The sequence below is a fragment of the Pseudorca crassidens genome, chromosome 7, assembly GCF_039906515.1.
Source record: "Pseudorca crassidens isolate mPseCra1 chromosome 7, mPseCra1.hap1, whole genome shotgun sequence".
In the NCBI taxonomy this organism is placed as follows: Eukaryota; Metazoa; Chordata; class Mammalia; order Artiodactyla; family Delphinidae; genus Pseudorca; species Pseudorca crassidens.
In genome coordinates, this window is record NC_090302.1 from 19,124,340 (window position 1) to 19,242,285 (window position 117,946).

A 117,946-nucleotide genomic window follows, 5' to 3' on the forward strand; every position below is an offset into this window, starting at 1 on the left:
CCAAAACAATCTTGGGAAAGAAAAACGGAGCTGGAGGAATCAAGCTCCTTGACTTCAGACTATACAAAGCTACAGTAATCAAAACAGTAATGGTACTGGCACAAAAACAGACATATAGATCAATGGAACAGGATAGAAAGCCCAGAAATAAACCCACGCACCTATGGTCAATTAATCTACAACAAAGGAGGCCAGACTATACAATGGTGGAAAGACAGTCTCTTCAACAAATGGTGCCGGGAAAACTGGACAGCTACATGTAAAAAAATGAAATTAGAATACTCTTTAACACCATACACAAAAATAAGCTCAAAATGGATTAAAGACCTAAATGTGAGACCGGACACTATAAAACTCTTAGAGGAAAACATAGGCAGAAAACTCTCTGACATAAATCACAGCAATATTTTTTTCAATCCATCTCCCAGAGTAATGGAAAAAAATAAATAAACTAATGGGACCTAATTAAACTCAAAAACTTTTGCACAGCAAAGGAAACCACAAACAAAATAAAAAGACAACCCACGGATTGGGAGAAAATATTTACAAATGATGTGACCGACAAGGAATTAGTCTCCAAAATTTGCAAATGGCTCATGCAGCTTAATACCATTAAAACAAACAACCCAATCAAAAAATGAGGAGATAATCTAAATAGGCATTGCACCAAAAAAGACATACAGATGGCCAAGAGGCACAGGAAAAAATGTTCAACATTGCTAATTATTAGAGAAATGCAAATCAAAACTACAATGAGATATCACCTCACACCAGTCAAAATGGCTATCATCAAAAAATCCACAAACAGTAAATGCTGGAGAGGGTGTGGAGAGAAGGGAACCCTCCCACACTATTTGTGGGAATGTAAATTGGTACAGCCCCTATGGAGAACAGTATGAAGGTTCCTTAAAAAACTAAAAATAGAGTTACCATATGATCCTGCAATCCCACTCCTGGGCATATATCCAGAGAAAAACATGGTCTCAAAGGACACATGCACCCCAACGTTCACTGCAGCACTGTTTACAATAGCCAAGACATGGAAGCAACCTAAATGTCCTTTGACAGAGGAATGGATAAAGAAGATGTGGCACATATATACAATGGAATATTAGCCATTAAAAAAAATGAAATAATGCCATTTGCAGCAACATGGATGGACCTAGAGATTGTCATACTGAGTGAAGTCAGTCAAACAGAGAAAGAGAAATATTGTATGATATGGCTTATAAGCAGAATCTAAAAGGAAATGATACAGGCTTCCGGGAAGATGGCAGAAGAGTAAGACACGGAGATCACCTTCCTCCCCACAGATACACCAGAAATACATCTACACATGGAACAACTCCTACAGAACACCTACTGAACGCTGGCAGAAGACCTCAGACCTCCCAAAAGGCAAGAAACCCCCCACGTACCTGGGTAGGGCAAAAGAAAAAACAGAGACAAAAGAATAGGGATGGGACCCACACCAGTGGTAGGGAGCTGTGAAGGAGGAAAGGTTTACACACACTAGGAAGCCCCTTCGCGGGTGGAGACTGAGGATGGCGGAGGGGGAAAGCTTCGGAGCCTCAGAGGAGAGCACAGTAACAGAGGTGCGGGGAGCAAAGCGGAGAGATTCCCGCACAGAGGATCAGGGCCGACCGGCACTCACCATCCCGAGAGGCTCGTCTGCTCACCCGCCGGGGCGGGCGGGGCTGGGAGTTGAGGTTCGGGCTTCGGTCGGAGCGCCGGGAGAGGACTGGGGCTGGCGGCGTGAACACAGCCTGCAGGGAGTTAGTGCGCCACGGGGCTAGCCGGGAGGGAGTCCGGGAAAAGTCTGGACCTGCCGAAGAGGCAAGAGACTTTTTCTTCCCTCTTTGTTTCCAGGTGCGCGAGGAGAGGGGATTAAGAGCGCTGTTTAAAGGAGCTCCAGAGACTGGCGTGAGCCGCGGCTAAAAGCGCGGACCCCAGAGACGGACATGAGATGCTAAGGCTGCTGCTGCCACCACCAAGAAGCCTGTGTGCGAGCACAGGTCACTATCCACACCCCCCCTTGCGGGGAGCCCGTGCAGCCCGCCACTGCCAGGGTCCCGAGATCCAGGAACAACTTCCGCGGGCGAATGCACGGCGCGCCGCAGGCTCGTGCAACGTCACGCCGCCGGCTTCTGCAACGTCACGCCGCCTCTGACGCCGCAGGCTCGCCCCGCCCTCCGTGCCCCTCCCTCCCCCACAGCCTGACTGAGCCACAGCCCCCGAATCAGCGGCTCCTTTAACCCCGTCCTGTCTGAGCGAAGAACAGACACCCTCCGGCGACCTACACGCAGAGGCGGGGCCAAATCCAAAGCTGAGCCCCTGGGAGCTGTAAGAACAAAGAAGAGAAAGGGAAATCTCTCCCAGCAGCCTCAGAAGCAGCGGATTAAAGCTCCACAATCAACTTGATGTACCCTGCATCTGTGGAATACCTGAATAGACAACGAATCATCCCGAATTAAGGAGATGGACATTGAAAGCAAGATTTATGATTTTTTCCCCTTTTCCTCTTTTTGGGAGTGTGTATGTGTATGCTTCTGTGTGAGATTTTGTCTGTATAGCTTTGCTTCCAACATTTGTCCTAGGGTTCTATCCGTCCGTTTTTTGTTTGTTTTAAATTTTTCTTTCTTTTTTTCTCTTAATAATTATTTTTTTTATTTTAATAACTTTATTATATTTTATCTTACTTTATTTTATTTTACTTTATCTTCTTTCTTTCTTTTTTTCCTTGCTTCCTTCCTTCCTCGCTCCCTCCCTCCCTCCTTTCTTTCTTTCTTTCTACTTCTACTAATTCTTTCTTTCTACTTTTTCTCCCTTTTATTCTGAGCCATGTGGATGAAAGGATCTTGGTGCTACAGCCAGGAGTCAGTGCTGTGCCTCTGAGGTGGGAGAGCCAACTTCAGGGCACTGGTCCACAAGAGACCTCCCAGCTCCACATAATATCAAACGGCGAAAATCTCCCAGACATCTCCATCTCAACACCAGCACCCAGCTTCACTCAACGACCAGCAAGCTGCAGTGCTGGACATCCTATGCCAAACAACTAGCAAGACAGGAACACAACCCCACCCATTAGCAGAGAGGCTGCCTAAAATCATAATAAGTCCACAGACACCACAAGACACACCACCAGACGTGGACCTGCCCACCAAAAAGACAAGATCCAGCCTCATCCACCAGAACACAGGCACTAGTCCCCTCCACCAGGAAGCCTACACAACGCACTGAACCAACCTTAGCCACTGGGGACAGACACCAAAAACAACGGGAACTACGAACCTGCAGCCTGCAAAAAGAAGACCCCAAACACAGTAAGATAAGCAAAATGAGAAGACAGAAAAACACACAGCAGATGAAGGAGCAAGATAAAAACCCACCAGACCTAACAAATGAAGAGGAAATAGGCAGTCTACCTGAAAAAGAATTCAGAATAATGATAGTAAAGATGATCCAAAATCTTGGAAATAGAACAGACAAAATGCAAGAAACATTTAACAAGGACCTAGAAGAACTAAAGATGAAACAAACAATGATGAACAACACAATAAATGAAATGAAAAATACTCTAGATGGGATCACTAGCAGAATAACTGAAGCAGAAGAACGGATAAGTGACCTGGAAGATAAAATAGTGGAAATAACTACTGCAGAGCAGAATAAAGAAAAAAGAATGAAAAGAACTGAGGACAGTCTCAGAGACCTCTGGGACAACACTAAACGCACCAACATTCGAATTATAGGGGTTCCAGAAGAAGAAGAGAAAAAGAAAGGGACTGAGAAAATATTTGAAGAGATTATAGTTGAAAACTTCCCTATTATGGGTGAGGAAATAGTTAATCAAGTCCAGGAAGCACAGAGAGTCCCATACAGGATAAATCCAAGGACAAACATGCCAAGACACATATTAATCAAACTGTCAAAAATTAAATACAAAGAAAACATATTAAAGGCAGCAAGGAAAAAACAACAAATAACACACAAGGGAATCCCCATAAGGTTAACAGCTGATCTTTCAGCAGAAACTCTGCAAGCCAGAAGGGAGTGGCAGGACATATTGAAAGTGATGAAGGAGAAAAACCTGCAACCAAGATTACTCTACCCAGCAAGGATCTCATTCAGATTTGATGGAGAAATTAAAACCTTTACAGACAAGCAAAAGCTGAGAGAGTTCAGCACCACCAAACCAGCTTTACAACAAATGCTAAAGGAACTTCCTAGGCAAGAAACACAAGAGAAGGAAAAGACCTACAATAACGAACCCAAAACAATTAAGAAAATGGGAATAGGAACATACATATCGATAATTACCTTAAATGTAAATGGACTAAATGCTCCCACCAAAAGACATAGATTAGCTGAATAGATACAAAAACAAGATCCATATACATGCTGTCTACAAGAGACCCACTTCAGACCTAGAGACACATACAGACTGAAAGTAAGGGGATGGAAAAAGATATTTCATGCAAATGGAAACCAAAAGAAAGCTGGAGTAGCAATTCTCATACCAGACAAAATAGACTTTAAAATAAAGACTATTAGAAGAGACAGAGAAGGACACTACATAATGATCAAGGGATCGATCCAAGAAGAAGATATAACAATTGTAAATATTTATGCACCCAACCTAGGAGCACCTCAATACATAAGGCAAATACTAACAGCCATAAAAGGGGAAATCGACAGTAACACATTCATACTAGGGGACTTTAACACCCCACTTTCACCAATGGACAGAACATCCAAAATGAAAATAAGTAAGGAAACACAAGCTTTAAATGATACGTTAAACAAGATGGACTCAATTGATATTTATAGGACATTACATCCAAAAACAACAGAATACACATTTTTCTCAAGTGCTCATGGAACATTCTCCAGGATAAATCATATTTTGGGTCACAAATCAAGCCTTGGGAAATTTAAGAAAATTGAAATTGTATCAAGTATCTTTTCCGACCACAACGCTATGACACTAGATAGCAATTACAGGAAAAGATCTATAAAAAATATAAACACATGGAGGCTAAACAATACACTACTTAATAACGAAGTGATCACTGAACAAATCAAAGAGGAAATAAAAAAGTACCTAGAAACAAATGACAATGGAGACACGACAACCCAAAACCTATGGGATACAGCAAAAGCAGTTCTAAGAGGGAAGTTTATAGCAATACAATCCTACCTTAAGAAACAGGAAACATCTTGAATAAACAATCTAAACTTACACCTAAAGCAATTAGAGAAAGAAGAACAAAATAACCCCAAAGTTAGAAGAAGGAAAGAAATCATAAAAATAAGATCAGAAATAAATGAAAAAGAAATGAAGGAAACGATAGCAAAGATCAATAAAACTAAAAGCTGATTCTTTGAGAAGATAAACAAAATTGATAAACCATTAGCCAGACTCATCAAGAAAAAAAGGGAGAAGACTCAAATCAATAGAATTAGAAATGAAAACGGAGAAGTAACAACTGACACTGCAGAAATACAAAAGATCATGAGAGATTACTACAAGCGACTCTATGCCAATAAAATGGACAACCTGGAAGAAATGGACAAATTCTTAGAAAGGCACAACCTGCCAAGACTGAATCAGGAAGAAATAGAAAATATGAAAAGACCAATCACAAGCACTGAAATTGAAACTGTGATTAAAAATCTTCCAACAAACAAAAGCCCAGGACCAGATGGCTTCACAGGCGAATTCTATCAAACATTTAGAGAAGAGCTAACACCTATCCTTCTCAAACTCTTCCAAAATATAGCAGAGGGAGGAACACTCCCAAACTCATTCTATGAGGCCACCATCACCCTGATACCAAAACCAGACAAGGATGTCACAAAGAAAGAACACTACAGGCCAATATCACTGATGAACATAGATGCAAAAATCCTCAACAATATACTAGCAAACAGAATCCAACAGCACATTAAACGGATCATACACCATGATCAAGTGGGGTTTATTCCAGGAATGCAAGGATTCTTTAATATATGCAAATCAATCAATGTGATACACCATATTAACAAATTGAAGGAGAAAAACCATATGATCATCTCAATAGATGCAGAGAAAGCTTTCGACAAAATTCAACACCCATTTATGATAAAAACCCTGCAGAAAGTAGGCATAGAGGGAACTTTCCTCAACATAATGAAGGCCATATATGACAAACCCACAGCCAACATCGTCCTCAATGGTGAAAAACTGAAAGCATTTCCACTAAGATCAGGAACAAGACATGGTTGCCCACTCTCACCACTCTTATTCAACATAGTTTTGGAAGTTTTAGCCACAGCAATCAGAGAAGAAAAGGAAATAAAAGGAATCCAAATCAGAAAAGAAGAAGTAAAGCTGTCACTGTTTGCAGATGACATGATCCTATACATAGAGAATCCTAAAGATGCTACCAGAAAACTACTAGAGCTAATCAATGAATTTGGTAAAGTAGCAGGATACAAAATTAATGCACAGAAATCTCTGGCATTCCTATACACTAATGATGAAAAATCTGAAAGTGAAATCAAGAAAACACTCCCATTTACCATTGCAACAAAAAGAATAAAATATCTAGGAATAAATCTACCTAAGGAGACAAAAGACCTGTATGCATATAAGATACTGATGAAAGAAATTAAAGATGATACAAATAGATGGAGTGATATACCATGTTATTGGATTGGAAGAATCAACATTGTGAAAATGACTGTACTACCCAAAGCAATCTACAGATTCAATGCAATCCCTATCAAAATACCACTGGCATTTTTCACAGAACTAGAACAAAAAATTTCACAATTTGTATGGAAACACAAAAGACCCCGAATAGCCAAAGCAATCTTGAGAACGAAAAACGGAGCTTGAGGAATCAGGCTCAAAGCTACAGTAATCAAGACAGTATGGTACTGGCACAAAAACAGAAAGATAGATCAATGGAACAGGATAGAAAGCCCAGAGATAAATCCACGCACATATGGTCACCTCATCTTTCATAAAGGAGGCAGGAATGTACAGTGGAGAAAGGACAGCCTCTTCAATAAGTGGTGCTGGGAAAACTGGACAGCTACATGTAAAAGTATGAGATTAGATCACTCCCTAACACCATACACAAAAATAAGCTCAAAATGGATTAAAGACCTAAATGTAAGGCCAGAAACTATCAAACTCTTAGAGGAAAACATAGGCAGAACACTCTATGACATAAATCACAGCAAGATCCTTTTTAACCCACCTCCTAGAGGAATGGAAATAAAAACAAAAATAAACAAATGGGACCTAATGAAACTTCAAAACTTTTGCACAGGAAAGGAAACCATAAACAAGACCAAAAGACAACCCTCAGAATGGGAGAAAATATTTGCAAATGAACAAACTGACAAAGGATTGATCTCCAAAATTTACAAGCAGCTCATGCAGCTCAATAACTAAAAAACAAACAACCAAATCCAAAAATGGGCAGAAGACCTAAATAGACATTTCTCCAAAGAAGATATACAGACTGCCAACAAACACATGAAAGAATGCTCAACATCATTAATCATTAGAGAAATGCAAATCAAAACTACAATGAGATATCATCTCACACCAGTCAGAATGGCCATCATCAAAAAATCTAGAAACAAAAAATCCTGGAGAGGGTGTGGAGAAAAGGGAACCCTCTTGCACTGTTGGTGGGAATGTAAACTGATACAGCCACTGTGGAGAACAGTATGGAGGTTCCTTAAAAAACTACAAATAGAACTACCATATGACCCAGCAATCCCACTACTGGGCATACACCCTGAGAAAACCATAATTCAAAAAGAGTCATGTACCAAAATATTCATTGCAGCTCTATTTACAATAGACCGGAGATGGAAACAACCTAAGTGTCCATCATCGGATGAATGGATAAAGAAGATGTGGCACATATATACAATGGAATATTACTCAGCCATAAAAAGAAACGAAATTGAGCTATTTGTAATGAGGTGGATAGACCTAGAGTCTGTCATACAGAGTGAAGTAAGTCAGAAAGAGAAAGACAAATACCGTATGCTAACACACATATATGGAATTTAAGAAAAAAAAATGTCATGAAGAACCTAGGGGTAAGACAGGAATAAGGACACAGACCTACTAGAGAATGGACTTGAGGATATGGGGAGGGGGAAGGGTAAGCTTTGACAAAGCGAGAGAGAGGCATGGACATTTATACACTACCAAACGTAAGGTAGATAGCTAGTGGGAAGCAGTCTCATAGCACAGGGAGATCAGCTTGGTGCTTTGTGACTGCCTGGAGGGCTGGGATAGGGAGGGTGGGAGGGAGGGAGACGCAAGAGGGAAGAGATATGGGAACATATGTATATGTATAACTGATTCACTTTGTTATAGAGCAGAAACTAACAAACCATTGTAAAACAATTATACTCCAATAAAGATGTAAAGAAAAAAAAAAGAAAAGAAATGATACAAAAATGAATTTACTTACAAAACAGAAACAGACTCACAGACTTAGAGCACAAACTTATGATTACGCGGGGTGGGGGGAAGGGTGGGAGGAAGGGATAGTTAGGGAGTTTGGGATTGACATGTACACACTGCTATATTTGTAATGGATAACCAACAAGGACCTACTGTATAGTACAGGGGACTCTGCTCAATATTATGTAACAACCTAAATGGGAAAAGAGTTTGAAAAAGAAATGTATATGTATGAAAGAATCACTTTGCTGTAGACCTGAAACTATCACAACATTGTTAATCAACTATATGCCAATATAAAAGAAAAATTAAATTAGAAAAAAAGAAAGTATTCTAAATCTAATGAGATAGAGTTACCGTTTTTAAGCCCCTGTTATGCAGAAGGCAGGCCCATTTAGCCCTTGTTATCAGTTTCCTACGGCTGCTTTAACAAATCACCACAGAAGTTTTTTCTCTTACAGTTCTGGAGGGAAGAGTCTGAAATGAGTTTTACTCAGCTAAAATCAACTTGTCCACAGGGCTGGGGCCTTCTGGAGGCTCCAGGGAAGAATCTGTTCCTTGCCTCTTTTAAAGTCTGGTAATGGCCAGCATTCCTTGGCTTGTGGCCACATCACTTCAATTTCTGTTCCCTGGTCACATTGCCTTTTCCTCTCCTGTAAGCAAATCTCCCTCTGCCTACTCTTATAAGGTCGCTTGTGATTGCATCCAGGATAATCTCCTTGTGTCATAATCCTTAAATTACATCTGAAAAGTCCCTTTTGCCGTATAAGGTAACATTCACTGGTTCTGGGAAATTAGGTTATGGCTATCTCGGGGGAGCCATTATTCAACCTACTACAGTCCTGTCAGCTCTATGAAGGGAGTACCCTCACTCTCATTTTACAGTCAAAGACACAGATGGGGCTCATAGGAGTGAAGGAATTTGAAACATTTCACACACTAGTAAATGGCAGAGCGGGAATTAAACCTAAGTCTGTCTATTTTCCAGTCACAGGCTTCTTATTTTATACCACTGTACCCAAAATACAGTCAGGGAGGAAGAATTTTTCTCTCCCCTTCCAGGTCCTTCTGGCTGCTCTAAGAATTAAATTGACATGAGGCAGATTAACAAGAGAAAATCAAACAAATTTTAATAACATGTATACATGGCAGAGACCCAGAGAAACCGAGTAACTCTCCAAATGGCTGACACCCTCACCTTAAATACCATCTTCCTCTAAAGACAAAAGAGCATGTTGGAGTAGCTGGGACTTGAAAGGGGAAAAAGGAAATTCATATGGAAATGGAAAAGCAAATGTTTGGTAAACAAATGTTTGCTGGGCCTCAGCAGAAACAATGGGACAGAGAGTAGACTCTGATCTCTAGGCCCTGCTCAACTTCCTTCACCACCAGGCCTAACCTGTATTCTTTGCAGATACCTCTCCTGATAGCTCTCTTCTAGGACAGGCCTTTTACCTAAATTCTTTAGGCAGCTAAGCCATAGGCAAAATGAAAGAATTCTTGAGTCTTTTGGGCCTCGATTGTTTTCAGCTCAAAATAATCTCTATGGCAAAGTTTGTGGATGGCAAACTTTGCTCCCCTACAAGACTAATAACACAAGACTCTATAAATGGTTTCCGTGGTGGAAACCAAAGAGCCCAGTATTTTGCACATGGAGACTTCTGCCAAACCATGCATTGGCTCTGTGACTTTAAGCAAGTCCCTTGATCTCTTCTCACCTGTATATGGGGGAAGCTTAGGTATGAGGACTGAAATAATGGCACTGCTTGGTAACTGTTACTAGAAATATAAGTGAGTATATTTGCCATCAGTCCTGCCATTGGAAGGCTGTGGGGTAGGGAAGGAGTACAGGTGAGACTGCTCCGTCAGGACCAAGACCAGCCCAGGGGAACTCCCCAGGGAGGGAAGTGATTCCCATACCTCTGTGATAGCTGTACATCAACCTCTAGGCCCTGCTGGGGGAGCTTCTAGCTCTGAGGCAAGCAATACCATCCCGCCGACTCTGACTAGGGGAGAATTTTCAAGCACCACCTGAAGACACAGAATGTGTAAAGACTTGGAAACGATGGGACAACAGGACCCTTAAAGCCTGCTGTTGATTGCATGTGCACAGCAGGATGGAGGGGGATCTATGAAGGATGTTTAAGTAAACAGAGTAACCAGTACACTCAGTCTGGTCAACCTGGGAATCCCAAGGCCTGTAACAAAAGGTGCTATGTATTTTTTTACATGCTTACACATTTTTTTTTTCCTTTAACCCTTTTTATTTTAGTGAGCTCATTTTTGGAACATAGCTTGAGGTTATCTTTTCCATCATTTAAAAATGAGAAAATAAAGGCCCAGAATAGAAAAGCGACTTACCTAGAATAGCCAATAGGCATCGTTTTGAGATTATTTTAGAGTGTAGCAAACATAAACATTTGATTAAGTGTATTTCCTTTAATCCTGAGAATAACTCTAAGAAGTACCAGTTATTAATGTACCCATTTTACAAATGAGGCACTGATAACAAAGAAGTAAAATAATTTGTCCAAGGCCCCACTTCTTTTCCTAACTAGTTAGTGGTTGAATTAGGATGGGAACAAAGTCCACGCCAGTACTTTCACAGCTCCAGCATTAGCACTGACAGACATGGCCTTCTCATCATGGCCTCTTGCTGCCACACTACCCGAAGAAACACAAGCAAAGCCCCTCTTGCCTCATTAGACTGTTACGCACAAACTCCATAATCCCTCAGGGTGGTCCATCCGAGTCCAAGAATGTCATTTTTGCCTTTGGGTACCTGTTAAATTAAGTACATGAGGAAGCACCCCCAATCACAGGAGGTTGGGGATAGAGCCCACAGCCTGGGTTTGGATCTTCTTGCTGTCATTTATTACTCACGTGACTCGGACAATTTACTTAAGCTCTCTGTTCCTCACCGCTCCCATCTGCAAAATGGGAATAATGATAGTATCAACCCAATGGGCTCACTGTACAGATGGCTGAACTTCATATATGCAAACTACTTAAAAAGTGCCTAACAGGAACAACTCAGTCAATGTGGGCCACTCAAATCCATCTTTGTCCACAAAAGAAATCTAAGAAAAACCGAGAAGAGAAACAAAGAAAAGGGACAAATTCAACATCCTCACAAGTATCTAACTCAGTTGTGACAAATCAGTCAAAAAAATTCAACCTGCCTTGGCTTCAAAGCTGTGTATTCCCTCCGCAACCTGCGTTAAGTCCTGAGATCCTTTGCCTACTCATATTCATCACAGCAGCCTGCGTGCACACCAGTAAACACGACCAAAAATATCCCCTCAGCTCTTCTACAACTCTAGACCTTCCAACTCGGCACTGGTCAATGCTCATCGTTTGAATCCTTCCCTCTTCCCCTTTGGCTCCAGCTAAGAGGTCATCCTTAGAAAGTATTAGCAAACAAGACAGCACCTGGCGGTTTCAACTCCCTTCTCTCCCCTGCTAACCCCTGCAGAGCCCAGAAATACTTTAGATGGAAGCTGGGATTCATGCACAACACAGCCGTGCCGAGTGTGAGCTTTCGACTGCAATTTGGGGTGGGTCATTCATCATCAAAAAAATCTGCATAAGGCATCACAGTTTACTGAGCACTTTCTCTTCCACTCTCCTACTTGGTCTTCACACCAACTCTGGGAGGGACTTGAGGTAGGGATTTCTTATCTGTCTCACTAATGAGGAATCTGAGTTTCAGAGAAGCGATATGATTTTCTCAAGATAATTCACCTTGTAAATGGTCAAGATGATTGGAACCCGAAACTGCTTGTGCCAGTCTTATGCCTTTTCCATCTTCCCCATCATTCGGCCAATCAGTCACTCATTTCATGGGAACATTAATTGACTTCCCGGTGCTTTGAGAAGGAAGGCACAGTTCTTGGCCCCAGGGAACTCTTACAGTTCCTTTGGGGAATTGGGTGAGTAAATCAGTGATAACAATAAACACTCTAATCATCTAATAAATCATTTCAAGGAAATTTTATGGTTTACCTAAATTCTGCCACAGATCACATGCCATTCTAAAAACCACGATATGCAGGAACGATATTAAAAATAATTAACTAGTGGCATGGCATAGGCGCCAACAAGAAACGGACACTGGCTCTAAACAGATCTGTTAGTAAGCACTTGAAAAGTGCCAGTGCCTACCCTCAAAGCGTTCATGGCCTAACGCCATGGCAGTTACACAGTATGCTAAAAATAAAAAAAGGAAGTCTGGATGAGGTGCCCTTCTCTCTGAATGTAAGGTTATGGAAACTGTCTTAGAAGTAAATCTTGAAAAATAATATAGGAACTTGCCATGAGGATAAAGTCCAGGGAGGGTTATTCTAGGGACTGGGAATGTACAAAGGCTTAGAGGCCTCTAAATTATTCTCTTGATTTTTTTACGTAGCATTTTTAAGTGGCTAAGATCCTTAGGAATCGCTCGTTTTGTAACCAGTTCACCAAGAGCCAGAGAAGAGCAGAGATTTGCCCAAAGTCACACGGTAAGTTATGCATCCTCAGGACTCAAACCTACTGTAAACCAAAGTTCTTTCCACTTTTCCACATTGACCAGAGAGCCTCCTTATTGGTTGATTCACCCTATTCCAGCTGGCAGGGAAGCTCTCCTCTATCTTGCCACTCATTCAATGACCAATGATGTCTTTGAGCTTTTTTGTCCTTTGCTGTCTAAGGAGAAGTGAGAAGAGATGGAGAAGAAGAGTACTGAACAAAGCCTTGCAGACAGCAAGTCGGGGAAACTTGACCCTAAACAAATCCATCTAATTGAATGACTAGCCCACTGTGTTGGACCCGAGCTCCTTCATTGCTTTGGGAGAGATTTCTGGCAAATACAGAGTCACATGGGACTTTTGGATGGGAGTTAGCACACTAGATGAATCCCAAGAAGAGGAGGAAGAGGTTGGGAGCAGTGGGTAAGCAAGGGGGGGTGGGGTGGAAATCAAGGGGTCCCGTGGGAAGTAAATGCTAGACTTCTCAAAGACATGGGCGCTCAGCTTCCTCCGACAGTGCCAGTCCTGGCCGATACTCTACTCCCTGGCTGATCTGTCTTGGGAAAGAAAAAAAAGCGTTGCATCTAAGAGACCTTCAAGGTAATGAGAATGATCTCACCTGGGGTGAGCCTCCACACTCCCTCGGGCCTCCAAACCATGCCCTCCACTAGCAACCTGTAAATGAGGATAGCAAACGAACAACAACAAAATCGGGCTTTGGCCAAGAACTCTGTGTAGAGGTGGAGTTTGCAAGCGTTCACTCTGCCCTCTCACCTTCCTGCTGAGTTGGAAGGTCTGGAGTTGTGGAAGGGCCGAGGGGCTGGTTTTGGTCATGTTTACTGGTGTGCGCGCAGGCTGCTGTGATGAATGCAAGTGAGTCAGAGGATCTCAGGACTTAACGCAGGTTACAGAGGGAATACACAGCTTCAGGAAAAAGTGTTTACCGTACTGAGCAGAGGGCCACCATAAGACACCTGATGCTTAGAGGTGCAGCCTCTGCCAGACAGGAGGATGAATGGGTATTGATTCCATAAGCGTCCTCCGCTGTAATGTCTAACGTGGTTTGGTTGCTCAGTTCTGACCTTGATGACCATCTTCTGGAAAGCAGCCGAGGTGGCCTTGAGTAAGCCGTTTCTCTTCCCTGGGCCCCCTCTCCTCACCTGTGAAATGGATGTGTTGGGGAATCTAGTTTCCCTCTTACGTTCTAAGGGTGAAAAAAGAAGAGTTTAATTATAAAGCACAGCATGTCAAACGTTCACTTGTTCCTTCATTACTTCTTTCATTCAATAAACATTTACTGAGCTCCTACGATACCCAAGGCTCTGTGCTAGGCAAGGAAAAGCAGGTGTGATCACTGCCCTCTGGAGGCCTAGCATGTAGGAAGAAAAACGAGACATACGTATAATTATACCATGTAGAGGCAATGAATGTCCTAACAGAGTTACAACATGCATGGAAGCATTTCTTGCGGAAGACATCTAGGAAGCAACATGGTGAAGTTAGATCAGAATTGGATGCCAAGTGTATGTGAGAAGGTGGAGGTGAGGATTCCAGGTAGAGTACGGCATTAGCAAAGGTTCAGGTACTGGAGAGCACAAGGTGTACGCAGACCCATTTGCCTGGAAGGGAGGCTGAAAAAAGTCCAGAGATAGATGAAAACAAGTGCCTTATCTGGGCCCCTCTTACTTAAAAGCCAAGGTATGGCTTAAGATGACACATAGGTTTTGGAGAAAACTCCTTTTACAAGTAGCCTCTGCTAAAAATACACAAATAAAGCTAATCATCTCTGGAATATACTTTTTTTTTTTAAAGAATGGTAACTTTTTTTTATTTATTTATTTTTATATTTATTTTTGGCTGTGTTGTGTCTTCGTTTCTGTGCGAGGGCTTTCTCTAGTTGTGGCGAGCGGGGGCCACTCTCCATCACAGTGCGCGGGCCTCTCACTATCGCAGCCTCTTTTGTTGCGGAGCACAGGCTCCAGACGCGCAGGCTCAGTAGTTGTGGCTCACGGGCCCAGTTGCTCCGCGGCATGTGGGATCCTCCCGGACCGGGGTTCGAACCCGTGTCCCCTGCATTGGCAGGCGGATTCTCAACCACCGAGCCACCGGGGAAGCCTGGAATATACTTCTATGATAGTTAACTTAATGCTTAATAATATTCTTGTTTGTTTGTTCCACTGGACTGTTTCCTGTCTTAAGGGCCAGCCTGGTCATATTTGGCTTTGTTTTCCCTGTGATTGGCTAAGCCACTTGTAGTAGGAATACTACAAGGATGGGGGGCTGGGTTTGGGAGGTTCCCAGAAGAAGCCGTATGTTATCACCCAGCTTTCTAGCACGTGCTCTTATTCCATTTAAATATACATACGACTGCAAATATGTATTGATTATGCATTATATGTAAATGAAGTCTATATGCCATATGACATGTATAATATACTATTCTAATATTTCTATTCCCTAACCCAGGAGATAAACTCAGTAGATTCTGAGAAGCCAAGAGACATGGAAGCACTCACTACTGGTAAAAAGACACGGCCTCATGCTACTACAATATGCTTTAGCTAAAACACAGAGTTAAAAACTTCCAAAACAACCAACATTTGAATCAGCCAAAATCGTTGAAAAGTTCAAATGAACTGTCTTATGACATGACTATCTATGGGCTTTCTTGTTGTCTGGGATGGTCACTTAAGCAGAGAATCCTAGGATACAGAGAGACCATAGGGATGACCTAATCTTGTCCCCCTTTTTTCAGATTGGGGAACTGAGGCCCACAGCAATGATAATAAGTATGGGGGCGATATCATTCAGTACTGAAAATAGGCAGATAATTGAAACCTCTGTTATTCATACCTGATTTTTTTAAAAATCAAGGATCTCTGAATTAGCTCTGTGGAACAAGGAAACATATCTTCCATATACAAATATGGCAGTGATTTTTATACAAGCAGTGTTACAATCTAACAGGGCATAAAACATTGTTTAAATATCATCTTACAATGTTCCTGGGCAGTAATGTGTAACAGAAAGAACTGTGAAGCCCAGTGTTGTCATTTAAATGCTCCCCAGGTGTATTCCCTCAGTGAGGTTCCATTACTTCTCTGAATTTCAGTTTCTTCGTCTGTAAAAAGGGGACAGCACATGTGCCTATCACACTTTCTGGTTGTGAGGATGTAATGAAATAACGTCTATAAAGTACCTTGGGTGGCATCTAATATAGACTTAATAAAGGAGGGTCCAGCGGTAGGTACAGGTTACATGATGCCTCATTTCCCTCCAGGATCCCAAAAAGTCCTAAGTGCTGTGACAAGCTCAAGCGTGGGTGCCCTGGCCTGGCCTCTTCCCCCGCTCCCTCCCATGCCTGTGTGTGCCCTGAGGATACCCAATGCATGCTAACCACCAAACTCACCGATGACTCAGAGCTTGGAAAGAAGCCACAGCAGGCTGGAGAGCAAAGGCGCAGCTTATGTTTCAAAGATTAACTTGTTACTTTTTTTCTTATGGTGGGCACCTTTCAGCATTGAGAAGAAACCCTGGAGACCTTTCTTTAGGAGACGCAGCTTAGAAGACAGGACCAGGCACAGGGCATGTTCAGTGTCAAAAAGCTGCTCCCCTGTAGTGCGCCGGGGCTGGGACAATACCGCCTCCAGGCAGCTGGACAGGACCGTGGCTGTCTCCCCAAAAGAGACTCCAGACTGATCTGTGTTCCCAGTGCTTTTCCCACCTGCTGAGAATTAATCCCTTATCTCTCTGCTGGCCCCGAGGAACCCCAAACACCCCAGGCTTCCGAAAGGCTTTATCTCCTCTTTCCAGGAATTCGGCTCAGCCCCTCTGCTCTCTCCGAGGTGCCACTGAGCAGCTGCTGCCCAGCGCCCAGGCAGGCTAGCCCCCGGTCTCGTTTCCATGTTTCCAGCCTGCCTGGTGAGAGAGCCAGAGCTGCTGATTCTTCTCCCTCTCGCTCCCTGGGCTTCTGTCTCACAATTAGAAAAACCAAACCGTTTGCGTTTGCGGAGCAAAGCAAAAATCCCACTTTACTAACAGCTGCTCCCAGCCAGGGGCAGGAGGCAAGGCGAGAGGGAATTCCTACTTTTGCAATAAATTGTATGCAAATAAGTTCTTTTCCTGGCAGAGAGCAGGCAGTGAGTGCGTCTTTCATGAGCTAACCCTGTTCCGCTGGGAGGGCTGTTCCTTTAATTCACCAACTGAAAAAGTGGGAAAGGATGTCTGGAGGCGAGGCGTCCCATTACAGAGGAAGGAGCTGGCTATATAAGCCAGCCAAAGCTGGCCGCACTGGCCACAGCCTGCCTACTGTCACAAGCTCTCCCGCGCGCGCAGACACACACCCCCGCCTGTCCACACAAAGACAGCAGGCTCGGGGTGACACTGGGGCAGCGCACCGGGAGCCCCGCTGCTCACATCCAGGTACTTATTCCATGGAGCTGGTTCACTCAAGGATCTAGGTCTTTCCTAACTCCAAAAAGGTAAGTCTGTTTCATCCCATTTCCAAAGATGTGAGACACTGTTTGCATTTCCGGGACCAAATAGGTTGTGGTGTCCTAATTCTGAAACTTTTGCTTTAGCTTGGCTGCTGGCAAAATGGGGTATTTGCTGTGATCGGATGCACCTTGACTTGTTTTCTACTTGCCCCCTTCCAGTCTCGTAGATTTCTGTCTGCTTGTTTTAGTTCTATGAATAGTTCCACGTGCAAGGAACTTTTTAGGAAGTTTTTATCTCTGTCCTTCTTCAGAGGGAAAGTAAGAATTTACTCTTAACTCCCTACCTGGCTGATTCACCTGTGAATATTTTTGTTTGAGGGTTAAGGAAGTAGAGTTTGAAAGTGGAGTTTGCGCATGGCCTTACTTTGGGGTGGGTTGGGGGAGATTGATAGACGATGGTAGAAGAACAATAAAATTTTACATCTCAACAGCCTTTACCTTACAGTTTACAAAGAGTTGTGTATCCATCCTTGTGTTCCACAATAGCCACCTTGTAGTCAGACATGGAAAGGGATGAGGGCTGGGGGACAGAACAGAGAAGGTAACTCCTAGGGCCAGGTGGAAAAGTGCAGACGAGGAGACGGGAGTGGTGGACACTGGCTTCTGTTCTGAAGGGCCGGGGGACTCCCCAGGGATGCCTCCTGAGTCATTGATCCCTGGGCTGGGTACCTGGGCATGTTTGGGGTGCTAGAGCCAGCAGTACCCCGTATTTTTCTAGAATCACCTCTCCTTCCTCATCTCTCATCACAGAAAGCCCTGAGAAACAACTGCCTCTAGGGATGGGAAGCACACCTCCCCTGGCCGACGGTGGAAGGAACGGAGGGGTTTCTTGTTCCCAGCCGTGCTGTAAGGGGATTAGGAACTTGGGTTTTGAGGCCAGGGATCCTTTTAGTGTCCCCACCACCAACACACATATGACCCTGATGAAAATATGTGACCTCTTCGAGCCTCAGTTTTCACTTCTCTAAAATGGGGACAATAACTTCTGTTGTCATTATGAGAACACGAAATATAAAGAGATTGGAAGAGCGAGGGCTCAAGAACTGGAAGTCTGGGTAGTCGCTATCATTGCCCCAAACTGCTACCACTTTGGAAGTTAAAAGAGGCACTTAGCCAATCTTGGATTGTTTCTTCTGTGTTCCTCACCCCGCATACCCCCGCTCCCTGTCTTTTTATCTCACCAGGTCTGAGGGCATCTCACTATCTGGCAGGTCAGATTCTTGGCTGTATTTTACAAGCTGGAGGTTATGTCAGCACAGGTTGCGAGAAAAGGGAGAAGCCTGGGTTGGGTGTAAATGTTTGAGTTTGGGCATTTGCAGATTCTGAAGCTGTCGGCTATAAAGTACCATGCTGCCGGGGGACTCTTTGGAAATGCGTTCCGTCCAGAGGGAGAGCTGGACAGGGAGCCCCATTTGAAGAATGAACGCCTCTTTTTCATGTTTTTGTGGACCCTTTCCCCCTTTTTTATGGAGTTTTCCCATATATGCTTTAGAAATAAAACCTGCTGCCCACCCCAGCCAGCTTCCTGCCTCGTCCTGCAGTGTGGCAAGGCCAACTCAGGAGTGGGGAGAGCTTTGTTCGGGGCTATTGAAAGCTGTGAAATGTTTGCTAGCCTTGTGTGCACCCAGCCCTTGGAAGGAGATGGAAGTGAGTGTGCTCTGAACCTGTGCATTGCAGGGAGGTGATGGCATTTGGGGAAAGAAAGTGAATATGAGTATTCTCTGATTTGCTCAAACCATGTGAATTAGATAAGGATTGAGAAGGGGGTTGCCAAACTCTACAGTTGTTAAAGATTATTTTTTTCTATGCTTTGCAAAACCTAGCTTCCTTATCTCGTCTCCCAGTAACTGCCTCCCCCGCCCAAAGTGACCAACTTTCCTGCCGGCAGCTTTGTCACCCATATAAAGAGGATGACCATCTATAGCTCATAGGGTGCCTGTGACCCTCAAGTGAGATAACATGTATATCAAACTTCGCACAGAACCTGGCACGTAGTAGGAGCTCAATAAATAGAGATTTTCCTTGGTTTTCCTGCTTATCAATTTACTAGGACTTATCCAAGATTAATGTTCTAAGACAGTGGTTTTCAAAGTTACTTTTAGCAGTGGAAATATTCATTAAATGAAATGGAAATGAATTGGCAATACCCTAATATATGGCAGGTAAATGTGGGCCCGATTTGATTGAAGCAGGGGCTGGAGGGTTCTAAAACTCACCCCACAGCTCTCAGTCTCTGGGACATTTCCCCAGAATCCTGAACACACAAAACACAGTTAAAAATCATGAAGCCCGGTGGTGTGCGTTCAGGCTGCAATTCTGCACTTTGACAAGGATTTGTGCCCCCTCCATGTCCAGTGGAAGTCCGAGCAATTTCCCAAGTAGTACGGTAGACAGACATATACGTGGGGAGTTTAAAATGCTTAGCAAAGGATGATTCTTCTAATTAATTGTAATGATAGCAATAGACAAATCACACGGAGAACCCACGCTCTAAATCTCTGTATACCTCATCTTACTGAATAGCCACAGGTCTCTGAGAAAGGGACCGAACCTATCCGACAAAGGCTGAAAAGCAGAGAGAATGAGTAACAGAACTCAGAGGGATGGAGCCGGTTTTCAGACCCAGGTCCCCGTGACCCCCAAATCAGAGCCCATTCCGCCGCGCTCCTGAATGCTGCCGCTTCGTGAACTGCCTTTAGAAGGAAGAAAACGTTCTTTCTCACTAAATCCGCCCCTCCAGCCAGACTGTGGCCACCCCTAAATGCAGCGGTAGCCTGATCATATAACCAGAATGGAATTTGGAAAGGGAATTCAAGCTGTCGGAATGAAAAACATATCCCCCTTAATCTTACCCTTTCTAATGCTCACAATGGTCTATGAACACCTATTCTCTCCTTCCCCCCGGATTTCTACAAATAGCCATGTTTTCTTATAGGAAAAAATATCCAGCTGGCTTAATACATAAGTCATGCTGTAGTCACGGCAGTTTGAAATGCAGGAAGTAGGGAACAAACATTTAGCTGATTCAATACACGACCCCTCTGTGATGATAATACACACACACACACACACACACACACACACACTCAAAATAGTTAATGTGGAAGGTTAACTACATATCACATATGTGATAGGATGGTTTGCCTATGGTTTCTCATCAAATTCTCACTCTCACACTGCAAGTTATAAATTACTAGCCCCATTTTATGGCCAGAGAAATCAAGGCCCAAGGAGGTGAAATGATGCGTCTGAGGATTTCCATAAGAGGGAAGCAGAGTTGGCTTTGAACCCAAACTTGTGGACCAAAACCCTACTCTTCTTTCCCTTATGCTGCATCGTCTCCTGATGTCAAGCTGGGCGGACCTCTATGGGACCTTGAACGATGTCTTTCGGTGGCTGGGCGAGATGGCAGAGAAGCCCTCAGCTGGCATTGGTGTCTATTGATTTTGCAGAATAGCCCTGCGTATATCACTTTTCATGATGCTCAGAAAAGGTCAGCTCATGGTGGCAAAATTCTCTGCCTGGAAACAGAAACGTTCAAATTTCAAGCCCCGAGAGAGAGAAGAATGACACTAGAGGCAGCAGTCAGGTCGTTCCTGCTGAGTTTCATGCCACCCTTGGCCGAGCTTGACAGGTGGGAGCTCTGACTGGGAAAGCAGGGCTGTACCTGTGCCTGCACCCTCTCTGAGAGCCAGGTGAATGGAGCATCTGGTTTTAAAAGAGCTGATTGGGAGATAAATTGAAATCAGTGTGCCCAGCCTCGGGGCAGTGAATCCCAGGATGGCCAGGAAATGGTTGTAAGCTCGGAGCCACAAGTCCCCCTGGGCTATGGTTCAATCACTTCTCACTTTAACATCACAGGGAATCCCCTTGAATTTAATCCCAGGCTAGTACGAACACCTTCAACATGTGGGAAACATTAGATGAAGCCTCCTTTCCAAGAAGGAAACCCCTCCAAACTCCTGCAAACTATAGGCAATAATTCCATCCGAGACAAAGAGCGGTGGCCTTACCTACCATAAGGGGTTCTACACACCCTATGACCTTCTCAGTAGAGGAGAAAAGCCTATGCGCCTACCTGATTCTAACCCTGGTAACCAGACTGTTTTTTTCAGTTATGCCCTGAAGCCTTGTTCTGTTTCCTCCTCTGTTGTCTCATTTTTCCCGCCTCTCCTTAACTTTAGCAACAACCTAAGTTCAATACTTCATCACTCCCTCTGACCCTCCATCACGGAAAAAAATTCAAATGCCCACATTGAAAGCAGATTGTGAATGGAAAATCCCTTCCATGTGTATTTTTAGTCTATTTGTGAGTGAAAATGAAAAAAAATCATTTCATGCCAAGTTGTCTCAGATTTTTTTTTGAAATATCCTGAAATTCACAGGCCCTTAATTATGCAGCCATGGTAACTCAAATAGCTTTGGTTGGTCCTTGAACTTCCCCTATGTCAACAGCCAGAGATATTTCATAAACTCTGAAAGCAGACAGCTTGTTTCAGAATTAACCACTGACCAACTCTTACCCTGGAGGAGGTGAGTTGGCTGCTACTGAATTCTACATGAACGTGTCTAAAACGTTTTTCAGGGAGGGGCTGATGGCAATAACTAATATTTACTGAGTGCTCTACAGGCATTATGCCATTTAATCAGCAACAATTGCTTCCAGCAAGTGTAACTGCCCCCCGAATTCAAACCTAGGGGACCTAGGGCTGGAAAAGTTTAAGTAGCTTCCCCAAGGCCGCTCAGAGGGTGATTGCCGGAGCCAGAACTCAAACCCACTTCCAAGTCCTGAGCAAGTGGTTATAACTGTCACACTCCACACTGAAATTCTGTTCATCTCTGACAACAGATGGGGCTGGACAGAGCAGAGCCCAGAAAGAGTCAGAGGCATGTCTTTCAGACCCTAGTGTTATCTCCAGCAGGTGGCCACTGCAGCTCTCTCCAACTTGCTCCTTCAGGGCCCACTTCCTGCAGAAACTGTAATTAAATAAGTAGTGTATGATTTCAAGTGTACTATGTTTCCCCTACTGGGCTGGAAGCTGCAGGAGGGTGAAGCCCTCCTGCCAGCCTGAGACGTGAAACATGGACGCACACATAAGCAAGTGCTTGCCCTGCAGACGGGCATACACACCCCTCTGACAGTTCCTGCAGAGGCTCTGTGCTTCCCCCCACTGACCTCGGCACATCATAACTGCGCCGACGATGTACTCCCCTGCCCCACCTGACTGTACGCCACTGAGGCCAAGACCATCAGTGAGGCAGGAACCCTGTGTGCTGGAGCTCATTCTCCCCAGAGGTTAGCTACCTGCTGGCAGGTATCAGGTCCTCAGAAAGGTATTGTTGAAGAAACTCTGCTGTCCTAATGGAAATGAACAATAGCGCAACACCGCTTGGCTTCTGAACTGTGTCCTATGGTGAATGAAGCATTTTCACGTGCCAGATTTTTTTTTTTTTTTTTTTTTTTTTGCGGTACGCGGGCCTCTCACTGTTGTGGCCTCTCCCGTTGCGGAGCACAGGCTCCGGACGCGCAGGCTCAGCGGCCATGGCTCACGGGCCCAGCCGCTCCGCTGCATGTGGGATCTTCCCAGACCGGGGCACGAACCCGTGTCCCCTGCATCGGCAGGCGGACTCTCAACCACTGCACCACCAGGGAAGCCCCCCAGATAGTTTGAATAAAGCAAGATTCTAATGAATTTATAAATGTGTAAAATAACTTCTCTGTGCATCACTCTCAGATTTTCCCAGCAACCAAATATTATTTCACAGTTAAGTAAACTGAGGCCACAAAAGGTTGTCAGTTGCACAAAGCAGAAAGTGGTGGCATTGGGATTCCTCTCCAGGCACTCCCAAAGCTGCCTGACTCCCAGAACTGTACTTCCTCCGCTGTGTCATTGGGTATTCAGGTATTATTCCCATTTTCCAGATGAGAAAAGAGGTTAGAGGTAGCAGGCTACTTGCTAGAGGAAGAGTCACATTTTCAAAGGGTGGTTCAGTAGAAAGGGTGATGCTTAACACAAATACGAGAACTGCCAGTGATAGACATTAGGCAAGGGGATGCTTCGGAGAGCTTAAATTTAACCACCCAGGGATGTGTTCCGGGTAAAATATTTGGTAGGTAGAAAAAAAGATGGCAGACTGAATATTGAGTGCAAGTCAGTATATTTTGGTTGAAAGCTCTATGCCTACGGATGCCACCCAGGGAAAGCCTGGCTGATAGCAGTGCCCTGGGGAACTCTGCTAGGCACTTCATGCAATATGCACACGCGTAACCTCACTGCAGAAGCGACACACCACAGCCAGCGCAACAGAACCTAGAGCAGCACGGAACTCCCTGCCAGCCGGAGACCCTCAGGAACACTGCACCCAGGGTAGGCACCCAGATACAAAACAACAACAACAACAACAACAATAATAAAGCCCATGAGTACAACCAGACGAGGAAGCCATGACTTTCCACCTAGGGAAGAGACGTCCAGTAGAGGCAAATACCTAAGCAGCTCCCCCTGCTGGGGAGGTGGCTCATGGTGGGCAGAGACACCTTTAGTGCTGCCCCCAAGCAAGGGGCCTGCTCTCCGAGGCACTTATGCCCTGGGTCCTGGGATGGTCACACAGAGGTAGCTCTATGCGGAGATGTCACAGAAGAATGCTCCAATTTATAGGTAGGGTGTTTAAAAAAAATTCCCTTCAACCCATAGAACGTTGAAACTGAAAGGGCTCATTGGTAACCTCCAAGCCAGGGGCTTGGAGACTAGACTTAAAAGGCTCTTCCGAGATATTAGGGGGCTGCCGTGGAGAGATGGGGAGGCCAAGCACTCAACCTCATTTCAACTAAAGCCCCTCCTCTTTTATCTGTTTTATGCACTGAGCCTCCTCGTGAAATATCATATGATGAAAGTTCTGCGGCCAAAAAAAAATAAAAAATAAAAAGTTTTGGAAACCGCTGGCCTAGTTTATCTTCCTTCATTTTAAAAATGGTGAAACGGAGACACGGAGAAGGGAAAAAAAAAGTCCTTCTAAGATCTCATGCCATCTGGCAACAGGGTCAGCACTGAGTCCTAGGTCTTCTCTTGTGCTCTTAGAAGATGGGGGCAGTGTAAAAAATATCAGAGTTAGTACATTCTTTAGAAAGGAAAAATTAGCAGATTTTTATTCTCTTAACAGCTTTAGCACACATGAACTGAGCCAAGGAGTCCTCTGTATTAGCGATCTATCGTTGCACAACAAATTCCCACAAAACTTGGATCATTTAGAACAACACACATTAATTACCCTACAGTTTCTGTAGGTCAGGATTCCAAGCACAGCTTAGATCGATGTCCTGCTTCATGTTCTCTCATGAGGCTACAGTCACAGAGTTGGCCAGGATTGGGGTCTCATCTGAAGGCTCAACAGGGGAATGATTAGCTTCCAAGCTCACTTGTGTGGTTGTTGGCTGGATTCAATTCCTTGCTGGCTGTTGGCCTGAGGCCACCCTCAGTTTATTGCCACATGGGCCTCTCCAACATAGCCATTTGCTTCATCAAAACCAGAGAGAGAGAGAGAGAGAGAGAGAGCTTGCAAACAAGACAGATATCACTATCTTGAGTAGCCTGATGGTGGACGTGATATCCCATTGCCTTAGCCGTATTCTGTTGGGAAGAAGCAAGCCTCTGAGCCATCCCACACTCAAGGAGAAGGAATTACACAAAGATGTGACCATCAGGAGGTAGGATCGGTGGCGCCAATCTTAGAATTTGCCTGCTATTGCCTCCAGCACTCCACTGTCACGGATTCTGACAACTTCTTATCAATCAGTTCATCCAACCCAACTGCACTCGTATTGATTAGCAGTTGGTACTTATGGCAACCACTAGGGTGGACTGTGTCTTATTTAAGTTTCCTATCCATTTATGAGGTGGAGCCAGGTATCTTGCATTAGATGTCATAGTTCACTGGGGAGCCATGATTCCTCTTGAACATAACCCCAGAGTAGGATCTTCCAAGGCAATGACTTCAAATGTATTTTATTCAAGGGCAAGACAATTCAAAGGGACCAACCTGAAACTCACCCATTGTTCCCCCCTCCACAACCTATTCCTCTCTTAGCAGATATTATAATGAAGACGACGCTCTAGGATTAATTCCCTCTCCTTTTCCAACTTTTGGTTACTACCTCATCATACACCAAACCTGCGGACTCTACTGCCTTGACAAGTAAAACAGTTCACTGCCTCTCACCCTCCCTATCATCAGGCTAGTTCAGGCTGCGGCATCTCACAGATGGACCACTGCAACAGTTTCCCCACTACTCCCCATCCACCAGCCTTCCCTTCCAATCTGTCCCTCAATGTTGGGTTGTAGAAATCAACATTCCTAGGCATAAAGTTTTCCAAATGGTTCTCTTTTGGCCATAGGAAGAATTCAAATCCCCAGCCGGGCACTCAGTTTTCTCCATGATCTGGCCCTGGTCTCCAAACAGACCTTGTAACTTCAGCTCTCACTCATGCTTTCCACACCAACCACTTCATGCTTTTTATGCCCTTCCAAACGCCATTCCTTTCTTCCTAGAATGTCTTTCCCTGTGGATCTACCTCCTGCAGCAGAGTAGATGGCCCTTCATGTCACCCCTTCCCACCCCGTGTGTCTCTCTCTCATCACTTCATCATTCTAGAATTGCCTGTCTGCTCACAGGTCAACTCCTCCTGCCAATAAAGATTTAAAAAGGAGAATTTGTATCTAGTTTACCTAAAATCAAGTACAACTGGAATAAAACCCATTGTCTTCAACCACGGGCAGGAGTCCTTGCTGTGTCCCAGATTTGGACTTACCCTTCCTCAACAGAGTTTGTTCAGAAAGCCCAGAACTTGACATTGTTTTCATGCTTAGCCCTGTAGGCTCTCAGCTGTGCAGAGTGCTGTCATAACGCGTGACAGGGAAAGGCAGCACAGCCCTGAGACAGGAAACCATCTCAGGATGCAGACTTCAAGGAATGCCCTTACTTTCAGAGGTGGCCCCTAGGATCAAAGTTTGAACTGCCTGGAATTTTGAAAAACCAGTACCAAGGACAGAGGAGGCCCGTCTGGGGAATTTGAGGCTGAGTCACATGAGACAGCGGAAAATCTGGCAGTTATAACACAGATCTGTCTACAACTAGTGGGAGGAAGGAGAGGGTAAAGGAGGGATGAAGATAAGGGGTTCTCTACCTTAGGGCACGGAGAAATTCACAGCCCAGGAAAAGGATTGCGTAATGGCTAAGAGTGTGGCTCTGCCATCAGAAAGCTCTGGGCTTGAGAGCTTGCTGTTTGCTCTAAGCCTCATTTTCTTCATCTGTATTAAAGGCAAAATAGTAACACCTACTCCATAAGGCTGTCGGGATGATTCAATAACACAGTGCAAGTGCATTGCTTCGCACAGAAATGCACTCCATATCAGTGTTCTATTGTTATTGCTGCTGTTGTTATCTGTTGTTGAAGTAGTTCTTGGCAATAAGACTCCACTAGAGAAGCAGTTCCCAAAAGTGTGTCCTGTGGAACAGCCTTCCCATGAGATGCACCTAAAAAAGTGTTCGGTGGCTAAAAGAGTGGAGAACACTTGATACTGTCCTGTTCTTGGAGATTCATAGCTCATATGCTCACTCAATATGTAATTCTAAGGGCTAGAGATACAATGGAAAACAAGGCATGCAAGGCCCTTTTATTCATGGAGCTTAACGGTCAAAGAGGTAGACAACAAAAAAGGAATCAAACTTAGAATACAATCTCCGGTAGATACTTGCTAAGAAGAAATCTAAAACGAGGTAAGGGATCGGTCAATGGCTGGTGGTGAGGGGGGTGCTCTTTTAATTAGGATGAGACATGGAGATGACCTTTGAGCAGAGATCTGAATGAAATGAGGAAATGAGCTCGGTAGGGAGCGGTGGGGAGTTAGGATTTTATTCGGAGTGTGATTAGAAGCCAATGGGAGATTTGACGTAGAAGAGTACGTGATCTGAGAAATCCTACAGCAGTTAGTGTTCAGCTTTGTTTAATCCAGTAGCCTCAAACTTATTTGAACACAAACACCCTTGTCCACAGAACATCTACCTAAGAACGTCTTGGAACACAGTCTGGTAAATTCTGCACTGGAGCACAAGGCTTCATAGATTTTAAAAGGACTGTAAATTTGCTCTCTAGATCTATGGTAAAAAGCCAGGCAAACCATTTGAGCTGAAATGGGCGTGCCCAGAGTGGGAAAACCTAGCTCCAGAGGTAGAGACAAGGAGAGCGTCACCCTAATTAGCAGCTCTTTTTGGCTAAGATGATCAGTGAGCACAGCCAGTCTTCAGCAGACTCTGGAACTCCATCTCGGGCCAAATAAAACTTGCCAACATCTGCCTAGAATCTAATAAGCATTTGAAAACAATACACCTTGGCTAAAGCATGCTCCAAGGGGGGAGTGTATGAAACTGGAGGTCCAGCCAGAGGCTCTGGGAGAAAGACAGAGGTCAAATATTTCTGCACTTACACGTGGACAGCCACCATGTGTAAGTGCAGCTCTGGGAAATGGAAGCTGAAGGAGTCTGCTCTCTTTATCAAGAAGCGCTCGTTTTAGTTTTCACCTTATATGAACTGCGGGAAGTTGCTTGGTGAGTCACCCCAGCGTAGTAGTTTAGAGCACACATTTTAGAGTCACAAATCAGGGTCCAAAAGCTGCCTTTGCCTCTTACGTCAGTCGCAGAACCTCCCTGAGTCTAGATTTAACTTCCAGATGGGCATAATGATACCTGTTGTCATGACAAATGACAAGATAAATGAAAACATGTATAAAAAAGCATCTGGCATAAGGCTTGGCACTAAATAGGTATGCAGTAGGCTTTCAACAAAATGTTACTTTCCTTCCTGTCCATTTCAATCTGTATTTGCTTTTATAATAAGGTCATCATTTATTAACTAACTGCTATATTCCAGCAAGTGTCAGCAAACCATGGGGTGGCAGCCTATTTTTGTAAATAAAGTTTTATTGGAACACATCCATGCTCATTCATTTATGTCATGTTTAGGGCTACTTTATCTACTATTGTAGAATTGAATGGTTGTGACAGACCATCTGGCTGCAAAGCCAAACGTATTTACTGTCTGGTCACTTAAGAAAAAGTTTACTGACTCCTACAAGTCAGTGTGTTAAATTTATGTATGTAATTTCCAATCATCACAACCTAGCAAGTTGTATATTATTATACTTATATGTATGAAGAGATTGAAGCAGAAATAAAGGTTCATCTAGTAAGTCTTCCTCCAAAAACATGAAGTCAAACTCTATACCTAAAAGAAGCTTAGAAAAATGATAGAAAAGTTACTCATTTGTATGATTCAGCCTCGATTTGCTCCTGACTACCTCTCACTTTTATCACTCTCGGGCTAAATTTCTTGACTTTCCTGTCATATGCTGAACTATACGATCCTGTCTAGAAGGGATTCCCTCCCCCACCCCTGCTTCCTTATTTATTTGTTTGTTTGCTCATGTAAGTCCATTCTTTCAAAAATGAAAGTTGTAATTTCTAGACCCTCTAAAATGCTCTCATGTCTTAACTAATTTCTTGGAAGCCATACATTTCTATTTAGCATGAGGCCCAATTTTCCATAAAGGAGAGATTTTTAAGCTCCTCTGTCTGCTACTTCTCACTTTATCTCCCTCTCACTTACTCACTTTCTTTCTCTCCAGGCCAGACTCATGGAGAATAGGCTGTTTCCAGGGGCTTTATAGATTTGCCTGACACATAGATATTGTAGCACATGTGGCTCCGTGCCTTCCCTTCAAGTTCAAAACTGTAACTAAAACGGTTACGTGCACCCCAATGTCACCTTCCCAAGTGGTCCCATTTTAGGAATCCAACAACTCTCTTTATGTCAATGATGGTGGATGTCCTGCCGATGTTTATTGCATAAATATTAATTTTTTAAACTGAACAATGAATCTTGTTTCAAAAGATAACTTGGTATAGCAGGAAAAGCAAAGGGTTTGGAATTAGACTGGGTTCTTAATTCTGAGTCAAATGATCACTGACTAGGCAACTAATTTAACCGTCCCAAGTCTTCAGTTCTCTTAACAGTAAAATAAAAACAGTGCTTCCTAACTCATAAGGTTGGTGTCAGAGTTAAATGGCATCCCTAAAGTTCCAGGCACACGATACATGTTCAACCATCTGCCTCACTCTTACTTTAAATTGCTAGAGAGGCTCCATCCTGGAACTTCACATTATCACAGACCAGTCATAGCTGGGTATACCATTACTCTCATCTAACATATAAGGAAATGAAAGAGGAAAGGGTCTAGGATTTCTTCCAAATCTGTACTTTGCCCATTGTGCGCCATCAAACCTAATCCTGTGACATACTTCAAACACAAGTAAGTTTGGGAAACACTATAAACTCTCCCTTTCTTGGAGATTTCGGATAAACACAAACATATTAAAGACCCTAGAAAATCCTGAAGTAACGAAAGCTGGGTAATTTGTTTGGTATAAATAACATCTGGTTCAAAATACCATTTTCCAAATATGTTGAATTAGTATCTCTTCCCCTTGCATTAATACAACATGTTGTAACTTACACCCTAGGAAAGGCTGCTTAAAGTTACCCAGCTAGGGCTTCCCTGCTGGCGCAGTGGTTGAGAGACCGCCTGCCAATGCAGGGCACGCGGGTTCGTGCCGCGGTCTGGGAAGATCCCACATGCCGCAGAGCGGCTGGGCCCGTGAGCCATGGCCGCTGAGCCTGCGCGTCCGGAGCCTGTGCTCCGCAACGGGAGAGGCCACAGCAGTGAGAGGCCCGTGTACCGCAAAAAAAAAAAAAAAGTTACCCGGCTAAATTAAGCCCAAGGCAAGGGTTGAAAATAATCTCTAGTTTTCAGGCTCATTCGCAGCTTCTCCTGTTCTCTCTGTAAGTCATAAAGGTCTTTCATTGCCGATAGTCATTCCGGACCCTGATCACTGAGTCCTGAAATTCGGCCTTTTAACTCAGTCATGCAAACGACTCCTTAACATCATTAAAGGATGGCAGCAAAGCCGATGGTTACGCATGGGGCATCCGATTCCTGAGTCAGTCCCCCCGAATTAAATTCCTGCTCCTCCTTTTCAGCTCTGTGACCTTGAGCTGTGCGAGCCTCCGTTTTCTCATTTGTAAACTGAGGGGAAAAGGTAGTTACCTCAGAGGTCTTGAAGAAGATTCAATAAGATAATCCACGTAAGATCCGTAAAGCAGTTCCCGGCACAGATGTGTTCAATCAATGTTAGTTATTATCGTAGCATTTAAATCGCCCCTTTTTGAGAAAGAAAAAGTAGACATTGAAAGTATGTTTGCCTTGCCTGGGGTCACACACATTAATTACTGGAGTAGTCTTAGCTTTCCCTGAGAGTCTAGTTTCCTGCTTCCAGTCTTAGAGGCATATTTTCATTTCAGGAGTCAACTTTCATCAAAATGTGTCAAACTTTATTGAAGTTGATTCATACAGGCTTTTATAACCGTCAGTGACTCCATCTGGCTCCCTCAGACCCAGGCATCAGTCAAGCCGCATTCCATCCATTTAAGTATCAGCACATTGGGTTGGAAAAGATTGCCAAAGCTATCTAGTCTTGCTGTACCAAACATCTGGCACACATACCAACACTTCTGTACCCATAGCAGACATTGCGAATCCATCACAACACCTTTTGCCTTGAGTCCAAACATGGCCACAGAATCCTTCTCAAAGCAGCTCCAGGGCTTCCCTGGTGGCGCAGTGGCTGAGAGTCCGCCTGCCGATGCAGGGAACGCGGGTTCGTGCCCCGGTCGGGGAGGATCCCACATGCCGCGGAGCAGCTGGGCCCGTGAGCCATGGCCGCTGAGCCTGCGCGTCCGGAGCCTGTGCTCCGCAACGGGAGAGGCCACAACAGTGAGAGGTCCGCGTACCGCAAAAAAAAAAAAAAAAAAAGCAGCTCCAGGCAGCCATTAGCAGGTAATTGAAGTTGACACATAAACTGAAACTTGTCATCCCAAACCAATCCAACCTCTTAACCAATACTTGAGTGACCTCTACAATATTATTGTCTATTTTAAAAAAATATGTTCAATGTTGTAGAGCTTCCTGATAGGGGAGAGGAGGAGAAGGAAAAGGAGAGAGGAGGAGAATATATACTAACATCTGGGTAGCACTTATTATTAATATGCCAGGCACTGATAGCTCCTTATCACATTCACCATCTCCAACAAACCTGGAAGGATCTCTACTTTACAGTTTAAAGAAGCCATAGTTCAGAAAAGTTGCAAGACTTTGTCCAAGGCTCCCAGCAGGTAAACAGGATTTGATTTCAGGTCTTCCTGACTCTAAGGACTATTTCTTCCCTTTTCCATCACAATGCCCCTTCTCTGGTTTTGTGTGGCTGATAACAGCTTCACAAAGGCCACCATGTCATACCGCCTTTTTCAGAAAATCTCTTTTTTTAGGGTTATGAGTCCATCTATAACCTGTCCTTCTTAGATAAATCTCTTTAATTTTTTAATATTGGTTCAAAAGTTCAAGAATCCATGTTCCAATACTTGTGAAAGAGTCAACTAGATTTCTTAAAATTCTGGATGAAGGCCGAAACAGAGGAGGTCATTGTTTCACTGGGAAATGAATTCAGATCTATTTTTGAAACAATTTTCCAGAATTTTACAGGAACCTATATTGTTGCCACTTGGTCAGGCCCACTTTTTTATTTTCTTTTCTGTCTAGGCAAAGAAATAGAAGAGAGAAAGCAAGTGCTCTGCAGAATTTTTATTTCAAAAATTGAAACCAGACCACACCAGGGCAGTTTGTGGTCTGAATGTATCAGTGGATCTAGTCATGTTTCATCTGAGCTTTTCTTAGGTATACCAAACCACAAATATGAACCTCATTATTGTGTCTGGGTGGAAATACTTTATGGATTAAGATTTGTGGGCTTAATTTGGTTGGTAATGAAACGTATGTTTGAGGGATGGGAGGGAGGAAACCATGAAGCACTACCGATGCTTACGCCAAACACTAAAGAAAGAAACACTCGGTACTGCGCGGGGAGCGGGGGTGTTCTTAACATCAGCCACGTGACCTGGGTCTAAAATGAAATCCAAAATTAAGTTCAGCAGAAATAGTGCTGAATCAGCAATGGACCGCATGTCACTAGAACGAAAGGGACTCTAGAATTGAAGCCATAAACAGCTGCTTATGTTACAGGAGAATCCAAGGCCCCAAGAGTGGATGTGACTTGCCACAGTGGTTGGCAGAACTGTGGCTCATGACTCATCTTATAGCTCTTCAATCTATGGCATGTTCTACTCCATGGCCCCACGAGAGCCCCAAATCTCCAGGAGCTTAAAAATAAGTAATGAACATTCAGGATACAAAAGGAGAAAGAGAGTGACCTAAATTTAACAAACAAAAAACACTACAATGAAAGTGGAAGGATTCCTGACTAACAACCCAGGATGCTTCCCTTGCACTGAAACCAGAGTTTTACACTGACTAACTCACAGGCCTGGTGAAGTCCACCTCCTGCCAAAGGTCCAGCTGAGTATACTTCAGTCAGACACAAAGCTTGTCTCAAAGCAGACAGTACTGGGCTCTCAAGAACTCTTGGGGTGTTGACTAGAATCTCTTAGGAAGGAGTAAGTTCTGTCTTGGCCATTTTTGTAACCCCTGTGCTTATGGCATCTGGGACATAGTACAAACTCACTGAAGAGTTGAATGAGCAAAAATGAACTCATTCCAGGAGAGCGGCAATGACGAATTCCTTGACACATCTTGCCTTAGAAGAGATCACAGGAGAGTTAATTACATTAAGGCCATCATGAAAATAAGAGTATTTGTTCATTCATTAATTCCATGAATAATGAGCACCAGCTATATGTAAATTCAAATCAAAAAATATATTTAGCTTTATCTTATTCAAATATAAATATATTGTGCACTTACTATGATCAGGTTAGAGTGCTTGGTGTTGGGTATTAAGAGATGAATGACTCAGATATGGTTCCTGCCCTCGTGGAGCTTACAGTCTATATACAGCCTAACTATGTGAAGATGAACTGCTTACAGTTTAACGTAAATACAAGATAGAATTTGCTTATTGCTCTAAAAGAGGAAAATATACATACAGGATAAAACCGCCCCAAATCATTTTTAGAATGACATGTGATGAAAATAATATTAGATCAATACTCAGAGAATTCAGAAGAGGGACAAAGTTACCTGAGAAAACTTCCAATATATTATTTTTTTTGAACTGTATGTTGAAGGACAGAGAGATTTGCCTGCTCAGATGGCAAAGGGGCTTTCTGAGGAGACTTCAAGGCATCTGGAACCCTTCCTCAATGATAACTGAGCTGACAGCTTCTCCAAGGTGTCTGTCAGCATGCTTCATCTCTAGAGCACTCACAGGATATCTGGCTTCCTAAGGTCCTAATTCCGGGATACTGATAGTATTCCCTCTTGAGCCAAGTGTTTGGAAGTTATATAGACAGAGCTTGGGTCTGGTCTTGAATCATAACTCCTTTCCTTGGTCCTCCAGCACAAAAGGCTTTATAAGGTGGTGGCTCAGAACACTTACTTTGGACTCTGATAGACCTGCGTTCAAATCCTAACTCCACTACTTAATGGATATCTGAACTTGCACAAGCCACTTAATTATCCCATGCCTCGGTTTCCTCATCTTCAAAATAAGAATAAAGATACCATCTCATATCACTTTGTAAGAATTTAAAATTGAAGATTTAAAATGCTTAGCACAAGCTCTGACAATTAAGCACTGAATGAATGATAGGTAATGATGTCTTCATTACGTTTATTATCCTTGTTATTATTTCAATCTTTTCCTGATCTTCCAAGGCCTCTTCAATCAATATTTGGGGATCCTAAGCACTTCCTCCTCCAGGAAGCCCTCTGTGAACTTCCAAGCTCAGAGTGACACTTCTCTTAGTTCCTTCATTCAGACTAGCACTGCTACTGAACCCTGCTTGTGTATGTTCTAGTTTCTGAGATTTCTGGAAACAGAGAATAGGTCCTTACTCTGCCAAGTTTTCCCAACACACAGTACATAGTAAGTAAACAGCAGGTAGCTCTTGAAAGAACCTTAACATTTGTATGCCTGCTGTTGGCTTAGTGTGTGCAGGGACACTTAAGTATACCACAAATATTCAATCCACAATACATGGATTTAAAGTCAATTCTATTTTGTGACCTTTCCGGGGGAAACTGTAAGCTTTTTGATAATAGAGAACATGCTTATCCCCTTCATTTTTGTATCCCTTATGCTTAACTCAGGGCTTGGCATATGGTAGGTATTTAATAAATACGTACTGAAAAGATGCATAGTCGGATGATGGATGGATGGATGGTGGCAACTGAAGAAACCCTATAGCACAAAGAAATCTGGACATCTCTTAACACAGATGCTCTCCAAGATCCCATTGCTGATATTTCTTTCTAGGGACCAATACAATGACCACAGACTAAGAATTACTAGAAACCTTTCATATGCACTTATTGTTGAAGGCCTCGCAGTGGTTTCGGGGAAGAGATAAACCTTAATCAAATTCACTGACAAAAAAGGTAGGATATCTGGGTTTTAATATTTGCTTTACTACTAATTAGCCGGTGACCCTTCTCTGGGTGTTTCAGTTCAGATATTCTCTTTCATGTCATGTACTACTTTTACTCAATTCAATGTGGCTGCCTGAAGCGATATATTCGTAATGACTCTCAGGTTGGGGGCATGGAAGCATGTAGGCATCAATTAGCAATGTCTGCCATGTACACTGGAAGGATGCGTGTGGGTGCCACAGGCTTGCCACCCCTGGACTCGATCTTCCACAGTTGATTCTAAGCCTGCTCAAGTCTGATGTTGATTCTATAATCCGATGTCTGTCTGTGTCTATCGAAAGTACTGAAAAACTGAGCCAAACATTTCCCGTCAGAAGCAATGTCTTGAAAAACTAAACCACAGGCAGCCTGTTCTGGAGAAAGACCTGGCTGAGCAGCATGGACAACCACCCAGTAGCAGCACTGCCTCTTAGCCAGGGGACTGACCTGCCAGAAAAGAGCTCCACCCTGGGCTCACAGGCTTGCTTTTCTTGCTACTGAATGAGAATATGTAGGCTAGGAGGAAAACCAGGACTACAGACACAGTCTCCTCTTCTCCTAAGGATTTCGGAGTGTCTCTGTCACTTGACAAACTGAAAACACTAAGAATTTTACACTTCTATGGAAAAAGCAACAGTGGGCAGAAGGGGGCTCCCCAAAATTCTCTTAGGAATCCCTCATCCTTCAGAGACTAGCCTTCCACGAACTGCCTTCTTCAAACAAAAGACACAAATCATCACACAATAACAATAAACCGGTTACTAAGACCTCCCTCCTGTTAGGCACTGTCCTAAATATTTCCATGTGTTATCTCATTTGATCTCATTTTTTTCTCACTTGCAGTTGAAAGAACTTTATTGTGGGGTTTTTATGAGTGTTGCCATTTTACAGACAAGAAAGCTGAGGCTCAGAGAGGCAATGTTACACATCTAAGGTCAAAGCTTCTAGATGGAGCTCTATGAAGTTGCCCCTATCCAACCATATTTGACCTACGAAAATGGCAATTCCATAGGATTCAAACTGATAGCAAGTGGCAGGACCAGAATCCACAGTGTTTGGCTGATGCTAGAGCAGATATTCACAAACATTGCACAGACCCTCCTTGGAGATTTGTCAGTTTTAGCATCTACCATTCTTCCCTATAAGTATTTGTGTACCTGTCTGTTTCCTTTACTGGACTACGAACTGATCGGGAACAGGAACTACCCATCATTGGTCTCTGAAACACCTCACTACCCCTTGATCTATCCCATAGCCTGGTCTTCTTTTATATATATATAAATTTATTTATTTTATTTGCTTTTGGCTGCGTTGGGTCTTCGTTGCTGCGCGCAGGCTTTCTCTAGTTGCGGCGAGCGGGGGCTACTCTTCGTTGCGGTGCACGGGCTTCTCATCGCGGTGGCTTCTCCTGTTGCGGAGCACGGGCTCTAGGTGTGCGGGCTTCAGTAGCTGCAGCACACGGCTCAGTAGTTGTGGCTCACGGGCTCTAGAGCACACGCTCAGTAGTTGTGGTGCACAGGCTTAGTCGCTCCGCGGCATGTGGGATCTTCCCGGCCCAGGGCTCACACCCATGTCCCCTGCATTGGCAGGTGGATTCTCAACCACTGCACCGCCAGGGAAGCCCCCATAGCCTGGTCTTAACACTCATTCAACTCATCTGTTGAACGCAAGAATGAATGATTTTAAAAATGACTTAATTCCCAGGACTCTGAAATGACTGCTGGCTCTACAAGCATCTGAACTGGGCGCCAGCTACGCCACCCTACTACCTAAATGGAAAAGTGCTTCTCAGTGCTGGAATTCCAACACCCAACACTCCAACACCCAGGGCTTGGAGGGGCTTTGCTTAGGCAGGCAGTGTTTGCTCAATTCTTTTAAGACACAGGTGGTGCTGGACTCAATCAAGTGTAAGGCTCAGATATCCTCGGAAAAAATCCACACTTCAGGCTGTTTCTTAGCTTCTCTCTCTTCCTGACACATTCCAACAAGGAATTTATGGATGTTGGGAAGGACAAGGGGTGAGGAATTCTACAACCTTTAAGAACGCCCATGCAAGTAACTCCATGCTTAACTGACTGTGCACAATAAAATTCTTTTGCCTGCAGGAAGAAAAATTTAATGTGATCTGTCTCAGGTGTTGCCAAAATGATGTGGAAAGAAATTCATCTGCATTTCTAAACAGTAGGAATCTTCCTTGGCCCCCCAGCCAAGGCTGTTTGACGTAAATGCCTAAGTCAACAAGATAAATATATTCCCTGAGTTACTAAAAGTGAAGTCATAAGTATTCTGAAATATGATTCTAGCCAGTTGGAAATTTTATCTTAATCTAAAAATGAAACTTTATTCTCCAGCTGTGAACCGGGAAACATTCAAAGATTGTTGATTCCTTCATCTAAGCAACGGTCTTTGTCCTGTGGTGAAGTGCCTAAAAATAACCCTCAGTTTGTTTATTCCATGCTGTTTCCAAAAGGTTAGCCATCAAACAGCTCTGCTGGAAGAAAAAAAAAAAAAAAAAAAAAGGAAGATCTGGTAACAAGTCAAGAGGCACCTCAGAGTATACAACTGTAAACCAAAAGGCTCTTGGGACACGGCTGCCATGACACTGACCTGACCGAGGTTTCCCCATTAAATATTAAATGAATGTTACTTCACAGTAATGTTCTGAATAAAAATCTATAATGCCCAAATCTGGAGATATCATCCTACACTGGCCACAGCTAATATCAAAGGAACTGAAACAAGAACTAATTTTTATCTTTCATCAGTGATGAAGGCTTAACATTTTTAAAATTTTTATTTCGTATTGGAGTATAGTTGGTTAACAATGTTGTGTTCGTTTCAGGTGTACAGCAAAGTGAGTTAAACATATACATGTATCTATTCTTTTTCAAATTCTTTTCCTGTTTAGGTTGTCACATAATATTGAGCAGAGTTCCCTGTGCTGTACAGTAGCTCCTTGTTGGAAGTCCTAACATTGTAACACCTCCCTCCATCAAAAAAAAAAAGGCTTCAAGACCACTGTTTTATCTTTTCTTTTCTTCCTTTTTTTATAAAGGGGAGGCAACGTAAGTTTGTCAGGTATTTGCGGACCAAAGGACTAAATACAGAAGCCTGTGTTTTCCCTAATCTTCTCCACAGATGACACCGAGCAATTAGGCACCTAGCCTTAGAAAGACACAGCAGTGCTTCCTGGGCTCAGGACCAGCCCTTACATTGACCATTCATGCTCTCCTCACTGGCTGTACCAACTCCACGTGCTCTCTCCTTTCCACTCCCCTACACATCTTATACACCCCAGTAGAACCAGGACGTCAGTATTCCGTACGTGTTACCCCACTTTTGCCTACATCAGGCAGCTGCAGAGGGAAGCTGCTGTTATTACTGTCTCCTTCCTCATTCCCCTCCTCACCCATGCATTCCTTGCCTTTTCTCACGCTATTGCCTCTTTCTAGACGCCTAATCTAGAAGGGCAGGTGGGTAAGGTGCAAATTCAATCCACCTGCTCTGTTGTAACCAACCACTTTTTAGAATCCCGCCCATCCTTCAGGCTCATCTCAGGTGCCACCTCTTTCGAGGTGTCTTTCTTCAGCCCCTCAAAAGAATGTAGCCACCCTCCACTTTGAACCTTAAAAGACCCAGGTTAGCCAATCTCTTTTGTTACCTATTACATCATTGTCATAGCCATGACGTAATTCCCTAATTCTCCCATGCCTTCTGGATGCAAACTTTCCTTTCTAATCTACTCTCTATTTGACCAGTGTCGTTATTATTGTTTCTATTATCATTAGCTACCATGTTAAGTACGTACTATGTGCCAGGCACTGTGCTGGTAGCTTAAGATACATCTCATTTTATCCCATCTTCTCATAACTTTATAATATAAGCATATATATATAACCATGCAGGAGATGAAGCAAGTGATACTCAGAGGGGGAAGTGAATGGCCACAGGTAGCAGCTACCAAGTGGAAGAGCTGGATTCTAACACAGGTCTATTTCTCTGCAAAGACCAGGCTCTTTCTCCCATACCTAGCCACTTTATCAGACTACTGAAGAAAATGGACTGAGTCCCCTCAAAAAGTCTGCAGCAAAGTAGTACAGAGTCAACAGAAGCAGGAGAGCCATGAGTTAATTTCGACAAACCTACCAGCTCCCAAGAGAAAGGTGAGGCAGGGCAGAACAAGATGTTAGGTGTAGCCAGAGTGGCTCCTGGGCAACCTATCTTCGGTTTTATTTGAGAAGAATCTCATGGAGAACTTGGGGTTCTAAGGTATGCAGAGAGAAAAAGAAAAAAGATTTCATATCCCAAGTGTAGGATGGGGGAAAGGATGATGACCTGGGGCAAGCTCCATGTCCCTTCATATCTGAGGAGGACAACAGCCATAAAGACCACTCCTCACTTGTACCTGGATATGTTTGAACATGTAAGGTATGGAAGTTACAGTGCACATAAATATTTGTTTATGTTAACTAAAAAGATGTCATCTTCTCTAGTCTCCTGGCATCTGCAGGTGAGGTACTCACCAATTTTAATTAGATAGGAGACTTAGCAATATCCTACCTTTCATTTTTAGACTCCTTTTAACCTCTCAGAGCCTCAGTTTCCTCATTTGTACCATGGGCTTAACATAACCAAGCGGACTTCTAAACTTGCACTGCTAAACAGAATTTCCTGCAATGATGGAAATGTTATTTATCCACACTGTCTGAATTATAGCCACTAGCCACATTGCTATTAAGCACTTGAAATGTGAACAGTACAATTGAGGATGGAATTTTTAATTGTATTTAATTTTAATAACCACTTGTAGCTAGTGGCTACCGTACTGAATTTGAATAATGCAGCTCTGGACCAAAGAATTCAAAGTTTTCTTCCTCTTCTTAAACCTTCTCTCTCATGAAGAAATCTTTAAGGTAGTTTTTTTTTCCTCCTCCAGATTAATTATGCTTGAAAAGGTAACAGGAATGAAGGCACCTAAAGAGTCACGAACACAATCACAGAGTTAATTTGGCTCCAAAAATTTCTTTTGATAAAAACAGAAAGTAGAGTCTGAGCCACACGTGTACTTTTCTGCACTTAGCATATATGCCGAGGCAGGTTACAGAGCAAGGCAACGTGCATGGCCTGGATATAGCCACTTTGTCCTGGATGTGTGACCCCAACAACCTATGTATTGAGCCAATACAAAGGCTGTGTCTCTTCCTGCTGTCCTCCTTTCACCTTTGCAAACATTGACAAACAGATCCTTTCATCTCTCCATAAAAGATAGAAGATAGATAACTAGGTAGATAGAGTGTAGACAGATAGATAGATAGATAGATAGATAGATAGATAGATACAGGTATAGACGTAGACAGGGATGTGGACATAGGTATAGGTAGAGATGTAGATAAAGATAAAGATGTAGATACAGATGTAGATGTGGAGATAGGGAAAGAGATAAATATAGAGATATCTCCCAGGACACATTTGCCTGGGGGCTCTGAGACAGAGATTCCTTCACTTCACTGCAGAACTCACCCTTGCTTAGAAAAACAGAACTGCATATGCCAAGGTAGGAGTTTCAAGAGTTGGGGGGAAGAAAATCCTGGAAAAAATACTAATTGAAGTCCATATTTTTACAACAAAAGCTCCCCTTTATTGAGCTCTTGCTGCTGCCAAAGACTGTACCATTCCCACCACACACATTATCTCACGCACTTTCCAAAGTAGTCCTACGAGGACACTCGTAGCATGTTTTATTGATGAAATGACTCTGGCCTGTGGTATAGATAGTTTGCCCAAGGGAGAGGAAGTGGTCGAACAATGACTCAAGACAGTTTGTCCACAAACTTGTGCTCTTCAACACTCTTCTATTTACATTCCAGGGCCTTGGAGCTTGCCATATTCTCAAAGAAGCCCTTTCTATTGGATAATTCCAATTAGAAACATATTTCTTCTGTTGTGCTGAAATTTGCCTTCTTGTAGCCAACCCTCCTCTCCACCCCTAACATACACACATATTGGTGCTTGTTTTGTCCTTTGAGGCCACAAGGGACAAGCCAGCTCCTGCTTCCCCAGGATTTATAGGAATCACAGGAATCCTGTTCCTCTCAATCTTGGCTTTCTCAGCTACAGAATAAACATGTACAGGTCCACACTCCTTCCCCCTACAAGACAGTTTCCAGACCTTCCATTAACTGGTCACTTCCTATAAAGATAAGAATCTACTTGTGCTTTCTAAAGAATCTCTACAGAATACGTTGCTCATTCTCCGATTTTAAAAGCCCTACTGTCCGAACATGATCCTTCATGTCTAACCTAAATATCACAAACTGTAATCTAAAGTAATTTTCCCTAGGTCTATCCTCAGAGGAGACATTAACCAGCCAGTTGTCTGCATAAGAATATTTTACATTCTTTTTTTTTTTAATTTTACATTCTTAAAGATTACTATTTGCTTTGTATGTTTGCTTCTCTGGTGTAAATATTTCCAGTTCTAGTAAATTTATCTTCACAAGGTTTACCCCCTCACCCATCAGTGATTCTGCAGCTCCTCTTTGATCTAGATCCAAGTTGCTGTTGGGTTTAGTACTGGATTCAATGAAGAGGTCAAGCTTAAGCAAAAGGAGGCTATCGGCCTGGACTCATGCTAGGTTTTGTTCTTCAGGGCATAACGAAATAGCAGCTACTTTTTAATATGTGCCTGTTATGGGCTTGACACTATGTTGGGTGTTTTCTGTGCAGATCTTTAATTCATAATTCCCTCTGGAAGGATTTTGACCCCATTGTGAAAGTGAGATCATGGTTTAGAGAGGATAAATATCAATAGCTTGCCCAAGTCACAGAGTTAGTGAGTGGCATTTGTACTCAGGTGTGTCTAATTCCAAAGTCTAGACATTTTCCACCGCTCTGAAGGTATAATGGGTCCTTCCCAAAGTGAAAAAACATCCACCTGCCCTCAGACCACCATGAGCCAATACGGAAAATCCACAACCCTCAAGCATCACATTTCTTTCCTCCAAACAACGCAGCATTTGGCTGTGCCAGCGCACATACAGAGTGAAAAATCCTCACTCAACCCATACTCTGGTCATTATTTCCCTAGATTTGTTGCATTAAAGTCTCAACCAACAATTCTAACAGCCTTTTAGATGGAAATTTAAGTCATTTAACAACACACACAAAAGTGTTGGGTAAAAGTCCAAAAGCATTGCAAACTTGGCCCATGGCCCTTTCTCATAAAAAAAAAAAAAAGAGCTAAGAATTGATGAGAAGAGGGTGAGAAAGAAGGACTTTGTGGAAGGCAAAGAGAGTTCAAACAATTGCAGTAGAATACGCAATCAATAAATATTTGTCCGGTAAACAACTAAGATAGGCTATGGCAGTTTGAAAGAAGAGAACTTGCCAAGTTCTCCTCTTCATAATAATTTTCATTCAGTGGGCTTGCCTACATCACAGATCCACAAACTCTTATTAGGAAACTAATTTGAATGATAAAGCATACAGATGGCCACCTTCTCACTGTGTCCTCATATGGCCTTTCTGCTGTGCACAAACAGACACAGAGTCAGAGAGAGATCTGAGGTCTCTTCCTCTTCTTATAAGGACACCAATACTATCATCAGATTAGGGCCCCACCCTCATGACCTTCATTTAACCTTGATTACCTCCCTAAGAGTCCTATCTCCAAATATAGTCACACTGAGGGTTAGGACTTCAAGTATGAATTTGGGGGGGAGGGGAAGATATGATTCAGTGTACGACACTCATTAAGAATAGAATAAGTACTTGTTGGGACTTCCCTGGTGACGCAGTGGTTAAGAATCCTCCTGCCAATGCAGGGGACACAGGTTCGAGCCCTGGTCCGGGAAGATCCCACAGGCTGCAGAGCAACTAAGCCCGAGCGCCACAACTACTGAGCCTGCGCTCTAGAGCCCGCAACCCACAACTACTGAGCCTGCGTGCCTAGAGCCCATGCTCTGCAACAGGAGAAGCCACTGCAGTGAGAAGCCCGTGCACCACAAGGAAGAATAGCCCCTGCTCGCCACAACTAGAGAAAAGCCTGCACACAGCAATGAAGACCCAACGCAGCCAAAAATAAGTAATTAATTTAAAAAAAAAAAAGAATAAGTACTTGTTGATTGCAGAAGACATCGAGGGCTCATGGACATCTTTCTGAGTCATCTCTTGCCCTGGGTCATAGTTTGGATAACTGGTTCAGGAACATTCTGTCAGGCTCTTCTAAAAACTTGACCTTTTAAGGTTTTAGAAATAAATCAAAAAGAAGAGGAATTGAGGTTCAAAGAGGTAGAATACTATTCCAACAGCCACATAACTAGTTAGATGTTCAGTTACAGTAAAAACTCAGTTTGCTTTCTAAAGTCTTTCATTTTCACCTCTGCCTCTCACAGCAGAGGAAAACCAGCAGATGGAGTTAATCTTAGATTGGAGGGTCAATAATAAGAGGGAGGAGTTACTGGACATCTATGGGACTATGGCCTTTGTATCACTCAGCGTGCTCATCCAGTAAATAGCGAAGGGCTTCATGACTATATGAATGATTTCTACTTATTGTTTTCACTTCCGTCATTACTTTAACCTTGACGTTATGACCTTCACTGTACAGAAGTGAAATAAGACAAATAAAAGTTATATAACTTGCCCAAAGGCCCAGAACTAGAGCTGAGATCCAAACCCGCATCTGATCTGTCTTGTCCTTTCTGCTGTCTCCCTATATTTCCAAATATTGAATAGTGAGTGAAGTCATTCCTTCAAGATTGCAAAATTCTTTTAGAGACCATTTTATATCCACACCGCAGTGCACACTGAAGGAATAAAAGGAGACCTTCAAACACAGGAAATATAAATGCACTTGGAATTGCAGATATTCAATGATCAGTAGATACTAACAAGCTTATTGTTTTCCTTTGTTTACTTGTAGAAGAGAATTTCTTTAAGAAGATCAGGAACAACGGATCTGGATTCTACTCTCAGCTTCCAAATCCCCAATTCTGCCTAAGAGTGAGATACCCTAGGACCGCAGAACCTCGGGAACCTTCAGCCAAACCCACCTCCACCATGGGGGTCGTGACTCGGCTGTTGGCAGGCATCTTCCTAGCTCTGCTTGCCCTTCCTGCCGAAGGAGGCGTCCTCAAGAAAGTCATCCGGCACAAGCGACAGAGTGGGGTGAATGTCACCCTGCCAGAGGAGAACCAGCCGGTGGTGTTTAATCACGTCTACAACATCAAGCTGCCTGTGGGGTCCCAGTGCTCGGTGGATCTGGAATCAGCCAGTGGGGAGAAAGACTTGGTCCCACTGTCAGAGCCCAGGGAGAGCTTCCAGGAGCACACGGTAGATGGGGAAAACCAGATCGTCTTCACACACCGCATCAACATCCCCCGCCGGGCCTGTGGTTGTGCCGCTGCTCCTGACATCAAGGAGCTTCTGAGCAGACTGGAGGAGCTAGAGAACCTGGTGTCTTCCCTGCGGGAGCAGTGCACCTTGGGAGCAGGCTGCTGCTTCCAGCCTGCCGAAGGTAGGAGCTGGTGACCGGCCCAGCCCCTCACTGTACACGTGAGCAGGCCAGGACCCATCGGTTGTTTTCCAGAGTGGGCTCCCTGGGGAACTAGCCTCACAAGGTGTTCATTCAAAAGAGATTTTATGGACAAATGATTGTGCAGAACGTAATCATCTCCATTCTGCTCTTGGAGAGTCTTGGTGACAAATGTTTCTCAGAGGAATTTTCAGGCCTCTGAGAATTCCTGCTTTGAAAAACCCTATTTTAGTTTAAGTACGAGTTTCTAAAACTTACTTGACAATGAAATCTACTCATTCTCTACCCTTAAAACCTATGAATTTATTTTGAAATCCCTAACCCAAAGATCGTTCTCTGAAAAGTGGTGAGGTAGCCCCATCACTTCGTTGTACAAATAGGGAAACTAAGGCCTAGAAGGAAGTTGGGATTCCTCAAGGTCCTGCCGTAAGCGGCCAAGTTAGGACTTAAACTACAGTATTCCACACCCCAGTGTTCTTGCAAAGTTACAATGCTGCCTACGGTGATGCAAAATCGGTGGGAAATAGAAAAAATGTTCCAGTTTAACGGCAGCAACGATGATGATCGCAATATGAATTGAGCCCCTTTATGTACCAGGAATTGTAATTCACCATCTCATTTAATCCTTCCAACAACCCTTTGAGATAAGGTTTAATACCCCCTCTCTACAGATCTAAGAAAGGAGACTCAAAAAAGTTAAACAGCTGGCGCAAGATGACTCAAAGAGTGATAAGAGATAGGAGGTTTGAAGGTGCCTGTGTGTCTCCACAACTCACGCTATCCCAGTGATACCCTGTCTCCAGGTGCATCTTTTTTTAAGGAATTGTGTCGCTTTGGAAGTTTGTCTTCATCTTCATCCCCTAAAGTTGATAGAGCTACAGGGGCTTCAACAGCTTCAAATCAGAGATGAAAATCTCTATTTCTGCTGCTCACAAAAAATACTAGAAAGTATTTTGGCAGATTATTTCAAGAGTAGCCCTAATTGTTGTAAGTGGAGAGTACTATAGGACATCCTTTAGGTTTCCAAGGCAAAAGCAACAGCAACAAAAAAGTTTTCTTTATGCACAAATGACTTTATCTTCCACTTCTGTCAACTCCCTGGCAAAACGCAGGGGGCACTTACACAATAGGACTAATGCTAAAGAATGGGTTAAAAAAAAACATGGTTAATGCAGTGCTGTCCATTAGAACTGTAATCTGAGCCATGTATGTAATTAACTTTTCCAATAGTCACATTAATGAAAGAAAAAAGGAACAGGTAAAAATGATTTTAATCATCTATCCAATATAAGTAAATAATCTTTCAGCTTGGAATCAATACAAAAATTGTTAATGGACATTTTACATTCTTTTCTTTTATGCTAAGTCTTTGGAATCCAGTGTGTATGTAGTTCCCAGTTAGAGCACATCTCAATCCAGACTAGCCACAATTCAGTTGTTCAGAAGCCACGTGTGTCTGGTGGCTACCATACTAGACAACATAGGTTTAGATTCTCACTCTCCAAGCCAAGTTTTTTCTTAAAATGGACTTCCCTCCTGTTGTCAGGAAGGAGATAAAGTGTATTAATTCAACTGTATTTAGATGCAGAGAAAATGGAGTGAGTTTTGTTTGTTTCCTCTCCTCGGCTCCATGGAGACCACACCAGCCAGTGCTGCAAGTTAAGCCAAGACATTACAGAGACTTCAAACAGCCAGAGTCACAGCAGCCCTGGCCACGTATTCCTCGTATTCACCCACCACCGCAGCTTTCAGGATAGAGAGGAAAGGAGATGGAGGCACATGAGCTTTGTGAGCGCTGAGCCCAATGCAAAGCTGTCCTCACAGAATTAGAAAGCCACTCCTGGGCTTCCCTGGTGGCGCAGTGGTTGAGAGTCCGCCTGCCGATGCAGGGGACACGGGTTCGCGCCCCGGTCCGGGAAGATCCCACATGCCGCAGAGCGGCTGGGTCCGTGAGCCATGGCTGCTGAGCCTGCGCGTCCGGAGCCTGTGCTCCGCAGCGGGAGAGGACACAACAGTGAGAGGCCCGCGTACCGCAAAAAAAAAAAAAAAAAAAAAAAGCCACTCCTTAGCTGCCTCATTTCAGTTACAAAAAAGTTAGAAGGTTTTGGTCACATAAACACATATAACAACTTGAGTCGACCCAAAGCGCTCTGCAAAAGGAAACCACAGTAAGCACAACAGCGGGTCCTTAATGTCCTCGTTTAACCTGATTTACCCAGGGAAGTGGGCCATTGGTCCCACCTGACCGACGAAGAAACAGCTCCAGAGCGTCTAAAATTTTTTGCAAATGCAGCACAGCTATTGAGTCGAGGCATCAGAACTGAGTTCAGTTCAACAATTATTTCTTGGTGAAACACTTATTCTCCTGTATGTCTGACCTTGGCTAGGTACGGGAAAAGTAACAACACAGGCCAGCATAATGCATTGCACAGGCAGTGATTCGTAACCTTTGGGTCACGGGATTACTTGGAAATTTGATGAAAACTATGGGAGTTCTCCCCAGGGATGGAAATATACACACATACACACACACACACACACACACACACACACAGAATCTGCATATGAACCTACAATTTCAGAGAGTACAGGTTAAGAATTCCCACCTAGTACCATTAGATGAGGCCCCAACTGATTTCACACAATAAGCAAGTGGTTTTCAAGCCAGATGGGGCCTGAGGGTGCAACCCTGCTCTGGCTGAATTTGAATTTGGGTTTTGTGGCTACAAACCAAGAAACTGGGCTGCTGGCGCTCAGTGGAGAGTCTCTGTTCTCTTCCCTCCCTGCAGGCCACCTGGACACCAAACCCTTCTGCAGCGGCCGGGGCAACTTCAGCACTGAAGGCTGTGGCTGTGTGTGTGAACCGGGCTGGAAAGGCCCCAACTGCTCTGAGCCTGAATGTCCAGGCAACTGTCACCTGCGAGGCCAGTGCCTGGACGGGCAGTGCGTGTGTGACAAGGGCTTCACGGGGGAGGACTGCGGCCAGCTGGCCTGTCCCAGCGACTGCAATGACCAGGGCAAGTGCATGAACGGGACCTGCGTCTGCTTCGAAGGCTATTCGGGGGTGGACTGCAGCCAGGAGCCCTGCCCGGTGCCCTGCAGCGAGGAGCACGGCCGCTGCGTGGACGGCCGCTGTGTGTGTCAGGACGGCTTCGCCGGCGAGGACTGCAACGAGCCCCTGTGTCTGCACAACTGCCGCGGCCGCGGGAGCTGCGTGGAGAACGAGTGCGTGTGCGATGAGGGCTTCACGGGCGAGGACTGCGGCGAGCTCGTCTGCCCCAACGACTGCTTCGACCGCGGCCGCTGCGTCAACGGCACCTGCTACTGCGACGAGGGCTTCGCGGGTGAGGACTGCGGCCAGCTCGCCTGCCCCCACGCCTGCCACGGCCGCGGCCGCTGCGACGAGGGCCAGTGCGTGTGCGACGAGGGCTTCGCGGGTGCGGACTGCAGCGAGAAGCGCTGTCCCTCTGACTGCCACGACCGCGGCCGCTGCCTGGACGGGCACTGCGAGTGCGACGACGGCTTCACGGGCGCGGACTGCGGTGAGCTCCGGTGTCCCCGCGACTGCAGCGGCCACGGCCGCTGCGTCAACGGGCAGTGCGTGTGCAACGAGGGTCGCACCGGGGAGGACTGCGGGCAGCTGAGGTGCCCCAACGACTGTCACGGCCGCGGGCGCTGTGTGCAGGGGCGGTGCGAGTGCGAACTCGGCTTCCAGGGCTATGACTGTAGCGAGATGAGCTGCCCCCATGACTGTTACCAGCACGGCCGCTGCCTGAATGGCATGTGTGTCTGTGATGACGCCTACATGGGTGAGGACTGCCGGGAGCTGCGCTGCCCCCAGGACTGCAGCCAGCGGGGCCGCTGCGTGGACGGGCGGTGTGTGTGCGAGGACGGCTTCGCCGGCCCCGACTGCGCAGACCTCTCCTGTCCCGGCGACTGCCACGGCCGGGGCCGCTGCGTGGACGGCCAGTGCGTGTGCCACGAGGGCTTCACGGGCAAGGACTGCGGGCAGCACAGGTGTCCCGACGACTGTCACGGCCAGGGCCGCTGCGTGGACGGCCAGTGCGTGTGCCACGAGGGCTTCACTGGGTTGGACTGCGGGCAGCGCTCCTGCCCCAACGACTGCAGCAACTGGGGGCAGTGCATCTCCGGCCGCTGCATCTGCAATGAGGGCTACACCGGAGAAGACTGCTCCCAAGGTGAGTACCAGCGCTCCAGCGAACTAGCGTGATGACAGCCATCATCGAGTTGGCGTGTGCTGGAGAACTCCATGTTATACCAAACACACACACACACACACACACACACACACACACACACACACACCGACTCTTTGACTTACCTGTTACAGAGCTATCTATTTGAGGGCTCAGAGGCTCAGAGAGGTTATGGAATTGTCCCAAGGACACACAGCTTATACATCACAGAGCTGGTACCTGAATCTGGGTAACTCATCTACGCTGAGTTTAACACCCAGTGCCCACGAAGAGGGTAGATGAAACGCTCACCTCCCTTTTGCTAAACATCAACCTTCTTTCCTACTCTGTATTGACATGGAACCAATAATGAACTAAATCCCTCATTTGAATGGAAGTAAAAACTCAGCTAAATTGAATGGACAGTGAGATTACATAAAACAAACTGTTTTAAATGCACATTCAGCTAAAGATGAAGTGCTGATCACCTGTGAAGCAGGCCCATCTCTTAATCACCTTTTTGTTGCTGTCTTTTATCCCAAGGACTGTGAGTGCCTTAAAGGAGCATTATCCCAGCAGTTAGCACAGGGCATGTATTCAGTAAGTAAACACTGGTTGAGTGAAAACACAGCAAAGATCGATAATGCTCATGTTTAACGAGGGTCTTCTTTGTACTTCCCTCATCCACCCTTATATACCTGTCGTAATGGAGACTTTCTGCCTTAATTAAAGCCATTGGCACATAAAAACAAACACACGGCTCTGTGTTTGACATGGCCAAGCCAGGGAAGCCTGGTTGGAAGGAAGACCAGGCTGGCCGGGAGGAGAGGTACCTTCCAAATTTGATGAGTAAGCAAAGTTGAGCAAGTCCCTCTGCCTCACTCACCTCTCAGAAAAGGAAAGAGTTGGACCAGATGAGCCTAAAATACCCTTCCAGTGCTAAGAATGTATGACGTGAAGTTCAGAGCAGAAAGCGAAGCCCAGGCTGCACTTTCCCATGCAGATGGCCTAAATGTGAACTAAGGTCCAGGGAGTGGAGAAGTCGGAGGGGCCAGTTCACAAAGAGCCCTGAAGGCCACGCTGCAGACCTGGAACTTTAGCCTGAAGGCAAGGGATGGCCACCAAAGGTTTTGAAGATGGGTCACAGCAGGGGGTCCTTGATGAGTCTGCATTTTAGAAAGTGGAAGCTGGATTTCAGGGCTCCGTGACTGGGGGAAGAGACAGGTCCAGGGAAACAAACCAAGAGGGAATTCATTGAGTGCGTTATGACACCACCTGACCCAAACTGTCCTTCCTTATTCTTGCCAGTGTCCCCTCCCAGAGACCTCATCGTGACAGAAGTGACAGAAGAGACCATAAACCTGGCCTGGGAAAATGAGATGCGGGTCACAGAGTACCTCATCGTGTACACGCCCACCCACGAAGACGGCCTAGAAATGCAGTTCCGCGTCCCTGGAAACCAGACGTCCACCACCATCCAGGAGTTGGAGCCTGGAGTGGAGTACCTTATCCGCGTGTTCGCCGTCCTGGAGAACAAGAAGAGCATTCCTGTCAGCGCCAGGGTGGCCACTTGTGAGTGAGCAGAACACCTCTCGGCAGCCTCCACTGCCCTCCTCCTGTCCAGTACACAGCCCCCCCATAAGTTACTGCCTCACCTTTGCCCCTGCAGCTCTATGGCTGTCTTTATGCAGTTACACTAGTTAAAACTCTGGAATCCAGTTAAGCCCAATGAATTTTTAAAAAATTTTATTGACATATAGTTGATTTATAATGTTGTGTTAATTTCTGCTGTACAGCAAAGTGATTCAGTTATACATATATATGTATTCTTTTTCCTATAACCCATTGATTATTTGTTAAAGAAAGTCCTCACATACTAACTCATTTAACTCACAATAACCCTACGAGACAGGAGCTACTGTTAACCCATTTTACAGATGAGGAAACTGAGACTCTGAATGGTTAAGCATCTCATCCCATATCACACAGTTAATAAGTGGTAGAGATAGGATTTGAACCCTGGCAGTCTGAAGTACTCTATTCTACTACTACCTTTCTATGGAGCTCACTGTCTATATATTTTAAAAATACAAAAGTGGAGACATCAAGGTTCACGTTATTCTTCCTTTAAGAGTTCAACATCAGAATAATTACCTCCACTCCTAAAAAGCAAGCTGTGGCTAGAAACTGGTTCTTTTTTGCTTAGTAATAGTAACATTGGCTGCTTTTATTAAACTTGTGCTTCAGGCCAGGAACCATGGCCAGCAGTCACTGTGGGACTCAGCAGTCTCAACACATTCCCAAGGGGTAGGCATACTTAGCTCCTTCTCTTGGATGAAGAAACTGAGGTTCAGGGCATTTTGTTAACTCAACCAAGCACACAAAAGTCGTGATGATGAAGCCGAGATTCTAGCCCATCTGTATGATTTCAAAGTCTATTGTCATATTAGGTTTAAGCATGTGAAATTGCCAGTATTCAATCATATGGTTGGTCCTTATATTGATATTAATTTCCATGACGCCTCATAGTAGACGGCATCCCAGGAGAACCCTTAAATAGACTCCAGCTCTGACAGACAGCCCTGTGGGGTTTAGTGGAATCATGTCTGTCTGCTCCATCACACATGTAGTCATCTCTACCTCCTCTCTGTGCTCTTCCTGACAGACCTGCCTACCCCTGAAGGTCTAAAATTCAAGTCCATCAAGGAGACATCTGTGGAAGTGGAGTGGGATCCTGTAGACATCGCTTTTGAAACGTGGGAGGTCATCTTCCGGAATATGGTAAGGGGCACAGAGGAGTGGGCGCCTTCAACCACAAGAATCTGAAAGATGCTCACAGGCTCTGTAGACTTTTCTATCAACTCACTTCCTTGGCTTCTGGTGGGGGACAAGGCTCTAAGTAGCCCCTGTGCATCTGCATCTATTTTTAAGTGACTTAAGAAGTCAATAAGCACAGCACTTAGGGCTGAGAGCCTAAGTAAGTAGATGGCAAGTCATCTCTATGTTCCGAGTACCCATTACAGTCTTACAAATCTCCACTGAGAGGCAAAGAAGACAAGAAATGGTCTCTGTCTCAGAATGCCTCCAGGCATATCTGAGATTCAGTATCCTTTCTCTCTGTGCCTAAAAGCACATGTGAGGCAGGAAAGTGGTCCCTGAGTTCAAAGTCAAGCTCTGCCTCTTACTAGCTATGTGGAAGATGGGGCAATGACCTGACTTCTGGGATGCTGGCTTCCTCGTCTATGAAAAGAAGGACTGATTTGGTGGCTCCAGAGTTCCTTTGGTTCTCATGCCTGTCATTTGACTTGAGTGTCAAAGGGGTGAGTAGAGAGGTCTGTGGGAGGGAGAAACCAACTTGAGAGATGTATTCATGTCTCTATATCCTCAGCACCTGCCATGCTCATCAGATGCTTAGTAAGTGCCTAGTGATAGATGAAAGAGGAAGGCATGAATACAGAATGAATGAATCACATAAATGAAGGAGCTGGTACCTCCTTAGGTCTTACAAAGGTGCCTCTCTATTTCAGAATAAAGAAGATGAGGAAGAGATCACCAAAAGCCTGCGGAGGCCAGAGACCACGTACCGGCAAACTGGCCTGGCTCCCGGGCAAGAGTATGAGATATCTCTGCACATCGTGAAAAACAATACCCGGGGCCCAAGCCTGAAGAGGGTGACAACGACCCGTGAGTATCACCTTTAACACCACTGACACAAGGATAAAGCTGACTGTACTGCAAAGCATCTCTGGTTGATAACGTGCCCTCTTACAGAGCATCCGTATCAATTAGCTTTTTTTTTTTTACAAATTTATTTATTTTATTTATATTTATTTTTGGCCGCGTTGGGTCTTTGCTGCTGCGTGCGGGCTTTCTGAAGTTGTGGCGAGCGGGGGCCACTCCTCGTTGTGGCACGGGGGCCCCTCATCGCGGTGGCCTCTCTTGTTGAGGAGCACGGGCTCTAGGCATGCAGGCTTCAGCAGTTGTGGCTCACGGGCTTGGTAGTTGTGGCGCACGGGCTTAGTTGCTCCACGGCATGTGGGATCCTCCTGGACCAGGGCTCGAACCCGCGTCCCCTGCATTGACAGGCAGATTCCCAACCACTGTGCCACCAGGGAAGCCCTCAATTAGCTTTTGCTACATAAAAAACAAGCTCCAAACCTTGTGGCTTGAAATGATACTTTTGCACATTGGTGGTTTGGGGTTGGACAGTTTTTCTGTTCTTGACTCGACTCACTTATGCATCTGTATGGGCTGGGGGCTGGTTGGCCCAGGATGGCCTCAGCCAGGACGGTGCCCTTCTGCCTCACATGGTCCCTCAGCCTCCGGTGGGCTAGCCTGGGCCTGATCTCACGGCGGCTGAGCAGGCTCACAAAAGACACTGGGTCACTTCCATCAAAGCAAATCTCAAGGCCAGTCCAGACTGAAGGGGTGGGGGAAAAGATCCATCTCTTTATGTGAGAAGCTTCAAAGTGACATTGCAAAGGGGCACCGATACGGGAAAACAAATAAGTGAGACTCTAGCAAATAATCTACCATACTATCTGATTCAATATTAGTACCCAGTCCTATGGAAAAGGTAGGGACAATATTAATGCTATTATTTTTCAAGAGTCAAAACTGAGGCTTAAAGAAGCTGAATCAGTTTAACTAACACCACACGGTTAATACTATCAGGGCCAGAATTTTAAGCCTGGGTTTACTTTTATGACTTTAACCCCATTACCGGTAACATTGACTAGGCTCCGGGTTATGTAGAGTGTGGATTCCATGTCTTCAACAAGAACTTAGATAAAATGTGACTCAGTGCTAAAGAGATCAGAACTTCTTGGGTATAGAGTAGGACTTGGCACTGCTAGATCATTTGGTGGGGGGAATAAAAATCCTGAATTTGGAGTTGTTCTATCAAGAAGCAAATTTTTATAAATAAATAAGCAAATAAAATTTGCACTGACATTTGGGAAAATCTCTTTATCTTCTTCAAGATAGTATACGTGCCAACTATTTAAGGTACTGACTCTTCTTGGCAGGGGGTGATTGGACAATTTAAATCTGTTTACTAATGACAAGAAAGAACATCTTGCATTTAAATATTTGCACATTTTGTTTAACTCAGATCCAATTCATAAGATTGTCTTTTTTATAAGCAAGTGTTTTCCATCATCCTGACAACATCGCACTGTGGTAGGTAGAAGGCGGGTACCAACAAGAAAAAAATCATTAGATCACCAGAAAGCCATAGAAAAGATTAAGCAAATGCTTATTTGCTATAGAGACGGCCCATTGAAAATACAAAAGACATTTCTTTCATCTGCCCTTTTCTTTTTAATCTAAATTTAGGGATTGGCTGCTTTATTTTCTTCTTCTTGAAGGACAAACATCCCAACATTTGAAGTTTCATAATCACATAAATAACAACACTGAGAGGCAGATACTTACCTGTTTATTTTGCGGATACCTGATCTTTTCCCAGATTTAAAGGATCTTAAAAATTTCATATTTAGCTCCTTCCCTCTCAGCTCTATATAGAGATTGTATGACAACCATTTCTGATATGTAAATATTTTTGAGAGCCATCATTTAAAGGAGAAAGAGCCTGGGCTTTGGATCCAAAGAGTCCTGAGCTTGAATTTCAGCTTCACCAATAACCATCACCTTGGGTAGATCCACTTCTTTAAGCCTTAGACCCACCATCTGGAAACCGGGTTCATATATCTTCCTACGGCATAGTCACGAGAGTTAAGGCTTAAACGACAAAGCACTGTGCTTGGCACATAGTGAACACAAGACAACGTTAATCTCCTGTATTGAAGGGTTCTGAACCTAGGGCGAGATCGGTGTCCTTGACTGTATCTCAACTTCTTTAATGAAAGGGCTGTTAAGAAAGGTAGTAGGTATGGTTCAGGTGTTTCCTAGCACCTTGAAGATCATAGGACGGGAGGCTTCACTGCTGAATTGCAGTATTATTTTCATTGTGGATTTCACGGCTTCAACATCTGTGAGCTGAGACTAATGTATCAACTCATAGAGTTCAAAAACTAGACTCTGCAGGTTTCTCACAATCAGCTATAAATTATTCCTCCTCCTCCTCATTCCCTTTATAAAACCAAGTTCCTTTCATTTGATATTGTTTCCTCAACCAGTGCTGAAATCACAAACTTAACTATTTAAAAAAATGAAGAAACATTGACTGAATGCTTTAATATCTTAACTTTCAGCCTGGTATGTTTTACTATATAATGTTTTAATGCATTAAAATTATCTAATTAGAAAAAAAAAAGAGTAAAGATAAATGGCAAAGCCTGATGCGACACTCGGGATTCAAAAAGGTCAAAGACCGGGGCTTCCCTGGTGGCGCAGTGGTTGAGAATCTGCCTGCAATGCAGAGGACATGGGTTTGAGCCCCGGCCTGGGAAGATCCCACATGCCGCGGAGCAACTAGGCCCGTGAGCCACAACTACTGAGCCTGCGCGACTGGAGCCTGTGCTCCGCAACAAGAGAGGCCGCGACAGTGAGAGGCCCGTGCACCGCGATTAAGAGTGGCCCCCGCTTGCCACAACCAGAGAAAGCCCTCGCACAGAAACGAAGACCCAACACAGCCAAAAATAAATAAATAAATATTAAAGGCAAAGAAGAAAGGGGAAATTGTAAATAGAGTAAGGATCTAGTTTAAAAAAAAAAAAAAAAGGTCAAAGACCGACTCTCTGAATGACCCTATCTAGATTGTATAATACGGTTTGAATAAACTGTGACAAATTTGTTACAGAATAGTGAGAAAAGCACAATACTAGGAAGTTCTTATTTTTGATTGTGGTAAGAACACTTAACCGGAGATCTACCCTCTTAACACGTTTTTACGTGCACAATAGAGTACTGTCAACCAGAGGCATAATGCTGTACAGCAGACCTCTAGAACTTAATCGTCTTGCAAACTGAAACTTTATACCCCTAGGGGAAGGAGTATGTGTTTATCTGTTTGCAACAGGGTCAGACAATGGTTCTTGTTAGAAAGTGACATATGAGTGGGATTTTGAAGGATGAATAGGAGATTTTTAGAGGGAGAGGAGCAATCTCAGGAAGAAGAAACAGAGGAACAGCAAGTGTAGAGGCCGGGGGTGAGAAACAACACGGGGTGCTCTCGGAGGAGAAGTATGCTGTCAGAGCAGGAAGCCCAGAGTGGGTGGGGCAGGAGGTGCGCAGCAGGGCAGGAGGAAGGGCCAAGATGCGGCCTCAGAGACACGCAAGGCTTGAGATAGCCGTGACTTTCTTGCTTGAATTATTTTCATCAAAACTAACTTTCCATGCATTGTCAAGACAGTCATTGCCTCACTTTTCTGTTTCATTATTTGGATAGAGAAGTTACCAATTAGGGAGTTCTGCCTAATTAAAAAACCATAGAGGCTAAGTCAATGTTTTTCAAGTGAAGTAGCCCGTAAGTGTGTTTCTTCAACTTATGATGATGATGATGATAATAATAATATAGTCACAACCATTTATCATATAACCACTACATTGCAGGCCATGTGCTAGATGCTCCACACGCATTATTTCCTTTAATGTTTGAAAAAACAGAAACCCTACAAGGTAATTGTCATCATCCCTACTTATAGCATAGCAAACAGGAAACTGAGGTTCCGAAAGACAAAATAAGGTCAGTTGGCCAGTACGCACCTGAACGTACGCTCACGCATCTGGAAGGCTACAAGCCCTCTTTCTGCTCAGCCCTTGGCACTGGCCCTGACCTCTGAAACCCCTCTGTCCTCTGCCTGTCACAGGCTTGGACGCCCCCAGCCAGATCGAAGTGAAAGACGTTACGGACACCACTGCTCTGATCACCTGGTCCAAGCCCCTGGCCGAGATCGACAGCATTGAGCTCACATACGGGATCAAAGATGTGCCAGGCGACCGAACCAGCATCGACCTCACACACGAGGAGAACCAGTACTCCATCGGGAACCTGAAGCCAGACACAGAGTACGAGGTTTCCCTCATCTCCCACAGGGCCGACATGTCTAGCAGCCCCGCCAGAGAGACCTTCACAACAGGTAACGGGCCTCCCCCTGCTAACAGCCCCAAGAGAGGAAAGATTGCCAGACTCCCATCCCCACTACATGTCGAGGTGTCTTCCAGGCTCCTTTTACAGTGGAAACAATGGAAAGGGGATTTTCATTTCTTTAAGTTTTATTTTAAAATACTGTAGCAATTGATTGATTAATATTACCCCAAATAACCTTCTAAGGCAAAAGAAAATTTTTGCCTACATAGAAGATTCTGGTCTGAGATTCTCAGACATTTTGGTTAAAACAAAATTTAAATAAATATTTTAATAATAAAATGCAGTATATGGAAAACATAAATGACAAAGATGCCTTCTAACCTCTTAGCCTACAGCACTATCTTAAAAGTACCAAAGTGTCAATCATTCATTCACTAAATAGTTTTTCAGAGCTCGGTAAGCTCCGTATGAGTTATTAAAAATCCAGTGATGAATACAACAAACCTGTTCTTACAGTCATAGAGCTTATTTGCAAGTTTCTGTACAGTTTTTATTAAGCACGAAATCGGTGGAGAACGTGAATGATTGAGGTAACATGTGCTTTAATAATGAGGAAAGTGTCAAGTGTGTAGTATTTGTTTAGATGTGTGCATTAACTATTGAACCAGAGAAGTGTGTGGGCAATTCTGTCATTTCTCTCCAATGGCAGGCACCTTTCATGTCTCACCTTGAACTGTCAAGGACTCCCTCTCTCCTGGTGCCTGGTGTTCTCAATACCAATGCCCCTTCCTCTCCCAAACAGGCCTGGATGCGCCCAGAAATCTCCGCCGCATCTCCCAGACAGACAACAGCATCACCCTGGAGTGGAGGAACGTCAAGGCGGCCGCCGACAATTACAGAATTAAGTACGCACCCATCTCCGGAGGTGACCATGCCGAGGTAGAAGTCCCCAGGAGGCAACAAACCACAACCAAAACTACACTCACAGGTGAGGTCCGCATCCCTGACCCAACTGGCCCTGGGGGCATGTCCCCACGTTGCAACCCTCCAGAGAGTGAATAAAAACGGTTCCCAGCTACCCATCTCACTTGGGCATCAGTGAGTCAGGCTGTGAAACAGTCCAGACATTGAGAAATTGTAGCCTTCAGGGACTAGTTCAGGGCCATTTTTATGGCCTTCTGAAAGTCTGTCCAGTTTTGGGCTGAATCTCAACCTGCATGTTCTCTCTTAGGTCTGAGGCCAGGAACCGAATATGGTATTGGAGTGTCTGCCGTGAAGGGGGACAAGGAGAGTGACCCAGCCACCATCAATGCGGCCACAGGTGAGACCCGCCTGGATTCCCACCTCCACGGGACTACCATCAGCAGACACAACAGGGTCCAGGAGGCAGGAAACCTACTTACAAAGAAACAGTAGATGCCCAGAGGGAGGTGGGGCTTCTAGGATCATCCAGCCCAGATGTCCACATTCCAAAGTAGCATAGGCACTCCCCACGTGAATGATCCTAACGCCACTCTCTACGCAGGAAGGGGGACGGGATGTTTTACAAAAATTGGAACCAGACTTTATAAGAGATCTACAAACTTTTGAAAGCTGGCAACTGATTCAATTTTTTATAAACCACTGACTAATCAAAACACATCTGGGGGCTTTTCTCTTAGCAAACACTTAACTTATATTGCATACCCTCATCACATAAATTATAAGTGGCAGGAGCGTAGTTTAAGGCAATCTTTGCTCTTACGTATTGCATCCTGCAGCTCCAGCCTCTGCGGGAGGATGCTGAGGGGCTACAAGATTTGAGGCCACTGATTCTTTCTGCAAGTTTGTTTGTTTTTTCTGGAAAATTTGTAAAGAAAGAAAACTCTTCCCTTTACCTCTCCACCAGCCTCCTATTTATCTCCCCCCGGACTGTGATGATGAGGGTGGCTGGTGTGGGGAGATCATTATGTAGGATCCAATGCTGAGCACTTATACATATTCTTTTTTATCTTTCATTTGGAGGTAATTGTAGATTCACATGCAGTGTAAGAAAGAATACAGAGAGATCTGTACCCTTTGTCTAGTTCCCCCCATTGGTAAAATTTGTGTAACTGCAGAACACTATCACAACCAGGAAACTGACATTGATACAGTCTATCAACTTTATTCAGATTTCACTCAGCTGTGTGTGTGTGTGTGTGTGTGTGTGTATTTAGTTCTATGTTATCACGTGTAGATTTTGGAATCTACCACGACAGTCAGACACCAGATAGTTCCAATCCCAAGGATCGCTCTTGCTATACTTTTCTATAGCCAAGGCAACTCCCACCCTCCCCTTCACCTTAATCCTTGGCAATCACTGATCTGGGCTTCATCCAATTTTGTTATTTCAAGAATGCTACATAAAAGGAATCATACAATATGCAACCTTTAGAGATTGGCTTTTTCGCTAAGAATAATTCTCTTGAGATCCATCCAAATTGTGCCTTGTATCAATAATCAGTTCCTTTTAAAGGCATTTGATTGAGTATCACTTCATGGTATGGATATATCACTATATTATTTTTAATCTTTCAAAAACTCAGTGAGGTACCGTACAATAACAGAATCTCACAAGGGTGAAAACTGAGACTCAGACAGCTGAGTCACCTGAAGCCACACAGCGCTACGGCAGACCTAGGACTGTAGCCCACAACCAGCTTTCAGCCCCAGAAGCAGTCCTGCCCTGAAGCCTGAAGGGTGTTCAACTCTCTGTTTTCCTCCCAGACCTGGACGCGCCCAGGGACCTTCGGGTTTCTGAAACTACGGAGACCAGCTTGACCCTGCTCTGGCAGGCGCCACTGGCCAAGTGTGACCGTTACCGCCTAAACTACAGTCTTCCCTCGGGCCAGCCAGTGGAGGTGCAGCTCCCCAGAGGCACCACCTCCTACGTCCTGAAAGGCCTGGAACCTGGGCAGGAATACACCATCCTCCTCACAGCAGAGAAGGGCAGGCACAAGAGCAAGCCTGCACGGGTACAGGCATCCACAGGTGAGGTCAGCCTCTGAGCTCTCGCCGCACCCTCTGTTGATTCTGAGGTTGCAGACCCATCAGCCAGATTGTCTTCAAATGAGAAGACCAGATGGGAAGACGTGGGGATGTCTCTACTCATGACTGCTCTAAATCCCATGTGAAAGAGTTACTTACCTATCTTTTCCTCTTGTCAACTCATCAACAGCAAAGTTCCCTAGCTGGGCAAGCAAAGTGGTTTTTAAATATTTCCTCCTAGGACAACTTAAAGCATCAAAGTTTGTGTTTGTCTTTGGTTCTTTTCTTTTTTTTAATTTTGTGCATTTCAGAATCTTTTAAATTTTTCTCATTTTCCTCCCTCTTTAGCACAATTAATTAACTTTTCATTTTATTTCTTTTCAAGATGACCAAGATGTTGGGAATAATTCCTTGTTTTTTTCCCATTAATTGTTTTTATTCCAGGTCTTTTGCTTTCCTCTCAGGTTACCTGAAACATTGCACACGGTCCTTTGAGCCTTCCACGGTGGCCTTCTCATTTTCTCTTGGTCATTAAGAGGTGAACTTTGTTTTTCCACGACAGCTTAATCCTGACCTCCAGTATCCCTTCTAGCCCAAGTATCCTGTTCTTTGTACCTGCTTCCATATTTTCTCAATGGCTAAATTGAGAAAAAAAATCAGTTCTTCCTATATGAAAATATACACATTTAACTTTGGCCCCCAAATATTCAAGAGGTTCAGGGGAAAAATGTTACTTCTTCAGGATCTGACAAGTAATAGTCTTTAGTTTCAATTCAATAAGTAAGTATGTATTGAGAACCCACTGAATATATTGTGGTATGCTGATACTGGAGGGGAAAAAAATGGGTTATGTACTTAGCACTGCTATTCTGACTCATGTGCACTTACTCACAGTCCCTGGGGGAAGACCAGATGGATGTTAGACAGCACTCAGCCGAGGAAAGGGAGTGACTGGGCAGCACTCAGCCGAGGAAAGGGAGTGACTGGGGGAGTCAGGAGCAGCCAGGGACGGTGTCTTGGCAGAGATGCTATTCCAGCTGAGTCTCCATAAGCAGAAAATGTGCTGCACTGACGGGCATATCTGGAAATGCCTTGAAGCGTCTTTGTCATTTATGGATACTTTCACGTGCATGTAACAGAAATCTCAAATAACGGTCACTTAAGCAAGATACAAGTTGGTTTCCTCTCTCATAAAGTCAGTCTGCGGTTATAGGTGGCTCAGGGATGGCACAGCAGTTCCAAATGATCGGGGATCTGGGCTCCTTCTAGCTTTCTGTTTCACTAGTCTTAGTTCTTGGCTTCCATTCTCAAAGTCACCTCCATGTCACAATACGGCTACTTCAGTACAGCCTTCACATTTGTGTTCTAGGCAGCACGAAGAAGGAAGAGCCAAAACCAAAAAAAAAAAAAGTAACTTCTAGATGAGAGTCTTTCTGGAAACCTCACCAATGACTTCTACTTGCATTTCACTGGCCACTTCTAGCTGTAAGTAAGTCTAGGAAAGGTAGTCTGCTGGCGGAGCATGTTGCTGCCCACATAAAATTGTGGTAGTTTGTAAGGAAGAGAGAGAGAAGGGGTATTTAGTAGACAAAGAGCAGCCTCTTCAGAAAGTCTAAAGTGAGCTCAGGTGCTCAATTCTGTTGACTCTGTGCATGGACTGCTTCCCACACAGCTATGAGATGATCATCAAGGATGCGTGGCGGTGGGGGGTGGGTAGCTTGATCATAGATGAGGGGGGAGGGGAGGATAAATTGGGGAAGAAATAAATCTACGGTAGAGATTTCAATGGTTCAGCTTTATAAACATGAGTTTGTTATAAGATGCGAAGGGACCACAAATGAATCGGAGAAACAAGAGAGGGAATTTCTTCTTCTCTTCCCTCCTCCTCTCCCTCCCTCCCTCTCTCTCTCTTTCCCTCTCTCTTCACTTTTCCCTGAGTTTTACAAATGCTAGATTAAAGAGAGTTTCCTATCTCCACTCAATCATCTTACCCTCTGGCTATAGCCACTTTATCTCCTATCTCCAGCAGGGAATCCCCAGGCTTTAGCCGCTCAGGGAGATGAAAGCTTTCAAGTGAATCACAGGCTGGAATTACTTTGTCTCTAACTAAGAGCCCAGTTTTGGCATCCCAAGGGCTCAGTGGTTTCTTTTCCCCAGCCGTGCCTCCTTAACACTGTTTCAAAGAAATCACGTTGCATATTTAAAGATATTCTTCATGACAGGAAAAATGTGCAAAGTCCCTTTTATGGGCTCTTCCCCCATTGTCTCTAGAATATTTCTCTCTATGGCTTTCTCCATAGAACGATTTTATTTTATTAAAAGTGAGGTGGACATTTCTCTCCATCTCCTGAAGTCTATCTTCCCAGTAAATATCTCCTACAATATCCTCCCAGTAAATATCTCCTTCATTTACTCAGTCAGGAATGCCCTACAACCATGCTCCGTGCTAGGTCCCGGGGATACTACAGCCATGAAGACAAGTCTGTGCTTCCAAGGAGGTAACTGTCTAGTAAACAGACACCTTCACTTGCTGTAACTAGGCAAGCAGGACTATGCTGTGGAAGGCGTAAAGAAGCAGAAGTCCAGGCACCCGGCCTTGGTAAACACATGGGGAGAAAAAAGAAACAGGAAAAGTGGGAGCGCTTAGAGGAAGGTACCATGTGGTTATGAGTCCTGAAATGTCAAAGGGTTGTAGGTTCAAAGGTCAGAAGAAAGGGATTCCCAGCTCTGCATTACTCGACTCTGAATAGCAGAAGTCTGCAAAGTGTCGCTCATTGTCTGTGGGTTTTACAGAGAAGGTGTGAAATTGGCTGCCCCAAAGCGTTCTTCCCAGAGAATTCCAGGGCTCTAGTCGCGGCACCGAGCCAAAGCGCAAGCCTTTTCCTTGATGCAGCACCAAGTTAAGTTAAAAGTATGCCTCACCTAGCTGCCCATCACACCTGAAATACAATGCAAAGACCCTATCACAGGCTACACAGCCCTGCGGAGTCTGGTCCTTCCCATCTCTCTGACCTCACGCCCACTACTTGTCCCCTTGCTCATTTCACCGCGGTCACCTGGCCTTCTTGCTGTTCCTTCAGCATGCCAAGCCTGCTCCTACCTTAGGGCCTTTGCACATGCTACTCCTGCTGCCTAGATACCACTCTTCTCCCAGTTCTACACCTAGCACCTCCCTCATTTCACTCAGCTCAGGTCTCATCTCAACAGACCTCTCTGTCAACCAGTCTAAAACGGTGCCCTATCCCGATTTACCCCTTCATGCTGCTCCAGAGTTCCTCATGACACTTGCCTGACGTCACTCACTCGTTGGTTTACTCACCTATGGCCTGCCTCCTACTTCTAGCCAGAAAGGACTCTGTCTCCTTCATCCAGCGCTGCAGCCCCAGTACCCTGAACACAGCCAAACACGGGGCATATGCTTCACGAGCATCTGGGGACTCCAGCTCCTCCAGAGGCAGTATTTCCACGGAATCTTCTGGTCCTTTTCTTTCACCTCTGTATCAAAGGCCCAAATTCTCTCTCTTAAGGATTAAGGGAAGGGAAGTCATTCTCCTGGAGTCTTTAATTAAGCTTACTCTGGATAAAAATGGAAGGAAAGAAAGAAGGAAGGATGGGGGGAAGGAGAAAGGGACAGAGGGGGGAAAAAGGAAGGAAAGAAAGAAAAAAGGTACTATCCCTGTTAGCATTGAACAAAATGAGTCTGTGCCAGGCATCTCCCCCTCTGGCCCCATATTTGTATTCTAATAAACTCAACAACACCCTGCTTGAAGTGGAGGCCATGATTTTCTTTGAGCAGTAAGGGCCATAAAGCAGGGAGGATATGCAGAAACCCAAGGCCAATAAAGCATCCTCCCACACCGCGTAAGACTTGACAGTGATACCCCAGTAATTCTCAAGGGTTTGGGAAGCAGAGAGGTGGAATTTTGTTTTTAGCCACAGCTGCAAGTAATAGAAAACATTCTGCTCTAATTTTCACTTTGATTTTCTCATGGAGCAAACTGAAATTTAGTCAAATATCTATCCACGCAACAAGTATTTATTTCTTACCTGCCATGGGTCAGGCAGTGCTGGTATAGAGAACAGAAAGACACAACCCCTCCACTCAGGAAATGACACACATTGCAGTGAGAATGACAGAACCAAAACCAAAATTATAGGAACGTAACTAGTCTGCTTAGAGGAAAGTGTGGGAAGCTACAGGAGCACAGAGGCAGATACCCATCCCAGACCTGAGCAAAGTGAAGGCAGCGTATCAGAGAAGGCTTTTTGGAAGAGGTGATACTTGTCTGAATCCTAAAAAAGGAAAATGAGTTGGGCAAGTGGAGAAGGGAGTGACGACATTTCCAGCTGGAGGAACAGTATGTGAGAAGCTCAAAGGCATGAGAAACTTCATGTTAGTGAAACACCAGCCATACAGTCCTGCTGTATGATGGAGCTGGGGATAACATGGTACAGGGTTACAGACATTATCAGTACCATCTACAAAGGGCAGTGAGTATCATGCCGAGGGGCTTGGGTTTCATTCTTGACAGTGTGAAGAGTCACCAGAAAGTTTTAAGGCAGGCAAGGCTTTTAATTTCAATTAACTTTACAAGATGAGATCCAAGCAATTTAATCTACCCTTAGGGGTCCTGAGGCTTGAATTTGGCCATCCCGCTGCTGTTGGAGAATCACTCTCTCTCCCATCGGTGAGCACTAAAAGTGGATTCCTCATCAGTCAGCACTTGGTAATCACCATCTACAAGATGGTGGAAATCTAAAGATTTACAGTTGGCACAGCCAGAAATTCCCCCAGGCCAGCTGGCCAACTCACCAAGAGCACAGAAATGGGATTCTGAAATTCTGATTTCCCAGGCCCACTGACATTGTTCAGAGGGTAGATGCCAGTGCACAGCTGGAAGAAAAAGACAACAGCCTTTTCATAAAGAAAGGCCAAGAAATTCACTATGGAACTATACAACGGAAACACTGGGCTTCTGGGGCCGTAAGCCCACAAGTGTGTCATTTGCTGTTGAAATGCAGAGTCCGCAGTGATGAGAAGCCTCTGGTCTCGATCTCGACTGTTGTCTGCTGTATTTTTATTCACGTTTTCCCCTCTCTTTTCATAATTCTTACCTGCCTCCCTTCAATTTATCTACTGATTTTATTCATTGAAGTTACACCTTTTACTTATCTGTCTAGCATTTGTTTAGTGAAGGGTTTGGGGTCGGGCACCAAAATCACCCACCCAGCAGTGGTCACGGTCACAGCACTAAATATAACTGATTTTTTTTTTCTTGATCTGCCTAACCCCCTCCCCCCGCCACACACACACAAAAGTGGAAGAATAGCCAAAAATTTTGGTGGAAGTATCATCACCATGACTATTACCATTTACTGAGCAACATGACGTTTTATGAAAATTACTCTATCCACTGTAAGAAGAGATGAAGCAGGATGTGAAGGACACTGTATAAAGTATCCGTGGCATATAAAAAAGCTGATTTAAAGAAAACAATGGTTCTCATGAGGAAGAGACATTTTCTAATGTGGATCTCCTCCTCTCTCCAACCATCTTTACTACAACAGCTTAATAGACGACCTGTAACCCCACCATAACCCCTCCCTCGCCCAGTTAGGTAATTCTCCCCACATCTCTTGCAACCTGGTACCTGAAATCTCTTTCATGGAAAAAAATATGCTTTATGTCATAATTAGAGAAAGAACTTAAAAGGCAGTTACCTGAGAGGAAACACTGACTTAATTCACACAAGGGGGGGTCAACTATCAATGTCAGCTAGGTTCTTGACAAGAAGTTTTGACAGCAGCAGGAGAAAAAAAATAAGAAAGTGGGATAAAAAGGAGAGTTTACGGGCCACAGAGTTCATTTCCTTAACTTTGCAGTTTGGCTTAGATTGGTTTTTGTCTGATGTCTCTTCATGAATGAGGGCTCTTGGAATATTTGAAAAGGACACACTCCTGAGTTTAGTTGTGCTGAAATCCCAAGGTCAAGGAGATAACTGCTACAACTGGAGCACTGCTCCTGGCCTCACAAGGGCCACTGGGTTAAAAGATAGCTGAGCTTTTCCCCTTTCTTTCCCCACAAATAGATACATCACTTGGAGCTTGGGGGCCTCTTTTTCTCACGTAGACCATGTTTGTGTGGTTAAGAACTGCTATGGGGTCTTGGATAAGGGCTCCAGGACACAGATTTGGGTTGAATGAGGAATCTGTAGAATGAAGGTCAAGGTCAGGTATGGCAAACGTTTTCTGAAAGGGCCAGACAGTATTTTAGACTTTTCAGGCCATATGGTCTCGGCCTCAACTCCTCTACTGCGCCACTGCAGCACACAAGCGGCCATCAGCAATGTGTAACTGTGCAGGCACGGCTGAGCGCCAATGGGATTTTACTTATGACATCAAAATTTGAATTTCATATACTTTCATCTGTCATGAAGTATTCTTCTTTGGATTTTTCCAACCATTTAAAAATTTAAAAACTGTTGTCAGCTCACTTATTACCAAGAGAGGCAGCAGGCTGGATTTGACCCTCAGGTCATAGTTGGCAGACCGCGGTTCTAGATCAAACAAGATTTGAAGGAGTGTCAGCTTTGCCAAAATGGAACAATTAGGAAGAACCTTCCCCAGAACGTAGAAAAGTCTGAATCAAACAGATTCTTGAAAAGAAACATTTTCCCCTCTGAAAGGATATCTTCTATCCAACTGCAAGCTAAGGTTTTCAAGTGAGACGTCTGCTTTAATGGACAGATAGGACTGATTTGAAATGAGCAGCCAATGTGAGGCATATAGAGAGAAACAACTTGTTCACCTAAATGAGCTCAAGGCAGTTCTTACTCTGTTGTTTAGAGGATCTGTTTCCAGAGAAAATCCTTTCTTCCTAGGTGATGCAAAGTCCATTTAGGCTCTGCCCTGGGCAAATTATCACCTTGAAGGCACATGCATTCAGACAAGTGAATGTTCTGTGCTTTACTCATTCTAGAGATGAATAAAGACGGCAAGTTTTAACTGAGCTTAATAAGCTATTTCTCCCAGGGCCTCAGTCTTGCTTTCTATCCAATGAGGGACAGCTTTGCAAAGACTCAGTGACTTCCTCTGGACAGTCTTACTTGTACTGTGTTAATTTATCTCTGATCTTTCTGAAGTGGTTTATGTAAACTGATTTGAGCCCCAGAAGCTGACAAAAATCCCAACATAAAGAGACTAAAACATGCCTTCCAGGAGAGATTGAGGAAGCACGGAAAGGAAGAGGATCTAAGAGGAGGCAATTTCCTCAAAACACAGAAGGCTGGACGGCTCAGGCCAAGGATCCCGAGCGTAGCCGAAGGCTGTTCCTATGATCTCACCTTTAAGATGAGAGCCGCTTTCCAGAGTGGAAACTGCAGCCCAGAGCAGTACTAACACAGACGTGTGGCATTTTCCAAATCCACAGGACACTGCTCAGCAGAAAAACACCGCATTCAAAAGTCAAACCCAAACACACAACACGGCAAAATAAGTATTCTATTGATTTATCTGTTGGTGTTTTGATGGCGACAGCATGGCTCAGGGATGCAGGTGGCCCTTGGGGCCCCCATGGTCTCGCAGCATTGGCAGCGGGTTTGCCATTTCTGAGTTCCCAGATGGAAAGCATTTCAGGAATGATTTAACTGACCCCGTCTCTGTCATTATTCAGACCACGCCCCTGAAATGGAAAACCTCACCGTGACCGAGGCTGGCTGGGACGGCCTCAAACTCAACTGGACCACAGCTGACCAGGCCTATGAGCATTTTGTCATTCAGGTGCAGGAGGCCAACAGGGTGGAGGCAGCTCAGAACCTCACGGTGCCCGGCAGCCTGCGGGCTGCGGACATCCAGGGCCTCAAGGCCGCCACCCCTTACAGAGTCACCATCTACGGGGTGATCCGGGGCCATAGAACACCAATGCTCTCTGCTGAGGCCTCCACAGGTACCTCTTACCTTTCTGTCTATAGCTTCTGTTTTTCCCAACAGGAATCTGCCCAAGGATAATCAGATGCAACTCGTTTTTGTTTTTGTTTTGTTTTTTTTGCGGTACGTGGGCCTCTCACTGTCGTGGCCTCTCCCGTTGCGGAGCACAGGCTCTGGACGTGCAGGCTCAGCGGCCATGGCTCACGGGCCCAGCCGCTCCGCGGCACGTGGGATCATCCCGGACCGGGGCACGAACCCGTGTCCCCTGCATCGGCAGGCGGACACTCAACCACTTCCCACCAGGGAAGCCGCGCAAGTCGTTTCTGAATAGATTTGAGTTCCTTAAGTAATAGCACTATGGTGCCTAATGATGGGAAGATATCAAGCCGCACAACTCCTGGGGTAGCTTTCTCACTGCACCCCATGTGAACCACAGCCTCTAGGGCTGTGCATAGCCCAGCCTGGGGACTATACACACAGCCCCAATGGCAGGGACCTTTGGCTTCACAAACAGGCTCCCTCCTGGTGAGGGATGTTAAGGCATTATATTTAGAAGGAAAAAATAATAATAATCTCTTTGTCTGCCGGAGGCTAGGGCAATTCCTTAATGAAATAAGATCACAAATGTTTTCCTACGCCTCACCCCCTTGGCTCTATTTCTCAAATTTAGGAAGCTGCATGGTTATCTAAAGAAAGTCACATTTAAAAAAAAAAAAAGTAATATAAAGCCTATTCTTTCGTTAAGGAGTCCCTGGATCTTGGTGTGTGATTTGATCGTTAAACTAGTTCTTTTTTTAAATATTTTATCTTTTTTATTTGCATTTACTATCTCAACATTTGCCCATTCGTTGTTTTTTTTTTTTTACATCTTTATTGGAGTATAATTGCTTTACAATGGTGTGTTAGTTTCTGCTTTATAACAAAGTGAATCAGTTATACATATGTTCCCATATCTCCTCCCTCTTGCGTCTCCCTCCCTCCCACCCTCCCTATCCCACCCCTCCAGGTGGTCTCAAAGCACCGAGCTGATCTCCCTGGTTTTTTGTCCTTCTCCAGGAGAAGCTCCCCATTTGGGAGAGGTCACGGTGTCCGAGGTGGGCTGGGATGCCCTCAAACTCCACTGGACAGCTCCGGAAGGAGCCTACGAGCAGTTTCTCATTCAGGTGCAGGAAACTGACACAGAGGAGGCAGCCCAAAACCTCACTGTCCCGGGAGGACTGAGGTCCGTGGACCTGCCTGGGCTCAAGGCAGACACTCACTATAGAGTCACCATCCGCGGGGTGACTCGGGACTTCAGCACAACCCCTCTCTCTGTTGAAGTCTTGACAGGTATTCTAGGCTACTTCATTAATTTGCTTCCTCCCACTGTCTCTGCTCAGGAGGCATCAACACTCTTCCCTCCTCTAAACTGGGTTCAGCCCCTACCCCAGTGGGAAATACCGATGAATCATCCCTGCTTCCATACAAAGGTCCTGTCCCTTATTTGGCCGCGTCCTAGTCCTAGCATGGCAGCCAATTCCATGGAAAGTTCCACCTACTCTTCTTTTATATAAATTGAGGTGACTTTTCTTTTAAAGCAAGTTTCAGTCGTAATAGCTAAGAAGTTGGAAAGCACGCTCTGCGAGTGGGGAAAAAATAAATGTTGATCTGAGCTCATTTTAAGAATGCATCAGAGGACTCCCCAAAGCACCATTTGTATGTCAAGAATGGAAGTTGTGAACAATTCTGAGAACTATCTTTCATTTCCAAAGGCTGACTAGAAAAGCCCTGGCTTTAGTGCCAACAGAGTGTCCTCAACACCGGCTGTAAATCACGCGTCTGTGATCAACACTCACCAAACAACTCACCCCAACCTCAGCCAAAATGCCATCTCACCTGAATCCCAGCATGCAACTGCCTTTTTCAGTAACTCAGCAACTCTGTCTTCTTATGCAGAGGAGGTTCCAGATCTGGGGAACCTCACCGTGACTGAGGTTAGCTGGGATGCCCTCAGACTGGACTGGACCAGCCCAGATGGGATCTATGAGCAGTTTGTCATTGAGATCCAGGAGGCTGACCAGACCCAAGAAGCTCACAGTCTCACGGTTCCTGGCAGCCTGTGCTCCGCGGAAATCCCAGGCCTCAGGGCTGGTACCCCTTATACAATTACCCTGCGCGGCGAGGTCAGGGGCCGCAGCACGCAGCCCCTTGCTGTGGAGGTCATCACAGGTATCTGACCCTCCTCCCAGACCAGGGACCTGATTGTGTCAGCCAATTCACTGGAATAGAGAAAATTCCCCATGTATCAGGGTCCTCTCTCAAAGCTGTTGGCAGGCAGCGTGAACACAAGCTCTAACTCCGGAGGGTGTGGGTTGGAATTCCACCTTTCTGGCCGAATATTCTTGGGTATCTCATTGTACACCTCTGAGCCTTCATTTCTCACCTTCAAATCAGAGATAATACTCCTACCTCAGAACACTGTCTTGAGCAGTAAATGAGATAATGAACAAAAGTACATAGCAAAGCACCCCTCCTGTAGTAAATTTTGAATGCCAAATAGCTAAATTTATCAGATAGCAACGTATCATAATATAAATAGCATAAACAGTAGGGCTGTGACACAAGAATAAGGTCAGAACTTTCTAGAGAAATCTTATCATAAGTGGCCTCAGAGTCACTTACTGACATCCATCTGGTAGTCAGACCTCCACAGAATAACCTTTGAAATGATCTACCATCTTCTGCTGAAGTTAGCCAAGTCTCTCTCTCCTTAACAGATCCTCAAGGCAGGGCTATTTCTAAGAAAGGACAGTCACGTTTGACTTCAAAGTTTTTGATTCAGTTTGGAGAGGAAAAACAATTCATCTCAGTTTGTCCCCTGAAGATGTGCAACTCCATCTGTTATAGAAAACTCTGTGCTAGTCATGCGGTTTCTAGAAACAACTTTAAAAAAAGTCATGGGAAAATGAGCCCGATTTGGGGGAACAGGGTTTTTATGCTGGGCCCTAAGCCCATGCCCTTCTCTACACATACTGTGTTTTGAAAATGCAGCCCAAATAACCTAATCAAATGAATTGTTTTCCTTGCTCATACATACCAAATAAACCTGGCCCTTGCTAGAAACGACACGCAATTCCCCAAATAAGAAAAGTAATGTTGCAATACACCTAAACGGGCCCGATTATCCACGGCCTGTGTTTCCCAGAAGATTGTCAAACCAGACAAGAGCAAAAGGGGCCTTTGAGACACCTGGGATCTGGGAGCAGGGTGCTAACGATCCGCATCTGTAGTTCGTAAACGTTTTGTTTTTAGCAGCAAATTCCTTTTGCACGTGAAATCTTACAAGGAGCCCCACTATATGACAGATAAATGAACAGCTATTCTTGGTGAGCTGGGAAGGAGGAGAGGGCTGCCCACACTCGCCTTGTGCACTGAATCCTGGAATATCTCATACTCTTTCTGGGGGAAATCTTGCAGATATTTTCTTTTCTGACTTCAAATCCATGGCCACTTCAGCCTTAAAAAGAGAGGCTGGGAGATTGCACTTAACCCTGAGCAGCATTCCACTAAGTAGTGAGTGTTTCCATATCCGGAACCCAAACTTTCTAAATCAGCAATGACTACGTTAAATTTCCTTCCTACCTTGTAGAAAAATGAATAGTGGGCCCTGCTCTGCACCATTTGCTGAGCAAAACGTAATCACTTTTAAGGAAGAGTAGGCACAAACGGCCTTGTTTGTGATGCAGACATTCTTCAATCAGACACAAAGTGCTATCAGGAGAAGGGGGGAGGGGGAATGCAAAGCCAAGAATCCAGTACAGTATGGAAACTTTGATCTCTGAAGGATGAGAAAAGTCCAGAGATAAAACATCGGACTTGTCCAAACCTGATTCAGCACATGCTTTATACACCCCGTCAGACAGCCTGTGGCCAACAATGAGATGATCTCTCCAAAGTCCAGTACTGAGACGAAGCAGGTAATTCTCTCCCACGTGACCAAGAAGTTCCAAGGAGAAACATCGAAACAGTGATACACAGCTCTGCATTCTCGGAGCCAACGAACTGAGGATAGAAAATACTAGGGAAAAAAATTCCAGGAAGCTCCAAAAGGCCAAACTTGAATTTTCCATGTGCTGGTAACTACACACATAGCATTTACATTGCATTAGGTATTATAAGTAATCTAGAGATGATTTTTAAAGTATACAGGAGGATGTGCATAGGTGATATGCAAATACTATAGCATTTTACATGCATCCTCAGCTTGTTATCTATGGGGGTCCTGGAACCCATCCCCCAAGGGTACCAAGGAACAGCTGTGTGTCTGTTAGGCTGCCACTTACCAGGTCCTCACTATGTATCAGGTGTGACGTCAGGTATCTGTCAGGTATAAACTCAGAGGTTTATAAATATTATCATCCAATCATCACACATTCCAATGAAATGGTACTGTCAGCTCCAATTGAAGATGAGGGGCACAAGGCTCAGAGATGACCTGGGTGACATGCCCAAGATTACGCAGCTAGCAAACATCGGTGCTGGAGTTCTAACCAAGGCCCATCTGCCTCCAGAGCCTGTACTTTTGACCAACTCCTACTTCTCTTACCCTGACCCACAATCCCACATTTTTCATGGGCCTTTAGGGTGCTAGTCATGCATGATCCTCAGAGACCTCCCAGCAGTGGGTTGTCAGCGGTCGTGACGGCATGGCCATCTCAAGGAGGAACAGTGTAGATGTTCCCTTTTCTGACCATCTTCAACTCCTGAAGAAAGCTGTGGCCAGATTACCACAGTTCAGACAGGAAACTCCCCGAGACCAAGAATGACCACACACACAAACATAAGAAAATCTCTTGCCCCTTTCTTTCTTCCCTAGAGCTGGGCTGTGGGACGTTTGGTTTCTTCGCTTTCTGTTTGCAGCACTGACAAATTCCTCTCTGTCCTTCTTCAGCGGAGCTCCCCCAGCTGGGACACTTAGCCGTGACCGAGGCTGGCTGGGACGGCCTCAAACTCAACTGGACCACAGCTGACCAGGCCTATGAGCATTTTGTCATTCAGGTGCAGGAGGCCAACAGGGTGGAGGCAGCTCAGAACCTCACGGTGCCCGGCAGCCTGCGGGCTGCGGACATCCAGGGCCTCAAGGCCGCCACCCCTTACAGAGTCACCATCTACGGGGTGATCCGGGGCTATAGAACACCAATGCTCTCTGCTGAGGCCTCCACAGGTACCTTCCTCTCCCTGTCCATGATGCTTTCTCTCCAAGAGGCGTGTGGGGAGCCAGCTTCTGTCCATATCTAAATCCTTCCCATGCGCCCATCAGCTACTGAACTTGCATGCTCACACACCTCCCTATGGGCTGCGCCTTGGTCCAGACGCCTCTGACATCTCAAGAATGAACGTGCAGATGCTACCTCTTCTGACCTCTAGCCTCTCCCAGACCTTACCTATCCAATCCTATAACTACATCTCTTCTAAAGGATGGCTTTCCATTTCACGAGACAGCCCGATGGTCTTAACTCTTTTCTCCAGTGCTTGGCTATAACTAAGAGCCGACCCTTCCGATGTGTGAGTTCTGGTGGAGCACAGATTATTTACCTTAGAGAGTCTTTTTCCTAGCTGCCAATGCTGCTTTACTATCCCAGATCCCTCAAGGGTATGGGCATGTGGTTCTTGCATTTAAAAGAAATGTTTTAATTTAAAAGTTTCTTTAAAATGCACTGAGTATAATACGAGAACTGAATTACCCTCCTCCTCCGGGCAATTCTCTCAGATACTCAAGTCACTGTTAGAACATCAAATTAGCAAATAGCTAGACCAAAAAAGAAAAAAAACAAAAAATCACACAATTATGACTGGAGACAGTACCAAAGAACAAGCCATTCATTAGCAGAAGTACACACAGCAGCATTTGAAACAAAGAATGTCCGGGCTATGAATGTCAAAGATCTGATGCCCTTTTTGTTCTTTTAATGGAGAGTTGCTCCCTGGACTGTTGGCCTTTGCATGGCACACTCCCAGCCCGGACCCAGGAGGGTGCCTTACAGTTTACTCATCACTCTGCTCCAGTGACAGGGCATTCAGTGTTTCCCTGCAGCCTGCTCAAGAGCCCAGCCCTCCCCAGCACTGGTTTCCATGTTTCATCTTCCCGTGTGCCTCCGCTGGTGTGAAACTGAACAGAGGCTGTCAGGTTTGGTTTTTGCATATGCCTGCCCCATTTTCCTATAATTATTGCAACTAAACTTTTCTGCAAACCTGTGTGTCCTAGTGGATTCTAGCAAAAGCTCTGCATTTTAGCCTCAATCATTTCAGTAACTCTCGCTGAGATAAACACACAGCACAGACAACTGCTGCATGAATGGTGACCCTGAAATGCCTAAAAATTGCAGCTGAGGCTGCCCTGGATGGACTCAGGGCTCTTTTATCTAACATCCATAAACAATCCCGTCTCAGAAGGCAAAGAAATCACCCGCCACTTTTGATCTTTCCTGAAGATCTTGCGGTTTGGGTGTTCTTAGTATTTATATATATATATTTTTTCTTTATAATGATAGCAACATTCTTGCTCCTGACAAGTTGGTCTGTGGGGAAGAAGGGCCATAATTCCATCTGACCTGCGTTTCACCAGGTCTCTTGGGACGGGAAGTCTTTCTCCTGCCTTGCTAGAGAGACAATACTAGCTTTTCAAATCTTGCTTCTGCCTGCCTTCTGCACATTTTATTCCTGTTGCTTGGAAAACCACTGGTAGGATCATCTCTGAGACAAAATGTTACTTCTTGGCCAAACAGGGTTGCCTGATGGCCTTGTCCTGGCTCAGCTCTCTTGGTTGGCAATGCAATACTAGCTTTCTTGGCCCATGTAGAAGCAGTTAAGAAAAGACAAGCTATTTTAACAGAATATGAGAACAGCTGGCCCTTGTCAGAAGTATGATGAAAATACCAAGATTTACATCGACAAATTGCCAATTCCCTTTAAGTCACAAAATCAGAAGCCTCAAGGTACCACCTTGGGAGGGTAATGGCGTCAGAATTATTTAGTCGTCATCTGAACAGATGGGAGCTCCCTCAAAGCAAAGGATGTCCGCTGGCTGCAGCCAAGTACTTGTGGTCTCCTGAGTGCAATTTAAGAGACTAGAAGCCGCCAGCGCTCGTATCTTTTGACCGATGGCCAGCATCCCTGAGGTGTGGCTCCCAGAAGCATCTGGGCTTCGACAGAACAGGTCCTGCTGCCGTCACTGGGCATGTCTCCTCACACACGCCAGATCTCAGCCAGGCCCTGATCTTGTGTGGCAGCTCGGGAGCGGGGAAATCTAATTGCCATACCTTCCTTTTTGTACTTTTCTTTTAATAAATCCCCTTTTTCTCTCCCATTGGCACTGATTGGTAACATCTCTTCGTGTCACCCTAAGCCTGAACTGTCGGATCTTTCTAGCTGGCTATGGTTCTGTTAACAACTGCAGTCTTAAAACCCAAACGCAATGATTAACTCAGATTTATTTGTTTCTTCTCTCCTACCCCTCCTTTTTCAGCCGGAGAACCTGAAATCGGAAACTTAAATGTTTCCGACATCACTCCTGAGAGCTTCAATCTCTCCTGGACAGCTACCGATGGGGCCTTCAAGACCTTTACCATTGAAATTATTGATTCCAATAGGTTCCTGGAAACGATGGAATATAACATCTCTGGTGCTGAACGAACTGCTCACATCTCAGGGCTCCGCCCTAATAATGATTTTATTGTCTACCTCTCTGGACTCACTCCCAGCATCCGGACCAAAACCATCAGTGCCACGGCCACCACAGGTACATGCACATTCGCCCGCTCCTAACACCCTCTCTCCAGAATCTTTTTTGCAGGGCAAAGCCACTCCTTCCTGCCCATTGAAGCACAGGCCACAGGGCACTAACTGTTCCGTGACACTAGGCTGGAGCACTATTTAACATAACTCTCTTCCAGCAGCAGCCCAAATGGTGACTTTCCTAATTTGTCCCTGACCAGGACATTTGCAGCATAAAATGTAGTTTGGTCCAGAATGCCAAGTTGAATCTGGAGAAAAGAATTCTCCTCATCAGTAGCCAAAAAGCCATGATGAGAGCTGTCCTTGACTTGGAAAGACGTCTATATTGGTCAGAGAGGTCTTAAAACTTATATTGTGTGTTATCCAACTGTCTTGTCTTCCTAGTGCCTTTGACTTCCTAATACCCAAATATTCCAACGATTTAATGAAACTGAATTGGGCAAGTGATGAGAAAGAGCAAAGATTATTCACCACATGAGTTCACGAGGAAATCATGCCATTCAGACCACTCCAATTCCAATGCCACCTCTAGGAGAAAAGACCAGAACATGCTGGCTTGCTTCCAGAACAGTGAATGGCAGATGGCAAAAATAAAAGTAGAGTTTAAATAAGGAATTTGGTCAACAAAAGAGTGAATCGCTTTCACCAAATCCGCGGTATCTGTGACATACACACTATGGGAAATGCTCTCTGGAATGCAGCAAAAGACAATTCTATGTGAATTCAGAAAGGAGAGCCTTGTCCATTCAAAATAGCATTCTTAGCACATTTTGGACAATGCCTTCTCTTGAGAGATAAAGTTAGATATCACAAACTGAAATTTAAAGTTATTTGTGGAGTAAGCACAGGAGAGTCTTTTCTTCTTGATCACAAAAAGGGGTCCCATATTCTAGGGCAATTTAAGAAAAAGGGTTAACATTGTAGTATCAAAAGCATCTATCATTTAAGTCACTCACAGCTGAGGGAGAGTCTGCCCTCATTCCACATGAGTCCACAAAGTGTTATCAGCATGGACCACAGGAAAAGCAGTGAGCCAGCAATATCTAGTTCTCAGCCCAGCCAGATGAAAGTATACCAAAACCTAGGGAAATTAGTCAAACACATATATTTCTTCCTCACGGCTCAAGTTGGTTTTCAAAAAAAGGCAAGTGTCTTTACCAGAGGGTTAAGGCTAAAACTTTATGGATTTAGTCTTACATGTTTTGATTTTGACCCTCTAATAGTGTTTTGTTTTTTTTGTGTGTGTGTGTGTTTTTTTTTTTTTTGGCTGTGTTGGGTCTTCATTGCCACGCGTGGGCTTTCTCTACTTGCAGCGAGCAGGGGCTACTCTTCGATGCAGTGCTCGGGCTTCTCATTGCGGTGGCCTCTCTTGTTGAGGAGCACGGGCTCTAGGCATGCAGGCTTCAGTAGTTGTGGCTCATGGGCCCTAGAGCATAGGCTCAGTAGTTGTGGCGCACGGGCTTAGTTGCTCCGTGGCATGTGGGATCTTCCCGGACCAGAGCTTGAACCCTTGTCCCCTGCATTGGCAGGCGGATTCTTAATCACTGCGCCACCAGGGAAGTGCCTCTAATAGTGTTTTGAACTGACACACTTTCGTATTTTTTTCTTCTTGTTTTAGTAGCTGAACCTCTCCTTATTTGCCTCACTGTCTCAAATGTGACCTCGGGCAGTGTGTCCATCTCATGGGTAGCTCAGGAGTCTGCCTTTGATAGCTTTCTTATAGAAGTTAGGAATTCTGACCACCTCCAGGAAATGGTGGTACGTTCTGTGCCTGCGGCGTCTCGCAGCTTTGTCATCACCAACCTCAAAGCTTCTTCTGATTACACTGTCCACCTTCACGGGCTGATTGGCAGGCAGTGTGCTCAGACCCTGATGGTCCAAGCAACCACATGTATTTCCCACGATGGGTTCTTCACTCTCCCTTGAACTTCCCCCGAAGAGTGTTCCAAAAAAATCAACCTCTACCCATTTTTCACCCTCCTGGTCCCTCCAGATCCTTCTCAAATTTGAGAGAGACATCCAAATCAGAGCTTGAAAACTTTAAAAAGAAAAATTCTCACCCCAAATTAAGGAACTTCTGTGTCAACCTCTTTTTTCTAAATACCCACTCACATCTGGAGTTGCTCTGTTTGTTTGTATAGAGTTAACCTGATGTGCTCTGGTTGAATTTCCAAGCCATCCTTTCATCTGATCTCGAATAATCTTTTCCAGTTCCCATTATTGTCTGCCTGTGGTCTTTCTAATCAAAGTTTGCCCATGTGTCTTATTCAAAGGGGTGTGTGCATGCCATTGTTGTTTTCCTCGGTCAGAACGATCTACATTCTCTTTCTCTCCACCAAGATTTTAAAAGCAGTGTCACTAGCATGCAGAGAAAAAGACCCCCAAGCACACCCCAAGTCCCACACGAGAGGACCCAGTGGTCTCATCTTGTTCTTGAGACTTTTGTCTGCATTCCCTACAGACTGCTCTTTTTTTGACATTTACTCTATCAAGCATGTTTTGTCATCCACTGACATCTGTCACAAAGTGTCAGAGTCTTCCTTTCATCTATCATCTTGTTCAAATCTTGGTGCATGTGGTGAGCATTCAGAGTATTAAGTTTTTGAAAATGTCTGTCTTTCCTGGAAGCAGACAACATGTCAAGAAACTGTTTCAAAGGGTTAGAAGTGGTAAAAGAAAAACACCCCTAGCTTGCATGCAACACTGACCGGCCCCTAACTACCACTCTCTGAGTTCTCTTCTCGCGACTCGCTTTTCAGCTTGGTTGCATCATTTGGGAGACAGCTAGAGGTTAAGCTAACCTTGCAAACCCAGGTCTTATTGGGTTTTGGCACTGCCGGTCTCTGTCTGGTAGCATGAAAAGAGTCCTAACGTGCGTCCTTAATTCGGGAGATTCCTTCCACAGCAAAATATAAGGAAAAAGCAGACAGAGTCCCATTTGAAGGATTTCACTTTTTCTGTGGTTGAGGTAATTTGCCAATGCTGTACCTGAAAATTATAGCATCATTAGCTTCTCTAACTAATTGCTAAGGAGGAAATCCCATGCCATTACTTACGGCTGTCCTCTGCTTCTGAGCCAGATTCATTTGTCCTTAGAGACTTTATGGCATTGAGTTATGCTGTGCAGTTGTCCAGTTAAAGTTTATCCAGATGAGCTCCTTCTTTCCTCCAAATACTGGAGCTGCAGCAAAACAACACCCAAGTCCTTGGAAGAAAGAGTCTGCTTCTTCCCAACCCTAAATCCTGACCCTAGTATCTCAATCCTCCAGGACTGTTGCCTCTCTCTAAAATACAGTCTGTGTTGAACTTATTTTAATGTTAGTATTATTTGATAAATGTGCATTTAGGTGGCCAGACCATATACATCCCAGTTGAAACTAGCAGTATAGGCCCCCTACATTAAAAATGAACTGTTCTCATCACTGATTATCTAGATTTTAAGGGACAAGAGAAACTTAACCTCAGGGGAACCATCCATCTTTCCAAATTATCCAAGAAGTGAATTTCATAATCAGAAAATGCAAAGTCTAACTTCAAGTTTTCCTTTAACTTTTACATATACCAGGAATTTTTAAATAGAGGACATTTTCACCTTTATAGTGTTTAGAGTGAGATGTGGATTTTCCTATGGTTCATACATTTGGGTTTTTGACTACTACAAAGAATTTCTCTTCTGTGGATATTAACCTTTAATTTCTACAATCCAAATAGATCACAGAAGACTAAATCGGAAAACTCCAAAGTAGCGTTTTCTAAGGCATGTTCAGTGGCACACCAGCAACTTGAGATGTTCAGGGAATATTCCTCAGGAAAGGTATCCATTGATAAGCTTATGAAATGCTGGGCTAAACAAAATTAAGTAGGCTTCTTTACAGAACCAGCATTCTGAGGCCTTTAAAATGCTAGTATGCTTCGTGAATCTCTAGGGTGAGATATAATATTCAATATAATGTGAAGCTATCTTTTCTTGGAACATCTTACAGAGCTAGTGTCCCATCACAAACCTTAGAAAATGTACTCTTAATACATCTTTACAATAATTCATCTACTGCTATAATGGCTTCTTCACTTTTCTTCATACATGACCAGCAAGTGGTCACGTCTCTACTTAGAAAAAAAAAAATGCAAGTCCACACCTGCAGAGAAAGCAATGTATTTTCTAACATTATAACCAACGCAGGTGTGGACACAACCTAATGCACTACCTTTCTGCAAATATTCGGAGGGATTGATACTTTCATATTCTATGGGTACGTTCTGTAGAAATCCTCTGCTTCCTCTCATAATGTGTCTCTCTTTCTCTCTGCCCATGTTCCTTTCCCTCAGAGCCAGAGCCACTGCTGGGCGTATGCTAATCCTTAGCAATATTACCCCTGACAGCTTCACCGTGTCATGGACCACTCAAGCCGGGCCTTTTGCAAAGATTGTTATCAGTGTTAGGATTTCTCCCTCGCTGCAGGAGCCCCGGCAGTTCACAGTCTCAGGAGACGCACAGCACGCTCACATCACAGGCTTGGTGGAGAACACTGGCTGTGACGTTAGTGTGGCAGGGACCACCTGGGCTGGGGACCCCACCAGACCCCTCACTGCCTTTGTCGTGACAGGTACTCATTCAGAGGTTCTCGCTTGTCTGTTCAGAATTCTAAAATGGGGAAAAGAAAGAGGATAGGCATTCTAAAGGGAAATTCAACCCCAAATATAGCCTTCATTCCACATGTAAACTTCTACGTGAAAAGAAAGCAAATACTCTTGCAAAGAGAGACCTTTCACAGCCACTCTTAGGAAATGGAGCCAGTAGACTCAACAGTTGTATAAAACTGCCAGGGAATCCTGTGCCCAGTTTTATAGGTTTTCTGAGTCACGGTTTGGAGATCCTGGCTGAAGAGTGAGTTCTAAGTTACAAATGGCCCAAGGCAGGATTTTGTCCATAAGTCATGCTAGGTAAAGCAGCCCATGAACTACCTGCCCCAGAAATAAAATAATTTATCTTTTTCTTCTAAAAAAGTTACTTCTTAAGATTGACATCTACAACAGATTAAGGAAGGTTCAATCTAAGATAGCAAATAAATCTCAATTTTAATTAAACCTTAACCATTCATTAAACTCGACTTCTTACTTCTCTTTGAATTACAAAAACAAATGGTTTTCTATTTCCTTTCCTGAAATTATCCTAAATCCATGGCAAAGGATGCAAATGGTGTCAATTTACCAAGTCTCTAGCCTGAAAAGCCTCAGAAAATATTTAGAAGTCTCTTGCCTTCCACTAATGATAATTTTTAGGAGACCAACTTTGCTGGCTGATTTTCACTTTAAACCAGGCCTCTCTTGAGGTCTGAATTGCTATAAATTGCTATTTATCTACGTAAGTAAAATACATTAATAAGTTCAATTACATATTTAACTAGAGGCAGCATGGTTTCCTAGAAGAGTGGGGATCTTCAGATCAGGCTATGTGGTTCCTAATCCTCTCCCACATCTTTTTAGCTACATAACCTTGGCCAGTTCTTAACTTCTCTGAACCCCACTCCTTTATGTATGAAGAGAAGATATTCAATTCACAGGCACCTCTGGCAGCCTCTTCTCAGGTATTAAATGGATGTGGTGCAATTTAACTGCCTGGCATCCCGGAGGCATTTTACAGTTGCTGGGGCCTTTCCTCTATCTCCCAACAATATGAGGAAAGTAGTGTTCTCAAAAATAAGCAATAAGAAAAAAAAAAAAAAAAGGAAGAGAAAAGAAAGAAAAGGAAAAGCAACAGCCTAGGTAGAAACAATAGACCTCTGCAATCATGACTTTCCTATTATTATTATTATTATTTTTCAATGTTGGGGCAAGGAGTGTATTAATTAATTTATTTACTTTTGCTGTGTTGGGTCTTCGTTTCTGTGCAAGGGCTTTCTCTAGTTGTGGCAAGCGGGGGCCACTCTTCATCGCGGTGCGCGGGCCTCTCACTATCGCGGCCTCTCTTGTTGCGGAGCACAGGCTCCGGACGCGCAGGCTCAGTAGTTGTGGCTCACGGGCCCAGTTGCTCCGCGGCATGTGGGATCCTCCCAGACCAGGGCTCAAACCTGTGTCCCCTGCATTGGCAGGCAGATTCTCAACTACTGCGCCACCAGGGAAGCCCTTTCCTATTATTCTTAAGAGAACACTACACGTTTTCAGGTAAGATCAGAGAGTAGTTATGCTTTCTGTCCAGTTAGCTAATGTGAATTCAATTGTTCAGTCTCCAGATGCAGAACAAGTAATTCCTTAGTGGGGTGAGGCGAGGAGTAGCCATGACTAAGAACCTCACTGCCCAGGAGGGGAAGCATGGCCGGCCACGGATCCCATCAGGCCCTTATTTGTAGCCTCTTGCAGGACCTCCCACAGAACAGAGAGAAGAAAGGGAGGCTGGTCTTGGGAATCCTAGATCCAGTTACAGCATTGTCTCAGCTAATCCTTGATGTGAAAAGACTCTGCATTTTAAAAGAAGCACATTTTAAAAAGAGAAAAGAAAAAAAAAAAACTGAACATAAGGGACTATAAATAACAAGCCCTTGATGGACTAATTAGCCTGAACGCCCTCCTTTTCATCAGAATTCTCCACTTTGATGGCATGGAAGTGCAAGGAGGCCAGTTATCAGAGAAAGGCGCCACTTATCTAAACAAAGCTCTGCAACAGAATTTGAAACCCTTGCCTTGCAGACAAAGAGGCCTGTTTGCACAGTATATGTGATTTCATCTTTGTCTTTGATAAGAGTTATGATTTGGGGGAGATCCTTATTTGCTTAAAAAAAAAAAAAAAGCTTCAAGACAAACACCAAGTGGTTCAAAATAAGTACTGGAAATCCAAGCCACAGCAAAATTTAAACCTCCGCTTAGGGGGTCAGGGCATTCATTTACTCGTTCTTTCAGTCACCAAACGTCTCTTTTTAAACATTTTTCTTTACATTCCATGGATTAGACTCTGGGCATTAGTGTAAGGTCGTTTATCTCTTTGAATGCTTCCATTTAGCTTCAGTGAAAAAGCAGGCTCTAACCTAGATGTGGCTAAAGCAGCCTTGGCCATGGAATTCCCATCCCCAGGCCCACTTTGATGAAAAACAAACACATGCACCATGACTGTGTTTTGTTTTATTAGAGGGGAGCCACTGGACCGTCTCCACTAACCCTGCTTATGCCTCAGGTCTTGCCAGCACCCATGGGGTTGACTAATTATTAGACTTTGGCTTAGGGTGTGGAAAGAACATTGAACCCGGAGTCAGATGATGTGGGTTGGATCCCAGCTCAGCCGCCTAGTGGATATGTGACCTTGGATAAATCACTGACCTCTCTACTTCCTTTGCTGCCACGGGGGAGAAGAGGGGGTAGTAATATCTACTTACAGTGTCATTGTGGGGACTCAGTAGGATGATGGATGTGAAGCCTTGTCAACTGGGAAGTATTGACAGAAACCAAGCTGATATAAGGTCATTCCTTTGGGGCATCCCTTGGCACCTATGAAATAAGAGTGCCTGAGACACAGAGGTCTGGTGAACGAATGAACAAATAGTGACAGAACTTACTGAAGAGCCTAACTTTATCCAGGAAAATAAACAGCAAGAGAATTAGCAAATCTTAGTATTCCTTACTGGGCCATAATCATAAGTGGTTACATTCGGACGCATGAAAAATCTTACCTCATCCCTTTATCTCAGCTGGTGAGGATGTATGTCACTAACTGGCCTATTCAACTTAATTCAAAATAGGAACTAGAAGTGGAATAGAAACATACAAAGTATACCAAAAAGGAAGTATACTTTAAAAAATAAAATTAAAAAGCTGATGTCCTTCAAGACTACATGTTAGTGGGAAATAGACAAAGGAGTCCAAACCCAACACAGGATATTTGATTTTATCAGGAAAAATTCATGGTCTTTGGAGTCAGACCCAGCTAAAATCTTGCTCTCTCACATAATAGGCTCTGTGACTTTGGCCAAGTCAGTCAAATTCTTTGAAGCTCCGTTTTCTTGCCTGTATAATGGGAATAATATCTATCTCATAGGCTGGTTGAGAGATTTACACAAGACAACATCCTCTGGCACCCAATAAGCTCTTATGAAATATGCACTTTCTGAGTATACAACGTGTTTAATGATTGAGTGGGTATCTACCAGTGCTCGTGGAGACTTGTGCTTTCCCAGCAGAGTCAGTGCTGCTAACCTGAGTTATTTTCACCCCTCCATTCTTTCAGAGGCCCTGCCCCTTCTGGAAAACCTAACCATTTCCGACATTAATCCCTACGGGTTCACAGTTTCCTGGATGGCATCGGAGAATGCCTTTGACAGATTCCTAGTAACGGTGGTGGATTCTGGGAAGCTGCTGGACCCCCAGGAATTCACACTTTCAGGAACCCAGAGGAAGCTGGAGCTTAGAGGCCTCATAACCGGCATTGGCTATGAGGTCACGGTCTCTGGCTTCACCCAAGGGCACCAAACCAAGCCCTTGAGGGCTGAGATTGTTACAGGTATTTTGGCTCAAGTGAGCCATTTTCTCCTCTTCCTGGTTCCCTTCCATGTAATCCATCTACGAGATCACCACGGTTTTAACACCCTTGTCCATGTTCCCTACTTAATTCATAGATGTGGCCTGTTCCTTATGTCACCCCCCCCAACACTTTCTCTTGTCTTATGTCTCTAACAAGCTCTCCCCTTCTCCCACTCCAGATACGAGAAGGTCGAAATGTTTCCACTAGGCATCCCAAATCCTTTAGGCCATGTCTTGTCTGTAGCTCTTGCGTGCTTACTCCACGTCACCCTCCTCTGTGTTCATCATGGCTGGTCCCCAGCTACATTTCAGCCTTCTCAAAAGAAATATACCAACGAGTATATTTCAAAAACTTATTTACTACGTTTGTCACCTCAAAGCCTCAACTGTGGTCTTGACAAACTTCCCAGGTGGGCTTGTCATTGGAAAACCAACTGTGAACTTATACTGGTAAACACTAATATCATCGAGATTCTTCAGTACAGACTAAATGCATAATTTTCTCAACACTAATACTTCCTAGAGAAATATAGCATGAACAACTTTAACAGTCCACAATCTGTATTTCCCAAAGTCTTTCTAGAGCTTACTAACTCCATATTCAAAGGTACTACTTAGTGAAGAAGTTCCATGTTCAAATAAGTTTTGGAAACATGGAGTTAAACATAGTTTAACAGGATCCTTGACCACAAGGCTTTAGAGAACATTCTAATGTGCATGCTTCTCTCCAAGAGGGACTTACCCAGGCAATGTTTCCCAAACTTATTTTACAATGGATTATGATCAAACAGGAATAGTTTGCTCTAAGTGTACTTTGGGAAACTCAGCTCTAAATTTACCTTGACATTGAGTTTTGTCTAGTTAAGGCAATTCAAGATAATACCTTGGGTCTGAAGTACGTAGCACAAGAGGTTCCAAGTCTTAGTTCTACCATCTGAACACTTACTGAATGGTTAACACAAAGCAGGCCAGTCAAGAGTAGGAGGCTTCTTTAGGAAAGCAGCTCCAAGAAAAAGACCAAAAGGAACATAACACTTGTAACATTTTAAAAGCCATTTTCCTCAGGATCAAGGGAGATATAATCAGTAGTATCATCACGGGCAGCTCTACAGATCATTAATGCTGGTTTATGTGTCTTTTCAAAAAGAAAAGAGGGTCTCACAGAGCACGGGCACTCAGCCACTGGCGGACAGAGAGCAAATGTAAACAAATTACTGACTTTGAACTTGTTTAATAATGCATGGCAGGGGCCACTGCTGAGTCCAGATGTGGATTTACAGAATTGCTTTTAGACAAAACTCACACATGCAAGCACCCACTTGGCTTGTATTGAATGTGTCAACTCCATCCTTTCCCTCTCCTAGATCTACTAGACGTGTTCGTGTTTGATAATTTTATTTTCGGTATCTCAGGACACTTCTACCTCTGAGAGCTGGGGCATCACTCCATATTGATACCCCCACTGGAGAGAAGATTGCACGGGCTGCTGAATGATATTCTCTCTCCTCCTTCCACCATTTTCTCCCCCTCTAGAAGCCGAGCCAGAAGTTGACAACCTTCTGGTTTCAGATGCCACCCCAGACGGTTTCCGTCTGTCCTGGACAGCAGATGAAGGGGTCTTCGACAGCTTTGTTCTCAAAATCAGAGATACCAAAAAGCAGTCTGAACCACTGGAAATAACCCTACTTGCCCCCGAACGTACCAGGGACATAACAGGTCTCAGAGAGGCCACTGAATACGAAATTGAACTCTATGGAATAAGCAGTGGAAGGCGATCCCAGCCAGTCAGTGCTATAGCAACAACAGGTACCGTATATAAATGGGAAAGAATAGAGAAAAGTTCTCTGTTCCTCTTCTCACAGGGCTGGGAAATTATAAGAGCTTCGGATGCAGACAAGCTTGTGTTTGAATCCTGACTCCTGAGTATAGACTAGGTGACCGTGGCTAAGTCTTTACGCAAAAAGTACGATGCCACTTACTTAATAGTGTTGTGAGGATTAAATGAGATAATTCATGGAAAGCCCATACAGAGGCCCTGGCACGCAGCAAGGGCTGAGCAAATGAGAGCTATTAACATTTTTATTATTGTCATTAAGATAGTCATTGCTTTTTTCTTTTTTTTAATTCCAAAGGCCCTTCCTTCTACCTATTATCATGTTTTATCCAGAGGTATACTTCCTTGTTCTTTGGTCAAATGTTCAAACTATGCAGGGAATAATGAAGAAGTGGTACCTCCACCTATAAAGATTAATACTTATAAAATGCTATGTGTGAAATGGTCAGTACCCTGATCAAGAAGGAAAAAAGAGGAGGCTGGCACGGTCGGCAGGCTGCTCCTCACGAGGCTCCGTCATTTTATCTGATACTCATGGCAGCTCTAAATGGCACTGGAGGGAGAAATGAAAATCCTTTTCAATATGAGTTGTTTCAAGGAGAACGAAAAAAGATGGTTATAACAGGACTGTTTATAATGATAATACTAAGACTAATATGACTCTTTAAAGAGAAAAGGAATGACCTTCCACAGGTAGGGTGAATTCCTTCAGGAAACTGAGGCAGGTACAGAAACGGAGCATTTGCTAGAGACCACTGCTTCAGAGGAACCAGGGGGAAGAATCACAGAACCACAGGCAGAGGTAGAAGGGACCTGAGAAATGATGTAGCCCAGACTCTTCTGTTTGTGCATGAAGAATCTGTGGCCCAAAAAGGTGAAGTGACTTGCCTAAGGTCACACAGCCAGATTTGCGGTAGAACCCAAATGCCAAGTTATTTTAATATTATTAAATATAAGTGGGCTAGGTGACAGATAACCAACGAATAGACACACTTGCCATCTCTGACAGGCAAAGAGCATAACACTAGCCAAAACCTTCCCTTTGTCCAGAGATGAGTATTTTTTGATGCCAAATTTCAGGACCTAATGAGCTCCGAGAAGCCACCTGTAGAAATCATACTCCGTATTTGTAGACATGCGGCAATTCAGCCAGAAGAAATACCCTGTTTCTTATTAACACAGACCCTATCCCAGGGACGTGGGTCCTTGTGTCCTCTTCCCTGTGGCTCCCCGTAAAACAACTTCAGATCAGAGGCAGAGGCTGATTCTGCCCTTGGTTTATAAACACTGCTTTTCAAAGTTTACTTCTGATCACTGGTTTTGTTTTGCTGATCTTTTTTTTCTAGAGGCTCCGCAGTTCTAATGCAAAAATGAAAACGAATAATCATGAGGTTTTTTTTTTTTTTCCTAAGAACAAGAGAAAAGAAAAGGCCCTCTAGGAGTGCCCTTTCTTTGATTTTTTTTCTCTGGGGCCTTGTGTCTCACAGCCGAAGAGAAGTGTGTGCGTTGGTGTATGCGTGTACACACGTGTGCTCCGGTACCTGGCGAGGACGGGAGAGGTGACTCTTGATCACAGCAGACGTGCAATTTACCTCATCAGCTTCGTAAAGTTTCCCTTTTGTGTTTTCATTCTTTCTCCTTGTAAACCCTTCTCTCTGTTCCTCTTTTTCCCTGTAAAAGCTGCCGCAGGTTCTCCTCTCACTCCCTGAACATGAGCTGGCAGCCCTGAGTGCCCCAGCGCCAGGGAGCGTGGGTAGAAGCAGTGTAGCTGAAAGGTTAAGCCTGCAGCCTCTGGGCAGATCCCCTGGAGTCGGATCCCTGCTCTACCTCTTCCCACAGCTATGTGAGCGTGAGCAAGTCTCCTTCCCCTCCCAGCCTCAGTCCCCTCATCTGGCCAATAGAATTTAACTCCAAGGTCAGCCATGAAGTTCATGTCACATCATAAATGTCAAGTATTTAGTTTCCTTGTCCACTGTAACAATATTAGCTAATATTATGTTTGGGTGATTTAACATACATTTTATTTTATTTTTTTATTTTTTATTTTTATTTTTTTGCTGTATGCGGGCCTCTCACTGCTGTGGCCTCTCCCGTTGTGGAGCACAGGCTCTGGACGCGCAGGCTTAGCGGCCATGGCCCACGTGCCCAGCTGCTCCGCGGCATGTGGGATCTTCCCGGACCGGGGCATGAACCCATGTCCCCTGCATCGGCAGGCGGACTCTCAACCACTGCGCCACCAGGGAAGCCCATACATTTTATTTTTTAATGGCCCAGTTGGTTCAAAATTCAAAAGTTAAAAAAAAGGATATATAGTGAGGTCTCTATTCTACTGTGTCCCTGACACCAGTTGTTCTATCTAGAAGCAGTTGTTCTATCTAGAAGCAGTCAGTATTACCACCTTCTTCTGAATCACTGCAGAAATATGCTATACAAACAGATAAGATTAGACATAAGTCTACGTTCCCTTTTTTTTTTCACCTTTTTCTTTTGGTGTGGCGGTTAACATACCCACTCTTCCACACATTGGGGGGGTGTGTGTGTATGAGTGTGTGTGTGGGTGTGTGTTCCTTGCTTATTAATAGATCTCAGAGATAATCCCATATGCCTTATTTATTTAACCATCCCCCTACTTACAGACCCTTAGATTATGGGTTGTTTCTTTCCTCTGTCAATCTCTGCATTTGCAGTGGCTCCTCTTCCCCTCCGTGGTTTGAGCCACTTCTTCACAGTAGCCTGGGCTCCGCTTTGGGAAGCCCAGAGTTGCCAGGAGCTTCTTTTGCCTCTGGGGAGTTAAATGCCAACATGCCTCTGTATACCATCGGGACGGTCCCCAGAATAGACAGAAAGTGGTTCAAAATCCAAAACCAGAGTAAGATGGCTCACCTCGGGGGTAGTGAGGACCCTGAAACGCTTCTTTAACCTGCACCATCACCACCCCCAAACACCCCCAAAGCCAAGGGGGCAGCCCCTCTCCCAACTCCCAGAATGTGCCCCCTCCCACTCTACCTCACTTCTCCCAGCCAGGCAGCCTCCCAGCTCCCCCGCTCAGTTGCAGTTCAGATGGACTTAAAACCACACACCACACAGCTGCAATGGCATCGTGTCTGGGGACCTGGGTCGGCGGGTCTGCAGAGACACGTGCTCAGAAATCCTCCCTCCTAAGTGAAACAGGCTCCTTATGCCTAGTGCCTTTGCCTCTGACTCTCATAAAGTGTAAACTATCGATTACAGAGCATGCACTTCATGCCACACACAGCAGGGCAACTGGCGCACTTTACCTCACTGACTCACGTGACACAGTCTACGCGTCACATTCAGCCCCATTTCACAGAGGCCTAAGGGGCTAAAGTGTTTTTAGCTAGGAAAGCCAGAATGGAATTCAAACGCAGGCCAGTGTAACTCCAGAATCCTTGCTCTTAAATCACACTGGCTGCAATAATCGTCCCCTGAGCTTATCACGATTCACATATTAAGTATTGAATAAAAATATGTCGAAGGGAGAATTTTTTAAATGATTATGAATGGTCACATTATTAAAGACATTTGCTCCAGATTTGGGGAGGCAACATTTTAGGCAGATAACAGACAGAAGTACTCTTCATCCTCCTTGAGAATTTCTAGCAATTCCAAATGTTTTCCTAATGGAATTTTTATTGAAAACCAAGAGTCTTCTTGGAAAGAGAGACAGAGGCATTGCCTTTCCTGGGTCTCCCTAACTTTTCAATAGATATGATTTAGTTGTTCTCTGAGGCTCAGCCTTCAGGTTCCTATTGACCATCTCTTCCGCTGTGGTGCTGGAGACCTGCAGGCCCTATTTATGGCAGAAGGACACACGCTAAAATAACAAATTGTCTTCCACACCTAGGAAGGTCTGTTGCCTAAAAATGCCATTGACCCTGGAATTCTACCACTACTGTGCCATTCTTCAGATGACACATGGCTATCTATCTTCTTACTGTCACTTTCATCAAGCACATCCCTCAGGAGTGCATGACAGATGAGGTTACTAATTCTTATGGTTTTTCAGCCAGGGCAGATAATATTGCCATTTTGCAGATGAGAAAATTGGGATCGAGAGAGGAGAGCTGTGGCCACAAGATACACTTTCTAAAATGTGCCAGGACCTGCCCCAGCGAGGTTCACAGTCGGACTGAAGGTCAGAGTGGACTAGCCTGGCAGAAGGAGAGCCCCAGTGCCGGAGTTTACACACCCCAAGGGGTTTTTTTTCTCATTCTGCCTCATCTAGATCTTTCCTGGGGGCTACCGCAAAACTCAGGTGGCCCCTGGAAAAAAGAATCGCGTGGGAAAGAAAGAAAAAAGAGAGGGCCAGCATGTTTACTGAACCCTTACTGCGTGCCAGATTCTGTGCTCGGGTTTCACATCCATTATCTCTGCTAGGTCCTCAAAACATTCCTGAAGGTGGGCACCACTTTTCCCACTGGAAAGATGGAGACGGAGCAACTGAGGCTCTCGGAAGGGAAGGGGACTGCCGCGGGTTGCCCAGCCTCTCCGTGGTATTTGGACAATCAAGATCTTCCAGGCTCCAGAGCCCCTGTGGCTTCCAAAGCTTTCTAAGGAGAGGGCAAAACCCCAGGCAGCCACAGAATCTGAGGGTGGCTAGCAGGTCACAGGAGAACGCCGTAGGAGGAGAGAAAAAGACAGAAATAGAGAGAAAAAAAGCTCCCCAAAGTGGGCTGTGGGTTTCAGAACTGAACGATCAATGTGGGATGCAGAGGGGAAAAGATGAGGAAATGAGTTCCCTGGAGACCTGAAAATTGTTTCCTGAATTCTATGGTTAAGCGTGGTCAGCTGAAGAGGGCAAAACGCTAAGCCAAAAACTACACAGGGAAGAACCAAAGGAAACTGGGTTTGCAGGGGAGGCATTTACGTAGCAGGAACCGTCCCTCAGGCATGGCTTTCCCCCAGGTAGACCCAATATCCAAGGGGTGTTTGCTTTGGTGAAAGGTCTGAGGTCGCTCCTCTGGCTCTGGACCTCCATCCAGTTCTGGGAATGGGTGTGTCGAGGTCAGTTTCCATGTGAACAGTATTTCCAAGATCCCAGGGCTGTGCTCAGCTCTGCTCCTGGGACTTAGAAAGGTCATATCACAAGAATGTTCATTGGAGAACTTAGCCTCAGTTTAGTCCTCTGTAAAATGGCTACAACCACACCTCAGTGGTTTCTAAATGAGGGTTAATCCTTATAAATTGCAAAGAACTGTACAATTGTCAAGTCTTGGTATCATTTAATAAAAGGAACTACAAAGCAAAGATATGAAAAATTGCTAAACATCAAAACTTAAAGGAGGGTGTATTCCAAGCTGTGAAACCACCCTCACTTCCTTAGACGTCAGCTATGGTGCTAACTAACGTTCTTGAATGAAACCAAATGGCAGCTCTACAGCTCTGGGCCCTGTACCTGAATGAAAGAACAATTGTTTCCATCAAGTCGTAACCTAATCACAGATCACCACATTCTCCATCCTAAAGGCTTGGCTGGGACATAAACTAGGGACTGAGTTTTCATGGATGAGGAATTGGGGAAGGATCGCTGATGAGCAAGATACTTAACCGTTTCTGGGTTTCTCCTGTGCTCTTTCCTCAACAGCCATGGGCTCCCCGAAGGAAATCGTTTTCTCAGACATCACTGAAAACTCAGCCACTGTCAGCTGGAAGGCACCCACTACCCAGGTGGAGAGCTTCCGGGTTACCTCTGTACCCACTGCAGGAGGTAGGGCACTTGGGGAGGGGAGAGGGAGGACGATCTGGAGGGTTTGGGTGGAACAGTGAAGAGACCCTGATAATCCCATCCTCCCAAACATCATGGCCAAAGAAAACTGCTTCTTTATAGTTGAGATCATCTGGATAGACTTCATTTGTAGAGTCCTATGAGACCCTTGGAAGAAACTATTTTGTGAAGGGTCATGTTATGAAGATCGTTGCCAGGCTCATAGTCTTAAAGTTCTATGAGCTGTAGATCCCCAATAATGTTTTCACACAATGACAGAAGACTCTAAATCCATTGGCCTTTTTCTCTTTGAACGCACTCATCTGCAAAGCTGGTCTTAACCTGGATATAGGTGAGGTGTTACCTCTTGGTCCCAAAATCTGTCTGTCTCAGCGTAGGATGGGAAGCTGTGACTTAGCAGAGTTGGGAGTTCTAGTTCAGAGCACACCGGCTATAAAAGAGACCAAGGGGGTGGGGGGAGCATAGTCAAATATGTCTAAAGACATTCTGGGAGGTAGTGAGCTCCCTGTTAGTGGAAGTGTATACAAAGATGATAGTTGATAACCTCTTCAGAGAAATGCGGTAGCATCTCTGTGGGCAGTTTGGCCAGCTGATATACACGCTCCTCACCAGCCCCCAAGTTCTAAGAAATATAAACTTTGGACTTTTTCATAAATGTAAGAGTACAAGCTTGACCATGACCATTTTCTTCAATAATAGAATCTCTGCTAGTAAGGGATGAGTCTATATATTCTTTAGCTAATACAATGGATTAAATATATCAGATATACATTACATAGCAAGCTTCCCATATTCTTTGTGGGAAAAATAGGTAAATAAAATTTGTGCAACATGGCCAGCTCTCTACTGAATGGAAACTTGCCATTTTTAGCACATTGTGACCTCATGGTTTTTCCTCCCCTGGCTCAGTTTTTGGCATCTTCATGGATGGAAAAAACATTATACAAAAAGTAAAAACCTCTTCTCTTATGCCAGAGGGTAGGAGCAACTGAGAAGTCAAGAAAAGTGTGTTGGATAAAGATATAGTTTCACTGCCAAATCGGATACACCCATTCTTGAAACAACCGTGAATAAGTTTCAGCGAGGTTCACCTTTCCCCGTCTTGCTTTTACTGTGTTCCAGGTACACCCTCAGTGGTAACTGTGGCTGGGACCAAGACTCAGATCAGGCTGCTGAGACTCTTACCTGGAGTGGAGTACCTCGTCAGCGTCACCGCCCTGAAGGGCTTTGAAGAAAGCACGCCTGTCTCAGGGATGCTCACCACAGGTATTTTTCTCACCTTCAGCATTATTTCTCATGATTCAGAAGCTAGAAAAAAAGTGTTTTTTTTAGGAAATTCTCGGGGAAAGTGGGCTGGATTTGGCGCACCAGCGGTCTCATTTCTGGTCCGTCTGTAGCCTCTTCTGAGCTGCATCCTCAACCTCCCTGGGCCACCGTTTCCCAGGGTATTGTGGGGAAAAATAGCACAAGCTGGGGAGTCATGCTGACCTGGTGGAAATCCCACGTCCTGCCGCTTCTAGATACATGAGCTGTCAGTTAATTTCTCGAGGGTCTAGTTCCCTACTCTGTAAAATGGGTGCAGTTCTGCTTCCTTTGCAGGAAGCTGTAAGAATCACGCAGAACTGTATATGTAAAGCGTCTGCAAATATAAAACATGACTGTCCACATTAATCCACTTCCTTCCCTTCCCCGATAGTGCCAGGACCAGTGTGAGGAACCCTCCAAGCAGGTGCTTCACGCAGACACTCTAAAGTAACTACTCTGGATCCGGCAGCTACTGTATTTCAGGCCCTGTTACTAAACCCTTCACGTGTCAACCCTATAGCTATTACCCTTCCCATTTTACAGACGAAACAACTGAGACCTGGGGAAATTCAATGCCTTGGGCAAGTCCATATAACTAGTAAATGCTGAAAGCAAATTTGAACTTAGGTCAGTCTGACTACAAACTCTGTATTCTTCTAAAATAAAGGATGATTTTCCCGTTATAACCTGATTTGTACAACACACTGTAAGGAGGCAAAAATAATGAATGGCATTGAAGGAGAATGAAGTGGAAAATTTCTCTTCAGGCAGCCATGTTCCTAAACAATTTATCCTTTGATACATGAGCAATTATCCAGCCTAATCCGTTAAAGGATCTAAAGAATGGGCCTCACAGGAAAGTTTAAAAATATCCTAATAGTCTTAAAAGGGTTGCTAATATGCAATTAAAACCTCCTGTCTGAACCCAGAGTTCTGCACACTCTGCCACACAGACCCTCGTTTCCCCCCTAGAAATCTGTCATTCACGGGTTCTCCATGGCAACTGGTTGCAAAGTTTGGATCTGTTTCCTCCGGAGGCCACGTTGTCCTCATCCGTTAAAGGAGATTCTCTATGTGAAAGATGAGACAGGAAGGACCTCAGAGTGGACGGGGAGGGTCCCAAATCACTCTACCACCTCCTGACTCTCAGGCCAGTCACTTCATCTCTTGGGGCCCAGACACCTCATCTGTAAAATGAGCTGATGATGGCTGCCGCACCCCCCACCCTCCCAGGGCTGTCGTCCTGGAGAACTGAGTCATAAATGTGAACAAAAGCGGGAACTAGTCATATTTAGGTTGGTTTCTAAGAAAGGGGATGTTGGGTTGTAGCAGTGGTGAATTAAAAGGGCCAAGGCTCTGGGACTATCCATCTTTCCTCAGTACAAGTCATTTGGAAATCATATTGAAAACTCCAAATAGCTTTAATAGTCATGTTAATAACAACTGCAATTATTGAGTGCTGCCCCTAACACAGTTCACACACATCCTCTAGTTCAGCGGTCCCCAACCTTTTGGGCACCAGGGACGGGTTTCGTGGAAGACAGTTTTTCCATGGATGGCGGTGGGAATGGTTCAGGCGGTGATGCGAGCGATGGGGAGTGATGGGCAGCGGCAGATGAAGCTTCGCTCGCTCGCCCACCACTCGCCTCCTGCTGGGCAGCTCGGGTCCTAACAGGCCGCGGACCCGTACTGGAGTCCAGGGGCAGTGTAGACAGCAGAGCAGCTGTGGTCTGATGTCCTACCCCATGACTGCCCATCCCTTCAACACATCACCATCTTTCCTTGCAGCTCTGGATGGACCATCTGGCCTGGTGACAGCCAACATCACCGACTCAGAAGCCTTGGCCACGTGGCAGCCGGCCATCGCCCCTGTGGACAATTATGTCATCTCCTACACAGGGGAGAGAGGTAAGGTCGTGTCCAAGACCCTCCCCACCCTGAGGAGTGTCTGTCCTGCTGTAAACTCTTCCCGTTCTCCCTTCCTTGTGCCACACTTGGTGCATGGTAGCAAAAATGCATGGGTAGACTGGAGAGTCCAGCAACGTCCCTGTGGCTCTCGACTTGCCCCCTCAGAACAGACTCATGGGCTGGGACTGGGGCTGGGTGGGTGGCTGTGGAGGCACCGGTTCAGGCGGTGGCAAGAGAGGTCCTACCCATATCCCCTGCTTGTTGTCAAGTGAACGAGCATCAGAACCATGGTTGTATCACGGGAGGCCAGCCGGCCATTTAAGGAAAAGCAGAGGGTGCGTCTCCAGCCTCTTTGTCCTCTCCTGCTAGTTTCTCTGCCGTCAGAGTGAGTCACCCTCTCCAGGCAGTAGCTCTCACCTCTTACAAAGAAGGAGTCCAGAATCTGAAATCTTAAACAGACTATTTCAGGTAGCTCTGGGGAGCCCAGGCTTCTTGGATGCCACAGACAAGGCCCATTAGAGCAGACCTGATTGAGAAATCAGAAATTGTTTTTCCTTGTCTTTGCAACCATCTGTGCTAATTTACTCAGTTGGGGATTAAACACTTGTTTGGGGCACCAGCAAATCAAGGCTACCAGAAGGTAAAATTAAATACAAATAAGAGAGAAGGAAAGATTCCTTTTCAATGAACAAATCCATACTTTTGTCATGAGCTAGACTAGAAAAAATATGTTGTTATTTTAATCTCAAAGTATATGTGAGTTTCATATTTTATGGTTCAGTATTGTTCTACTTTCAGTAACAATACGAGAGGGCACCATAAGCTGTGCTGGGGCCTCTGAAAATCTTAACTCAGCCCGGGTAACCACTTACGAGAGCTCCTTGTGAGGACAGAGCAAAGATGGGGCGGGGCCAGAGGGATGCTTGGGTTTATTCTTTCTACTTCTCTATTTTTACATATTCCCTGTGAGCAAACTCTTCCAAGTCAGGGGAGATGATGTTGTCTCACCTAAAATAAATCAGAGTATAGTTCGTGGGAATCATGGAAATTGTGGATGCAAGTGTAGAAATTCCCTAGAGTCCAGACGTGTGTGTGAGGCTGGGGGTGTGGGCTCATGACTGATGAACAGAGTGACCAGCTCATTCCACTCTGCCCTGGACCTTCCCAGTTTTAGCCTTAAAAGTCCCATGCCCTGGGAAACTTCTTAGTCCTTGGCCAGTCAGGATAGCTGGTCACCTGTGATTAAGAAGTAAGCACATATACCCTGGGCACCATGGTTTGGGGTCCACTGTTGGTCCTGACCCAGTGGGACTGAGAGCCAGTAATCAGGCTCTGGTGTGTCTACGCCACCTGATTTTTGTGATGCCCCAGCCTAATGATTTGACATTTGGCAAATAAAAGGACATGAGAGTAAGTGGAAAAAAAAGGGGAGGGCAAGCAATGGGACAAATTAAATTTGAGTAGCCCAAGTCTTAGAGATGTTACCTGCAGCTCTCCTGTAACTGGGTCCTGTGCCTCAGCTGCAACACTGTCCCAGTGGCACCATGTGCAAAAGTCTCCTGACCCCCAGGGCCCCTTCCTTCTGACTTGGTGCCTGGAAAACTCCAGTACCGTACGATAAATCCTTTGTATATGAAGTGATCGCTCAAGAGAGAGAGACAGGAGTGTGAGTCATCTCAGAAAACAAACCTGCTTTTCTGTAGGGTCACTGAAAGTTTCTATGTTAGAAGGTGTGTGTGCTCTTGGCCAAGTCCGCTGATGGCCCAGACAGCTGACTGGTAACTGCCACTGTGTGTATATTTCCTGTTTAGAGCCAGAAATTACCCGCAAAGTGTCCGGGAACACGGTGGAGTATGCGCTGACCAACCTCGAGCCTGCCACGGAATACACGCTGAGGATCTTTGCAGAGAAGGGGCCCCAAAAGAGCTCAACTATCACCACCAAGTTCATGACAGGTACAAAGACATCGAGAGCTGGACAATGCCCACCCACAGCCTCTATCTTTAACAGTATCCCTCTCCAACTCTTATTTCCCCAGTCAGCTCCCTGTAATGTGATGACGTCAGCATCGGCTAAAGTCACCGGTGCCACTCTGTCAAGACCTTAAGAAACACACCATTTCCTTTTGCACTGAAATGACCTTGCTCTCCCCATGGACTAGGAAATGATTTTCAGAGGAGGGCTTTAGAAGTGGAAAACCAGTCCCCGCTGACCCTAAACCCAGTATTTAATGATCCATGGTCTAGGCAGGGAAATATTTTGAAGAGAAAGATTTTAAAGGCAAGTTTTCCTAGATGTCCACTGGGCTTTTATACACTGAGATCTTTTTACAAACTGCAGCAAACAGAGAAACAGAGGCCACGTCCTCTGAGTAGGGGCAAGCACCACTACCAGCATTCAGCTGTCCTCTTCTTCAGAAACAAGGGGGCTTCTGATTATGTTCATGGCTGCGTCTTTCTTCCCGAATCCAACTAAAGCCAGTCAATATCCCGTTGGGCTCAGGAAAACGTGGCCCTTGGGATGAGATGAACCACAGAGAATGGACGCCTTTGGAGGTCACCTGGCTCAACCTCTTCATTTACAGATGGGGAAGGTTTTGCCCAAGGTCATATAAGTCAATGGTAGGCAAAGGACTTGAACCCAGGCCTCCTGATACCCAGCTGGGGACTTTGTCCTACACCTGCTGACTTATCTAATATTAAATTCTTATCTTCTCCAGACCTCGATTCTCCAAGAGACTTCACTGCTACTGAGGTTCAGTCGGAAACTGCCGTTCTCACCTGGAGACCTCCCCGGGCATCTGTCACTGGTTATCTGTTGGTGTATGAATCTGTGGACGGTACAACCAAGGTATCTTGAAGTATATAAAAAACTCCCCACTGCTGGTCGAAACATTTACGGGATCCTCAAAGGAGGGAAGAATTATCTGCACGCTGTTTCTCCTCTCCCAGTGCAACTGGGGAGCTGGAAAAAAATTAGTAGGAACTGGACACCATGCCAGACCTTCTGAATCATAAGCTGCAGCCTCCCTGTCTCATTTTAACCAGACTCCAGTTTTGACAGCCAGCCAGGGTCAAGAACCACTGCTCACAAGACCTGAGGACGTTTTAGGAGCTGGACTCTTTGTCCTTAAATGTTTTATTGAGCAAAGGCCAAAAGCTTCTTCTGCATCTTTGCCATTTATCTCACAGACGGCATCATTCCATTATATAATGAAATATATATCACCATGGTCTTATGACATCAACTGTTTACAGCAATTTTTATTTATATTCCCTACCCATGATTTTTTTTCTTCTACTTTTTAATTTGAAATAACTTTAGGCCATCACACAAGCGAAAGAAATTTTCTAACCTTTACCTTCTAAAGTTGTTTTTGACTTTTTAATTTTGGCCACCATCCTGTACACTTCCAAAATCTTTTACTTCTTTTCTGCACATTGATCTTTTGCTAGCATATCGTTTGCATTTCCTGTTATCTTCTTCTCTTTATCTCTAAGAATATATGTTCTTGGCATTTTTCTTCCACAGCCTACATAGTGTTTCCTCCAAGGTCTCTTTTCTGGTTTGCTGCCATTTGGTTTGGTTTGGGTCTCCATCTTTCATGTTGGAGACTTCCACCTAATGCCTGTTGGTCTTTTTGTACTGGAGCCAAGAATGAAATAGCCGATTGGGAGGTCTAATTGCACAGACAGGTCTTGCCAACTATGGGGCTCGCTGTAGAGTGATTGGGCAAATACCCAGCAGTTTTCTTGGGGGACTCCCAAGCATCAGGACTGTAAACTATTTCTCTCGAGCTCATCAGTCTCCTTGGAGGATCCTCTACCTCCTTCGAAGCAGGCTGCCAGGAGCCTTGCTGGAGAAGGAGCCTGGGCTCCCACTGTGTACACACCTTCACCTTCACTTCTCCTGTTTCCAGCGCAGCACCCGAGCCTCCCTTGCAGCTGGGCCTGATGGATTTGAATCCAGAGTCTCCCCTCTGGCTCAGCCTCTCCAGGGAGGAAACCTCAGCCTTTCATCTGGGCTGGGAAGGACAGTCACCCAGACTGTTGGGGGATGGAGAGAGCTGGGGATCTGTTTATTATACAAAGTTTTAAACAAACCTTTGTTCAGCCATGCCCCACACTGGCCTTCAAAGCATCTCTGCTTTCGCATACATTTCATTCCTGAACTTGCCGGGCTCTGCAGCATTGTGGCTGCACCCACTAGTTAGTTAGCTCCTGGCTTTCTCCATTCTGTCACTTCAGCTGTCACTCCACCACTCCACACTTTCCACTGATCAAGATTCTGGTGACATCAAGTACCTGTCTCCTCTGCCATTTCCCTCATCCTTGTGAATTTATACTTTATATCTCCTTTACTTTCATTTTAGTGGGTATCAGAAGCAAGTAGAGATAAACTGTCTTGTTCAATATGCCACGTTTAACCAGGAGTGGACACACATCTCTAGTTACCATTACGGTCCTTCTTGGAGTCGCTGTAACAATGAACTAACTCACTGTGTGAACAGAGGCAAGTCCCTCGCCTTCTCTGGGTGTCAGTGTTCACATCTGTAAAATGAGTGCACTGAACTCCCCAGTCTCTAAGGGCCCTTCCTGGTCAGCCATCCTAGGATCCACTGTTTACCTGAAGTCATGAGTCTCATTTCGATCTACCCTGATTGCCTAGAAAATAACTTTGAACAGCAGCTTAGAAAGCTGATAGGTAATTTTATCCCCAAGTAATTCAAGGAACCCAGCTTTGTACCTGATTCTTCCCCAAGGACTAGACCTGGGGGCCACACAAAGGTCACTGGGTCACTGGTATCAAATAGGCACTCACCCGGGTTTACTTCCCTGCATGACCAGTCCCCAGCTTAATCTGTTTCACTCAAGAAAGTCAACCTGGTAGAGGAGGCAAGAGTCCTGGACAGCATGTTAGGAGACAGGATACAAGACCATCCTCTGCCACCAACAAAGTATGGAGTGAGTGCAAGTCTTTTCGCTTCTTTGAAACTACTCACACCTCCAACACCCACCCCCCAAACCCTGCCGCACTGGAAAAAACAGGATAACTTCACTTTCCCGGTTGTGAGGATGCCGATCAACCTTCCAGGGGCCTCCACACTGATCCGTTACTGCCTAAACCCAGTGGGCTGTGTTTGCTTTACTAGGACTGCAGGTTGCATTCCCATCCCTGACACCAAGGTCATCTGCTAAAAAGGTGACTTTACAGGCACTGGAAGGTAAAAAGAGGATTTGAAAAGCAAGAGGATCTCCTGCAGAACTGAAACCGATCCCCCTCGTCCGGACAGCAGCACAGTGACCAGTCACAAACAGCAGGTGTAGTTAGCGTAGGTCTACAGCAGCTGTACACACCTGCCTGTCCTGGACATCTCTGTTCTAGAAAAGAGACATGCTGGGTCAGCTTGCGCTGTCATCATGCCGTGCCTCCTGAGCAGCTGTAATCATCTCCTGACTCAAGAGACCCCCTGAGTGACTATGCGTCAGAATCATCCAGGGAGCTTCTTAAATATGCACCTGGTCAGGCTCCACTTCTGGCTCTTATGATGCAGTCGTTCTAGGATGAAGCCCAGGCACTGTTTTATTTTAAAGCTCCCCAGAGATCTATGAAAAAGAGCCATATTAGGGACCACTGACTTAACTGGTCTCAAAGTCTAAACCTTTGCCCTTTGTGTGATTCATCTTCCTACCAGATGAAGCTGAGATCATGGCATTCCCTTTTTCAAAAACCTTTCAGGAACCTCCATTCCTTATCATGATAAACTTCAAATTCCATAGCTTGGCACTTAAGGCCCTTTGTAATCTGGTCTTCGCCCACCTCTTCCACGGCTTCCCTAACTGAAGTGTGGCTGAGGTAGGTCGCTGCCTCCTCATATTACTTGAATTTGCTCTGCCCCTTCTGGCCCCAGGAGCTTTGCTCATGCTGCACTCTCCCCATGTCTGAAGCCCTGAAGTGAGCATGGAGCCTGGCACAGAGTGGGACTCAGCGGATTCTTGCTGAATGAAGAAATTAACGGATGGGTGAATAAGTGAATGCATCATCTGTACTCTGAGGATTTATGTGGCCAAAAGCTATTATATTTTTCTTCTGCCCTTAGGAGGTTGTTGTGGATCCAGACACCACCTCTTATAGCCTGGCAGAGCTGAGCCCATCCACCCACTACATGGCCAAGATCCAGGCACTGAATGGGCCCCTGAGAAGCAAGATCATCAAGACCACCTTCACCACAAGTAAGGGGCTCCGGAGGAGACTGAAACAACCCTCCACTTCTCCTCTAACTGCTACTTTAAATGTTTCCATCAAATTTCTGAAAAGAATCAATTCCCCGCTATTACCGGAAAAGCTAGAGCAATGTGGATGCAGGAGGTTACAGGCCTCGTGGTGAAAGGGAAGGAGGGCCAGCAGTGAGAACAGCTGGATTCATTCCCCATCTCCACCATTTGCTCTGCGTGACTGAGGAAAGTTACTGCCATTCTACGAGCCTCAGTTTCTTCATCTGTATAATGGGGTTAATAACTATCCCTTCTTCATAAGGACCGTGTGAGAATCTCTGTATTGTATTTGAACTCCCAGCCCAGTGGGTAGCCATTGTCAAGGCTCATTATAAGCTCAGTGTTCTCCTTCAGGCATTTACAAAGCCTGTTCATATTCAGAATCACCAACAGTCCTCCCACGAAGCTGGTACGTTGGGCCAGGATAATCATGCCCAGTTTTCTGGTGGGAAAACAGAGGCTCCCAGAGACTAAATGACCTGCTCAGGGTTACACCATGAGTTGGAGTCAGATCTGGGTTCAGGTGTCCCAGGACCAGGGAACCACCTCCACACCCGGCCACTAGGTCTCCTCTGCAGGTGGCAAATGGGCAAGCGCTCCATTGGTGAAGAGGAAGCATGCTTCTCTGAGGAAGGGAGGAGGGGGTCTTTGCAGAGCCCTGAACCTGGGTAAATGGAGTGTATCCCGGCGCTGTCTCCCGCCCTTCGCACTTCACTCTAGTCACTCTACACACACCTGCTGAGGGAGGGGAAGGGGCAAAAGCACCTCTTTGCCAGATCTCACGGCACGTGTTAGGAGCACAAAAAATACGAGCGTGCCCTAAAGATGCTCCCAGACTAGGGCTGTGAAACAGACAAGAAAACTGCTAACGAAACAACCTCAGGTGAAGGTAAAGTACAGTGAGGAGGTCGGACCAGAACAAAGAGCTGCTACTGCCATCAGTTCTCAAGCCCACCTGCTAAGCACAGCCCCAAGATCACTCACTGCTATCGAGTTTTTTATTTTTGCACCACATTATACACGTGGAAGTTCCCCAGGCATGCTTGTGTTAGCCCGCTCAGGTCCCCGGGCTCAGAAGGCAAGGCAGGGGCAAGTTCAGGGCTTAGAACCCTTGTCTTTGGCTTCAGGATCCTCTGAAGAGCCTGAGATGCATCCATCCTGGCAGAGGGTCCTCACCCACAGTGAGCCACCAGCCGGGTGCTAGAGACCCAGCCATCCTGGCCAGCACCTGGGTGTTCATTGGGTGCTACCTGACACATGGCCCTCACAGCGGTTCAGCTCTCCTCCCACTGATATCACTGGTGGCTTCCATCAGTATAAGAGACTGAACTGGGTCCCTTTTATCCGTAACCTCTAAGCCTCACCGCACCCCCCGCAAAATAGCTTTAATCCCCATCTTGCGCGTGAGAGAATAGAGCCTCAGAGAGGTGGGGCTGCTTGCCCAGAGGCGTCTAGTCAGTGAGCACTCGAGCTGCGACCTGAAAGCCCCTGCCCCAGTCCCGCTCTGAGAGAGCCACTCTTTCTTCTCATCCCGCAGCTGGAGTCCTGTACCCATTCCCCAGGGACTGCTCCCAAGCCATGCTGAATGGAGACACGACCTCTGGCGTCTACACCGTTTATCTGAACAACGACAAGACCCAAAAGCAGGAAGTCTTCTGTGACATGACCTCTGACGGGGGTGGATGGATCGTGAGTATCATGGAGACAGACTCCAGAGCTCTCCGGCAGGGGGATGGGGGCAGAGGAGAGGCCGCGGTCCTCCCCGTGCCCTCCGACGCTAATGTGCAGGAGCTCTCCAAGACAGCGCCTGTCACATGGAGACACTCAGGGATTCTCTCTCAAAGTAATGGGAAAGCAGCTGAGCCTAAAAACCAGCTCCCCTGTTTCCCCGTCATTTATCTCATTTGATCCTCAAAAAACTCTGTGATCTATAAATGGCAGTGGTCATCGAGCCCCTTACGTTTATGACTTAACGTTGGCCATCTACCAGGCACTGTGCGAAGGGTTTTACATGAATTATTTCCATCCCGTTGCCATATGAGCTGGGTAGTATTCTTTTTAATTATTAAACTTTCTTTCTTAGAGCAGTTTTAGATGGGCAGCAAAGTGGAGCAGAAGGTTCGCTGAGGTCCCGTGTGCCTCCTGCCCCCACAGGCACGGCCTCCTCCACTGTCAGCAGCCCACACCAGAGGGGTTCGTGTGTTACACGTGACGAACCTACACTGGCACATCACAGTCACCCAAAGCTGGGTGGTGGTCTTACTAATCTGTATGTTTCGGGTGAGAACACTGAGACTCAGAGAGGGGAGGCGACGTGCACTGAGTCACGTGGCGAACTAGTGAGGACAGAGGTGGGGGCGGGTGCTTTTCCTACAGTGGATGTTTCTTCCTCTCAGAAAGAGGTCTTCTCTTTCCTTCCATAGCTTAAGCGCACCCAGATTCATTGGTTATGTTTATAGGTGTTCCTGAGACGCAAAAATGGACGTGAAGATTTCTATCGAAACTGGAAGGCCTACACTGCTGGATTTGGGGACCTAAAAGAAGAATTCTGGCTTGGTAATACAGCCTGCGTGTTTGTGTCCCAAATGTCCATTTCTGTCCTCCTCGTCATCTGTCCTAACCCACAGCGAACTGTGGGAGAGGAAATAGGTTACGAGGAAACAATAGCTCTGGTGGGCGACACAGGGTGTCAAATTCTCTATGGAAAGACTTTAAATTCTCTGGGTCATTAAAAATAAAAATCCAGCCAAAGGAGAGCCACTAGCCAGGCCTAGCCTAGCCTCAAGTCAATCACTGGGCCATTTAGAGAATTATCCTCACTGATGTCCTTCACTGCTTCCATCCTATGCTAAGTCCCTCAGGGCCACAACCTCTAAGTCTCATAGCACCCCACAAGGTACAAAATTCCTATCTTGCACGCACCTGGGAAAACAGAGCCTCAGAGAGGTTACGCTGCTGGCCATATCTAGCCAATCAAGAGCTGAGCTGCAGTGTGAACTCTCCCAAGCCAACACGACAATGCCATCACCCATCCATCCATCCACGCAGCCCACACTGCCACAAGCGACCGGCACAGGGCGCCGTCCTACGTTCCAGCACCCAGGCCAGGGAATGTCCGTCCCTGTCCTCCATCGCCTTTCACTTGTAAGGAGCTGTAGAGTTTAAAAGGTGCGCGCTCCACCTTATCTCCTTTATCTTCATAATACGTTAGGCGGTTGGCAGGGCAAAGATGTCAACACAATTTTAGCTGAGGCCCAGAAACCGTATATATCTCACCTGGTGTTGCAGCAGCAAAGAGCAAACCAAGCTGCAAGCCCAGGCGCCCACGCAAACCTCCTTCGAGCACACGCGGCCGCTGCTCTTACGGGGTGCGTAGGAATGAGGGCCTCGGTCACTGCGCTTCTTAGGCAACCCCTTGCCTGTCGTCCACAGGGCTGGACACCCTGAACAAAATCACAGCCCAAGGGCAGTACGAGCTCCGGGTGGACCTGCGGGACCACGGGCAGTCAGCCTACGCCGTCTACGACAAGTTCAGCGTGGGAGACGCCCGGACTCGCTACCGGCTGAAGGTGGAGGGGTACAGCGGGACAGCAGGTATGGACAGACATCCTCAGAGCCCAGGGAACCGCAAAAGCTTCTCGGGTTTTCAGCCAGCTCCTCCACTCCTCATTCCTTCCTTCATGGGTCCATCTGTTTATCGACAAATAATTGAATCCCTACTAGGTGCCAACCAGCAGAACTACAGTTGAACAAGGTTGGGTAGATATTCTGGTCACCAAAACATAGAGTAGGTTGGGAATTAGGACAATCAGGACGGACTTGTAGCTATTGTCACTCAAAATATGTCTTTTTCTTAGCCATGTTTAGAGATCTGTTTTAGACTGAGAAAAAAGCAGTCTCTTGGGAGCCTTAATACTCATCTACTGCTGTGCTTCTCAATTTGTGACACACATATGACCCACTGGGGGAGCCTGTTAGTGTGCTGACACAGTATGTCCAGGGTGAAATCAAGATGCTGCATTTCTGCTGAGTTCCCACATGATGCCACTGTTGGTGGCTTTGCTGGTCTGTGGCCTGTACTTTGAGTAGCAGACAGTCCACTCCATCACCCAGCTGGAGGAATCTCTTCTAAGACATTCCTGCCACGTGGCCATCCAGCCTCGGCCTGCACACCCCCATGACCAGGAGCTCACCACCTCTCCAGCAGTCCTTCACTCCTTGACTGGCACATAACCTGGTTTGGGTTTTGAAGGTTTCTTTGCCTTGAAATGGCCTTTGTGTGGTTTTCTGACACCACATCATAGGAGAAACAAATAAGGAAACGATATGCATTCAGGCCCACCAGGTAGCAGCTTCTTTTGCAGATACTTCATATCATTACCCTCTTTTAGGTCTCACCAAAAAAAAAAAAAATTATATATATATATATCTCCAGGTGATATTGCTATTATACAGATGAGGAAACTGAGGCTCAGAGAACAGCTGTAAGAGCCTGTGGACGGTGGGCCCACGGTACAAGCCTGGCTGCTGACGAGTATTCTTGGTAACAAGGGGGATCAGGTGTAAGACTGTGACCACGCCATGTCACCCCTTGCCCACTTTGGGGTGGTTTTCAGTTACGTTTATTGAAACAGAAGAGACAGATGCTGTAGCACATTCCCAACCTCTCAGCCCTGAAAGAATGCATCCATAATGGGAAAAGCCTCCACGCAAGATTTGCCAAAAGCCAGGCTCAACCTAATGAAAGACAGAGCTCTTTAGAGATCAGTCTGGTGGAAATGAAGACAGAGACGCAGGGGTGAAAATTGTTTTCATTCTTGCATCCCTCAAAGAATTCTGACATTTTATTACCTGGCAATAAATACGTCTTTTGTTGAGATGGCTTCAGGCAAGGAGGATACTGTTACAGGGCAAGCACAGGCACCGAGGGGCGGGGAGGTGGCCTCCACCCACCTCTTTCTGTATTTCCAACAGAAAATGAGCCATGTTTTGCCCCTGCACTGAGCTAACCCTTGGGGCTACATCCTCCTGTGCGTATCGATGGCAAGCAGCCCCTCCACAGGAAAGCATCTTGTTTCATCAATATCTAGCTGCCATCCTCATGCTCTTGATAGCTTCATCAGTTACCAAGGCACCCGAGTCCCTCTGACAACTTGCTCCAAAATATCAGGATAGAATGCCTTGATGTCTTGAAATCTTTCTGCACTGCATTGACCAGGGCTGGGAGTGAGGGGACACAGAAAGAAATGGCACTTAAATGCTCCTAAAATTCAATATATTCAATTGCAAACTAGATTCCCATATAGCACTATATATACATGGACTTTTTGTCTAAGAATCAGGGAAAACTGGTCCCATAAACACTTTGAAAAATAACTGTACGATATACAAGCTATTCGGTGACATCTAAAACCCGAAAGGCTTGATTATAAGTATGGCTCTGTAGGCTGAGACTCAAGATAGACTGTCTCAGGATAGCTCTGGAAAACCAGCATGGCAGAGTGGAAAACTAAACTCATACTAGAACTTGATAAATATTAGATGGGTGAGTGAATAAGTGAGTGAATGTGAATTAATGAATAAATAGACAATAAATAAATAAATGCACGAAAAGAATTGTTTTAAAGTATGGCTCTGAATACTTGCATTTGAGGGGAAAGCACACCATTACTGAATACAAATTTCCCACCTTACTCTCTGAGTTCCTTTACGTACAGTGAATGCAAACACAATCATAAAAATAGCAACAATCGGGCTTCCCTGGTGGCGCAGTGGTTGAGAGTCCTCCTGCTGATGCAGGGGACACGGGTTCGTGCCCCGGTCCGGGAAGATCCCACATGCCGCAGAGCGGCTGGGCCCGTGAGCCATGGCCGCTGAGCCTGCACGTCCGGAGCCTGTGCTCCGCAACAGGAGAGGCCACAACTGTGAGAGGCCCGCGTACCGCAAAAAAAAAAAAAATATAGCGACAATCATGACCGTTTGCACACCACACTACCTGTTTAGTGTACACCTTCGTATCCATTGCTCCAACAGCCCTCTGAGGTGGATCAAATCAATGTGCTAGTTCCATTCTACAGATAGGAAAACTGAGGTTCAGCAAGAGGCTTGACCTGTGCAGGGTCACAGCTAAGAGTGAAAGAGATGGGATTGGAGCTAGATCCTCCAAAGCCACCTGTACCTTCTACCTTCTACCACTTTATGCTGCTTCTATCAGAAACGAGGCTCGGGGATGACACTCATGTCCTATCCAGGCCCACGCTGGATCCTAATTCGGGGTCCAGTGTTTGAGGCCGGCCCACCCCAGGGCCCTTCAGTCGTCACCCTGGCGCTGCCCTTCACAGCCCACAGGGAGCTCCAGCTGGGCTCTCAGTCTGTGCTTTCTCTCTCCCAGGTGACTCCATGGCCTACCACAACGGCAGATCCTTCTCCACCTTTGACAAGGACACAGACTCGGCCATCACCAACTGTGCCCTGTCCTACAAGGGGGCTTTCTGGTACAAGAACTGCCACCGCGTCAACCTGATGGGGAGATACGGGGACAATAACCACAGTCAGGTGAGCAGACAGCGAGGCCCTGGGCAGGGCTGAGGCCAGCAGGCCAGGAGGGAGAGATCCCCATGAGACCGCAGGCCAGGAGAGATCACAGAGATAGCATGTCTTAACCCACGAAGATCCCAAGGAGAACCACTGGTCAGGGAGACACCAAGCGTAGCCAGCTTTCCTCAAATTAAGTCTTCGTCTGAACCCCAGAAGGAAACAGATGAAAGTAGAGGCCATCTAGGTGAACCAGGGGTGATGCAGGCCCAGGGCGCTGCTTCCCCACCCTGGCGTAGAGGCACCTCCAGCACCCCAAGAACATCTCAGAGCAAAGACCACAGATTTTAAGTCCCTTCCTTTTCTGATTCCTAAGATCGAGGCCCAGAAAAAGGTGACTTCCCTGAGGTCACAGAGCAAAGCTGGAGGCAGAGTCAAACCTTCCAGCTCTCCAAATTTCCCTGCACCACACAGGATGCTGTGACACAATTTCTGCAATCCTAGAAACGGATGTTTTAGATTCCCTGTGGAGATAAGTGAGCAAAACCAAATTCAACCACCATCTCACACTGAGTCCTGCCTGCACGAGTAGGTGCCTGAAAAGTGGGCAGAGTCTAGTGGGCCCAGCTGCTTAACCACGATGGTCCTTCTCAGCGGCCATCCCTGCTCCAGGGAGGAAGGACGGGTATTCACCCAGACTGATCACCCTGGGCTGGGCCTCAGCAAGTCTTACCCAGTCTGCAACCTGGGATCCCTTTGTAAAAAGGCAAAGGTACAAATAACACCAAACAGCCCCAGGAGTTCTGATGGGTGGTCCCGGGCGGGAAGCAGCATCTCGTCATCTTGCTTACTTACACTTCTGTTGTTGGGTTTTTTTTTTGCTTTTGTTTTTACCTGCTGCTCTCTGCTATTAATGCTTTTGATACATGTGTTTATGTTGACTTGACTACCAGCAAATGCTTGTCGTGACCTTAAGTGCAGACCTTACCTTGACATAATTTCTGACACTTTTCAAAGCATTCTCGCCTTGTCTCCCATGTGCATCACTTTTACTCTGTAAGGGGACCAGGACATGGCTTTTCATGCCTATTTGACAGAGGAGGGAAGACTTGAAGGACACCTCTGGACGCCAGTCCTGTGTTTTCTCCATCTTATCATGTGGCCTCAATAACACGTCCACTCTGAGAGCTGCTGTATTGCCTTTATCTCCTGTCCCCTAACACCAGTGTAACACAAAGTCCTTTGGGAGGGGGAGAAAAAGCTACATGCCAAGAGGAAACTTCTTTTTCCATCCAATTTTGCAAGAAGGAGATGACGTTAAAGACCACAGAACAATTATGGGAGTTCAGTCCCAGCTCTGGCTCTGTGTGGCCTCTGTGAAGTCACTTTCCCCCTCTGCCTTCAGTCTCCACCATAGTACGAGGAGGGCTTGCTTCCAGCTCTGAACCTCTATCAGAGGGGAGAATGAGGGCAGAGGAAGGCAGCACAAGGACCAGGTTGAGTAATTACAGACACATTTGCCCATAAAATGAGTCAGCACTTCTCAAACCCCATCCCCCTGTCAGATATAGAGACTGTCCAATACCAGTCAATGCCAAAAAATTACAATCAAACAAAACATCGATATCTTCCCTCATTTCACCAGCCATCATCTCCTCTGTGGACATGTTCCCTCCCAGCCCTATGAAGCTTAAAGAGAAGAGGTGTCATTGCGCAGGGTGGAGGCCTTATAGGAGGACTCTCTGAAGCTGACCCCCACGCCCAGTAGGACAAGGGGTCTGTGGGATTCCATGGGCAGAGTCTACCATCTGTAGACTTTGCTAAAGAGTCAGACCTGGAACCAGGAGGCCCGGAAGCAAATATAGTCTTTCCTTGAGGAAAATCTTTGGCCAAAATTCCAAGAATATCTCTCCCTTCTTGAGATTGGGGAAGAGTATTTACGGAGCACCTATGATGTTTCCAGCACTGTGGCAGCTCCTGTACTGACCCATCTTCACAGCATCCTGCCAAGGTTAGCATTATTGGGCCTTAAGAAAAAAATAATGAAACTGAGGCCCAGAATGTTTTGATAACTTGTTCATTTATATCTCTCAAGTAAGAGCACTAAGGTTTAACCTTATATGTCAGGTTGCAAAACTTGTGTCCATGTATATGCTCTTTGTGCCGTTCCATAGGAACCCCTATTAAAACACTCCATAGGAATCCTGTGAAGTGTAGACACCCCTGCATATAGCTACTCAATTCTGTAAGCTCCAATCATGATCCGAATTCCTGCAGCACCCAGTCCTAATGACGGTAAGTTTCATCAGCCACCACTGTATTTCAAGATGGCAGATCAAAGCTCAATGCAAACTCAGGTGACTTCTGCCTCAAGTAAAAAAACTGAGTCTGAGTCAGCCAGCCCCTCTGAAAGTTTTCACTACACAGATCAACAAACGGATTGGCAAGAGACAGCTGGGAACCACCAAACGGTCTAGTTGAAACGGAACTCGTCTTGTTCCGTCAACGAGACAGCGATGGTTGGTGAACACCTTGCCTGGTGGAAACCAATCTGAAGGTCTTCTCTTTTTCACAGGGTGTTAACTGGTTCCACTGGAAGGGCCACGAGTATTCAATCCAGTTTGCTGAGATGAAGCTGAGACCCAGCAACTTCCGAAACCTCGAAGGCAGGCGCAAACGGGCATAAATTCTGGGGACAACTGGGGGAGAGAAGAGTAGGGCCCAGAGAACGAAAATAATGTTACCAAAGCACCGATGTGAGCAGTCTGACTATTAAGCCACACCTGGGCATTTGGCAGGAGCTAAAGTTGACCATGGATCACCCAGGCCGGCGGCGGCAGCGCTGGCCTCACCCACTCTGCGATGACTTCCCTTCACACCAAAGACCACAGTGTCCAACAGGTTTCCATTTTGTTGTTTGATTCAGCAAAAGTCTTCCAGTGACAGCATCACAATGATTTTCCTTCTCTTGGGTGGCTCCGGGAATGAGAGCGGGGTAGGCTGTACAGTGGTAGTTTGTTTTAGAACCAGCTGTATTTTACACAAAGCTGTATAATTAATTATCATTATTTTTGTTAGCAGTGATTCAATGTGTGTCTTGAAGCCGTCCCTTTTTTTACATTTCAGAAAAGCAATACTGTTTCGATTTTAAGGATATGATTAATGTTATTAATATAATAATGATGATGATGATATAAACTAAGGATTTTTAAACAGATCTTCCTTTCCAAAACACATCTGGACAGTACCTGATTGTATTATTTTTTTTGTTTAATAAAAGCACAAGTACTTTTAAATTTGGCCATTGGTTTTCCTTTCATTGTCGAGCCTGGATTCCACCAAAGCCACCAAATTCCACCAATATATTTGAGCAAAGGAGGGATGTTGGAAGGGAGAGGAAAGGAGGGATGATGGCCAAGCAGGAGGGGAAGAAGGAAAGGGAGACTACAGGCTGGGAGAGAGGAAAACGGTTTTGAACAAAGCTGTATAAGTTTGGGAAAAGCTTATAACTTAAGATACAGCTTCCTGCTCAACACTTCCAAGACTAACAGTTTATCGTTTCAAAAGGCACTTTTAGGGCTTCCCTGGTGGCGCAGTGGTTGAGAGTCCGCCTGCCGATGCAGGGGACGCGGGTTCGTGCCCCGGTCCGGGAGGATCCCACATGCCACGGAGCGGCTGGGCCCGTGAGCCATGGCCGCTGAGCCTGCGCGTCCGGAGCCTGTGCTCCGCAACGGGAGAGGCCACAACAGTGGGAGGCCCGCGTAGAGCAAAAAACAAAACAAAACCAAAAAGGCACTTTTATACCCATTTTCTAATGCAGTCTCCTAAAAGTTCTGACATAGATGAGGTGACAATTGTTATCGTGCAAGGGTTAAGGTCCCCAGAGGCAGACTGCCTGTGTTCAAACCTTGGCTCCACCATTCCTTAGCTCCCTAACCTTTCTGTGCCTCAGTTTTCCCGTCAGAAAAATGGGGATACACAGACTTCTTAATTTCAGAGCATTTCTGTGGAAAATAAATGATATCATCCCCATGAGGCCCTTCGCATGGTACGTGGCAGATATCAAGTGCTCATCAGCATGGGCTGTCGCTACTCTCACTTGATAGATAGTGGACTGGGGGGCGTCATAGGATGGAATGACTTGCCCGTGGCTATCTCCCCAGTTAATAACAGAACTAGGATTTAAACTCAGGCCTTCTGGCCCCAGGGTTCTTTCTCTCCCCCAAGCCTCTGGTGAAAATCTCTCCTTCCCTGAGCGTACGTGTGCCGCGGTGCAGAATGAGGAGTGTGGGAGGCTACCTGACTCCTTCATCAGGCTCCCACAACCGTGCAATCTTAGAGAGAAAGTCTGTTAGGAATGTCTCCTTGTCCCCTGCTCAGCGTCCCCCAAAAGGAAGAGAGGCTGTGTCGCCCAGTCTGGTCCGACTACATCTAGTGATGAAGCGAACTCACTGCCCGGAAAAGCAGACCTGTTTGTACTCAGAGAATGTGAGTGAGGACCGCACATTATACATTTGTCTTTTAAAACAAGGATGGTGGTGGGCGTTGCAATCCTCAGTTCACTCTCTTGGGGATTTTCAACAAATCGACTTATTTAATGAAAATGTTTGGGCTGATGACCTCACTCAGATGGAATGCGATGGCTCCGAAACAAGGATCAGAGGAATTCGTGGCTCCAGCCAGATCCTTTGCTGCTGAGCTCATCCTGCTTTAATAAATGCAGACGTGTTATATACACAATCCGCTGCTCCAGGTCATAAGACTCGTTGCCTACAATCCAGCCATAGCAACACTGGCCTTGCTGTGTAAACTCAAACAAACTGACTCCCTGCAACAACCAAGCCTTAAGTGAGGGGCTTAACCCCCTACTGGCTGCTGACGTGGGAGCCCCCGAGCCCCAACTTAACCGCTCCCGAGAGAGACAGATGTCACTAAGCGGGTAAGGTATTCCCCAGAAGCCACACAAGAATCGAAGTCTCTTGGTGAAGACGCTGCATCCAACAACAGTCCTTAATCACGGCCTTCAGAAGATCGCAGACGCCTCCACATGGAGACAGGGTAGGCAGAAGGCCCGAGGCCATGGCATTCAAAACCACCACAGTGGGTTTCAGACTGTCTACACTCCACAAGTTCTGGTCAGAAGTGTGGGCTCGGTATTCCTCAAACACATCTTTCAGTGGCTGGCTCTGTGGCTTTGTTCAAGCGCCCTCCTGCATCTTGAAAGGTCTTGTGAAATTCTACCCCACCCTCAAGGTCCAAGCCCACTGCCACCTCCATGATGCACTCTGTAGCTCTCCACTGAAAGTGCGTTTCCAGGGTGTTTGGTCCCCCTTTTGCCCCTCCCCTATCTGCTCTGCTCCCCTCTCCGTGCTCTGTATCCTTAAGACCACCCTTTATGAATTAGACCAATGGACTCCCATGCCCCCAGGCTTCCAGCAGGCAGCACAGGGACATGGAAGGGAAGAGACTGATGGAGATGGAGCGGGGGGCGAGTCGGGGAACCCCTTTTCCAGCTCCATCTCTACAGCATCATGGCGGGAGGGCCATCATGGTGGGAGAGTTTCCCTCAGAGGAGTTACAGTACCTGTCAACTGACTGTCTCCACACAACTGCTCCCCCCCAACTTGCCCCTTCAGGCCAGGGGTGGTCTCTGCACATCAGCTGCTACTAGACCTGGGGAACCGTGCTGGCCTTTGTGGTTCTCCTCCAGCCTGCCCACCCCTTTGGAAATAGGCCCTCTAGTTAAACTTTTCTCAGGGACCCTGACAGGCGTGCCCATTCTCGGGGATACCCAGGCACTAGGCACCACTGTTACAGTTGCCTGCTGACCTTATCCCATCAGTTCTGCTCATGCCTCTCTCCCTGTAGTACACGTTGGTCATTTATTGGCTTCCCTGCATCCCAACTCCTTTCTGCTTTTGGAGAATTTCCCATTGGGTGAGGGCCCTTCCTCCCACGATGGAAGCCACAAGGGAAAATACTCTTTCCTCTTCCCCATGGTAGCCGGGCTCGGGCACACAACTTGAGCTTGGTCCGCTGGATACCTGCGGAGGGACTTCTAAACTTCAGCAAGGAATGCAGACCAAAGAGCCTCTGAGGCTGCTTCCCCACACCTACTATCACAGCATCTACCCACACAGCCCCGTCCTTTGCGACTACCATCCACCCCACCTGCTCCCTTTCTCGGCCTGCCCCTCCCAAGCCTTTCTCCTTCTCACCGCACCTCGCCAACTCCGGAGTGTCCAGGGGGCTCCCTGTGGGCTGTGCTGAGCGGCTCTCTTCTCCCAACATTCTCATTTCCCTTTGCATTTGAAAGTCAGTCATGAGTAACCCCCATGTGCCCAGCACTAAGTGAACAAGCCTGCCCTCATGCAGCCTCCACACCGGGGAGAGGATGGCAATGTGAGTTACACATTCACAGCAGACAAGCGGACGTATAACTGCAGACTGAAGGTATGCTCTGGAAGCGAATACGAGACGCTAGGAGAACATCTACTGAGGACCTGACCAGGATAGCTTCCCTGAGGAAGAGCACACGAATTGGGAGTCTAAGTGGTAAATAGGAGTTCACCAGTGATCGAGGCAGGGGAGGCAGAGGGCAGAACGTTTTTAGAGGCCCCGAGGCTGCTAGCCTGCTCAGAAAGAAAGTCAGAGGCTCAGGAGAAAGAGAGGCTGCAGTGGCAACAGGAACCCTGTTCTGCAGGTTCTTCTGATCCAGAATGAGGATTTTAATCTTTTTCCTAAATGCAATGGGAAGCAACTAAGGAATTTTGAGCAGAGAAGTATTATGCTCATGTCTGGTTTTGTTTTGTTTTTTTTTAAATCTTTTTGAGAATGAAATAATGCCATTTGCAGCAACATGGATGGACCTAGAGGTTATCATACTAAGTGAAGTAAACCAGACAGAGAAAGACAAATATCATATGATATCGCTTACATGTGGAATCTAAAATAAATAAATAAAGATACAAATGAACTTATTTTCAAAACACAAAGAGACTCACAGACATAGAAAACAAACTGATGGTTACAAAAGGGGAAACGGGGGTGGAGGGAGGGATAAATTAGGAGGTTGGGATTATCATATACATTCTACTATATATAAAATAGGCAACCAACAAGGACCTACTGTATAGCACAGGGAACTCTGCTCAATATTTTGTAATAACCTATAAGGTAAAAGAAACTGAAAAAGAATATATATGTAAATGAATGAATACAGGAATGAATCGCTGTGCTGTACACCTGAAACTAACAAAATATTGTAACTCAACTATACTTCAATTAAAAAAGAAAACCACCTTTTTGTTGCAATTTGTCTTTGGGCCGGGAGGTACAGATGAGAAAGAGCCGTAAGGAGGTCACTGCAGGAGTCCAGTTGAAAGGTGACTGAGTTTACATCTGTGGTCCTGGAGATGGAGCACATAGCTCTGAGAGACGTTTAGAAGGTAAAACCCATAGGGCTTGAGGTCTCGGAGAGCTTCTCCATGTCTACACCCCATTTTTGAGCTGCTCTCAATTCCTACGGGAGATTTTCCCTGTCGTCTCAATTAAGCCAGACTAATGAGGGATGTGGGGAGCTGAAGTCAAGCCTCCATTAGCTTCCGGAACAGAGGGGGCTACAGGGTGCCGAGGAGCACTAGGCTCTTCAGAATTTGAGTAGGGTGAGCAGGAGAATCGGGGAGGCCCTGGAGGTTACTGTGGCGATGCCAGGGGAAGCTGTGGCTGGACACCAAGGGTGACGGTGGTGCAGGGCCTGGCCTTGAAGGCTTTGCATCCTCTGAGCGCTGAGAGCTGGAGATATTTAGGCCAGGAGACACCAGCGTTGCCCTTTAGAAAGCTCACGCCTGCACTAGACAGGCATCTGCCTGTGCACCTGTGTCCTCTGGCCCGTGGGGTGCTGCACTCCTCACACATGCGTCTTGCCAGGATTTGGGCTGGTGTGGTGTATTAGTGGCCAGCACAGGGCTCACTCCCTCGTCCTCCTCCCTCCCCAGAGAGCCCTGCAAAAGAATTTAGAGCTTGGAAGGGAAGCAGGGAAAGCTGTCCTCTTGAGAATCGCTCCAACCCCACCAAGACTGGAAAATACATTTCAAGATGCTTCAGAAAGAAAACACACACACACACAGGCAAAATAAGTAGCTCCCACGTTAGCCCAGTACATTTGCAGTTACAGGCAAAGAAGTTGTGTATCAGAGTAATGAGATGACTTCCCCAAGTTCACCGGCCCTGAAATGCCAGAGCTGGGACTAAAACCTAGGTCCGCTGACCCCCGGGCTGCACCGCCTTGAGGATCACCCATCCATCCGCAGATCTATTCCTGCACCCACTTTTCTGTTCAGCACACACGGAACACCTGCCATTTGCTGGTTCCCTCACAACACTCACAGTCTGCAAAGCTGATGTGATCATACCAACTTCTTTAAGTAATTGTGTTTGTAGTCAGAGCCAAGCTCGAATTCCAAGTTTTCCAATTACTGAATGATCTGGGTCTAGTCACTTAATTTTTCTGAGCATCCCTAAAAATGAGAATGAAGAGGACCTATGCTGATGAGAATCTGTGATGATTTAAAAGAGAATATGGGAAGCGCCTGGCCTTGAGAAAATGCTAGCGCAGATCTGTATTTGACGTTGAAAGACCTTTGTCCAAAGCCGAGCGTCCGGGTGAAATACTGAGGTCAACCAGCAGGTGGCAGCCTACCCCGGCTTTAGGAGAGCACATCCTTGCGGATGTGTTGACAGAACAAGGGGCTCCCAGGCTCACAGACACTTTCAGGAAAACACCTTCTCTACTGTCACTCTAATCCCTCTTTCGAGGAGGGGCTGACACCCAGCCCAGGGCAGCAGGGCATGGCACGCACCTCTTCTGCTCTTTCCTCCCCCTCTGCTACACAAAGCCTCCTGTCAACAACCACAAACCCTCTTGCTTATCACCTCTTACAAATGTACGCTGTGTGGGGAGGGGAGGACAGAGTGGGGACAGGGAAGGAGGGTTTCTGGCCGACGTATCCAGTCCCCACTCAGATTCTGCAAGGACCCCTGGCGAGGACCCCCCTTGCTCCACTGTATTGAAGTCCCATCACCAATTCACTTTCGCCTGCTAACCCCGATTGCTGCTTGTGAAGGCCAAGCTCATACATTTTCTCCTGTCCTATGTCTGTTCCTTTGGCTTGTCCCTGGCCCCGCAGCAACAAGACCTCTGTCCTCCTTCCCAATCGCTTCTCTCTGCAGACAAAGTGAGGCACGTCTATAATTGGGGGCTAGTTCCTATTGCCATGGGTCGCTGTTGTTTTCCTTTCCCTTCACCTCTAAAGCCTGGTTTAGATGCCGATCCCTCCAGATTATCCTGAGCAGCTTGGACAGCATTGAAAATGAAGCCAAGGACCCTCTGTCCCCCAGAGCCATCCTCCTGAAATGCTGAGTTGTGTCATCTCATTCCACTGCTTAAAGGCCTCCAAAGCTCACCTTCCGGCTTAGAGCAAAGCCAAGGTGTCACAGTGGCCTTTGAAGCCCCGAGTGATTTGTGCCCCGCTGCTTCCCTGACCTCAACCCCTCTCTCATGATGCGCTAACACACTGGCCTCCTGCCGTTCTTCAAACCTAGCAAGCACTCTCCCACTGCAGACCCTGGGCCTGTAGCACTCCGCCACGCCAACCTCCCCCCCATGCATGGCTCACTTGTTCATGTTCTTCAGGTGTCCTCCCAATGTCACCTTCTCAATGAGTCTTTCCCTCACCTCCTACGTAAACACACACTCACATACTCACGTGTGCAAAAACACATGCACACATGCCTTCCCATCCCCAGTACTCTTCTTTATTTTTCTCCATAGCACATAATTTCACCGGACAGACATACTACTGGCTTACTTAATTGCGTGTATGTTTTCCAGAAATCACGCTCCGTGACAACAGGGACTTTAAATGCGTTTCCCCTCTGCTGTAACCCCAGCACCTAGAATGGAGCCTGTTCTGTTTTTCTCAGTCATTACGTGTTTACGGAATACATGATCAGACCTGAGAGGAGAGGTCTATTAGCCTCACCTTATTTTTCTATTCAATTCACTGAGTATTGACTTTGTCCCCAGATCATCACTGTAAATGGAAACAAACAAACTCAGAAAAGAAGTAACTTCTCCAAAGTGCATGCAGTCAATTTGGATTTATACTCAGTTCCCGTTCACCCACCTCATTGCCTTAACAGGTCAGAAGCTAATGGTGGGATTTAAAGAAACAGGAAAGGAATTGCTCTATCAAAAGCCCCAGACAGCAGCCTCTCCTAGGGAGGGACAGGCTATGGGCGGAGACTGTCTCACAGCCAAGGAGGGAGAAA

The 117,946-nt window shown here is 45.5% G+C and overlaps 1 protein-coding gene across 9 annotated transcripts; it reads left to right on the forward strand.

The window, feature by feature from the left end:
* Positions 1-17,250: 17,250 nt before the first annotated feature.
* On the forward strand, positions 17,251-110,910 carry TNC (tenascin C). 9 transcript variants are annotated; one of them, XM_067743532.1, is made up of 29 exons: positions 17,251-17,471; positions 34,924-35,045; positions 43,999-44,592; positions 47,400-48,809; positions 50,115-50,378; positions 51,472-51,587; positions 52,334-52,490; positions 56,579-56,848; positions 57,602-57,787; positions 58,031-58,120; positions 59,548-59,811; positions 67,481-67,753; positions 68,791-69,063; positions 69,670-69,942; positions 72,665-72,937; positions 75,239-75,511; positions 83,720-83,992; positions 85,546-85,818; positions 91,452-91,574; positions 92,715-92,858; positions 94,686-94,805; positions 96,617-96,760; positions 97,525-97,655; positions 100,906-101,038; positions 102,618-102,769; positions 103,540-103,636; positions 104,513-104,674; positions 107,472-107,635; positions 110,190-110,910. In XM_067743532.1, the coding sequence occupies exons 3-29, from the start codon at positions 44,136-44,138 to the stop codon at positions 110,298-110,300; spliced, it is 6,606 nt and encodes a 2,201-aa protein (XP_067599633.1). In that variant the 5' UTR covers positions 17,251-17,471; positions 34,924-35,045; positions 43,999-44,135; the 3' UTR covers positions 110,301-110,910. The 9 variants fall into 9 exon arrangements, with proteins under 9 accessions (XP_067599633.1, XP_067599632.1, XP_067599634.1 ...); XM_067743531.1 differs by lacking the exon at positions 34,924-35,045; XM_067743533.1 differs by lacking the exons at positions 34,924-35,045; positions 83,720-83,992 and having other exon boundaries at positions 17,253-17,471.
* Positions 110,911-117,946: the final 7,036 nt, after the last annotated feature.

What these genes read in the sequence shown, in the direction of transcription:
- TNC (XM_067743532.1), top strand. Translation starts at nt 44,136, where the DNA reads ATGGGGGTCGTGACTCGGCTGTTGGCAGGCATCTTCCTAGCTCTGCTT. An exon ending in CAGCGCCAGGGTGGCCACTT is followed by an intron (nt 50,379 to 51,471) that starts GTGAGTGAGCAG and finishes TCTTCCTGACAG; the next exon opens with ACCTGCCTACCCCTGAAGGT. An exon ending in CAAGACCACCTTCACCACAA is followed by an intron (nt 101,039 to 102,617) that starts GTAAGGGGCTCC and finishes CTCATCCCGCAG; the next exon opens with CTGGAGTCCTGTACCCATTC.